The sequence below is a fragment of the Cervus elaphus genome, chromosome 23 (assembly GCF_910594005.1).
Source record: "Cervus elaphus chromosome 23, mCerEla1.1, whole genome shotgun sequence".
Classification (NCBI taxonomy): domain Eukaryota; kingdom Metazoa; phylum Chordata; class Mammalia; order Artiodactyla; family Cervidae; genus Cervus; species Cervus elaphus.
The window spans coordinates 27,515,233-27,625,689 of NC_057837.1; the positions used below are offsets into that span (position 1 = coordinate 27,515,233).

The 110,457-nt window shown below is 40.4% G+C and overlaps 2 protein-coding genes across 7 annotated transcripts; both read left to right on the forward strand.

Annotated features, from left to right (window-relative positions):
- The first annotated feature begins 20,092 nt into the window (after positions 1 to 20,092).
- OPTN (optineurin) lies at positions 20,093 to 58,798 on the forward strand. 2 transcript variants are annotated; one of them, XR_006337012.1, is made up of 15 exons: positions 20,093 to 20,311; positions 26,751 to 26,927; positions 27,802 to 28,004; positions 31,970 to 32,152; positions 34,395 to 34,468; positions 36,295 to 36,429; positions 45,486 to 45,588; positions 47,045 to 47,160; positions 48,317 to 48,466; positions 48,830 to 48,923; positions 49,711 to 49,869; positions 53,022 to 53,152; positions 54,415 to 54,497; positions 55,700 to 55,782; positions 58,618 to 58,798. XR_006337012.1 is itself a non-coding variant. In XM_043883678.1 (14 exons), exons 2-14 carry the CDS (start codon positions 26,762 to 26,764, stop codon positions 58,740 to 58,742), a joined length of 1,722 nt encoding a protein of 573 aa, XP_043739613.1. In that variant the 5' UTR covers positions 20,094 to 20,311; positions 26,751 to 26,761; the 3' UTR covers positions 58,743 to 58,798. The 2 variants fall into 2 exon arrangements, 1 of the variants encoding a protein (XP_043739613.1); XM_043883678.1 differs by lacking the exon at positions 55,700 to 55,782 and having other exon boundaries at positions 20,094 to 20,311.
- A 12,382-nt stretch (positions 58,799 to 71,180) lies between these two features.
- MCM10 (minichromosome maintenance 10 replication initiation factor) lies at positions 71,181 to 110,122 on the forward strand. Of its 5 annotated transcripts, none has more exons than XM_043884113.1 (21): positions 71,181 to 71,263; positions 73,728 to 73,812; positions 76,827 to 77,168; positions 78,500 to 78,604; positions 78,740 to 78,880; positions 80,470 to 80,641; positions 82,687 to 82,852; positions 84,577 to 84,744; positions 85,994 to 86,110; positions 88,304 to 88,503; positions 90,003 to 90,103; positions 90,700 to 90,810; positions 90,898 to 91,015; positions 92,830 to 93,058; positions 94,039 to 94,180; positions 95,114 to 95,232; positions 96,479 to 96,592; positions 98,823 to 98,968; positions 100,894 to 100,936; positions 101,023 to 101,122; positions 108,014 to 110,121. In XM_043884113.1, the coding sequence occupies exons 2-20, from the start codon at positions 73,806 to 73,808 to the stop codon at positions 101,104 to 101,106; spliced, it is 2,625 nt and encodes an 874-aa protein (XP_043740048.1). In that variant the 5' UTR covers positions 71,181 to 71,263; positions 73,728 to 73,805; the 3' UTR covers positions 101,107 to 101,122; positions 108,014 to 110,121. The 5 variants fall into 5 exon arrangements, with proteins under 5 accessions (XP_043740048.1, XP_043740047.1, XP_043740046.1 ...); XM_043884112.1 differs by having other exon boundaries at positions 71,186 to 71,291; positions 107,999 to 110,122; XM_043884111.1 differs by having other exon boundaries at positions 71,186 to 71,291.
- The last annotated feature ends 335 nt before the right edge of the window (positions 110,123 to 110,457 follow it).

Here is a 110,457-nt window from a genome sequence, read left to right on the forward strand (position 1 = left end):
TGGAGAGTTTGGGATGGATGTGTACACACTGCTATATTTAAAATGGATAACCAAAAAGGACCTGCTATCCAGCACAGGGAACTCTGCTCAGGGTTACGTGGCAGCCTGGATGGGAGGGGAGTTGGGGAGAGAATGGATACCTGTATATGCACAGATGAGTCCCTTCGCTATTCACCTGAAATTATCACAATATTATTTGTTAATCAGCTATGAAAGTGAAAGTGTTAGTCGCTCAGTCAAGTCCAACTCTTTGCGACCCCATGGACATGGACTGCCAGCTCCTCTGTCCATGGAATTCTCCAGGCAAGAATACTGGGGTGGGTAGCCTTTCCCTTCTCCAAGGGATCTTTCTGACCCAGGAATCGAAGCCAGGTTTCCCACACTGCAGGCATATTCTTTACCATCTGAGCCATGAGGGAATACCTGATACAAAATTAAAAGTTAAAAAAATTAAACATAAAATGACTGGGAAGCAGAACACATAGATGTTTATCTCTACATATGTCAAAAAAAAAAAAAGAAGAAGAAGAAGTATATTGTGGAAAATCTCCCCGCAGTATGTCTGTGTCATCACCTGGCTTTTGCTGCCACTTGGTGGTAAGAATAAGCCATGGGTCTAACTAAGACACTTCATAGTTCCTGGTGAACAGTGGGAATATTTTCCAGATTTACCAAAGAGTATTTAATTGCAATTCCTTTTATGTTTTGTAGACAAAGTGCTTTCATTGTTTTACACCCATTTTTTAAAAATATACTTTTAAAAGCAAAGTTTCATACTATAAGCATTGGATAACTTTTAGAATTAAATGGACAATAATTTAAAAGTTTGGGCTAGTTTCTTGGCTGGTTTGTCTTTATTTTCCCAATGTGAGATTGTATAGGAGGGTGCTGGGTAAAGTAAACACTCCCTCATCTGCGTGCAGACATGGGGGATCCTGAAGGCAGGGCTGTGAGGTCTGTGAACGAAGCAGTAACTTGAGCCAAAGCTCAGAAACTGAGGTCCTGAATAGTTTTTCTATGTCATGACATCACTTAGAGGTCCTTGATTTCTAAAGCATCTGGTGGAAAATGACTCTTTATTGTAGTCTAGACACCAAGCTTTCCACCAACATATGGCATTGCTTAGCTTCCTTCATTTACAACGTTGTTTCTCTTTCTTTTCAAATTCTCCCCTTCCTATAAGGCCTAGTTTTAACATGTCAGCTGTCTTAACTATTTCTCCCCATTCTCATCTCTCTTTAGCAATTGTGCCTTAGGAATCAATTTTCCTCTTGGTCCCATATGTAAGCCAAGTCCTCTCCATGATATTCTTACATCTGTGATGGTTACAATATCTTTTTTTTTTTTCCTTGTATCAACTCATTACTTAGTGTAGCCATTTAAATAGTATTAAGACAGTATGTACTAGTCAGCAACTAATTTTACAGTAACTGGGAGTTACAGATTTGGAAAATTTTGTCACAATATGACGTTGCCAAGGTATTTTTATTACATTTTACATAAAGTAATAGACCTTCACTGTGGGCAGTTTGAGAAGCACCACTGAAGATAAAAAGGATAAAACATCATAAATGGTTATTGGATGATCCTTGCAGTGATAAGTAAACTAAGTATTCTATAAAGTCCTGTCCTACACACACACACACACACACACACACACACAAAGGCAATAATTAAGTAACAGTTCAGTTCAGTCGATCAGTCGTGTCTAACTCTTTGTGACCCCATGGACAGCAGCACGCCAGTGGTGATGGACAGGGAGGCCTGGCATGCTGCTGTCCATGGGGTCACAAAGAATCGGACACAACTGATCTACTGAACTGAACTGTTACTTAATTATTGCCTTTGTGTGTGTGTGTGTGGAGGACAGGACTTTATAGAATACTCAGTTTACTTATCACTGCAAGGATCATCCAATAACCATTTATGAAGCTTTATCCTTTTTATCTTCAGTGGCGCTTCATAACAGGAGTTACTTAAATAATTTAAATTACAATGATTCAGATCTGTGTTGAGATTGAAGGATATGAGTTTGCTGATCCTGATTAATTCTTTCATGAAATGTTTGCTTAGATAAGCACTTCACTGTTAATGGATAAATGCATGTCTATAAAATCTGAAGAAAAATACGTTTTGAAAATTCTTATCCTTACCTCAAAACTACTTTTTGCTGGTACCTCTGACTGAAAGGCTTTATCTGTCAGCTAAAGCATGTCAGAGATACCAGGTACTTTTGAAATTTGAGCCACCTGTAAATGTCCAAATGTTCCACCCCTTAGCATATGTTTGTGAAAATAGTTCCTTCTCTTCTCTTATTGTATTACTATATTATGTCTTAATTTGTGATGATTTGTGAATATTTTCCTTAAGCTGTCATATTTTCCTTAAGGTTCTTAAGGTCGAGATCATTTATTATAATTTTGTGTGTTCCTTAATGGCTTGCCCAGAATAGGTGTTCAATAAATGTTTGCTAAGTTAATACTGTTAAGTAAAACAAAACAATGTCATTTCTTTTATTAATAATGACTGGCTCTCCATTAGCTGGGCGGGAATCCTGAGGCATTTGTCTAACTGGCATTTTCAAAATGATCAGCCAGTTTTAGAACCAGAGACAAGGGGAGAGGACCTGGTCTAGGTAAAGTCATTGGATGACCTTGGCTTCCTCAGACATGATGCAACCCAATGGATCCAGATCAGAGAGTTTCAGAGTTGAAAGGGGTCATACATGTCATTTAAATAATCAAACCAGAAAAAGTATTCCAAGGACTATTTGGAAGAGGTGTTGAGCTGTTAAAAGTGAAGAAGGCTAAAAATCTAAGATGGTAGTGGCTTAAGAATAATGCCAACCACGACAGCCAAAGCAAAAGTTTTGATAAAAGTAGATTCATAGATCTGTACACATCTTCAAATATTTTAAAGTGACATAAGCTTGATATGCAGTCCCACATGTTTCTGTAAGATCTCCAATTTTTTATTTGAATCTTAAATGTATTCCCTAAGCAAGTGATTTGAAGAAGATTTTCATCATGCCTGCCTTCCCCCTTTCTCCCTCAATGGGGAGATGATAACCCAGCCATCTCCACAGGCACAGTGGTTTCTGGCCCAGCGCCTGGGTGACTCAACAATGAAGAAAAGCACCTGGTCAGTCCCTAGAAGCCTTCCTGTGAGTCTTCTGCTTGCACCTGGGGCTTCTGAGAAAAGAGAAAGAAGAAATTCAAAAGAAAGGCATCACCAATCAAGAAAGGAAACCTGCTATGCAGAGGCGCACACAACCGTGTCTTAAAGAGTTGAATAGTTTAAATGAACTTTCCACATAGTTTATGTGACCTCATTTAAAAGACTGTTTTTGGACTGCCTGTTCTAACTTATACCTATATTTTCCTGTTCACTTCAATCTAAGGAAATACTCCTGTCTGCATTGAGAGCAACACCTTTATTTCGCTTTTCTCTTGTATTTTCTCTGACCGCGTCACAGATGGCACAGATGTGGCATATGATGTGAATCTGGACACACTGCCTACTCAGTGAAAGAGCTCTCCTTGTTTAGCTCAGAGGCCCACTTACTGCTCTCAAATCCAATAAAGAGAAAAGGAGAAAGACATGTTAAACACTATAATCAAAGTACTAAAAGTGAAAGTTAAAAAAGATCCTTGGGTAAGGAAGATCCCCTGGAGAGGGAAATGGAAACCTACTCCAGTATTCTTCCCTGGGAAATCCCATGGGCAGAGGAGCCTGGCAGGCCACAGTCCATGGGGTCGCCAAAGAGTTGGACACGACTTAGCGACTAGACAACACAAAACCTTGATTAATGCATGACTGGCAAGGTAACAATCCACATATAATTTCTGATACTCCTCTTCAACTTTTACTTATAAACTACAGTTGTGTAACCACCTCAGTTCCTTAGAATTATATTCATTTACAAGTGATGGAAAATGTTCAAGATAATAATGAATGCAACAAATTAGTATATTTCTTGCTAATATATAATTGAACATTAAGTTGACCATCCAGGTTTGGTATGGCAATCCCACTTCATGAGTTTCCTGGAGTCATACTCCTCCAACTCCAGCTAGAATATGGCTCATTTACTCATGGCCGAATGTAGCTGCAAGGAAACACAACGACCAACTGCAGAAAATCACAGACACACAACAACTCAGCCCATATCTCACCTTCCCAAATTTAAGTTCCAGGGCCACACTGAGCTTCAAGAGAGGCTGTGGAGTGTAGTCTTTACTTGAAAGATAATGTCAGCTAGAAACTGTTCCAATTTTTACGAAAAAAAGGAGAGAATAACTTCTGCAAATAAATTCGAAATCTTTGACACACATAAATCCTTTCTATACCAGAAATGACTCCTGCTTAAGGAGTTCTTTTATTTTAATGAGAAAAAAAGTCTGGAAAATCCAAGAGAACAGAGAGTATGAACAGGTATTTGAAGGTAGGGACAACACTAATGGATTAAAAAAATATGTGATCAGATTAGTGACACAAAATAACACTTTACAATAAATTTTAGAAAGCTGCATCATAACAAATATTAGCAAAAATGTGGGTAAGCAGGCATGTTTACATTTTCTTTCAGGGATACAGACTCAGAGATCATATTCTTCTTTTATGTATGCATATGCTTTTAATTATTAAGTATAGAAAGTGTGCGTTTTGGTTCCCTGTGGGTTTTTTACTGAAGTGTAGTTAATTTGCAACTTTGTGGTAGTTTCAGGTATACAGAAAAGTGATTTAGATATATAGATATAGCTATAGATAGAGATTTACAAATATTCTTTTCCAGACTTTTCCATTATAGGTTATTACAAGATATTGCAAGTGTAGTTCTCTGTGCTATACCTTAGATCCTTCTTGTTTACCTATTTTATGTATAATAGTATGTATATATTGGATTTCCCTGATGGTTCAGCAGGTGAAGAATCCACCTGTCGTGTAGGAGACACAGGAGATCCAGGTTGGATCCCTGGGTCAGGAAGATCCCCTGGAGGAGGAAAATGGCAACCCACTCCAGTATTCTTGCCTGAAAAATCCCATGGACAGAGGAGCCTGGTGGGCTACAGTCCAAAGGTTCACAAAGAGTCGGATACAACTGAACAACTATGTCCAGCAAGCACGCTGTGTCTACATTAATATTAACCCCAGACTCTGTCTCTCCCCTCTGCTGCTATCCCCTTTGCTAACCCAGAAGTTTATTTTCTCTGAGTCTGTTTTTGCAAATAAGTTCATTTGTATCAGTTTTTTAGATTCCACATGTAAGTGACAGCCTATGATATTTGTCTTTCTCTGTGTGACTTACTTCACTCTGTCTGACTTACTTCACTATCACTAGAGATTAGTGATAATCCCTAGGTCCATCCATGTTGCTGCAAATAGCATTATTTCATTCTTTTTATGACTAAGTAATATTCCATTGTGTTTACAGACCAGATCTTATTTATCCATTTATTGTCAATGGATATTTAGGTTGCTTCCATGTCTTGGCGATTGTATGTAGTGCTAAGGTACATGTATCTTTTTGAATTATAATTTTGTCCAGATACATGCCAAGGAGGGGGATTGCAGGATCATATGGTAACTCTATTATTTTAAGGAAACACCATAGTATTCTTCACAGTGGCTGCAGCAGTTTACATTCCCACCAACAGTAGAGTTCCTTTTTCTCCACACCTGCTCAAGCATTTATGATTTATAGACCTTTAAATGATGGCCATTCTGACTGGTGTGAGATGATATCTCATTTTGATTTGCATTTCTCTAGTATTGAGTAATATTGAACATCTTTTCATGTGCTTGTTGGCCGTTTGTATGCCTTCTTCGGATGTCTATTTAGGTCTTCTGCCTATTTTTTTTATTGGACATTTTTTTTTATTAGTAGCTGTATGAGCTGTTTGTATATTTTGGAAATTAATCCTTTGTCAGTAGCATCATTTGCAAATATTTTCTCCCAGTCTGAAGGTTGTCTTTTCATTTTATTTATAGCTTCCTTTGCTGTGCAAGAGCTTTGAAGTTTAATTAGGTCTCATTTGTTTATTTTTATTTTTATTTCCATTACTCTCAGAGACATCCAAATTATTGCTGTGATTTATGTCAAAGAGTATTATGCCTGTGTTTTCCGTTAGGAGTTTAATAATATCGAGTCTTACATATATGTCTTTAAGTCATTTTAAGTTTATGTTTGGATGGTGGGCTATAGTCCATAGGGTCACAAAAAGTCAGACATGACTGACGTGCACATAGCACACACATGGTATTAGAGAATGTTCTAGTTTCATCCTTTTACTTGTACCTGTTCAGTTTTCCCAACACCACTTACTGAAGAGACTGTCCTTTCTCGATTGTATTTCCTTGCCTTCTTTGCCATAGATTAATTGACCATAAGGGTGTAGGTTTATTTCTGGGCTTTTGATCCTGTTCCATTGATCTATATGTCAGTTTTCCTGCTGGGACCATACTATTTTTATGAATGTAGCCTTGCATTATAATCTGAAGTCAGGGAGTATAATTTCCTCAGCTCAATTCTTCGTTCTCAAGATTGTTTTGACTATTCAGGATCTTTTGTATTTCCATACAAATTTAAAAATGTTTGTTCTAGTTGGGTGAAAAATGTCATTGGTCACTTTATAAGGATTGCATCAAATCCGTAGTTTGCCTTGGATAACATGGTCATTTAAACAACACTGATTCTTCCAATCCTAGGACACAGTATATTTTTGCATCTGTTTCTTTCATCTTCAATTTATTTCATCAGCATCTCACAGTTTTCAGAAAACAAGTCTTTTGTTTCCTTTGGGTAGTTTTTTTCTTTTTTTTAGTTGGAGGATAATTGCTTTACAAAGTTGTGTTGGTGCCAGGCTGGGCTCTCTGTGTTACATAGAGCTTCGACTAGCTATCTATTTTACACATAGTAGTGTATATACGTCACTGCAACTCTCTCAATTCATCCCACCCTCTCCTTCCTCCACTGTGCCCACAAGGGCATTCTCTACATCTACATCTCTATTCCTGTCCTGCAATTCGGTTCATCAGTACTATTTTTCTAAATTCCATATATATGGTTTAATATATGATTTTTGTTTTTCTGTTTCTGTCTTACTTCACTCTGTATAACAGGCTCTAGGTTCATCCACCTCAGTTCAACTGACTCACCTTTGTTCCTTTTTATGGCTGAGTAATATTCCATTGTATATTTGTACCACAACTTCTGACCTACCTCCTAGAGTAATGGAAATAAAAAATAAACAAATGGGACCTAATTAAACTTAAAAGCTTTTACACAGCAAAGGAAACTGTTAGTAAGATGAAAAGACCCTCAGAATGGGAGAAAATAATTGCAAACAAAGCAGCTGATAAAGAACTAATCTCCAAAATATGCAAGTAGCTCATGCAGCTCAATCTCAGAAAAACAAACAACCTAATCAAAAAATGGGCAAGAGACCTAAACAGACATCTCTCCAAGGAAGACATTACAGATGGCAGATAAACACATGAAAAGATGCTCAACATCATTCATTATAGAGAAATGCAAATCAAAACTACAGTGAGATACCATCTCATACCAGATGAGATGGTCATTTTGTTGAATGACCATCAACAAAAATTCTACAAACAATAAATGCTGGAGGTGATGTGGAGAAAAGGGAACCCTCTTGCACTATTGTTGGGAATGTGAATTGATACAGCCACTCTGGAGAACAATATGGAGCCTCCTTTAAAAACTAGGAATGAAATTACCATATCACCCGGCAATTCTATTACTGGGAATATACTTTAAGAAAATCATAATTCAAAAAGACACATGTACCCCAGTGTTCATTGCAACACTGTTTGTAATAGCCAGCTAAGTCTTATTCATAGATATTTTCTGCTTTTTGATGCAGTGGTAAATGGGGTTTTTTCCTTAATTTCTCTTTCTGATATTTCATTGTTAGTATATAAAAATGAAACAGATTTTTATGTATTAATTTTGCATCTAGTAACTTTATCTAATTCACTGATGAGCTCTAGTAGTTTTCCAGTAGTGGCTTTAGGATTTTTTATGTATAGAATCATGTCATCTACAAACAGTGACAGTTTTACCTTTTCCTTTCCAGTGTGGATTCCTTTTATTTCTTTTTCTTCTCTGATTGCGGTGGATAAGACTTCCAAAACTATGTTGAATAAAAGTGACCAGGGTGGACATCCTTGTCTTGTTCCTGATCTTAGAGGAAATGCTTTCAGCTTTTCACCATTGAGTATGATGTTAGTTGTGGATTTTTCAAATATAGCCTTTATTATATTGAGGTATATTCCCTCTGTGCCTACTTTCTGGAGAGGTTTTATCGTATATGGTTGTTGAATTTTGTGGAAAGCTTTTTCTGTATCTATTGAGATGGTTCTTATTCTTTAGTATGTTAACATGGTGTATCACATTGATTGTGAAGGTTTTTTTTTAATCATAAATCTATCTTGAATTTTATCTAAAGCTTTTTCTTCATCTATTGAAATGATCATATAATTTTTATTCTTCAATTTGTTAATGTGGTTCATCATGTCAGTTGATTTGCCAATACTGAGCAATCCTTGCATCACTGGGATAAATCACACTTGATCATGGTGTATGATATTTTAATGCCTTGTTGGAGTCAGTTTGCTAGTATTTTGTTGAGGATTTTTGCATCTATGTTCCTCAGTGATATTGGCCTATAATTTTATTTTTTGTGATATCCTTGTCTGGTTTTGGTATGAGGGTGGTGATGGCCTCATAAAATGAGTTTAGAAGTGTTCCTTCCTATGCAATTTTTGGAATAGCTTCAGAAGAGAAGGCTTCCTGGTGGAAGTGACTGGTGCCTGCCCACTGGTGGAGCTGGGTCTTGACCCTCTGGTGGACAAGGCCATGTCAAGGAATACATCTAGAAGGAACTGTAGGCTCAGGAAGCCTTTAAGCAGCCTGTCTGCTGATGAGTTGGGCTGCCCCTGCCCAGATTTCTGTGTGGTCTGAAACATCCCAGCACTGGAGCCTATAGGCTATTGGTAGGGCCAGGTCTTGATGTCAAAAAGTCAGCCTCCAGGAGAGCTCAAGCAGATGAATGCTCCCTGACATGTCCACCACAGGTGTCTATGAACCCAAGGTGGGCCACAGCTATCCCCCATCTCCTCAGGGGACCCTCCAAGACCAGCAGGTAGGTCCAGTCAATGCTCCCATAAAATCACTGCTTTTTCCTTGGGTCCTGGTGCACACGAGAATGTGTGCCCCTATTTCCCCCATCTTGTGGAACTCCTGCAGTCAAGTTCTGCAAGCCTTCAAAGTTCAGTGTTCCAGGGGCTTTTCCCAGTCCTAGACCCACAGGCTGGAGGGCCTGACATGGGGCTCAGGGCTCTCACTCCTGTGGGAGAGTCTCTGTGATATAACTATTATCCAGTCTGTCGGTCACCCACCCAGGGCATATGGGATTTGACTATATTACAAGTCCGCTCCTCCTACCTGTGTGCTGTTCCCTCAGGAAAGCCTGGACTTGGGAACAAGATTTCCTTTCTAAACAACAGAGCAAAGAGTATGATTTCACTGTATCATCCTGATGTTTAGGGAGACAAGGAAGAGACGAAGCACAGCCTTTGTTCCCTGGCAAATGGGCTGACAAATACATGCAGGAGACAGAAAAAGTAGGCTAGGGGGTGAGGAAGGTGAGGGTTGCCTGGAAACTAGACAACAGAAATGCCAGCAGCCTGGGAAGTGTCAAACAGATAATAAACAAACAAAAAATTAAATCTGCTCTGCTAGCAGCCATGATTCCAAGCCCATTTTGATAGGTTTAAGTTTTTGCACACATCACAACAAAGCACTTGGAATGACTCTAAGCAACAACTGGAAGGCTAAATGCTAACATGGGAATGATGCTGTTGTGTTTCCGTTTAAGTAGCAGACAAGAAGAGAACTGCCTTTTAGACCCTAAGAACAAAATACATTAGATAAAGCAGAGTTTTTAAAAGAAATGACTTTCTTGATACTAATGGTTTTCTTCATTTTTTTTTTCCCGCTAACACAGTAAAGGGATATATCATCTGCAAAATTTTCAATGAAGACTGCCAATTAAAGTCATCTTAGAACTTTGTTGATGGTTCAGACAGTAAAGGAAGAATCTGCCTGCAGTGCAGGGGACCCAGGTTTGATCCTGTCAACTACAAATTGGCACTTACCAAGAGCAGTGCCAACAACTGAACAACAAAGGCATTTGCCATCTGCCTCTATGGAGACTGAACCCCATGCCGCTATAGCTGTGGACCTTCAACAACCCCTGAGGGAGTCCAGGGTGGTGTGAGGCACTCTGTGCTCCAGGGAATCTGGTGGGATAGGTCTTTAGATAGTTGGATGCTTTTAGGAACAGATTTTATGATCTCAATCCTTGCATCTCCTCACATCTAGAGAAGCACTAAATCCCTTCATGGTGACATCAGACCCTCATGACTAACAAAAACCTTTTGTAAAATGAGTGCTTCATGGCACTGAACTCCTCCTTCACCAAAACCTTGTATATTGACTTTCCCCCACTGCCGCTTTGGAACAGTCTCTCAGGGCTATCTCCTGGGGGCTGCAGTCCTCATTTTGCCCCAAATAAAACTTAACTCACAACTCTCAAGTTGTACATTTTTTTTTTTTTAGTTGACAATCCCTAGATTGGGAAGATCCCCTGGAGAAAGGAATAGTTACCCACTCCAGTATTCTTGCCTGGAGAATTCCATGCACAGAGGAAACTAGGGGGCTACAGTCCATGGAGTCACAAAGAGTTGGACATGACAGAGAGACTAACACTTTCACTTTGGCCAAAATAAACCTCTTTTTTTATTCCCAAGGGCAGATTTTCGTGTGTGAATTATGCAGCTGCTGTTTTACTTTATCAGCTAATATATGATAGACTGTTTAGAAGCCAGAGATTTTTTAAGTGTATGAAAAGGAAATGGTTTTGAAAAGAGAATATGAGATTTATAATCTTTCAGAAATAGCATTTGGGGAGTCAATGAAGATAAGATTAAGTAGAGAAACATGCAACTCTTTACAAAACCACAACATAGATTTTTATGGATGGGAAACTCAATTTGTTTGGTCATTCACCAGTGCTCTAAGTATACTGTTTTGTTTAATAGAAAGATAAAAAGGCCAAATTCAGGTCAAAGGAAATACTATGACCATTTATGCAACATTCATTTCCACAATCTAGCCAAGGGTCAGCATGCTCCAAAGGAAGGGAGGCTTAAGAATGAATGCATGAAATATTTATTTTAAGGGTCCTGTTTGACTTAACATAAAAATAATAGCATGCCAGGAGAAACATCAACAACCTCATATGTGGATGATAACCACTCTAATGGCAGAAAGCAAGGAGGAACTAAAGAGCCTCTTGATGAGGGTAAAAAAGAGGAGCGTGAAAAAGCCAGCTTAAAACTCAGTATTAAAAAAAAAATCTAAGATCATGGCATCCAGCCCCATCACTTCACGGCAAATAAAAGAGGAAAAGGTGGAAGCAGTGACAAATTTCCTCTTCTTGGGCTCTAAAAATCACTGCAGAGTATAACTGCAGGCTTGAAATTAGAAAGAGACTGCTTCTTGGAAGGAAAGCTATGAAAAACCTAGAGAGTATATTAAAAAGTAAAGACATCACTTTGCCAACAACAGTCTGTATAATCAAGGCTATGGTCTTTCCAGTAGTCATGATTCCAAGATGTGAGAGCTGGACCATAAAGAAGGCTGAGTGCCCAAATCTTGATGCTTTCAAACTGTGGTGCTGGAGAAGACTCTTGAGAGTCCTCTGGACAGCAAAGAAATCAAACCAGTCCATCCTGAAGGAACTCTATCCTGAATATTCATGGGAAGGACTGATGCTGAAGCTGAAGCTCCAGTATTTTGGCCACCTGATGTGAAGAGCTAACTCATTGGAAAAGACCCGGATGCTGGGAAAGATTGAAGGTGGAAAGAGAAGAGGGTGACAGAGGATGAGATGGTTGGATGGCATCACCAATTCAATGGACATGAACTTGGGCAAACTCTGAGAGATGGTGAGGGACAGGGCAGCCTAGTGTACTGCAGTCCATGGGATCGCAAAGAGTTGGACATGACTTGGGGACTGAACAACAATAGCATGCCATGTGAACAAGCAAGAAAAAGTGAAAGTACTATGTTTGTGTTATTAGAAGTGGATTGTGACCAAAAAAAAAAAAAATCACTGCACTGTATTGTTAGACAGCCCTAAAATCATTTTCCATAGTGCAGAGAAAAGAATCAGGAGAAAATTTTTTTGTAAGTACTCTTTAAGCATTCCCACATACAGGACAATTCATTCCTGAAATCTCATTAAACGGGTTCCATATAAATAGAGAGAACAACCAAAAGTGCTGAAGAACAGGGATAAAAAGGCAGCCGTGGTGATAGTCCATACATTTTTATTTTTTTGATAGTCTATACATTTATAGGGACAAGATTATAGAATCATAATTAACCTTTTCTCCCTGAAGTTGCCTACTCATCTTTTTTTCTTTTACCACAGTTGAACTGTTGTTGAACTTGCATTGGAAATATGCTCCTTCCTGCTATCTCATGATTAACAAAAAGAATCCCAAGCAACCCCAAAAACAAGAAACAAGGCTTGTGTTTTTGAGGCAGAGGATACAAATATATAATGGTACATGAAGGTTGCAGCAGGTGTTCTGCATGCAATCCAGGGCTACCATGTCATCTATAATGAGGAAAAAAAGAGCTATCATCCAGACATCCCTGGCTCATTTTTTCAGGAGGGTAGATAGAATTGAATCCAGCAAGGAACCACAACCTGCGCCATCAATGCCAAGTGTGAATGAAACTGTAGCTTGCTCTCTGTCTCCTATTCTTAATGATCTTTCAGCTCTACCATCTCCCACTTCCTTTCCCTTCTTCAGTCAGGTATTTGAAAAAACATTATTCTAGGTATTTTCTTAAAGGAGTTTTGGGATCAATTTAAAATTTAAATTGATCTGAAAAAAAAGCATATTGCCCTCTCTAAAGTGGGTGGGCCCCTTCCAATCTGTTTCTAGGCCTGACTAGAACTGGAGGCTGACTCTGCCCCTAATAAGAAAAAATTCTTCCTGTTTGCCTGCCTTGAGCTAGGGCATCAGTTTTATTCCTTCCTTCAGGTTCAAGTTGAAATATCAACTTCATGGGTCTCAAACCTGCCAGTTTTTGGCCTGGAATCACAGTATCAGCTCTCCATCACACCCAAGCCTGCATGTCTCAGCTTACCAACAGCAGCCTCCATAATTGTATTAGCCAATTATTCATAATAAGTCAGTATTTCTCCCTCTCTTTCTCCCTCTCTATATATATATGTGTGTATTTCAAATCATAAAATCAAAATGACATATATATGTAATATATAAGTATATACCATAAATATAATATATACTATAAGGATAATGTTGTTCAGTCACTCAGTCATGCCCAACCCCATGGATGCAACACACCAGGCTTCCCTGTCCTTCACCATCTCTCAGAGCTTGCTCACTCATGTCCATTGAGTCAGTGATGCCATCCAACTATCTCATCCTCTGTAATATATATATGTGTATATATATATATATGATATATATGTAATATATAAGTATATGCTATATACTTATATATGTGTAATATATAAGTATATGCTATAAACATAAGCATAATATTATGTAATATATAACATAATTATATTAATATAATATAGTATAATATATAATATGTAATGTATAATATAAATATATAATATAACAATAATATACAACATAATATAAAATATGTAGTCTGACACCCAGGTCTGTGTCCCTTACTCCACCATACAATTCTTCTGAGAAGTAAGACATCTTGTTTTAAAAAAAATAAGGGAGATAAGAACAAGAAAAATCATGTCCTTCAATACTGACAGATGAATTACTTAATCAAAAGCAAAAAACTCTCTAGAAAGTGAGATACCAAGCCCATTTCTCACTGAGGCACACAAAGAAAACAGGGATGCTTTTCAGACCATGATGAAGAATTATGGCGTCTCACAGTGATTATTTTCCCAAATCAACTATAATGGTTTAGCTGCTAAGTTGTGTTCAACTCTTGTGACCCTATAAACTGTAGCCCACCAGGCTTCTCTGTCCATGGGATTTCCCAGGCAAGAATACTGGAGTGGGTTGCCATTTCCTTCTCCAGGGGGTCCTCCTGACCCAGGAATTGAACCAGGGTCTCCTGCATTGTAGGCAGATTCTGCAGGCAGACTCTTGCATTGCAGGCCAATTCTTTACTGACTGAGTTATGAAGGAAGTCCCCATCAACTGTGATAGGTAATTAATACTTAAACAAAAAAGTCTGCACCAGGAATTCTTAGCAGCTTTACAGCAAAATGAAGAAATAAGAACTTAATGTTCCTCCATGCTCTGCTTTGATTTGCTGGAAAATCAAATTGCAGGGACCATGACAGCTTCTGTGTTTATACAACGAGAAGAAGTAGGAAGTAATTAATAAGTAGTATTACAATGATCATGGACCTAACATTCCAGGTGCCTATGCAATATTGCTCTTTGTAGGATCAGACCATCACCAGTCACATCCACAACTGGGCGCTGTTTTCTCTTTGATTCTGTCTCTTCATTCTTTCTGCAGCTATTTCTCCACTCTTCTCCAGTAGCATATTGGGCACCTACTGACCTGGGGAGTTCATCTTTCAGTGTCATATCTTTCTGTCTTTTCATATTGTCCATGGGGTTCTCAAAGCAAGAATACTGAAGTGGTTTGCCATTCCCTTCTCCAGTGGACCACATTTTGTCAGAACTCTCCACTATGACCTGTCTGTCTTGGGTGGCCCTACACAGCATGGCTCATAGTTTCACTGAGTTAGACAAGGACAGCATATTAAAAAGCAGAGACATTACTTCGCCAGCAAAGGTCCATCTAGTCAAAGTTATGGTTTTTCCAGTACCCATGTATGGATGTGAGAGCTGGACTATAAAGATAGCTGAATTGATGCTTTTGAACTTCAAGATTCATCATGTTGATGAACATAGTTCAAAATGTTCAATGATGAACATTTTGAACATCAATGTTCTTCTTCATCAGTGTTGGAGTGATCTCCTTGGACTGCAAGGAGATCAAACCAGTCAATCCTAAAGGAAATAAGTCCTGAATATTCATTGGAAAGACTGATGCTGAAGCTGAAACTCCAAAACTTTGGCCACCTGATGCAAAGAACTGACTCATTGGAAAAGACCCTGATACTGGGAAAGATTGAAGGCAGGAGGAAAAGGGGACAACAGAGGACAATATTGTTGGATGGCATCACTGACTCGATGGACACAAGTTTGAGCAAGCTCCAGGAGTTGGTGATGGACAGGGAAGTCTGTCGTGCTGCAGTCCATGGGGTCACAAAGAGTCAGACGTGACTGAGCAACTGAACTGAACTGAACTGAACTATGGTCTTCTTATTCAGTGTTCACAGAGGCCTGAAGATCACCTAGAAGATAAACCCTCAGCTTCTTCTCACAGAGTTGACTATTTCAAAGTTTAGAGCTGTGAAGCTGTGAAGGAGAGGAAGGAAGTGTAGACCCCCCCACCACCACCACCACACACACACACACTTGCTCTGGCTCTTCAAAAGCAGAGCCATGGCCCTGGGACTCCAGATGCTTGTCTGAGGCTGCTCTGACGAACGGAAGCCTCACTTCTTATCCTGGGAGACACCGCAATGCCAGGTATCAGTAAGAGGAAAGCAACCTATTAGAGGCATTTACATGCACTTATTTGAGTCCCTGTTTCCAGTTCTTCAGGGTGTATACCTAGGAGTGGAATTGCTGGGTCACATGGTAATTCTGTTGAACTTTTTGAGGAACTCATTCTGAGAATATTTGGAGCCAATGGTGAACTGAATCTAACTAAAGCTCCAACAAAACCCAGACTCAGCTCAGTTACACAGTAGATGACTGACATGGCCATTACAATGCTGGCCCAACAGCAGAAGGGGTATACACTTTACCAGACAGCATGATGATTTACTTCTGGCATTATTTTCAGTAGGTTGTTTTTTTGTTTGTTTTTGGCCACACCACACGGCTTGCGGGATCTTAGTTCCCCCAACCAGGGACCCAACTCATGCCCTCAGCAGTGAAATCAGAGTTCTAACCAGTGGACCACCAAAGAACTCCCTTGGTGCCATTTTTGCAGCTGTGTTAAGATATAACTTGTTATTGTTCAGTTGCTCAGTCGTGTCCGACTCTGCGACTCCATGGACTGCAGCACAGCAGGCTTCCCTGTCCTTCACTATCTCACGGAGTCTGCTCAAACTCATGTCCATTGAGTCAGTGATGCCATCCAACCATCTCATTCTCTGTCATCCCTTCTCCTCCTGCCTTCAATCTTTCCAAGCATCAGGGTCCTTTCAATGAGTTGGCTTTTTGCATCAAGTATTGGCCAAAGCATTGGAGTTTCAGCTTCAGCATCAGTCCTTCCAATGAGTACAGGGTTGATTTCTCTTCGGATTATATGACTTAAAATTCACCCATTGTAAGTGCACAATTCAATCATGTCTATTCTAATAGAGCTGTGCAATCCTCATTACCAATCTTTGCATTCACCAACCCAGTTTTAGAATATTTCCATCAACTCTTCAAATTTCCGCAAGCTCCTTTGCAGTCAAAGCTACTCCCAGCCCCAGGCAACCACATGTCTGCTTTGTGTCTATGCTGCCCCTTTCTAGACATTTCACATATATGGAATCACGATATAGGGAGATCATAATTTAAATTGTCTTTGGATCTGGTTCCCAAGTGTGTACATTCTTCTACCACTAGCTCAGATATGCATTAAAATGTAATATATCTTTACTTTCTCTCCAGCCAGCCCTGGCCTTGTAGGAGTGTAGGAAAATCCACTCTTGAACATCTTGGAGGCCTTGAGTGGAGGCTCTCCTTTTGTGGGGTCATGAAACAATCCAAGAGGGCTTTTGGTATCCACTGGAGTTCGGGCCAGTTATTCTTCAGCCCACGTTAACTTGATCAGCCCATTGAGGCTGGTACCCTTGCCATCTACCATAAAGCTTCTACTAAGGAGAAGGCAGGTTGCTCTGCTAAGTAACTAAATAACTAACTCATAATAACTAATAGTAACTAACTAACAATAACTAATAATAACTAAATAACACTGGTTATTTCCAGTGACAAGCCTGGATTCCAGAACCTGCTGAATCTGTGAGATCAGTTTCCAGGGTCCAACAGATGCCTCATACAGCTGTGTCACTCCCAGAGCTGGCTATGGTCCTAATACTGTAGAGGTTGAGGCGTCTTTGATGCTCAGGAGACCACCAGCCTCCACCCAACTCCCCTCTGAGGGACTCACTCTTCCCCTCAACCGCCATGAAAGCCCCCCACCCCACCTGGGTTCTCTGCAGTCTCCTTCCAGGACACCTGGGGTAGACGATGCATTTACTGGGATTGGGTTTTCTCTAAAGACAAGAGAAAGGTTGATCTTCCAAGAATCTTGCAAACACCCCCGTGACAGGAAACACAAAGTGATTAGCTGCCTTTTCCAAGCAAAAAGAAGGGGCACCGAAAGCATGAAACAAATGAGTATCTCACTAAATAGCCTACCACACTGCTTTGCATTCACCTACCACAAAACCACATCAGTGAACAGCGGAAGGCATATCATAATTTCAGTTTTCTTAGCTGTGCTTAGATTCTATCTACTCATGGAACCGTGAGAGAGGAAGAAGGCACCCCTCTGGACTACTCAGGCTAAGAAACAGAGTTGGTTCTAACCCCAGCAGTAAGAATAGCAACTCACATTGTGCATCAGGCATGGTTCTGAGTGTTTTACATGTATTATCCCTTAATCTTCACAGTGACATTAGGCAGTAAGCTCTGTATATCCAAATCCTTTATTTAAAGCCCTTGGCGCAAGCTGTTCCTGAATCCAGAATTTTTTGGACTTTACAAGGTAATAAGGTGCATGTAATTTACATAATATAATTTCCCCAAGAGGGGCCAAAACAGATCTCATACAAACTAAATAAGTTGCCTTCAAAGAAACAATCATATCAAGTGGTGCAAATAAAGACAATAATTTTACATTGGTTTGGGTCAGTTTTGCCACCAAAGAACCAAGGAAGGCATTGAATTCTCAGATCTTTGGAATCTTGGACCTGTATTAGAGGCCCCATTTTACAGATAAAGAGAATGAAGCACAGCTAGATTAGGTAGCTTGTCCAGGGTCACACAACTATGATGTGGTGGGAGTGGTCAATGTTTCCAGAACAAGTGGGTCTGATCGGTTTCTCTACCAGAAACTCATCCACTCTCAACCTTCACACTCCATAACTAAGGCAGTCTTGGGTATGACACCCCCCCCCCCAGCCCCCGCCAACTGCCATCCTCCCGCCCCATCCCATCCCCTCCCTGCCCCTTTAATGAGTATTAGATTCTCTGACACTCATTTTCTCTCTCCTTGGTGGTTTAGTTGCCAAGTTGTGTGGACTCTTGGGGAATCCATGGACAGTAGCCCACCAGGCTCTTCTGTCCATGGGATTTTCCTAGCAAGAATGCTGGAGTGGGTTGCCATTTCCTTCTCCAGGGGATCTTCCTCCCCCAGGGATCGAACCTGGGATTCCTGCATTGCAGGCAGATTCTGTTTAAAATAACGGAAGTAAGGCAGCATAGCTGACTCGCCCCTAACAAGCCCAGGAGGGACCGTCTGCAACGGGGTCTGGGGCAGGCCCTGATTTGCTTGTCCTCTGTACCTTGAGTGGGTTTCCCTGGTAGCTCAGAGGGTAAAGCATTTGCCTGCAATGTGGGAGATCTGGGTTCAATCCCTCAGTCAGGAAGATCCCCTGGAGAAGGGAATGGCAAACCACTCTAGTATTCTTGCCTGGAGAATCCCATGTACGGAAGAGCCTGGTAGGCTACAGTCCACAGGGTCTCAAAGAGTCTGACAGGACTGAGAAACTTTACTTTCTTTCTTTCTACCTTGAGCAGGGGGTTAAATCTCAGGGTGATGTTAAGGGCCGAGTAAGAAGAGCTGGCCTGGAGCAGGCTGTCTAAATAGAGGAGTTGAATCCTTCAGGATACCAGGAGAGGGCGCGTTTCCCCTTTTCCTATTTGGATTAGGGTTGTGTGGGGGGGGGGGGGTTTTGTCTGTTTTGTTTTGGGTTTTTTGTTTGTTTGTTTGTTTTTTTCGTTTCTAACCAGCGAGCAGCCTCGATGTGCAACAATGTGCTTGGTATCCCGCTGATTTAAGCGGCGTCAGCCTTTTCATTCATAAATTAAGTTCTCTCTTGTGATGTCCTTCTTGGTCTTCGGGACAAACCTGCCCCCAGGCCCTCTCTCCCTTAATTTTTGTTTTCTGATCTTGCACGGGAGGCCTGTTACCGGGAGAACCGGCCGCACTGGCTTGGAGCCCCTGACCTTGGTATCAGACGCCTGTGTCTGCGCCCTTGCTAATCCCTCCTCGCAGTGCTTAGTTTGCAAACCTGGGCGGCTCTCCCTCCTTCCGTGTCTTGTTGCCTCCCATTTCACTCTGTCGAGTCCAGAGGCATCCACCCTCCTCTAGTTCAGTAAATCAGTACCACTGCTTTTCAGATGCAATCCAGGTTAATCCAGTAATCCCACCTGTCTGGAGCATTTGGAGCCAATGTCGACGGTTGGCCTGTTCCCCGGCAACAAAAGCCTCAGAAACATCCTGCTGGCTCTGTGTTTTTAATTAAAAGTCTGTTTTAAGGGCAAAATTGGGTGGAAAGCAGTGCGTGCTCGATTAACTGTATCTAAATGGAAGTCCTTTAACAAGAGGCTCATCTCCCTCTTTCGGTGGGATGCAGCGACCCCCTGTGGCTCGACTTCTAAAGGGACCTCCTTCGACGATGACCGATTGCTCACACTTCATTTACTTAACAGTTTGCTTTAATTAACCCCGTCCTTCACGGCCGTCACACTAACACCTTGGCGCAGTCCGCATTAACCCGGGTCCCCTGACCATGAGCGAGCCTTGGGATTGGGAGGATGTGGGCTGGTGGAGGAAAAAGGAGGGGCGGAGAGCTGGGGCGGGGCCTACGGGGGCGGGCCTGAGGGCGGGGCCTGGGAAATTCCCGGGCGGAGGTGAGGAGGCTGCCGCGGCGGTCAGCTGAGCAGCGCTGGGCGGGGTCGCGAGGCCGCAAATCAACCTAAAGCTCGCCAACCCCCGCCGCCGCCCCGGCCGGTCCCCCGCTTGGCCTTTGCGTCTGGGTCCGGAGCCCTCTCCCAGCGGGAATGATGCCCAGGAAGCAGTGACCCGAGGGAGGCCGGAGCCCGCGCGCCGGTGAGCCAGGGCAGGGGGCGGGCAGGGTCTCCCTTTCCGCCCTGGAAGCTGTTCTGAAGCCCCCTTCCCTGCGACCCGGAGCCGGTAGGGACGTGGGTGGCGAGGGGTGGGGCGTCTCCTCCAGTTGGACGGCGGCGCTCGCTAGGAGGGTTTCCAGGCCCTGGCGATCCTGACCTGGTGCCAAAGGGCAGCAGGGGCGTCCATCCCAAAGCGCCCTTCCCCCTTTTTTCCCCGCAGACTGGCCGCAGGTGACTTCCTCTGTAGGTCATGAAGGTGGTTTAAGGGTGACATCCTTCCGCAGATTGGGGATGATTATACAGCCAGTTCCTCATTATAAGAGAAGGGGTTAAGGACACACCTTCGAAAGACGTAAAAACTAGCTCCACGAGACGACCCAGTACACTAAAGCGCCAGTGGCCGCGCTCCAAGGTGATGGGATTACTGAACAGCTGAAAGGAATCTTCATAAACCGTTGTGTCTGGGGGAGCTTGTGTGTGTGTTTGTGTGGGTAGGTATAGATACATACGTAGAGAATATGAATATTTGCTGAAGCGAGAACCCCAGAGGGGTTGTTTCTGTTGTGTAAGCTGTAGGCAGTAAGCATCACTAAGAGAAAATGTAACTCAGGCTCCAGCTAGGCTCCTCCCTCCACAAGAAAAACTGTTGTTGGAAATTATGTGCCACAGAACTGCTTAAGGGTGAAGTGGGAAACCGAAACTTTGAACATCAAAAGCCTAGGCTCGATCTGGTTAAGCAAGCGGCACTATTAACAATGGGTTTCCCTGGTGGCTCCGTGGTAAAGAATCTCCTGCAGTGCAGGAGATGCAGGTTCTGGAGAAGGGAATGGCAACCCACTCCAGTATCCTTGCCTGGGCAATCCTAAACAACAGCAATTATTAACGGAAGAACCTCTCATGCTTCCTCCTTGCCTGGAGAGAGGAGCAAGGGGGCCCTGGCCACCTCCCCCCACCCCAAGATAGGCCCAGTTTGGGAGGGGACTGGCCAGGTGTAGTATTTTTTTATTTTTTGGTAACTGACCACAAGTTGCATATTATGCTGTGTACTCTGACTGAACACCAAAAAAAAAAAAAAAAAAAATCAGACTTTATTTTTGAAAGGAACTGGTCATTGTTTTACCTTCCCATGCGATCTCCCGCCTTAGGTAGAGGCACAGAAGTCTTCTCTTCTCCAAGCCTCACTCTTTCTGAATTTTATAAAGACTTGGAGTGTTTGGTATGTTCTTTGGGATTTATGGAATAGTAAATTCAAAGGAAAAGAGGGAAATTAAACTGTGTTTTAAATAAAATCTGTTTCACTCAGAAAATAAGTTTTCTTTTTCATTTTGACATGTGTATATGTGGGCTGAGTGATGAAATATGTGTTATGAAATGACACCCAGATACCTTTGTAGTGATATTTTTAAAATAGTACTGATTTTCAAAATAAGTTTAGTTCAAGAATCTGGAAATGAGTGCCATTGTAAAACTGTAGAAAAACTTGTAATACTAGTTATGTTGGATTTGTTGCCTACTGAGCAGAAAGTGTTTTACAAGTGTAAGGCTTTTACCTCGTAACACTTGATAGTTTCATTTGATTTCAACAAATGTTTACTGAGAGCCTGCTCTCAGTGTACCAGTCTCTAGGAAAAATAAAATAAACACCTCGACTTAGGTTTGATGGGAAAGTTGACTGGCATGGGATAATACAGTACTTTGCATAAAAGAACCAATATGTAAAGCACTATTGGGTACTCAGAGGAAAGCGTAGGTCTTTTTACATAAGACATCTATTTGAGCTGGACGTTAAACTGTCCAGTAGACGTTTGCCAGGGTAACAGCAAGTCTAGGCATCTTGAGAAAGGATAGAAAAGCAAAAAGCATGGAACTGTGAACTCTTTAGTGTGCCCCAGGCATGAGTGGTGTTGGTGACAGGAGATGGTACTGGTGGATGAGTGGGGGCCAGACTCTGAAAGGCCGTGTTTGTTTTGCTCGGGAGCTGAAGCTCTGTCTGTATGGGAAGGGTGGAAGTAGGAGGATGCTCTTGTGTTGGGGAAGAAACCATGGAAGTAGTGGTGCTGCAATGGAAAGAGATGAGTCAGACCATGGAGGAAGCTATGTAAATTCATTCAGCATCTATTTGTTGAACCCCCATATATTTCTGGGAATGTTCTAGGTGCTAGAGACAGTGCAGTGAACAGAACAGACAAAAGCCCTTTCCTCTGTTGAGGACAACATTGCTGTAGGCCAGATAAGACAAGAAGGACCTGACCTAAGTGGTGGAGATTGAGAGGAAGTGGAAGTAACAGGACTGGGTGACCCTTTAGACTCACGGGAAGAGGAGATAGGAGTCATCAAGTATAGCTCCTGCCCTGGGAGATGAGGCTAAGTCTTTTTCCATTTTCTGTATGTCCAAAAGTCAGACTACCATTTCTGGCATAAAAGGTAAGGCCTCTTTTGCCCCTTAATAGGATGTGTACTTTGAGTTCTTTTTCCAGGATTGTGATGAATTTTGTTGGTGCAATCTTGGAGTGTTACTCAATCCCCTTGAAAAGCCAAGCCAGAATTTTCCAATAGCCAACTATTCTCTATGGTCAGGAAATAGGTTTTCACTGTTGAAAACTAATTTTTGCATGTGCGGGGTGAACCTGTGAGTACTTAGCAAATTCAGAGAATCAGCCACACCAGGGTAAGGGCATGGGTTTATTCTGTGCTATTCTTGCTGGTCCGATGTCCAGTGGGTGGAAGTCAGTATAAGGCAGATTTCTGTTGGATGCAAAATGACTTTCTGGCAGTCACAGCCATCCGGGAATAGAATGGGCAGTTGCCTGCTAAAGTCATGTGCCCATTTTTTCTGCCGTTGAAGTCATTCAAGCCTGGTCTATATGTCCATCTGCCGTGGAAACCAGCAGGACATTCTTGCATCAAATAAGTTGGGCTGGGCCATTTTTAAGACCAACTCAGGAATGCAGTTCAAGCTCATGCCTACAAAGCCAAGTCACTGCTATAATTACTTGACCTCTGGAATTAAGAAGGATTATTATAATCAAGAATTCAGATAGCAAATCTGGCAATAAAATCTAGAGATTTTGCTTTTGATTTCCACCTTCCAGGTAGTTCCCATTCTTCCTCATTGGTGAAATCTTGACATATCCATGCTAAATTATTAAATCACCCTTCTGCCTAGAAATGATGCATTTCTGATTCAGATTGGTTGGGTTTTTATGAGAAATTCAGTTACTAACCAGGCAGAACCTTGCAGTAAATGCCTTAGGTCCAGTTTCTGTAACCTTTGAGGATGTATGTGTGCAAGGATTTATAACCTATCTGCATTTTCTCAACTGAAAGTAGTTCAAGGGGATGCTAAACATTTAGAGAATTCAGCTTTTCTAACTGGCATTCTAACTGACATTTTACCAGGAGACATCTCATATATACACTGTATTGTGATAGCTTGTAATGATGGCCCCCCAAATATTTACAATCATAAAATGCACTTTGAGTCACCAAAAATCAATTAAATTGCTTTTAGCAAAAGTTTGGTTCCAGTATTTATATGCTTATCTTTGGCATTTATGCTAACTTCCTATTGCTCTGATGGGTATATTTCTGGGAATGTTCTAGGTGCTAGAGACAATGCAGTGAATAATTTTTTTCTAGCAATGCCGCATAACAAAGAATTCACTATAATTGGGACAGGCATTTGTATTAGTGAGAGAGGGCAGCATGGCCATGAGGGTACTGGGATATATGTGTTGGATAGTGGGAACTAGACCGTGATCTTGATAGAACCTTAAGAATACTTTTTATAGCTCTTTTGAACTGAAAGCAACCATAATGATCATCATTTGCTAGACAAGTCAGTAAATCATCACAGGAGGTCTTCTCAAGGTCACACATCTGGTTAGTGTCTTCCAGTTTATTTTTGTATTGTCTCCCTTATTATAACCCTGCTTTTTTTTTTTTCCCCCTCATGCCCTGTTAAAACCTGGGCAACCAGAAAGTCAGTAAGTAGAACTGGTTTTAACTGTTATGGTTGTGCCTCAAGTCTTGGTGGAGATAAAACAAAAAGTCAAAGATGAAAAGGAACAGTACCTCTTCCCCTCCCTTTCCCTCCTTTCTCCTCCCTTCCCTTCATCCATCCCCTCCCCTCCTCATCTTTCCCTCTGCTTTAGATACTTTTTTTTTAAAAACCTGTTAAATGTTTCCTTTTACTTTTGAAAAGTATAGTCTAATCCTTGAAAACTTGAGGAAATTTAATATTGACAACTGAATAAAACATGTTACAAGGATTTTGCCTTTGTCAGGTATTTAGAATTCTCTGCAAAATAGATAGGAGCACTTTTTATTTAGTAAAAAACCCATTTTTATGAAATTTCAGCTCCAGCATAGTTCTGTGAAAAAGTGAGTTTTAGGGAAAGCCAGAAACTGGCTTTTTCCAAATTATTATCATCCAAATTATTTTATGAAAAATAACCCAAATAATTTTATTGGGGAAAACAAAAGCAGTCTCTTCTGGTCACCTCATGCCAAGAGACAGCACACTTCGGCAGTGTACCTCTTTCTAAATAAATCAGGATATGTAAAACACAGCTGCTTTGAAAAGACTCAGAATGCTTTATCCGTGTTTAACACTTCATAGAATTGCCATCCTCATTAAAGAATTCCAAGGATGCCTTTCCTGTGCGGGCTGCTCTAGAGAAGTCAGCAGGCCACCAGGGCCAGGGCCCGCTCTCCCCTCAGTAGTCCTACAGGTATCTTGCACTGTCTCTAGTCCTCTAGGTGCCTTTAGACCAAGAGCAGGTCACCAGACTCTCAGTTCTGGGAAGGCTCCAGAGAGCCCAGGAATTGCATCCTGCCAGAGTGGGGAGGAAGCAGTGCTCTGCGCTCCGAGGGTTTGCTGCATTCACGTGCGAGCACTCATAGCTGGTACTTTCCCCAGCTTCTCCCCTCACACATTGAGGAACTTAACAAAAACCATAACCAAAGTGTCCCTGGTAGTCTCTTAAAGACACAGTTGTTTATACTTGGCCCGCCTGCCAGCAGTGCCAGGTTCCTTTGGCACATGTGGGAGCTACTTAATAGGGATGTGGTTCTTGGGACACAGTGAAAATGTAAGTTAGTAGTAACCTGTTTGTAAGCAATTCATTGCTAAGAAGTAGGGGAAAAAAGCCTTCTGGAAGCCTTAGTTATTTGTTTAAGATTGCTGGTAGTGCAGGATGGAGGGGTAAAGTAGAATGTGCACTTTGGGTAAGTTGAATGGGGCAGCCTTCAACGCTCATCTAGAGCACACACCCAGAGGTTATGACACAGCGCTAGATGAGAGAGCACTTCTCTCCCGTCAGCTTCCAGTGACTCTGCAGTGCCTCGTGAAGGGACGAATCATCTTTGTGAAATGTGGAAAAGAAAATGTTTGCCCACGGTCTTTGACTTCTGTGCCTGCTGAGGTGGTAGGCCATACAAAAATACAGTTGGGATATACCCATCTATCTTATCTATGGGAAGGGCATACACACTCCAGTAGTCTTGCCTAGAGAATCACATGGACAGAGGAGCCTGGCAGGTTACAGTTCCTGGGGTCACAGAGAGTTGGACACTACTGAGCAACTAACCCTGCATTTTATTTGTGGCCACAGTGACCCCTTTACAAATTATATGCTTAAAATAGTCTCAGAATATGCAAGAACTAAGCAAGGTTTTCTTAGTCTTTTTAGTGTGCTTCTAAAAGTAAACTATGAAAGCCTAGATACTCAGTGGTACCTTCATTGTATGACAGGGCTGGGTTTTAGAATCATCCTTAATGCTCGATTTTGCCTCTCATTAAGTGACCTTGGATGAGCTCTGTGAATTCAGCTCTGTCACCCAGGAAGTACCCATCTAGTTGAGTTTTAGTGAGGATTAGACCTTGACACTCTGGTGTGACAATTGAGCACATAGTAATTATCTGAAATACGTTACTTCTCCCCTTCCTCTTAGCCAAAAATATAAGAAATAAAATATGGAGATTCTTTAACAGTTAATTGTTGAAATATAATTCACATACCATACAGTTCACCCAAAATATGGAGATTTGAGCTTAAAACATTTTTCTGGGAAAAAATCAACTTAATAATCCTTTGCCCACATCTACAAATACATACAAAAACCCTCTTGAACGCCTCACGTTAGGATTTCTTACCATCTTGATATCATTCCCATCTCTTCCTCCTCCACCCCCCCAGCTCCTCACTGTACCCCTTTATACACAGACACATACATACAGACTGAAGCAAGGATGTATCTTTCTTGTTTGAAAGAAAGAATCAAGATTGTTCAAAATGTAATGGGAAAGAAAGTCAGCCCCTTCTAGAATACTTCTTAGGACTTGCATATGGGTTTGTGAACTCCTGAGGACCCAGTGTGGTGGGAGATGGTTATGTTTTCAGTTTGTGATTTTTCCGTAGGAACTGCTGCCATGTCCCACCAACCGCTTAGCTGCCTGACTGAGAAGGGGGACAGCCCCAACGAAACCACAGGAAATGGACCCCCCAATCTGGCTCCCCCAAACCTGGACACGTTCACCCCACACGAGCTGCTGCAGCAGATGAGAGAGCTTCTAATCGAGAACCATCAGCTGAAAGGTAAGCAACACCCCGCCCGGTGTTTCTCCATGCACCCGTGGCCTTTGGGAACACAGTCCCTTGGTAATAGCTTGTAGGTGAATCCCTTTCTCTGCACCTGGTTCCTTGGGGAGAGATAGAGCACACGACTAGCTCTTAGTCAGACTAAAACTGCTTCCCGGGTGGCTCAGTGGTAAAGAATCCGCCTGCCAATGTGGGAGATGTGGGTTTGATCCCTGGGTCAGGATGATCCCCTGGAGAAGGGAATGGCAACTCACTCCAATATTCTTGCCTGGAGAATCCCATGGACAGAGAAGCCTGGTGGGCTATAGTCCTTGGAGCCACAAAAGAATTGGACATGACTTAGTGACTAAAAACAGCAAGGCTAAAGCTGTTCCCATTGTTTACTTTTGGATGCAGGTAAGAATAAAATTACGTATCTCTGGGAAATGGCAAAATGACATTTAGCCTTAAGTTTAAAAGGAAAAATAAAAAGGCTGCTATTATTACAGTTAGTCCTAAATATTACCTTAAGAGAAAGGATTCTAATATCTCTAGCCATGGCTTTTGGCAGAACTAGTATTGGAATCCAGGAGTAATGGACCTCAGTCTAGCTAGTTATTAATAGACATTTTGTTAAAATAAATCAATAAAATCAGTTTTATTTTCTTGAGAGTCTTGAGGGCAGTTGGTGACATTAGACCTTGTAGTCCTGTTTGAAAGCATGGACTACTCATTTTGCTATGTAGTCTTTCCAGCTGACCCTGGAGCCCACGCCAACCCTGGCATTTTGATGTTCAGAGCTACATGGTGAGGTGATCTATGGGGAGGTTCTCTTCATGACCCCAAGTCCAGTCCCCTGGTGTTTTGACCTCTCTCTCTGAACCCCATGCAGAAGCCATGAAGCTAAACAATCAAGCTATGAAAGGACGATTTGAGGAGCTTTCAGCTTGGACAGAGAAGCAGAAGGAAGAACGCCTTTATTTTGAGACTCAAAGCAAAGAAGCCAAAGAGCGCTTAACAGCACTGAGCCTTGAAAATGAAAAACTGAAGCAAGAACTTGGAAAATTAACAGGGAAAACTGAAAGGGCATTTGAGGTGAGTGGACTGATCAGCTGTAATTTTATTATGTTCGTATTTGTAGTGGGATCTTACTTGTCTAGACTTCGAGATCAAAACTTTCCCAGTTCCAGCTAGATGCTTGCATTATCTTGAAAGAATAGTGATGAGAAGATTGGTTTCAGTTTTAAGGGTCATGTGTAATCTCTGGTGAAGGAAAGAAATGGGTCAAACTTTGACCTTATTGATTATAGTCAGAAGAGTGTTATGGTTATAAATCAATATTTTGTATTCATTGTAGATGGTACAGAAAGACCTCTGCCTAGAACCATTCAAATGTTGGTCTTTAGTCCTTGATATAGAATTACATTTTTAAAATCTATCTCTCAGAATTTTCACTTATTGACCTTGTCCTTTCTCTCCATCTACAGTAGATTCCTCACTTTGTGTTCTACATTTACTTTTGAAAAATGGTTTGACAGATATTATATCGTGTGATATGAGGCTGTAAGGTTGCCACATTTCCACTAACTCAAAGAACCTGAGAAATGTGCTTTGATACCCTTGAGAACAGGTATCGAAGATGTGAATGAAAAGTCCTGTTTGTTTTCCAGAAAGGTCCCAGTATTGAAAGAAGTTGAGACTAGAAGCTGGAGCTCTGGACAGCTTCTTTCAGTGTAGAGGATCCGTTGAAGCAAACTATAGGCAGGACTCAGAAATGAGTCCTTGGGACAGAGAGACACTGAGGATTCTTCAAAACCCTTGGTCATCAGTTTTTTCTCCGCAAGCTGTGCCTTCCAGGCCCCCACCTGCCCCCCACCTCTTTTAATTTTTGTTTCATGGACCACTTGAGGTGTGTGTTTGTTTGTTTTTAATTTAGCCTCTCATCTTCCTGATTTACTGAAGCTCTCAAGGCCTCTCACTCACTCACGCTGACCTGTCTTTGCTGCTGCTTCTGCAGGCACCCCCGCCCCGACCCCCTCCAGCCATCAGGGTTGCCCTCCGTGTTCTGTGAGGCACAGGGAAGGAGCAGGGAGTTTCCACTGAGACCTGCCTTCCAACCCTCAGGGTGAGGCTGAGGTATGACTGATTCTGTCCTGATTTCACTGAATTACAGACCTGGTGGCTCAGAGGGTAAAGCATCTGCCCGCAATGTAGGATACCCGGGTTCTATCCCTGGGTCGGGAAGATCCCCTGGAGAAGGAAATGGCAATCCACTCCAGTATTCTTGCCTGGAGAATCCCATGGACAGAGGAGCCTGGTAGGCTAAAGAGTCGGAAATGACTAATCGACTTCACTTTTCATAGACATCATGGTGATCTCTAAAGAATCCTTTTTTTTTTCCTTTTATTTATTTTTAATTAAAGGATAATTGCTTTACAATTTGTGTTAGTTTCTGACATAACATCAGCATGAATCAGCCATAGGTTTGTGCGGTGGTAAGTCACCGACTCGATGGCCATGAGTTTGAGCAAGCTCCGGGAGCTGGTGATGGACAGGGAAGCCTGGCGTGCTGCAGTCCATGGGGTCGCAAAGAGTCGGACACGACTGAGTGACTGAATTGAACTGAAGTCACTTCAGTCCTGTCTGACTCTTTGCGACACTATGGACTATAGCTCGCCAGACTCCTCTGTCCATGGGATTCTTTAGGCAAGAGTACTGGAGTGGGTTGCTATTTCCTTCTCCAGAGGATCTTCCCCAGGGATTGAACCCACGTCTTTCACATCTCCTGCATTGACAGCCAGGTTCTTTATCACTAGTGCCACCTTGGAAGCCACCATAGGTATACAGATGTCTAAAGAATCCTTTTTGACTTTTAACTACAAATTGCCAGGCAAAGGTCATTAGACTTGTTTTGTATTATAAAATGACATATCAGCCTGGGCACATTTCCAAGACAATAGAAGCACAGAAAAAGGGAAATTGTTTCCCAAAGGCTAATCAATGCTAAGTGCTCAAAAAGTGATGAAAGATAGAAATAATTTAGTTGGGCTTGAGATCCCAGAGAACAAACCCTGGGAGTTTCATCCAGGAAGATGATGGACAGAGCCTAAACAGTGAAATGAAGAGAAGTTTTAAGTGTCACCTCACAAGGTGTTTTGCAGATCCATAATTTCCCAAGGATAATTAAGTGTTAGTCATTCAGTAGTATCCGACTCTTTGCAACCCCATGCACTGTAAGCTCCTCTGTGTGCCCAGGCTCCATGGGATTCTCCACCCAAGAATACTGGAGTGGGTTGCCATTCCCTTCTCCAGGGGATCTTCCTGACCCATCAATCAAATACGGGTCTTCTGCATTGCAGGCAGGTTTTTTACTGTCTGAGCCACCAGGGAAGCCCGAGGATAAAGAAGAGATCCACACAATTGTGAAAAAGAAAATTAACCTGACTTCTGAGACTCAAGAGTCATGGCCTTATATCCCTGGTCCTCAGGCACTTGTTTAAAACTCTGTTTCCTTCCTTTGTGGAAAGATGTGGAAGGAATGGACTTCTATCCATTCCACTCAGTGTCCTCAGGAAGGTCAAGAGAGTGGATGTGAAGGTTTCTCACAGGGCATAGTCTTCCCCTTGCCTGCTTGCTTCCTGGTTCCAACTAGGCAGTACCTTTCCTTTTTTTCACTTTTATGCCTTTAAATATACATTTCTGTGGTCTGAATCATTAGCAGGAGAGACTGTACAAACTTTGAGCTTTTCCTTGCAGACCTAACTCTTCAGTTTTAGGAGTTGCTTTTTCCTAAAGCCTATGAGAGTTTCCTGGCAAGGGGATGGTCCAGAAGAAGGCAGAGCGTGATTCCACTGGTGTGATGGGCTCTTCCATGTGCCAATTACTACCTAGCTCTCACTCTCTTAACACTTCACAGACTAGCTGGTTTATGATCCATACACATGCCTTTCTGATTATTTTTTGGTTCTACTATGAGCCTTTGGGCCTGTTTACCATTCCTTACAAAATCTGTCAGAGGGTGTTTGTTGGGGGGGGGGGGGGGGGCGCGGGGGAGGGGGTTGAATTTTCAATGTTGCAGTCCTCTGGTAATCTCAAGTATACATATTTCTGGTGGTGCCATGTTTATAAGAGCCGTGAGGGAAGAAATCAGGAGGCCAAGGTTACAGCTAGATGAGGCCACAGAGACAGCATGATACCAAGTCTTTCTGATCCAAGAAAACTGAAGCCAAGACTTTAAGGGAATCTGTTCAAGGCAACACATGCTCTGATTAGCAGAGTGTGGACTAGAGTCTGTTCTCCCTTCTCCCGAGTAAAAACACCACATGTTAGCAAGCTCTTTCTTTTATGACTTTGTCATATGTGGTAATTGCAACAGGATGAACACAACAGGTACTCGACATTAGGAAAATATTAATGTTTATTAGTTTATCAAGGGAAGCCCGTTAATGTTTGTAGAGGCCAAAATTAATTTTCCACCCTTGGTACCAGCCTCTGAATTTTCAGTTTTCTTATTTCTCACCAGATTTACCTTTAGCAACCTTAAAACACCAGCATAAAATATTGTAACAACCAACCTACATGGCTGGGAGGATTTGGGACCTTTCATTGTGTTTTGCCATCACCATACTGTCATACCCTTGATGCTTTGGCTTGTAGGCAGAAATGACAAGTATGAGGAGAGAGGGGGTGGAAGGAGAAAAAAAAAAAAAGGAAGAGGTTGAGTTGTGGCAGTTCTTTATCCTTATTTTCTGGGATTTGGGGCTGTAGTTTACTAGTCAACCATTGCCAAAGTCTGGTTGGTTATTTTCATGATAATCAGGTTATTTCTTTCAGCATATTGAGGAAACCTTGCTTGTCATGAGTTTAACTTCCTATTATTTGCACACGACAAAGTAAATTTTTCCTTTTTAAATGGTATATCAAAATAAATTGCCGAGGAAAAGCTAGAATTCCCTACTGTGAAGCACAGCTCTGTTACCAGGAGGTATAGAGGCACTTGAGTTTGATGGCAGAGTCCTTGGCTTGAGTCATTCGTTCACTTTGCTCCACATTGTTTCCAGGACATCACTGGGGACCCCAAGGTCCCCAAGGCAGAAGTGGAACAAGAAGTGGAACAGCTGAAGACCCAGGTGGCACGCCTCCAAGCTGAAAAGGCAGATCTTCTGGGCATCGTGTCTGAATTGCAACTCAAGCTGAATTCAAGCGGCTCCTCTGAAGACTCCTTTGTTGAAATCAGGATGGCTGTAAGTGTGTTGGTTTTGGTTTTGTCTTAAGCAAATTATAAAACCTCACCTGGACAACTGCTAGAAATATCACTGCTTCCTTTCAACATGGGAAAGCCAAACAGTGGGGAAATTTCAGCGTAGTCAGCATAAATATAAAACATCATGCTTGTGGCTATCACAGCTGAAATGGAAAATACTGATTACCTTTTATGACTGGAGAGATAGTCCTTTTTTTCCCCCAGTACATCCTGAATAATTTATCTGACCTAAAAAGGAAAAAAAAAAAGTATAAACTTGTTCAGCCCAGGTTTCAAAGCTGTGTTCAGCATTTCACTTAGGTAAGCAGAATCATGATCAGATGCAGTAAAATCAAAGGCTCGCCACTTACTAATCATAGAATCCTCTTTTCAGACAAGTCCTATGAGGAACGTAGGCATATTAAAAATAAGAAGTGGAGAAAAGCAGGAGCAGAGGTGCTCTGGCTGTAGCCCCAGGGGATAGCCGGGCTTCTCCCTCCGCTCCAACAGCAGCTGCTAGGGAAGCGCCGAGGACAGATTCTGAAGCCAGCATTATCTTACTGGCTTTTATGTGCAGCCCCAAATGAAGCGAGCTGGGCAAGGCAGCACAGGCTGGCCTGTTCTGATGAGAAGCATGTGTCGGCGGGTAGCTGGTGTGTGGGTAGTCCTGCTAGAAGGGAAACCTCCTTCTTTGCTACTAGAAAAAAAAAAATGGAATACAGATTGAGGGAGACAGGCACAGGATGGTACAGTCCTCCACTGTACAGTCAGCCCAGCTTTGTCAGAGCACACGTCTGATACAGGAAAAGAGCTTAACTGTGTCTCTGGAAGAGAAAACCCTCCATGTAGACAAGTGGGGGTGAGGTGGAGTGACAGTGCACCTTACAAACAACTCAACTACTGGATATGTCTGAAACACCAGAGCATGACTCTCTTCACTTTATCATTAATCTGCTGCGCTAAAGATGAACAGAAATGGAAAATGGCTGTTAATAACCCTGCCACCCACACCCCTCAGAAATTTTAGATGAATAGGGGCTGAAGTCAAGAGAAAATCCTAATCAGGAGGTACCCTGTGTCAGAGCACTCATTCTGCACACGAGCAAAGATTATGAAAACATTGATCAAAGAGCTTTCACCTTCTGCAAATAACTGATAAAATTCAGGAAGTCTAAGGAGCGTATCAGAAGTTTCCAAATGAGGCTTCTTTCTTTGGGGTGCATGGTTACCATAATGTTCTCCCTCACTGATGAGTGACAGTTATTTCTAGTGTAAACATGTTTTTCTTGCCTTGCTCCTATGAACAGAAAAACACTGCCCAAGACTTAGGAACAGTGTGTGCATACAAAATTATCGAGAACCACCTCTGTATTTTTCCACTAGCTCACTGGACTAGAAATGTCTTTCAAATCATTGAAGTGGTCTTAGCGCCCCCTGTTCCCTAAGTGACCCAAGAAGCAGATGAGTTTCAATTCAATGGGAGCCAGCCTTTCACTTTGTGAGCCTTGCCCACAGAAGACAGCCTTCTTTGCAAGTGGCTTCAGCAAGTTCTAGCATTTTGCATTTTATTTTTTTATTTTTTCAGATTTATTTATTTATTTCTGGCTGCTCTGGGTCTTTGTGGTTGTGCACAGGCTTTCTCTAGTTGCAGCGAGTGGGAGCGATTCTTCTCTTTGCAGTGGCTTCTCTTGTTGTGGAACACAAGCTGTAGGTGAGTGAGCTCAGGAGTTGTGGTACATGTGCCCAGTTGCTCTGCAGCATGTGGAATTTTTCTGGACCAGGGATTGAACCCATGTCCTGCATTGGCAGGTAGATTCTTAACCACTCGACCACCAGGGAAGTCCCACATTTTGCATTTTGAAGGAGTGTGTGGGAAAAGCATGTGGAATTGTCATTAGCTGTGTGTGACCTTAACTTGTAGAGAAGGGAACTGCCAACGAGAGAGAGAGACGAGATAAGCTTTCCTGTATGTGGGGTCAGGATGACTGTGCTGAATGAGAGGAGCCCGGCCTTCTCGTCTTCATCTGGATATTTATAATCCTGACGGGGCATGCAGGTTGAGGGAAGGATAAACTTCCATTCCATTTGAGTGACTGAACTGAAGCATCTCATGTTTCTGTGTTTGGTAGATTCCTTGGGTTATGTGTCATCCAAATTCTTGATCTTTCACCTTTTTCTCTTTTGCTGGAGAATTTGTCTTACAGGCATGCTATGTTAAACCTCTCTCATTTCTGCTTTTACAGGAGGGCGAAGCAGATGTGGCAGCAAAAGAAATCAAGACAAGTCCTAGGCCCACAAGAACTCATTCTGTTGACAGGTGTGTGAAGACAGAGTCAGGCTATCAGACAGGCACGCTGGGCGGTCCTGTGACTTTGCCCTCACCCCTGCGAGGCCAAACATGGTGGGCTGAAAAAGCCACTTACCGATTTACACTGGGGCCTTTCCAGAATGTTTAGTTTGAATGCTATTCATATTTATTGTTGCAGCCCACTGGTAGAGAATAAAAACTATGTTTGGTGCCTTGGTAGGCTAACTAACCCCTCACCACTCTGTGTAGAGGTGTTTCATCGCCATCAGGTGAGAAGTGAAAACAAGCTGGTTCTCAGTTAAGAGACCCATGTTTCCTCATGTGTTTACGAGTGCAGTCTGCCCCGGACTAGGCTTCCCAGCTGTTAAGGACGATGTTTCCTTTTTCTCTTCCCTGTTCATTCCCGAGTACAAGGCAAAGTGGCTAATATAGGATAGTGTTCCATAACAATGACTGTAGTTGCTCTGGGTTATGGCTGTTTTTTCAGAGTGTCCAGATATTGTACCTGGGGAATCTTCAGTAGACTTGTGCCTAGTAGACAGCGATCTTAAATAGTAGGGGGACCTTAAGGAGGCGATGGCAGGGGGTCTGGGCACCTGAGTCTCTTATAAGTAGCTGTGACCCAGAATGTGCTATTAGCTCATCCCCTGTAAGCAGGTTACTACTGTATGAATCTGCTTAAGAAGATTTACCTGAAATTTCCCTAAGCATCTCTTCCTTCAGAGACTTTTAATATCTTTTTTCTGTAACTTGATGAATGGACTTATAAAAATGTTTTTTTTTCCCCTCAGTTATGCTGCCAAGCCCTTGTATGAGGCAAAAAATCAGGATTAGATTTCTTTCACCAAACAGGGCAGTTGGCAGAAATGAAAGTTACTCCCTTTTTTAATTAGAAATAACTACCCCCGCCCCCCATATTGCCTTTTTAATATCAGAAGACTTTCCTGAAAGTGGTGAGAAGGAAGAAAGACGTGTTCGAAATTTCTAAGCCACTTCCTCTTCATGTATAGCTGTGTAAATACCACTTCTTCTTTTAAACCACACAGCTGTGTTTTAATAACAGCTTCTTTACCTTGTTTGAAAGTATTTTAAGGAGTCAGAGATTGATCTCCGGGGTTGGAGTTTGAGCTTTGGTGATGGGAACTGGGATTGAATCCTGAATCCTGGCTCTTTGTTAGATGCGTGAACTTGGGTAGGTTACCGAAGGCATAGCTGCTATTAGTATCAGCGTAGATTTCCAGAATGTTTAGTTACTGCAGTGATGGCCGTGGTTTTCTTCATCATTGAACTGCCTCTTCATTTAATCTGAGTTTGAAGTCAAGAAATATATTTGACATACCAACAGTGCCTACATTTCTGTACTCTAGTTATTAGAAACCAAAAACAAAAATGCTTTTTCTTCTCCTGACTTAAGAATGTGGTGTTTTCTGTCAAGTTGGAGAAAGACCAGTGGACTGCATGTCACCACAGGCAGCACATGTGTGACCGTGGTCCTCTTGGAGATGAGTCCTCTAGGAAAGCAGGGCTCCAAAACCGGGGCTCCCTCTCCTCCACTGCCTCTGTGGGTCCTGGGGTCTGGTGCTGTGGACACTGTGACCACGTGGAGGGAGTGAGCGTGTGCAGAGTAAGGGGAGCCGACTCATCAGCCTCACTCCTTCCCCGGACAGCATGGAGGACCCAGGCTCTGGTTGTCACCAGGCCAACTATGCTTGGTCTGTAAATGAGAATTAACAGAAGAATATTCTGGAAAGCTGTTCCTTTTAACTAGTTCCAGTAATATTGTTAGACTCCAACATTTTCATATTCTCAGAAACCTTTCTGCTGTCCTGATGTAGGAGCAAATCTGCAGAAGGTACCAGGAATTACGTGGAGTTTGAGGAATTAACTGTGAGCCAGCTCCTGCATTGTCTAAGGGAAGGAAACCAGAAGGTGGAGAGACTTGAAATTGCCCTCAAGGAAGCCAAAGAAAGGTATGAAATAAGCAACGCAGAAAATGCATACATTGCTTTTTTAATGGTTTTCAGTTCAGTTCAGCTCACTCACTCAGTCATGTCCAACTCTTTGTGAACCCATGAATTGCAGCACGCCAGGCCTCACTGTCCATCACCAACTGCTGGAGTTTACCCAAACCCATGTCCATTGAGTCGGTGATGCCATCCAACCATCTCATCCTCTGTCATCCCCTTCTCCTCCTGCCCTCAATCTTTCCCAACATCAGGGTCTTTTCCAATGAGTCAGCTCTTCGCATCAGGTGGCCAGAGTATTGGAGTTTCAGCTTCAGCATCAGTCCTTCCAATGAACACCCAGGATCTCCTTTATGATGGACTGGTTGGATCTCCTTGCAGTCCAAGGAACTCTCAAGAGTCTTCTCCAACACCACAGTTCAAAAGCATCAATTCTTCGGCACTCAGCTTTCTTCACAGTCCAACTCTCACATCCATACACGACCACTGGAAAAACCATAGCCTTGACTAGACAGACCTTTGTTGGCAAAGTAATGTCTCTGCTTTTTAATATGCTGTCTAGGTTGGTCATAACTTTCCTTCCAAGGAGTAAGTGTCTTTTAATTTCATGGCTACAGTCACCATCTGCAGTGATTTTGGAGCCCCAAAAAATAAAGTCTGACACTGTTTCCACTGTTTCCCCATCTGTTTGCCATGAAGTGATGGGACCAGATGCCATGATCCTAGTTTTCTGAATGTTGAGCTTTAAGCCAACTTTTTCACTGTCCTCTTTCACTTTCATCAAGAGGCTCTTTGGTTCCTCTTCACTTTCTGCCATAAGGGTGGTGTCATCTGCATATCTGAGGTTATTGATATTTCTCCCAGCAATCTTGATTCCAGCTTGTGCTTCTTCCAGCCCAGCGTTTCTCATGATGTACTCTGCATAAAAGTTAAATAAGCTTTATTGGAATATAATTAAGATGCCATAAAATTCATCCATTTAAAGTGTACATTTTAATTTTTTTTTAGAATAGTCACAGAGTTATGTAGCTTTTACCACATTATAATTTTAGAACATTTTTTCCCCCAATAAGAAACCCAGTACTTGTTAGCACTCATTCCTCTTTCCTCCTGGTAATCTACTTTTCTGTCTCCATAGACTTAGCTTTTCTGGACTCTTCATACAAATTGAATCATGCAACATGTGGTCTTTTGTGACTGGCTTATTTTATTTACCATAATGTTTTCAAAGCTCATTCATGGTATAGCATTTGTCAATCTTCATTCCTTTTTGTTGCTGAATAATATTCTATGGTGTGACTAGACAGCATTTTGTTTATCTGTTCATCATTTAATGAACATTTGGGTTGTTTCCACTTTTTGCCTATTACGAGTAATATTTGCTGTCTACATTCAGGCACAGTTTTTTGTGTGGGCATAGTTTTTTAATTCGCTGGGTATATACCTAGGAGTTAAATTGTTGGGTCACATGGCTACTCTCTGCCTAATGTTTTAAGAAACAACCAAACTGTTTTCCACAGTGGCTGCACCATTTTACATTCTCACCAGCATCCACGCCAACACTCGCTGTTTGTCTTTTTGATTATGGCCATCCTTGTGGATGTGAAGTGGTATCTCACTGTGATTGTGATTCTGTTTCCCCAGGGATGAATACGCATGTTGGCCATATGTGTATCTTCTTCTTTGCCCATTAAAAAGTTTGGATTGTCTCTTAATTATTGAATGACGTGAGGTATATGATTTGTAAATATTCTCTCCCATTCTGTGAATTATCTTTTCATTTCTTTGATGGTATCATTTGCAGCACAAAATTCTTTTTTATTTTGCTCTAGTCCAATTTATCTATTTGGATTTTGGGTCACTTCTGTTTTTGGTGTTGTAGCTAAGAAACCACTGCCTAACCCACAGAGATTCACTCCTGTGTTTTCTCCTAATTGTTTTATAGTTTTAGCTCTTACATTTAAGTCTCTGATCTATGTTGAGAGTGCATTTTTGTGCATGGTGTAAGGTGAAGGTCCAACTTCATTCTTGTGTCTGTGGATACCTGGTTGTCCTGACACCATTTGTTGAAAAGATAATTTTTTTCTCACTGACACCCCTGGCGTAAATCAGTTGACCATAAACAAATATAAAGATTAATTCCTAAATGCTCAGTTTTGTTCAGTTGATCTAAGTGTCTGTCCTAATGGTGATACTACACTGTCTTAATTAGTTTTGTAATAAAATTTGAAATTCTGAAATGTAGGTCCGCCAATTTTGTTGTTCTTTTAAAAAGATTGTTTTGGTGGGTCCCTTGTTTTTCTTATATAACTCTTAGAATAAGTTTATTATTTTTAAGCTGGGATTTTGTTAGGGATTGCATTGAATCTGGAGATCGATTTGAGGAACATTGCCATCTTAACAATATGAAGTCTTCTGATCCATGAACATGGGTTTCTTTCCATTTCCTTAGGTCATCCTTAATTTCTTCCAATGATGTGTTATAGTTTTCAGCGTATAGGTCTTGCAGTTCTTTTTCAAAATTAATTCCTATGTATTCCAGTCTTTTTGGTACTATAATACATGAAATTATTTTCTTGATTTCATTTTTGGATTTTTCATTGTTAGTGTTGGTGTTCAGTTGCTAAGTCATGTCTGACTCTTTGCAACCCCATGAACTGCAGCATGCCAGGCACCTCTGTCCTTTACTTAATCTCCCTGAGATTGCACAAACTCATGTCCACTGAGTCAGTGATGCCATCCAACCATCTCATCTTCTGTCATCCACTTCTCCTCTTGACCTCAAACTTTCCTAGCATCAGGGTCTTTTCCAAAGTGTCAACTTTTCACACCAGGTGGCCAAAGTACTGAAGCCTCAGCATCAGTCCTTCCAATGAATATTCAGGGTTGATTTCCTTTAGGATTGACTGGTTTGATATCCTTGCTGTCCATTGTTAGTGTAGAGAAATATAACTGATTTTTGTATATTGATCTTGTAGCCTTCAACCTTGCTGAATTCATTTATTAGCAATAATCTTTTTTTTTTTTTTAGTGGCTTCCTTAGTATTTTTTTTATACAAGACCATGTCATTTGCAAAGAAATAGTGTTACCTCTTCCTTATCAACCACTATTTCTTTTATTTATTTATTTATTTATTTATTTATTACTTCCATGATTGCCCTGGCTAGAACTTCCAGTACAATGTTAAATAAAAGTAGAGAAAGTAGATATACTTGTCTTGTTCCTGATCTTGGGGGGAATGCGTTCAGTCTTTCACCACTAAATTGGTGGTATTAGCTTTGTTTTTCATAGATGCTTTTGTCAAGTTGAGACGCTCTTTTCTATTTCTGGTTGCAATCTTTATCATGAAAATGTTTTGCATTTTGTTAAATGCTTCTGCTGAGTCTATGAAGATGATTGTGTGTTTTTTTTAACTCTAAAAGTATTGATTGATTTTCTGATGTTAAACTAACTTTTCATTCCTGGATAAATCACACTTGGTCATGATATATGATATGCTGTATGTTGCTGGCTTGGATTGCTAGTCTTCTTAGTAAAGATTTTTGCATGTGTATTCCTAAGGGGTGTTGGTCTGTAGTTTTCTTGTAATGTCTTTGTCTGGTTTTGGTATGAGAGAAATACTGACCTCATAGAATGTGACATACACACACACACACTTTGGGATAAAATTTATTTACCTTATAGAGTTGTGAAGTCAATGAATTTCTATGTGTGAATGAACTTCTTAGGAATGCAGAGTGCTAAACCACATAAGACAGGGGGCATAATGGAACAGTTTTAGGGTTATAATGATTGCAACATTTAGTCATAAATAAACTGTATATAGCATATACTAAAAGTACACATAAATATAATATACATGCATAATTCTCTCAGACATTATAAATGTTTCATTAATCTTAAAACTATAGCACTTTCTAACTGAAGCAGTTGAAAAATTTAAGTATAAGAAAATCTGTTCTTAAAATATGAAACAAAAGTTATTTATTCAGAATGAGGGTTATCTAAAAGAAATCAGTGTTTTTCCAATGACTTATTTGATAGTCAGTTCTTTTCAAAGGTGAAAAGGAATGACGGCTATGAATTGTAGATCTTTACCTCGTATCCTGATCTGCATACAGGTTTCTCAAGAGGCAGGTCAGGTAGTCTGGTATTCCCATCTCTTTCAGAATTTTCCACAGTTTATTGTGATCCACACAGTCAAAGACTTTGGCATAGTCAATAAACCAGAAGTAGATGTTTTTCTGGAACTTTCTTGCTTTTTTGATGATGTTGACAGTTTGATCTCTGGTTCCTCTGCCTTTTCTAAAACCAGCTTGAACATCTGGAAGTTCACGGTTCACGTATTGCTGAAACCTGGCTTGGAGAATTTTGAGCATTACTTTACTAGCGTGTGAGATGAGTACAATTGTGCAGTAGTTAGGCAGGTCAGGAAGCAACAGTTAGAACTGGACATGGAACAACAGACTGGTTCCAAATAAGAAAAGGAGTACATCAAGGCTGTATATTGTCACCCTGCTTATTTAACTTATGTGCAGAGTACATCATGGGAAACGCTGGGCTGGAAGAAGCACAAGCTGGAATCAAGATTGCCGGGAGAAATATCAATAACCTCAGATATGCAGATGACACCACCCTTGTGGCAGAAAGTGAAGAGGAACTAAAAATTCTCTTGATGAAAGTAAAAGAGGACAGTGAAAAAGTTGGCTTAAAGCTCAACATTCAGAAAACTAAGATCATGGCATCTGGTCCCATCACTTCATGGGAAATAGATGGGGAAACAGTGGAAACAGTGTCAGATTTTATTTTTGGGGCTCCAGAATCACTGCAGATGGTAATTGTAGCCATGAAATTAAAAGACGCTTACTCCTTGGAAGGGAAGTTATGACCAACCTAGATAGCATATTAAAAAGCAGAGACATTTCTTTGCCAACAAAGGTCTGTCTAGTCAAGGCTATGGTTTTTCCAGTGGTCGTGTATGGATGTGAGAGTTGGACTGTGAAGAAAGCTAAGTGCCGAAGAATTGATGCTTTTGAACTGTGGTGTTGGAGAAGACTCTTGAGAGTCCCTTGGACTGCAAGGAGATCCAACCAGTCCATCGTAAAGGAGATCAGTCCTGGGTGTTCATTGGAAGGACTGATGCTGAAGCTGAAACTCCAATACTTTGGCTACCTCATGCGAAGAGCTGATTCATTGGAAAAGACCCTGATGCTGGGAAGGATTAGGGGCAGGAGGAGAAGGTGACGACAGAGGATGAGATGCCTAGATGGCATCACCGACTCAATGGACATGAGTTTGAGTAAACTCCAGGAGTTGGTGATGGATAGGGACGCCTGGCGTGCTGCAATTCATGGGGTCGCAAAGAGTCGGACATGACTGAGCGACTGAACTGAACTGACCCTGTATCCTGCTGCTGCTGCTAAGTCACTTTAGTCGAATCTGACTCTGTGCGACCCCATAGGTGGCAGCCCACCAGGCTTCCCTGTCCCTGGGATTCTCCAGGCAAGAACACTGGAGTGGGTTGCCATTTCCTTCTGCAGTTCATGAAAGTGAAAAGTGAAAGTGAGGTCGCTCAGTCGTGTCCGATTCTTCAGGACCCCCATGGACTGCAGCCCAGCATGCTCCTCCATCCATGAGATTTTCCAGGCAAGAGTACTGGAGTGGGGTGCCATTGCCTTCTCTGTACCCCGTATCCTACCACTGTCTTAATAGAAAAGTTCAGAGGTCAATTTCCAGGCAACTAATACTATGTATTCTAATTGAGTAAAACATTTGTCCTGCCTTTTTGATAAGTCCCCAAACTGAGTAATGATGCACAGAAAAATAAATAAGTAAAAGCATTCATTTTACACCTCAGTTATTATAGGTACAGCTGATTTTTTAAAAGGAAGATGTTTTGCTTTGGAAAAAGACCTTTAATATTGATGAGTAATCAGTGCATTTCTGTTTCATTGGCACATTTACCCTCCTGAGTTCTGTACAGCATTCAAAGAAGTCAAGTTTAGCTGCTAATTCATCCTTCCTCAGACAACATGATTAACTTTAATAATAAAAGTGTAAACTTAGGAATTTGCTGATTATACATCCTGATCTTTCATATGATCTAATATATAATTCCTGCTTTCAAAATAATGATAGCTCTCTGTCTGGCGTTGTAACTCTGTCTGGCTAGGAAGTCAGGCCTACCTTTGAGATGGGTGTTTCCCTCTCTTACCCTTTCTCAATAACATTAAATTTCCACTTTGTGAGTCAGACTTCTTGCAGTTTTTAACACCTGGTAAGTCAGCGATCGGTTGCCAGGACCAGTGTTCTCCATGTCTGTGTTAGGACAACCTCTTGGCTAAGGTCAGACTGAAACCAAGCAATAAAATCACTGATATATCACCTGACTTGATTTACTGTGCAGGATATGATAAAAAGACATTACAAGACCTAACATGTCTTTTTCTCAAATACGTAAGTCAGTCTTCAACTGTTTTCATTAGTCGTGAGAAATAAGAGAAATTGAAAAATTTTAGGTGATAGGTGGGGAGAGGGGATAGTAGACTTGTTTTTCTTTCACTGTTTGTCAGGATTCATATTTTGTGTAATTTGTGTCTTCTGAACAAACGTAAATTGATAGCCAGGAAGGAGAGGGAAATTGTATATGAAATATGGCCCAAGATAACAAGAGAGGGGGCAGGAAAAAGTCAGCCCAAGATGAAAATTTGCCCTAGAAACTTAAGTTGAAATTCACATGTGGGTCGGAAGCCTGCATCGTTTGTGAGTGGTATGATGAAGGCCCATCCTTCCACCCTGCACCAACCAGCTCTAGAGACGGTGCCTGTGCACCAATTAGGTTTGGCAGTTTGCAACAGATACCAATGCTGTTTGTTTATTTTGTATTATCATTAAGTTCTTATTGAAAAATCATTTTTGCATTCACATAGTTTAAAGAATTGGTTGCTCCACAGGCTTTTTATGGAAAGATAGTAGTAGTACTTTGGCTAGTCACACACCCCCACCCCACCCCCACCACTTCCTTCTCCTGCTTCTTAACCACTTATAACATATTTTTTTGATCATTTTTTTAACTTTTGGCTATACTCCACAGCACATGGGACCTTAGTTCCCCAACTAGGGATTGATTCCATGCCCCCTGCATTGATTGGAGGGCAGAGTCTTAACCACTGGACCACCAGGGAAGTCCTGGCTTACAACTTATTTAGCTGGTTCTTTTGATACTCCCATAGATCAAGATTAAATCACTACTCAAAAAAAATTTTCCCCTATCTTAGACATAATCTATTGACCTCCCAACTATGAAGGAAGAGAATTTAACTGCTTTTGACTCCCACCATTGTCACCACACCCACTTCTGGACCCTTATTCCCATCCCATGCTACACCACCCTACTCCAAAACTGATTGTATTGACATTTAGTTAGATCACTACTCAGTGTTTTTTATTATTGTTATTATTATGCAAACATATGCACACATGCGTGCACAGTTCTCTGTTGAGCTCTGCTCTATGCCTTGACCACTTTTCCTTTCTAACACTTTAAAAAACAAAAGCAAAAAACTCTATGCAAAATTACATTTAAAAATTTGCTTAGTTCACCATACCCTTCCCCAGTGAGGAAATCTCAGTGACATGCAAACGTGTTAGTAGTCTAATAGTTTCCTCTTCTTGAGAGTCGGCCTGGTTGCTGTCTAGGTCCTGTTCTACTGCAGTTACCTTGGGGCCTCTCTTTGGCCACTTGTGGAATTCCCGCAGCTCTGCTCTTTTGGATCACCTGTTTTCTGTATCCAGTTTTCTTACTCACTAAATATCTTTAAATATCTCCACTAACTTACTAAGAAAGAATATATGGGGAGGATATTTTCTGAAATCTGCATATCTGAAAATCTCTCTTTCTAACTTTTTACTTAACAGATAGTTTTGCTAGATACACAATTCTATTGATATATTGGATATAATTTTCCCGCCAAATTTTGAAAGCATTAGTACTTCATTGTCTTCTGGCCTCTGGTGTTAAGGCTGTGAAATTCATTGCCATTTTGATTCTTGATCTTTTGGCATAAAACTTCTTTTGTTTGTCCTCTCCCCCAAAGGTTCTTTGCTCCATCCCTAGTTTTCTGACATCTCATATGTGCTTTGGTGAGGGGCCTGTTTTCATCCATTTGTTCTGGACACTCTTGGCCTCATTCATCCTTCAGTTCTTGAAAAATGATCTTGACTTAATTACCCTCAGTTTTCTCTGTTCTCTCATTCTAGCAGCTACTATTATTTTGAATTGAACTCCTGAACCAGTCCTCTCATTTTCTTAACTTGGTGTTCCTCTTTGCCATTTGTCCCTTTCCTTATCTCTTTCTTCCTCCCCCTGCCTCCTCACCCTTCACTCTTGCTGTCTTTTTCTGCTTTCTGATATATTTGACCAACTTTCATCTTCTGTTTTTTGCTGGGCAGGGGTAGAGGGGCGGTGCAGTTCCTTTGAATGTTCTTCTTCCAAAGTCATTTTAGTGGCATTGAGGGTGAGAGAAAAATTACATGCATATATTTAATCTACCATCTTTAACCACAAGTTTCTTTTTATTCCATTTGTATTGAGGTAGTTTTCATATGATTTTGATTCAGTATAAGAATATTGCTATATTTGTTTTAGGACCTCATAAACTTAGATGCATCTTCTTATAACAAGTATAAAGATTCCCTCTCTGCTGAATCCTTATAAAGAGGCACCCACTCTCACGTAAGCACATGTGCATACACACATAAAAATACAAATTAAAAAAACAGTTCTGTGCATTTCAGTGATGTGGAAAAGGGCAGTGTTTTTCAGTGTTCAAGATAAATTATACCCATCTTATACCTCCATGTGCATTCATCCCTTAAATTGGTTCCAGCCAGTATCTGGTTGAAAGCAAAACCAGAGCTAATATATAGCATATGAAGAGATTTTGAAAACGTTCATCCTTTATCCAAATTTTAGACAATGTCCTTTTTAATGCTTCTGCGATTGTTATTCCTCTGGAAGCCAAAGAAAAGGTAACTTTTCTATATTCTGTAATTTTTTTAGAATTTCTGATTTTGAAAAGAAAGCCAAGGATCATTCTGAGACTGAGACCCAGACAGAGGAGCACACAGAACAAGAGAAAGAAGAGGAGAAAGACACCAAAACTGTGGGTACTCAGAGTCCAAGACGGTTACCACACTCTCAGTGGATGGAGGGCAGTGAGGGCACAGGAGCCAAGTCGTGTGATGTGTGGCTTTAGAAATAGAGAAACAGTTTTTCATGTTGAATATTTTCTATTTCTCTCTTGTTTCCTTGTCCTGATCTGAATTTCATTCACTGTAAATTGCAGTGAGATGTATTCCTATCCCAGTGATTCTAGGAAATCACTCCTTTATCTCTTCTTGACTGATTTCCTCTCCAGAATTTCTAAGTAAACAGGCCCACAAATTGAGAAAGGAATTTTGTCCAATATATAATGAAATCATTTGAGTATATGATCCAGAAACTTCAGGTAGAATTGAAGGGTCTTTGTTCTCTCCCACTACTCATTTGAATATAATAGTTTGAACAAGAAAGACATTTGTTTACATACATATTTATATACACTTGTGTGACAACTCAGAAACATGCCTTGTAACCTGCGAACACGGTCAGAAGCTTAGGGAAAGGTGATGAGGGCAGGAAGTTGTAAGACCCACAGTAGCCCACAAGAAAGGCATTTACATGAAACACTCACTTTAGCTAAATTACTCAGCAAGCCTGTATCAGATGCCTGCTGTATGCCACGCTCTGAGCTGAGTCCCCTGCCTTCAAGAGAATGGAGAATATGTTAAAAACTGAGATGAAGAGACCAAAACTAATCAACAACTAATGATAGAGAAGTATTGAGACTTCCCTGGCACAGTAAAACTCATTGACCAAACTTCTGGAGCTGCCAGGAAGAAGCCAGTACAGTGAGAACAGCTGAGTAAGCTAGAAACACGAAACAGTGAGGGAATGTGGGCGTGAGCTGCTAGCTGGGTGAAGTAGATTGTGCTTTGACAGCACCGTGACCTATGATCCCCTGAAGTGTGGTCAGGGTCCATTTGATTATGATAAAGGCATTATCACAAGAGTATCCAAACTGATCAGTTAATGCTCTGTGAGGAAACAGAGCTGTATCCAAAGCTTTTATTTTTCTTTCCATACAAGATATTTGGTGCTGCTGCTGCTAAGTCACGTCAGTGGTGTCCGACTCTGTGCGACCCCACAGACGGCAGCCCACCAGGCTCCCCCGTCCCTGGGATTCTTCATTTGGGTTGAATCTCCCTGGGATTCTCCAGGGAGTTGCCATTTCCTTCGCCAGTGCGTGAAAGTGAAAAGTGAAAGTGAAGTCGCTCAGTCGTGTCCGACTCTTCGCGACCCCATGGACTGCAGCCCACCAGGCTCCTCTGTCCATGGGATTTTCCAGGCAAGAGTACTGGAGTGGGGTGCCATTGCCTTCTCCAGATATTTGGGGCATTAAGTGCCAAAAGTTTAATCAGTTCACAGTCTTAGTTGGACGCCAGTGGTTCACACAGTTTCCTCACAAAGAGGTTCATTTAAGTTCTAATAAGTGCATGTTTGGATTTCCTGGATGACAGATTGGAAGTGAAGTGGAAACACTGAACCTTCAGGTGACAACCCTGTTTAAGGAGCTTCAGGAAGCTCACACAAAACTCAGTGAAGCTGAGCTAATGAAGAAGAGACTTCAAGAAAAGTAAGAATGAGAGATAATGTTTACCCCCCACTTCAAAAAGTGTACTGTTTAACAAAATATGTTAATATACAAAAACATCATGTTGTTACTGTGTTACTGAGTAAAAGGAAAAGACACATAATTGAAATATGAATTCAGAAAACACCAATGTTCCGGTTAATATGTAACCATGAAGTCCTTGGGGGAATGGACCCAGGGGACTCTGATTCTGCTTTTCGGGGGCCTTTTAAGCATATATGAGGACCTGGAAAAAACAGTAAGCCAGACTTCCTGTGACTTATGTAAGCTGACAAAATTGATGTGAACAAACATAAAAGAAAGCTACGAAGGGCAAGAAGAACCTGAGTGAGATTTATTTAGGGAGAAAAAAAAAAAAACTTGATTTTCTATCAGTTATGAGGGCTAATATCTAAATTGAGAGAATTTTGCATCTGCTTGTTTCTCTTGATGTAAGGAGTTGCCCCAAATTTAGAAAAGCTAAGTTGATGTTGTTCTCTTAGATTAATTGGCAAGCATATTTCCAGCACAATATACAAATATATGTTTCTGTGGAGTTACACTGACCAAGGCTATACAGTATTATTGTCAGCGTAGCAGCTGATGCAAAGGATTTTGGATAAACAGACCCAGGTTGAAATACAGATTTACCCCTTATTTGTGGTAATATCTTGGACAAGTTATTTATTTAACCTCTCTGTGCCTCAGTTTTATCATCTGTAAACTGTGTGTCATAACTCAAACTTTGTATTAAGTAAGCTAATGTTTAACATGCTTTTTGCATTAATGCCTTACACACAGCAGTCATTGGCTCATTTTGCTCTTGTTACATTGAAATTCTCATTCTGATCTTTAACAGGACTTAAAGCACTTCCTTCTCTCCTACTGAATCTTTATCAGAAACCATATTTTTTGTACTTGAGCCTATAAATTTCTTTTATAAAAATCTGTGTATTTTTATATTCAGTCATAACAGTTCAGAAACACTTCTAGTAAAAAAGCAGGAAGGATAAAATATTTAATTTTGTACTGTTAAATTTTTGAAGAATATCATCATGAAATTCTTTGTATTTGCTACATAATCTGAGAATCTGTTTAGAAGCCACTGAGAAATGTGAAGGAGCATTGTTTGTCCTCATGAAATTTTGCTCTTTCTTAGATGTCAGGCCCTTGAAAGGAAAAATTCTGCAAGCCCATCAGAGCTGAATGAAAAACAAGAGCTGGTTTATAAAAACAAAAAATTAGAGCTCCAAGTAGAAAGCATGCGATCAGAAATCAAAATGGAACAAGCTAAAACAGAAGATGAAAAGTGAGTGTGCAATGACTGGATGGCTACTTGCTGAAAGAAGATACAAGAGCAGTTTTATGCGATTGGAATCAGGATTTGAGGATAAATTTATTTTTTGTGTTTTGTTTATTTGAAGGAGAATTAGACCTTTTTGAAGAGATAAAATTTAAGTTTTATTTTAACAATTATGAAAATAATTTGTAATCTATCTTGATTATTTGAAGAAAAATCATTTTCTTTGAGAGTGAGAATATGCTAGTAGGTGGTAGGATTATAAAGGTGGAAGAGATTTTGCTACTTGAGTGTTCAGAAGAAAGTTGGGAGGCAAGACTAAGTTTCTATGTATTTTCCCCAAGATTTCCTTTTTAATTTCTTTTTAAATAGGTCCAAATTAGGCACTCTACAGTTGACACACAACAGGCTTCTTCAAGAATACAATAATGCACTGAAGACAATTGAGGAACTAAAAAGGAGAGAGGTACTCATAAAAAAAAAAAATTACTTTCATAGCCTAGTAGTGAATGGAACTACTGAACGTTTTATGTAAATATGTGAGGTAGTTGTGTTAATCCTTAACTAAGTCTGGTTTCAAAGGTTTTTTTCCATTTTTATCAGTAATTGATTTCTTGTGTTCATAACTCCTGCCGCATATGTATAATTTGCCGTGTAGTCAAAGATGGGGTGCACGTCTTGTGGTCATGAAGTAAGCTGTCACCCACCATTTCTAATGGTGGGTGAGTTTGCAGGAGAGCTGAGTATGGGCTCCTACATGAGTAATGGATGTACAATGAGACTGCTGCTGGGAGCTCTCTCAAGGCTAGCTTGCCTCTGTCAGTGAACTTGAGACCCTGGACTTACTGGGCTGCAACTTAACTTAGTAATAATGTCCCTAGCATGGTGTGATAGTTTAAACACCATGGATAGATATGTCAGATGAGAGATGAGTTAATTAACCCAATCGGGGGAACCTTTTCACAGTGTATTTGTATATCAAATCATCACGTTTTACACTTCAAATATTTTACAATTTTGTCAGTTTTACCTCAGTAAAGCGGCAATAAGTAAAGAGCAGGGGAGCTTTGAATTAGAAGGGGTCTTTGAGTTTATATTCTTAGAAATATACTTTGTTTTTCATTTGATTTTCCTAGAATATGGTTCCTCTCTGAAGACCTAGTAAATTTTTAATTTAAGCCTTCATGTTACATTTTACTAAAATAGGTTGAATTATTTCAAAACCAAGTCCAGAATAAGCTTATCTTTTTCAGTCAGAAAAAGTGGATAAGGTGGTGCTGCAGGAACTGAGTGGGAAGCTGGAACTGGCAGAGAAGGCCCTGGCTTCCAAGCAGCTCCAAATGGATGGGATGAAGCAGACCATCGCCAAGCAGGAGAAGGACCTGGAGACCATGGCCGTCCTCAGGGCTCAGGTAGCGTGTTCCCAAGCGGGAGCCTAGGGGGGCCAACCTTGACTATATCCTCAAACAGGAGAGTGGTGGTGCTGAAATACATATTTTTGATATTACACTATTTCCACTAATATATTTTTTAAAAACCTTTTTACTGAAGTTTATCACATGTGGAAAGCATACCACACTTCTAAGTGTACTGCTCATTAAATTCATCCATTCTACAGTTGATGGACAGCTGGATCATTCCCAGCTTGGGAATGATGTTTAATGTTGCTCTGACATTCTTATGCAAGTCTCTTTATTCACCTGTGCATTCATTTCTGTTGGGTGCACACCTAGGAGCACAACTGCTTGTTCCTAGAGTAGGCAGGTTACTCAGTGTTCACTGATAATGCCAAAGAGGTTTCCAGAGTGGACGTACCTACCAGTTTTCACTCCCATCAGCAGAGAGTTCCTATTGCTCTATATCCACCTTGACCCATACTTGTATTATCAGTATTTTAATTTTTAAACATTCTGATGAGTTTATAATGGTGTCTCATTTAATTTGCATTTCCCTGCTGGTTTGAACATGTACTTTTTGAAATGTTTACTGGCCTTTTAAGGATCTCCTTTTGTGAAGTGCCTGATCAGGTCTTTGCCCAGTTTTCTTCTGGTTTGCTGGCTTTTTCTTAATTTTATAGGAGTTCTTTATATATTCCAGATATAAGCCCTTGCCAGTGTTTTTGGCAGATTTCTTCACTCTGTGATTTGCCTTTCTACTCTCATGAGCATGTCTTTTGATGAATGGAATTCTTAATTTTAATGTAGTCTAGTTTATCAGTCTCTTCATTTATGATGATAGTACTTCTGTGTCCTGTTTTAAATGCTTTCATTACCTCAAGGCTATGAATATATTCTCCTGTGTTGACTTCTAAAAGATTTATGGTTTTGTCTTTTACATTAAGATACAAAAATATCTGAAATTAGCTTTTCTATATGCAGTGAAGTAAGGGTAAAGATTCATATTTTTTTTTCTACATGAATATCCTATTCATTTAGCACCATTTATTTAAAAGGTTGTCTTTTCTTAAGGACTCTGTTGCCCTCTTTGTCACATATTATGTCAATGTACCCACAGGTCTATTTCTGGATTCTACACTGTTCCATTGGTCTGTTTGTACATTGTTGGTCTGGTACATACTGTCTCACAAATAATCAAATGTTTTGATTTCTGGTAGAGTTAGTCTTCCTACCACCTCATTGCTTGTGTAATTAAAACCAGGATCATGCCATACATATTGTACTACTTTTTCATTCCTGATCTATATTGGATATCTCTCCATGTTATTACTCACAGCCATATGTACTTTTTAAAATAGTTGTATGGTGTCCAAAGTGTGCATTACCCTGGTATATTTAACCAGCCCTCTATTAATGGACATGTAGGTTGTACCAATATTTTTGCTTTTTATCAACAATGTTGAACTGAATATTCTTGTATGTATATCTTTGTGCTTTTGTGGAATCTCTAGTAAGATACAGAAATGGAATGGTTGGGTCATTGGGTTAGATTGTTTTTAAGTTAAATAACTATTTCCAAGTTGTCTTCCGGAAGTGCATAATCAAAATTTTTTACTCACCAAAAGTAGCTGAAAGCCCCTATTTCCCTACATCCTTGCATTACTCTTTTAAACATTTGCCAAACTGATAAACAGATTATTTTCAATGTAACAATACCAGAAGTTTACTATTCCCTATATACATACTCATTACCTGCTGCCCATAGTGGCTGGCCTAGTGAAATACAGGAGTGGTTGAATGGACTTACAGCTTTAGTTTTATTTCTATAGGAATAGAATTTCAACCTGAGCTCTTTTAGGTATTTTCTTTGACTGGGCCTGATACTGTAGTTATAGGCTTCCCTGATAGCGCAGCTGGTAAAGAATCCGCCTGCAATGCAAGAGACCCTGGTTCAATTCCTGGGTCGGGAAGATCCGCTGGAGAAGGGATAGGCTATCCACTCCAGTATTCTGGGGTTTCCCTGGTGTCTTACCTGGTAAAGAATATACCTGTGATGTGGGAGACCTGGGTTCAATCCCTGGGTTAGGATGATCCCCTGGAGAAGGGAAGGGCTACCCACTCCAGTATTCTGGCCTGGAGAACTCCATGGACTGTATATCTCACAGGGTCTCAAAGAGTCGGACATGACTAGCAACTTTCACTTTTCACGGCTTTGGTTTTATTTCTACAGGAATAAAATTTCACTTTGAGCTTTTTCAGGCATTTCCTTTGATTGAGCCTGACCCTGGAGCCATGTACTTTTACCATGGTCTGTACGGAGATGTTTGCTTTGTTTTGATGGATACTCTTTTTTGAGCACTTATAATTAATGTCAGACACAGTTTTCATTGTTGGGGATATAGAGATGGACAAAACAAAGGCTTAGTTCTTACTGACTCAAACCTAATGATGTGATGGAAATGAGATCTTAACTCAGATTTATGTCTGACTCAAAAAAAAAGCCCATGATCTACCAGTGAAAACCATAAAATGTTAGAGCACTCACAGATGGCAGGAAGTCCCTTAAAATGATCTATTTCATACTTTTTTTGGCAACTAAAATTGTGATTAGAATATTCAAATGTTTATTAACTTTTTTAAATAATAGATAAAAAAAAATATCCTAGAACTGCTAAATCTGAAAAGGAAAACCTAATTGAAAATATAGAAAGTTAAAAACTGGTATTAAAATAATGTTCAGTTCACTATTAAGGCATTCATTTTTACTTTATAATTTTATGACAGTGAAGAAATTACATATTATAGCATAATATTTATTTATTTAGAGGTAACAGATTATTCTCCTAATAAAGCTGCTAAAGCAACAAGCATTTATTTTCTCAGTTGCTATGGATCTGGAATCCAGGAGCAGCTTAGCTGGGTGATTCTGACTCAGGGTCTCTCATGAGGCTGCACTGAGGATGGACTTGAGGCTCTATTTTCAGGATGGCTCACTCACATGGTCACGGTCATTACGCTGGTTTCTAGCAGGAGCATGTACCTGTTATTAATCTTTGTAAGACGTGTCACAAGATGTAGCACAGCCTCTTCCACTTAGCAGCAGATAGGCTGTAGAGAAGACACATTTGTCTGGGTAGTAACTTCTCTTTCTTTTTTCCCTCTAACAGATGGAGGTTTATTGTTCTGATTTTCATGCTGAAAGAGCAGCAAGAGAGAAGATTCATGAAGAAAAGGAGCAGCTGGCATTGCAGCTGGCAGTTCTGCTGAGAGAAAACAATGATTTCGAAGATGGAGGCAGGTAAACGAGGGGAAGACGTGGAGCACAGATCACCCCGGCTGTGGGAGAGGGACCCACAGTATTTTAGCTGTTTGAGCTACAAGACTCACTTTGAGTACTCCTGGCCTGACACTGTTCCTGATACTTGGTTTGCTTTAAAAGGCTTGGCAGTATCTTGTGGGAACCTGATTGAGTTTCTGCTTCTAGATAAATTGTAAAAGCATAATAATATGGGTTCCAGTCATATCCTGCCATTGTCATGGATGAAACATTCCTAATACTTTAAGTAATTCTGTAATATGTTTTACAAGAAAATACTGCTAAAATTACTTCTATCTTTAAAAATTTCCTTTTGAGAACAAAATATAGAGGAGTAAGAAACAGAAAAATACAGAGAATAAAATAACACACACCAGTGTGTGTATGTTAGTTGCTCAGTCATGTCTGACCCTTTGCAACCCCATGGACTGTAGCCCACCAGGCTCCACTGTCCATGGAATTCTCCAGGCAGGAATACTGGAGTGGCTTGCCATTTCCTTCTTGACGGGGTCTTCCTGACCCAGGGATCAAACCCAGGTCTCCTGCATTGCAGGTGGATTCTTTACCATTTGAGCCACCAAGGAAGCCAATATGTACCCATCGAGGATTGACAGTTACTAATACTTCTTTTATTTGCTTCAAGTATATTTTTATAAAAAGAAGAACTGTAGATGAAGTTGCAGTCTCCTTTCTCCCTATCCCTCAGTATCATCCTCTCTCCCTCTCCCACAGTGCCTAGAACTCGTGTGTAGCATCTCCAGCTGTTTTGTATTTTTGCATATATACACACACCTATATAATATCTTAAAACAAGGTAATATTAATTTCATAAAGCAAGGTGCATAGGTTACAGAATGGTCACTAAAGGTATTATTCTGCAATTTGTTTTATATATATAACTGATTTTGAACTATATATATATATATATATATATATAAATCTGTATGTATATGCAGATTTAATTCATTATTTGCTTTGTTGTGTCCTGCTTTAGAAATATGCCACTTTTTTCCAACCTATTCCCCATTGATTGACATTCTGTTTATTTCCTGATTTTTAAAAAATCATATTTACTACATTGTGTCCTAGTGCCAGTGATATTTAAAACTCAAATTACTCATAAGTTCTGGTTTCTGTGAACCTTGGCTTTGTAGTTTACCTCTTTTTTCTCACACCTGTGTTGAATGCCTGCTTAATGTTGTCATATTTCAAGGTTTCACAGATAGCATTGCTTTTTATCCCAGCAGGCAGACCTTGATGGAAATGCAGAGCCGTCACGGGGCGAGAGCAAGTGATGCTGACCAGCAGGCTTATCTCGTTCAAAGAGGTGAGTCACGTGTGATGCCAAGTGGTAGAGGTTCCATGGGTTTGCTATCCTGTGAAGATGCTTGAAGGAAAATTTCACTACATTCTATATACACTAAAATCTCACTACATTCTATATATTCTAGGTCAAGTTACCAAAAATACAGCAAAAATCAGTCTTATTTCCAAAGTACCCCAAACTCCATCCATTCCCTCCTGAATCCAGACCAGACTCTTCACACTGGCAGTTAGCACCTGGCATAGCCAAAATTCTAAGCCTTCTCTCACGCTGTTCCCCTATGGATATTAGCCAACAGAATCACTCCCTGTTCCTTGAACTTGTCCTAAACTTATACACCTATGTGTACTTGCTTGTGTGGTATCCTTCATATAGAGGCCCTTCCTTATTCCTACAGTCTCTTTCCAGTGAACTCTTACCCCATCTTTAAAACCCATTTCAAATACCATCCCCATGAATCCAACAAAATGTGACCTTTCCCTCCTCAATTTCCAAAGTACTTTATTTCTATTCCAGTACTTATCTGCTATTTTATAGTTACTTATGTATTCTAAATATGCATTTAAGTACTCTATTAAATAAGCCCCTGCAGAGCTGATATCCTCACCCAATACCTGGTGTTATGCATATAGTAAGGTTATCATTTATTGAGAGTTTACTATGTGCTGGTGCTATGCTGATCACTTCATACAAATTACTTCATCTGATCCTCACAAAATTCTATCAGGTATATTGTATCACCATCTTCCAGAAGACACGGTTCAATAACCCAGGATCACAAGGCTTCTAAGGGGCAGAGCTGAACATGGAGCCCAAGGTTATCTAACTCTTCGCCACTACACAGTACTGCATGTAATAAGCCTGTCACTATGTTCTATATCCAGATTTTAATTCCCTGAGTGAAATTGATCATAATATTTAATCAAAATATAGTGCTGTGTTTATTACATGGTTTTAATACTCCAAGAATAATGTTCTGTCACTTACAGTAAATTATGTCACTGAAAGGGACGTATTATCCTTGAGTCTAGATAGGAAAAAACATAATAGTCAAAGGGTCAAAGACTGACATAGCTAGATGAAAGGTTAATAGCAGTGCCACTAAGAATAGAATCAGATGTTATCTGATTTGATTAGATGTTATCAAAAAAAAAAGATGTTATCTAAATTTTACATAAAACTGATTCTTAATTTTTTATTGCTAGATCAGTCTGAATCCCTTCCACATACCAACTGACCATTGAAATGGAGCTATCAGTGTGATTATCAACAGCAAGGAAGCAATATAGTATGTATAGTTCACTGTTAAATTGTAGCAAAAGTTTTCTGAGCATCCCTTCTACCGCCTGTCTCTGCCAATGCCCCTGCCAAAGTCCTGCTACAGGAAAAAATAGATTAAAGTAAATATTAGAGGTAGTGATTGAGGTTAAAAATACACATTAAAAAAAATTCCAAAAAGATACATATAGTATTCATGGGGCATAGGCAGGAGCACAGTGCATGCTAAGTCACTTCAGTTGTGTCCGACTCTTTGCAACCCTAAGGACTGTAACTGGCCAGGCTCCTCAATCCATGGGATATTCCAGGCAAGGATACTGGAGTGGGTTGCCATGTCCTCCTCCAGGGGATCTTCCTAACCCAGGGACTGAACTTTGGCAGGCAGGTTCTTTACCACTAGCACCACCTGGTGGTGGGGGGGGGGGCGTACCGAGCAGGAGCATACGCACTGGTCTAAATAATAGCCTTGGGCATTTTTTAGGATCAGAAGAGAAAGCGGCATCTACCCACTCGTGCACTGCCAGGCCTTTTCTCTAAGCTGAATTTAAATATCCTAGGAATACCCATATATCTCCTAAGTACCTCCAAGATTGTCTTGGTTCAAAAAAAGGACAGTTCTTACACCTAGATTTCTCAGGAAACTTTTTCTTTCTCATAACTATATAAGGCAAATATCTATTTACACCTAGGAAAAAAAAAAACTGACCAAACACTCTTTGGCTTATATTTATAATCTAAAACTCACCACAAAATACAAATATATTCATAATTATCCTAATAAGTTTTTGGTCGTATAAGTAACAATATTCCAAACAGAGATTGTCCTAAAATTTTTTGTTTGTTTCCTAACAAAGCAGCCTTAAACAGTATAACTCCTCTCAGTGTTATCTCATTGTGGTTGTCCTCTGCAGCCATGTAAGTGTCTTCTCTGGCCGAGGGCACTTAGCTGAGCATGAGGGAACAGGCGAGCATAAAGCACGGTCAGATCCGTGAAGGCCTGTGGTCTAGTTGGACAGGATATGCATGTAACAAGATGAATTCATAATATAACAAGTAAGGGGCAGAAACAATAGTGCTGCAGATAAGAGGAAAGGATGACACCAGAGGGCCAGGAGGCTTGAGAAAGGCCTTGGAAAGATGTGACTGTAAGCTTCACCTGGAAGCCATAACTTCTGTATAAGAATAAAAGGGCAAAGGCAGAAATGAGTGTGGTACATAAATAAGGAAAACTGACTAAGCTGATTTTACAGTGAAGAGCCAGGAGGTGGAGGGAACCATTAGCTGAGTGATACAACAGCCTAAGTCTGCATCTTGAAACCTAAATAAGGTTTCAGGACAAAAAGAAAGGTGCCAACGGATGCCATGAAGTTTAAAGGGATGAATTAACAGTCCCTGGTAAGTGGCTGGTTGTCATCTAGAGCAGATTTTGACAAACTGCAGCCTACAGGCCAAAACTGGTCTGTCAGCTGTTTGAATAAGTAAAGTTTTATTGCAACATAGTCCTGCCCTCTTGTTGACATACTGTCTGGCTACTTTCTTGCAACAATGGCAGAGTTGAGTAGTTATGCCAGAAATTTATGACCTGTAAAGCCTGGAATACTTATTCTCCGGCCCTTTACAGGAAAAGTTTACTGCCCCTAATCTAAAACAATGAGACCATTAACAAGCCCACTGCTTCAGAAATCATGCCTTATGATCAGTATTTCTATTCAAAGTTGCTTCTATAGTTTGCTGGACACAAACTATCCATAATAGTCTCCCGTGTTATTCAATTCAAATAATATGCTCAGAAGTAGATAATAATTTTAAACGTTACCTCCACTGTCATCTGCAAAAACAAACATTTGGGGGGACCTGAACAAGTCTAGCAACCTGGGCGGAGATGCTAAAAAGCTAAAAATGGTTTGCATCAGTGCAGCAAGGTCAGATCAAAGAGGTGTCCTGGGAGCCAGAAATCATTTCCTGCACAGAGTGTGGTTCGCACACGTGGGACCTGCCAACAGTCAAGTCTTGTTTTGAGCATTCTTTTTTATATATTTATTTTTAATTGCTGATGTTTGTTTTACAGTATTGTTTTGATTTCTGGTATTCATCAAGCATTCTTTGATTTAGACTTGAATCTCAGTCCAACTCCAACATTGAGGGAAATGACAGGACTCTTTCTTCAGTCCCTTCACTCTTCTTTGCCTGGATAACTCTTCATTCTTAAAACTCCTCTCACATGTGGAATTGATCTCAGCAGGGGAGCCTGTCTGCACCAAGCAGTCTGAGCCCTTCTCTGCCCTCCCAGGAAACCAACTGTGGCACTTCTCGCACACCCCACCCCTGTCACTCACTTTTCTTGCCTGATGTCCCCATGATGTCTATATCCCTCTCACCCCCGCCCCAGGTGCTCAAACACAACTGCTGAATGACCCTAATTATTGTCTCCATTTCTGAGAAGGTACCTACTGTTCCCGGATCCCTCTCAGTGTTCTGCTTGCTGTCTTTCCACAGTCTCCTTCCCTTTCGCTTACATCCTCATCTGTTTTCTTCTCTCAAATATCCTAGTTTTTAGTAGAACATGTATTGTCCTATACCTGGAACTGAAACCACATGTTTTCATATACCTAGAACCTTGAATAGAGGCTAAATCCTAATATCACAGGGAAGCAGGCACTGCTTCTGGAGATTTTTTTTCTGCGTATATAGATTACTTCAGTTAAAGACTGAAAAGCCTATGTTCATTTCCCACGAGGTATTGATTACAAAGTTTACCTGAACATTAAAATTAACCATCTATTATTAAAAACTGCTTGCACTATGGAAGGAATGGATTAACATTTCATTTAATGCTTCTTCCCAGGAGCCGAGGATAGAAACTGGCTGCAGCAGCAACAGAATATTCCAATTCATTCTTGCCCCAAATGTGGAGAAGTTCTGCCCGACATAGATACACTACTGATTCATGTTACGGACTGTATCATTTAAGTGTTGACCTTTCACCTCCCCCAAGCTGTTGGTAAATCTCATTTTTTTTCCTCCAAGAGTTGTACTTTTGTGTCATTTGTTTCATGCAACTATTTTGGCTCATTATTTTTATTTTAGGAGAAAGAAAAATCACGTTCTATAAAGGACATTTTGGGGCACATTTCCATAACTCGCAAAATAGAATCTTCAGCGTACCACTCTTCTGATAATAGGCTCATTGTTTTTAATATTTAATTGATGTGAGCACTGAACTGTTCATGTAGGTAATGAGCGTATGACATCATGGATGGAGTAAAGGTGGTAATAAGATGGAAGACGCCTCACTGATTAGAACCTTCTAGGGAGGCAAGAAAAATGAAGTGGTCACAGATTTAATTGAGAAAAGTGTCTTTGAAGTATTTTTAAATAAATTATATTGTTACCTTTCTTTATCCATTTAAGACAGATCTATTTGGGGTTGTGTATATGTGTATATCTTAAAGTTTTATTTCAAGCACAGCACCAAAGTTATGATGTGGCTCTTTTCAGATGAGCCCTGTGAGCTTTTACTTGATCATCAGGACAAGTGAAAAACTACTGGCCTACACAAAGCAGATACATTAGTTTCACTGGATTTCGTGTGACCATCCACAGTGTAAAGTTCCCTTTTCCTTCCCTTGTGATGCAGGTACATGTTATCTACTATACAGTAGATAGTATATGAATTTCTAAAAAGAATGGCTATCAATTTTCTTCCTGGATCAGGCTCTATATTCATAATCACAAAAATAGTTACTGCAAAATAAAATTTTCCTTATGAGTCTTACACATTGTTCATATGTGGTTAGCTAATTTCACAGGATGTGTTTTCTGTATTCAGCTTCACATAAATTTAATACTTATTCAGATCTGTCTTGTTAATTCCATGAATATAAGCAAAATCTCTCTATTAGAGACCAGTAAGTGTTGTTTGAATTAGAAATTGTTCTTTCTAGGAAGATGAAAAGATAGGGCTTTGCCATATTTTATAAATCTAGTTTACCAAGATGAGCTAATATTGGGCCACCCTTAGAAGTTATTAATGTCCTTGTGTATCTATATACTAAAACATTTAAGAGAAAAGTTTAAAATCTCCTCTGTTTGGCTTTGTCCTAAGACTCTCTCCTAGACAAACCTGACGTGTGTGTGTGTGTGTATATGTGTATATACATATATATATTTTTAAACAGGAATTAAAACAGGTAATTACAGCTTCATTACAATAGAACACATTGCACAAACTCAATAGTAATTTAGATTTCCCTACCTCACCCCACGGAGAATGTTTGTTTAAGACATTTTTAAAATAACTATTAAAATTTTAATTTCTTATTTATAGTTTCTAGTTTAACATTTTTTTCCTTATTACTTTATATTGGAGTAGATAAATTTCTATAGTATCCTAAATAGAAAACAAACCAAATGGTTCCACTCTTAAGTTACTGGCAATACCCTTATGCTTTGTTCAAGTAAAAATATTAATCTGATCCCAATGTGAAGTAACAGTGTGAATGTGCTTATTAAGTCTGGGATCAAATTGTTTCCTTGGTAATTAGGACTGCAGGTGAAGGCAAGTTCATATGGTGAAGTTAAATTAAGGCTATTGTTTGGGTGGACTCAAACAGTTTGGTAAACAACTTGTAAAATCTACACATGTCTTGTTCCATTAATTTCATCTTCAAAGGCCTTGTTCTAGATTACCAGTTAACTATACTTCATTGGAATTTTGGCCATGCTTTTACCTTGTGTGGCTTAATGGGAATAATAGAAAGATGGGAACTATGAAGAAATATGAATGAGCAAATGAAAATGCCACATTTGATCATTTTACAGAATTCAGTCTTCAGATGTTACATGTAAAAGTAATTTTGATCTGGTCTGGTATGTAAGGAGTTTAGACATCATCACTCCTATCCTTATAATAAGAAAAAAAACTGAACGAACTTAAAGTCATCCATGCTTTTTAAATCCTTCAGAGATCTGAGGTCACAGGGCAAACCTCTGTTCCCAAATTGGAGAGACAGACAGGCATAGTGTCACTGATTACAGGACCAAGGTCTCTGAAGCAGAAACCACGGGAGGAGCAAGTACCTGAGCAGACAAACTTAAAGCTATTATTGAAGAATTGCTAAAGTCTCACATGGATGAACTCAAAAGTTAAAAACTCTAGAGGGAGCAGAGTCTTGGGGGGGACCCCTGAAGTTTTGTGAATTTTACTTCCACGAGCCCTACCAGATTCTCACAGTAAAGATTAGAAAAAAACTCCCCTATAATTGCAGCAGGGGGAGGGGAAAAGTAGACATTCAAAAAGACACCAGAACATTCTGCTCTTCTTAAGGCCTGCCCTCAAGGGAAACTCTTTCACCTGAGCCTAACTTGCTAGGAAGTTATCAGAGCCTAAGAAACCTGGGGAAACAGATATACCCAACTTCTGCCCCCTCTAGCCTTCTTCTTCTCACCAAAGGAGGAGGGAAAATACTTGTAAAGGTCACTGCCCAGAGGCACAGTCTCACAAAAAGAGTGATCATAGACCTATAGAATGCGTCCCCTCCCCACAACACCTCATCATCACATCAACAGGGCTCTTGTATAATAACAATGGTTACAACGGAAAGAATTGCACAATCTTCAACGTTCTCTAAGAAGAATTCTGTAAGGAAACCCAGAGACAACAATGGAGACCAAAGCAAGGACATCAGAGGAAATTTTAGCATATGACACTTAGAGCTGCAGTAAACGATAAACATGGCCCAGCTCCTCACAAGATAAACAAACAAGCTCAAACTAAAGGCCTGTGTACCGTAGTTCTTTCTTACCTAGTACATCATGTTCAGTGTTCAACAAAAAATTATAAAGCACAGTAAAAGACAAAAAAACCCACACAGTTTGTAAAGATAGAGAAGGCATCATAACCAAACTCAGACATAATGATATAAGCATGGGAATTTAAAGCAACTGCAATTAATATCCTATAAGCTCTAATGGAAGAAAATGACAATATGCAGGAACAGAGGGGTAATGTAAGCAGAGAGATGGAAATACTTAAGAAAAAGTCAAAAGGAAACACTAGAAATGAAAAATCCTGTAACAGAAATGAAGACTGCCTACGATGGGCTTATCAGAAGACTGACCGTGGCTGAGGAAAGACTCAGTGAGCTTGAAGAAATGTCATGAGGAACTTCCAAAACTGAAAAGCAAATAGAAAAAGAAATTAAAAAAAAAACAATATCCAAGAACTGTGAGATAGTTATAAAAAGCATAACAAATGTACAATGAGAATACCAGATAGGAGAGAAGGGGACAGAGGAATGTCTGAAGTAATAATGGCTGAGAATTTTCAAAAATTAATGACAGGCACAAACCACAGATATAAGAAACTCAGAGAACATGACTTGAGATAAATGCCCCAGAAGTCTTCACCTAAGTATATCATGTGCAAAAGGCAGAAATTCAAAAGCAAACAAAAATTTTTTGAAAGAAGCCAGAAGGGAAAAAATCTTACCTGTAGAGGAGCAAGGATAAGAGATATGTGAGACCTCTTCAGCAACCATACAATCAACAAGAAAGCTGAGTGTGAAAAACCACCAATCTAGAATTCTGTATGTATGGAAATCATCTTTCAAAAGTGAAGGAGAAGTAGGCAGATGGCATCTGTTGCCAGTAGACCAGCTTTGGAAGAAATGTTAAGAGTTCATCAGAGAAAAGGAAAATTATATAGATCAGAAACTCAGATCTGCATAAAGAAAAAAAGAGCATTAGACAATGTTGTTTTAGTTGCTAAGTTGCGTCTGTTTGTGACCCTATGGACTGTAGCCCACCAGGCTCCTCTGTCCATGGGATTCCCCAGGCAAGAATACTGGAGTGGAATGCCCTTCCCTTATCCAGGGGATCTTCCAAACCCAGAGACTGAACCCATGTCTCCTGCATTGGCAGGCTGATTCTTTACCACTGACCACCTGGTAAGCCCCAAGAGAAAGAATGCATGAAGATAAAGTCATTTATTTTTCTTATTCTTAATTAACAGACAATGGTTTCTTCAGAGTAACAACAGCTACATGTATTTGGTGATTATTTAATGGATAAATGAAATAAATGACAATAATATTTTAAGGGAGGGAATGAAGAATTGGGGATATTCTGTTACAAGGTATTTTCCCTACCCATGACGTGGTATAGTATTCTTTGAAAGTGAACTTGGATTAGTAGTCAATGTATATTGCAAACTTTAGGGCACCCTCTCCCTTGCAAAAAAAAAAAAGTTTTAAAAAAGAAGTATAATCGATATGCTAAGAGAAGAGAGGGCTTCCTTTGTGGCTCAGCTGGTAAAGAATTCGCCTGCAATGCAGGACACCTAGGTTCAATCCCTGGGTTGGGAAGATCCCCTGGAGAAGGGAAAGGCTACCCACTCCAGTATTTTGGCCTGAAGAATACCATGAACTGTCCATGGGGTTGTATGAAGTCCAAAGAGTGAAGTCAAGTGGGCCTTAGGAAGCATCACTACCAACAAAGCTAGTGGAGGTGATGGAATTCCGGTTGAGCTATTTCAAATCCTAAAAGATGATGCTGTGAAAGTGCTGCACTCAATCTGCCAGCAAATTTGGAAAACTCAGCAGTGGCCACAGGAGTGGAAAAGGTCAGTTTTCATTCCAATCCCAAAGAAAGGCAATGCCAAAGAATGTTCAAACTACTACACAGTTGCACTTATCTCACACGCTAGCAGAGTAATGCTTAAAATTCTGAAGCCATGCTTCAACAGTACATGAACCATGAACTTCCAGATTTTCAAGCTGGATTCAGAAAAGGCAGAGGAACCAGAGACCAAATTGCCAACATCCATTGGATCACTGAAAAAGCAAGAGAGTTCTAGAAACACATCGACTTCTGCTTTATTGAGTACACCAAAGCCTTTGACTGTGTGGATCGCAACAAACTGGAAAATTCTGAAAGAGATGGGAATACCAGACCACCTGACCCGCCTCTTGAGAAAGCTGTATGCAGGTCAAGAAGCAAGAGTTAGAACTGGACATGGAACAACAGACTGGTTCCAAATAGGAAAAGGAGTACGTCAAGGCTGTATATTGTCACCCTGCTTATTTAACTTATATGCAGAGTACATCATGAGAAATGCTGGGCTGGAAGAAGAACAAGCTGGAATCAAGATTGCCAGGAGAAATATCAATAACCTCAGATATGCAGATGACACCACCCTTATGGCAGAAAGTGAAGAGGAACTAAAGAGCCTCTTGATGAAAGTGAAAAAGGAGAGTGAAAAAGTTTGCTTAAAACTCAACATTCAGAAAACTAACATCATGGCATCTGGTCCTATCACTTAATGGTAAATAGATTAGATGGGGAAACAATGGAAACTGACAGACTTTATTTTGGGGGCTCCAAAATCACTGCAGATGGTAACTGCACCCATGAAATTAAAAGACGCTTGCTCCTTGGAAGAAAAGTTATGGTCAACCTAGACAGCACATTAAAAAGCAGAGACATTACTTTGTCAACAGAGGTCTGTCTAGTCAAGGCTATGGTTTTTCCAGTAGTCATGTATGGATGTGAGAGTTGGAATATAAAGAAAGCTGAGCACCGAAGAACTGATGCTTTTGAACTGTGGTGTTGGGGAAGACTCTTGAGAGTCCCTTGGCCTGCAAGGAGATGCAACCAATCCATCCTAAAGGAAATCAGTCCTGAACATTCATTGGAAGGACTGATGCTGAAGCTGAGGCTCTAATACTTTGGCCACCTGATAGGAAGAGCTGACTCATCGGAAAAGACCCTGATGCTGGGAAAGATTGAAGGTGAGAGAAGAAGGGGACAACAGAGGATGAGCATCACTGACTGTATGGACATGAGTTTGAGTAAGCTCCGGGAGTTGGTGAAGGACAGGGAAGCCTGGTGTGCTGCAGTCCATGGGGTCGCAAAGAGTCAGACGCAACTGAGCGACTGACCTGAACTGAGATAAGAGAGAAAATGGAGTAACTTAAATGCTGCATTAAAACCAGGAAAGTCAGAAATAGATTGAAAGATAACAGAAGAAACCAAGAACAAGGGCAATGAATAGAAAACAGTAAAAATGAGATAGATATTAATCCAATTACCAGGAATCAATTTAAACATCGTTGGTCTAAATACACCAATTAAAAACAAGCTTTAAGAGTGAATAAAAAACAAGACTCACCTATATGGTGCATACAAGAAACCCACTTTGAATATAAAGACACATACACATTAAAAGTAAAAAGATGGAGGAAGATATAGCATGCTAACATATAATCAAAAGAAAGATGGAGTAGCTATATTAATTTCAGACAAAGACTCAAAGCAAGGAAAATTATCAGGGATAAAGGGCCATTATCAAATGATTAAGGAATCAATTCTCTAGGAAGACATACAATCTCTATTATATATGTATCTAAAAACAGAGCATCAAAATACATAAGACAAAAACTGATAAAAACTGTAAGGGGAAAACCATGAATCCACTAGTGTAGTTGGAGACTTCAAAATCCTTCTATCAGTGATTAACAGACCTAACAGGCCAAAAATCATTAACATAGTTGAATTGAACAGCATCAGTCAACTAGATCTAACTTCATATTCTATACATGACAGAATACACATTCTTCTTAGGTTCACATCCAAGCCATAAAACAGCTTAAAAAATTTAAAACAACAGAAATCATACACAGTGGGTTCTCATGCCACAATGGAACTAAACTAGAAAAGAGTGACAGAAAGATACCTGGAAACTCTCAAAACACTTGGAGATTAAATACAGTCTGTAAATAATACATGCCTAAAGAAGTCTCAAGAAAAGTTTAAATATAAACTAAATGGAATAAAATATAACATCAAAATTTGGGGATGAAATGAAAGCACTGGAAATGTGTAGCACTGAATGCGTAAGTGGAAAAGAAGATCGATCTAACATCAATAATTAGAGCTTTTTTTAGAAAAAGAATGGCAAGTTAAACACAAAATAAGCAGAAGAAAATAATGGGAAAAAATAAGCCCAGAAATCAGTGAAATTTAAACCAAGAAATCAATAGAGAAAATCAATGAAACCAAAGCTGGTTCTTTGAAACAATCGATAAAACTGATTAACCTTTAGTCATGGTAACTAAGAAGAGACACATATTACCAATATCAATACGCTATGAACAACTGGAACTTGAAATTAAAACACTCTTAACATCTACATTAATATCCCAAAATGAAATGCTTAGTTATAAATCTAGTAAAATATATATAAGATCTGATGAAAGATAACTAAATAAATGGAGAGATACTCCATGTTCATGTACAGGAGACTCAAAATTGTGAAGACTGTCCCAACCTGATCTACAAATTCAAAGTAATTCCAATTAAAATCCCAAATTATTTTGTGGTTATTAATAAAGCAAAAGATGCAGAATAGCCAACACAGCATTGAGTGAGAACAGTTGGAGGATGACAGTAACTTCAAGAGTTACTGTAAAGCTACAGTAAAAACCAGTGTGGTGCTGGTGAAAGAGCAGATAAGTACATGAATGGAACAGAGTAGAGAGCCCAGAAATAGACCCAGAGAGTCCACTAGTCTTTGATAAAGAAGCAAACACAATTCCATGGAGAAAAGATGGTATTTTCAACAAACGCTGAAATGCTGGCACAATATCCAAATGCAAGAAAAAGATTCTAGACACAGACCTTATACCTTTCACAAAAACTAACTCAAGCCACAGACCAGGAATAAATCTTTACAAAACATATATCCGAAAAAAGACTGGTATGAAAATATCCAAAGAACTCTTAAAATGCAATGTTAAGGAAACAGCCCAATTTTTTAAAGGGCAGAAAGATAATACATACCTCACCAAAGATGTACAGTTGGCAAATACTGAAAGGATGCTAAACATTTTATGTCATTGAAAGTGAAAGTGTTAGTAGCTCAGTTGTGTCCGACTCTGCGACCCCATGGATTGTAGCCCCCGAGGCGTCTCTGTCCATGGGATTTCCCAGGCACGAATACTGGAGTGGGTTGCTGTGCCCTTCTCCAGAGGATCTTCCAGACCCAGGGGTTGAACCCGGGTCTCCTGCATTGCAAGCAGATTCTTTACCACTGAGACACCAGGGAAGCCCATATGTCATTAGGGGATTGGAAATTCCAGCAAGATACCATCACATACTTATTAGAATGGCTGCAAATTCAAAACAATAACACCACCAAATTCACCTGGGGAGTGTGTGGAACAACAGGAATTCATTGCTGGTGGAACTGCCGAATGGTACTTTGGAAGACAGTTCAGCAGTTTGTTGCAAAACTAAGCACACAATCCTTGCTATTTACCCAGATGAACTGAAAACTTATATCCACACAAAACTTGCACCTGAATGTTCATAATAGTTTTACTCATAACTGCCAAAACTTGGAAGCAACCAAGATGTCCTTCAAAAGGTAAATGGGTAGTCAAACTGTGGAGTATATCCATATGATAGAATATTATTCAGTGGTATTAATAAAAAGAAATAAGCTAGTATCTAACCACAAAAAAGACATGGAGGAACTTTAAATGCATATTGTCAGTGAAAGAAACTAATCTGAAAAGACTACATACTGTATGCTTTGAGCTGTGTAACACTCTGGAAAAAGCAAAACTGTAAGGATAGTAAACAACAACAAAAAAATCAATGGTTACCAGGGGTTAGGTGGAAGGAGAAATGAATAGTAAGAGCACAGACGATGTTTAGGGCAATAAAACTTTTCTGGATAATACTGATGGTGGATACCTCTGTCAAAACCTATTGAATGTATAACATAAAGAGGGAATCTTAATGTAAACTATGTCATCATTGTTCATTTGCTAAGTCATGTCTGGCTCTTTGCAACCCCATGGACTGTAGCACACCAGGCTTCTCTGTCCTCTATTATCTCCCGGCATTTGCTCAAATTCATGTCCATCAAGTTGGTGATGGTATCTAACCATCTTATCCTCTGCTGCCCCCTCCTCTTTCTGCCTTCAATCTTTCCCAGCATCAGGGTCTTTTCCAGTGAGTCAGCTCTTCACATTAGGTGGCCAAAGTATTGGAGCTTCAGCATTAGTCCTTCCAATGAATATTCAGGGTAACTATACCCCATGGACTGCAGCCTACCAGGCTCCTCCGTCCATGGGATTTTCCAGGCAAGAGTACTGGAGTGGGGTGCCATTGCCTTCTCCGTCAGGGTAACTGTAGACTTTAGTTAATAATAATAATGTGTCAATATTGGCTTATCAGTTGTAACAAAAAGTCTGATACTAAGGCAGGATGTTAATAATAAAATTGTTTGTGGAAGGGGCTATGTGGGAACTCTATTCTCTCCACTCAATTTTTCTGTAATCCTAAAGTAACTCTAAAAAGTATTATTTTCTTAAAAATGAAAAAACCTTTGAACTATATATGATTATTTAATATGAATACACATAAAATATACTGTGTACATCATACACTCAAGATTCTGGTAAAAACTGGCTAACAATTTCATCTGACCCATAATGAAAGGACTCAGTTGGAATTGGTTTTAATAAGATATCAGATTCATTATGCTATCATTAATTCAATGGAAGAAAGCTGACATAACAGCCAGTTGCAGCGTTTAAATGTAACAGGAATCAAGCATATGAACCAATATTCAAATGTTTCCATGAAAGAAGGAAAGGTACCAAAACTGCTTTGCTATGAAAGGCAAAAAGTAGAAATAATGTTCTATCCTCTTTGGTATCTTTTGACTTCCAGAGTTTTTCATTTTAAAAATTATTGAAGGAACATTATATTCTCATTGTGAAGATGCTAGTCATCACTGAATACCGTAGGTGTTCTTTTTTTCTAGCTAAGTAATTACAAAGATATGAAGTATAATACAAAAAAAAAATACTGGTCCAGGAACTCTATTTATGGAGCAATTTTGTCCTTTAAATATATGGATCCATAATCATGGATAACATTTATTCCACATACATAAAGTATATATTGTATTTAACTCAGCAAAAACCAAGGAAGAAATGTGTTGAATGTTCTTATGAATTAATTAAAACCAGCAAAGCTAGAGTTTATTAGCTTCTCTTGTAAAACATCAGTAGAGATGGAGAACATGCCCTGTTGCTTAAAGTAACCTCTAGATTGTTTGAAAAGTAACAGACATTTATTTGGGCAACAGAGACAATATTCTATTAGGAAAACTAGAGGTTGGGTTTTCCTCTTTCTCAGAAGGGTCGTTCATCTCTCAGTAGAGTGTTGCCTCTATGGAAGGATATTTTTTTCAGTAGAGTTTTGTCCAGATAGCTGGACAAATTCAAATTTGGGATAAGACTCTAGAGAATTCTGTACCATTAAGCATGAGACATGAAGGCAGACGCCTACAGGCAGGTGATAGGGATGCTATGGAAACTGGCCATTATTCCTAGAAGATCTGATTTTGAATAGCATTGCTTTCTACTGGGCCTATCGTCTGGCGTGTTAACCCCCAGAAACATACTCTAAGATACTCTGCTTCTAAAATCTCTACCTTAGAGAATTCAACTGTACTCACTAAACCTACACTTGAAGCCCTGATGTGTCCTCTTGGCTTGGGTCACAAACCTAAAGGTAGTGCTGAAATCTCCACGCCATCACCACAGGCTGAACTCACCATGTCTACGCTGTGCAAAGCAAGTTCTGCCTCTATAATTCTGCTGGTCTCCCACCTATTGCCAATGTGGCGATCATCCTCTTCTTCCTGCCAAAGACAACTTTCCTTTGGTCAGTTATCAAAGCAGGTAAGTTTCCTTCATAACATGTTTCCCATTCTTCTCTTCCCTTCAGCTCTCACAGTCTGAGACTCTCACGATCTCCTATGGAGCTTCTTTGCCTCCAGTTTCTGGTATATGCAATTCCTGAGCACCTATCTTTAGTTAGCTTAATCATCCTAAGCATTGCCTGATAAAGTAGTAAGAATAAAAAATACACATTTAATGCTTACTTACATGTGCTGGGCACACTCTGCATATTTTTAAGTTTTTCTCATGAATTCCCTGTGAAACAACTATGACTGTCCCTGTTTTGCAGGTGGGTAAGTTAGGGCTCAGAGAGGTTAACTAATTTAGCCAAGGTTGCATAGTTAGTATGTGGCAGTTAAAAATCACACCCTCTAAAATAAAAAAAAAAAAAAAAAAAATCACACCCTCTTAACTCCAGAGCCTAAGCACTTAGCCACACCTTCCCCTATCTAGCTCTTGTACCTTCCTCCCCCACCTGCTCAAACATGGTCTTTTTAACACTTACAGAATAAAGTTCTTGACTTGGTATTCATCATCTGCCACAGTTTGATTTATCAACTTTAAAAAAAAAATGTTTTCACCTCACCTTCTCTTTCACCTCCTCTTCAGCAAAATTGGTGCCCTCTAGTCACGTTATGTAATTTGTCTTTTATGCATACATCACATCTCCCAAATTAGACATCTTTGCCCACCCTTGCACATCAAAGGCACTAAGTGACTATGACTGATAACCAGAGTGTAAAAATGTACTGGAAATTCTCATTTGATCCTTCCTGAAACCCTCTAACCCAGGTATTGCTTTCATCAGCACTCTAGAGATGGAAAAAAAAAAAAAATGAGCCCTCCAAAGCTAAGTGATTTGCTAAGAAGGCAATGCTCTCGACATTTTCTCTCTGTAAACATTTCGTGTGTGCCAGGTACAAGCAAGAGGAGAGAGAGGAAGAGATAGGACCACGAAGATACAGTCCCTTGTCTTCAGATGCTGACATTTTGATGGGAAGAAGCAGAAAACAGTTACTCCCAACTCTGACGCAATTCCCAGTCTAAGGACCACGGACTCCTCTTGAAACAGTGGTTTCTACTATGTTAAAGAATATCACCTAGTATTTCCTTCTCATTTTACAGATGATGATGATACTACTTCCCCAAGATAAGACAGAGGTAAAAGTGGACCAGACTTTTCTTTTAGTCCAATTATCTCAACTGAACACAAGATTGTAAAATAATCAACTAAATGAAATAATCAACCACATTTGTATACAGGCAACACCGGCAATCTGTGAGGGCAGGGGGAAAGTTTGCAATGAGTTCCGCGGTCTGAGCCTCAATGTGTAGGCTTGTCGGCATCAAGAGTTACCCTCCACCTCACAGGAAGAGAAAACGAGGCTCAGAATCGAATGACAGTCAGTCCCGGAAAGTGTCAGGAACTGACCACAAAAAGACACATCCACTTCCCGACGCTGGAACACTTAACCAGAGGAGCCTAGGACCTCACCGACCGGAAGTTCCCCTGCCCCCAACAAAGAGGGCGCCGGTCACGTGAGCCGATCTGATTGCTAAACGCAAGGGTCACCTTCTCCCCGCCTCCTTGAGGTCGTTTCCGCCCAGAGTTCTGAAGTAGCCAATCAGTACAGGCCCCAGAAGGCGTGCGTCTGACGTCAGAAGCTGGGGCGGCGAGGAGTTGGAATTTTGGCGGGTCCGGCTGTGCAGAGTAAAGGGGTGAGGAGCCGGGTAAGAACGAGTCTGCGAGTTTTGAGGGGTAGGTTGAGGGGCTTCTGAAGGCGTCGGTGTGAGGGTTTAACGAGCTCCGAGGGCGAGAGGCGCGGAGCTCGGGGGCCCTCAGGAGGGTGAGACTGGAACTAGGCGAACGCGGAGGTGGCTTGGGCCGATTGCCGGGCTGACGCGGGGCCGGGCGGCCGGGAGGGCCTTGGGTGCGGAGCCGTGGACGGTTTCGGAGCTGGGAAATGGCGGGTAGTTCCGAAAGGCGCCGAAAGGTGCCAGGCGTTCGGCCGTCCAAGCTGTGTAAGGGTCCATTTTTTTTCTCTTTAAAGGTAACCGTTTAAAACGTTTGTTAAATACATGCCGTTTGGACTTTCTCTTTTATAAATTTATGCTTAAGTTTATGATTTGCTAATAGGGGTGCAAGGCTCCCATCACATCTACTTTGGTGTTATCCAGTTTAAAGTGGGTGAAAAAGTGAAAGTGAAGTCGCTTAGTCGTGTCCGATTCTTTGCGACCCCATGGACTGTAGCCTACCAGGTTCCTCCATCCATGGGATTTTCCAGGCAAGAGTACTGGAGTGGGTTGCCATTTTCTTCTCCTGGAGATCATCCCAACCCAGGGATTGAACCCTGGTCTTCCGCATTGTAGGCGGGCGCATTACCGTCTGAGCCACCAGGGAACAGATAACAAACAGGTACACCATAGTGGAATGCGCGATAAAGTTGTGAAAGCGATGAAGTGAGAGGGTTCCAGGGGCCTGGTCAGATAGAGTGGTCTGGAAAGGCTTAGAAAAACTGGTAGTTAAGCAGAGACTGAGGAAAGAGAAGGAAATAGAGGAGAGCTTTCCAAAGAGGCCTGAAAGCACTTGCGTGTTCAAGAAGTTCAAAGCAGGCTAGTCTGGATGAAGCATTATTGCGGGGTTGGGGTTGGGTGGAGTGGTTGTAGAAAAAATGAGGAAGTGAAAGTAGGCAGGAGAGCAAGTAGGCTTTGTAAATTTTGTTCTAAGGGCAATGGAAAACTAATTAGAATTTTATTAAGGAAATATTGTAATCTGGCTTATGTTCTTAAAAGATTGCAGATATTGCTGAGGAAAGAAAAGATTACTGTAGTGTTTTCACAGAGGATAAATTTCAGCGGAACAGGATAAATTTCAGAGGGACAGAGAATCTAATACAGTATTCCAGGCAAAAGATTGATAGTAACTTGGACTAGGTTTTTGGATGAAAAGTTTTTGGAGAGAAGTCGAAGATTTTCGACTGAAAGAGTTGAAAACCACTGAGTGACTGAGCAGGAGGTCTGTACTGGCAATCAGGGAACGGTGTTGAAATTAATCTTTCCCCAGTAGGGGGCTCTGAGGTATACACTGAGTTCCAGATACTGAACAAGGCTTCCACGGGATGTGATCCTATGCCTCTGAGGTTTATCCCACGTCCTCGCACTCCTTTCAACCTTCACTCCCTCCATTCCATCTTCTGCCAGGACCAGCGCTCCTTAAGACATCAGTACTCTCATGATTTTCCCACCTGACTCCTTAGGTTAGAGTCTTCCCAGATGGCTCACTGGTAACAGAATCCACCTGCCCATGCTGGAGACGTGGGTTTGATCCTGGGGTGGGTAAGATCCCCTGGAGAAGGTCATGGCAACCCATTCCAGTATTCTTGCCTGGAGAATCCCATGGATAGAGGAGCCTGGTGGGCTGCAGTCCATGGGGTCGCAAGAAGTCAGATACAACTGAGCACAGCACAGAAGATATTAGCAATATATTGAAGAAAGAACCCTTAGCATTTGTCAGATGGTCCTAGATGACTGGGGAGGCAGTGGGTAGGGTCAGAGGTGGGTTGGTTATAGAAATGACCAAGACAGTTTGCCCCTATCCAACCCTCAGGAACCTTACAGTCTTTCAGGTTCCCCAGTTGACAGCACAGTGCCAGACACATGATGGATTGTGGGAATATCTGGTGAATAAATGAAAAGAAAGCACCGTAATTAATCCTTGACATCGAACTTACCAAGATCGTATATATTATAGAGCGCTTATAAGTTAAACAGTAGCCTAGAAAATTTACACTTTCTTGTAGTTTTAAAAATCATTTTAAATGAAAAAAGGAAGGTGCACAGGATAATATAAACTTATCCTACTTAGCTATGCCAGCTATTCCTCTGAGCTTCATAATGCATGTTCACAGTTTGTCTTATCTGTGTAATCTACTATCACATGTAATATACTATCACATGTAATCTACTATCACAACTGTACCTCAACGAAATTTGCCTAACAGTAGCTTGCAGACAAGACACAGGGACTGCATCTATACAAGGAGGGAGAGAAAGTTGGTTGGCTGGGGTTAGAAATGGCCAGAGCCTGGATTAATTCTGAGCTTAAGCTCCTACAATTTGTAGGATGCTGGATTTGTTGGATATGTACTGTGAGAGAGAACAGTTGAGTGATTTTTCCTACCTTGATTCCACACAGCCAAGGTTCTGCATTGCTGCCATCTCCTGGTCACCTGATACTCCTTCCGTTTTCCATCATCACTGTTCACTTGACAGCATGGATGGTGAGTCCTGACAGTTTTCTCAATTTCCCTTTGTTTCGTGAAAAATCAATCTTTGTCCATGGGCTTGTTGTTTCTTATCTCTCTCTCTCTTCGTCACTAAGTCGTATTCACCTCTTTTTGCTGCCCCGTAGACTGTAGCCTGCCAAGCTCCTCTTTCCATGGGATTTCTGAGGCAAGAATACTGGAGTGGGTTGCCATTTCCTTCTTTAGTTGTTACTTATATCACTTATAAAATAGTGAAAATAGTTACCTTACCCTCAAGCATTGTCTGAGTAGTTCAATAGAAATCTCACTTCAGTCAGTGAATGTTATTTGTTTTAACCAAGTGCACTTTCTGTTCCTAACAACATTGGTTGTCTTTTATAGTAATGATGGTTGGCATATACTTACTATGTGCCAGGCACTGCTCTAAGGTCTTATGCATACAGTTGGCCTTCCATATCTGACGGTTGCCCATCTGCAGATTCAACCAACTGCTCACATATAGAGAAGATTTGACGGGAAAAAAAATGCCAGAAAGTTCCAAAAACCTAAACTTGAGTCTGCTAAGCTCTGGCAACTATTTACATAGCATTTACTTTGCACTGGGTATTATAAGTCATCTAAAGGTTATTTAAAGTATACAGGAGGATATGCATAGCTTGTATGCAAAAAATATATATGCCATTTTATTAATATATCAGGGATTTGAGCATCTGTAGATTTTGGTATCCATGTTACCTTAAAATATTTATATAAATTATTTCACACTGTACGTATTACTCCTCTCCTGGTTTCATTCAATATTGTATGTAAGATTGATCCAAATCAAAATATAGTTTCAGTTTCTTTCTTTCAGTTTCTGTATTTCTTTCAATTACAATGCATAGTAAGATTGAATCACATTTTAGTAATCCATTTTCCAGTAAAAGGCATATGGGTTAGTTCCAATCTTGTCCAACTATAAACTATGCTGCAATTATGTTGTTTTGTTTTGTTTTGGCACATGTGTGAGCGTTTCTCCCTACCACCTCACCAACATCTGAGGCATCATCCAAGATTTTTTAACTAATCTGATGGGTGATTTTAAAAGGTAGCTCGCTATTTTAATTGCATTTCCAGGATTACTAGAGGTAGAGAACTGTTGGTTTGTTTATTGGCCAGTTGGATTTCTTCATTCTTGATTTTCATCTGTTTCTTTTATTTGCTCATTTTTACCTCCCCACAATTTGGGCATGATTCCTTTATAAAATCAGAGGCATTTAAAGCCCAGGCATTAAGGATACATGATACATTCCCTCACTGAAAAGATGGGGGCTGAAATCTAGAAAAATTAAAGAGTCTGTTCAGGATCACATGATGAAACAGGTCAGCACAGGAGCCTGGGTTAGGATAGAGACCTCTAGATCAGCAAACCAATACCGTTTTTACCACTCTACGCTCCTTGACCTCAGAAGGAAATGAGCCAGTGGCCAACTCAGGGTCTAGAATCTGATGAAAGAACCTAAAGCTTAAAGTCAGAGATTACATAATAATTAATCTGAATTGCTTAGCTAGCAATGACTCCAAGACTGCAGGGTGTAGCAAGAGAGAAGAGGCTACTTGGCTACCCAGGCTCAAAGTGAGATAACTGCACACCCAAAATGGAGCCAAAAGGCCCTTCTCTCTCTCCCATTCCAAGCTGTTATAGAGGGCACACCCTGGAAGAGGCCTGTGCCCACACCACTGGGAACCTTGGATGAGAAAGGCTGCCTAGTGGCTCCACACTCTTGGCCTTGAATCCATCTTTTCATGAGAGAACCAGGGCTGATCCCTCTTCACTATTTACTAGGTAAATATTTTGCACATATCCCTGCAAAATGAACAAAATTTAGAAGTAGTATAAGGATTTGTCAGAGCTAGAGTGAAACTACTTCAGCGTATTTCAGTGTCAAAGGTGAACTCTGAAGTGAGGCTGCCTGGGTTCAAATTTCTGCTCTTGACAGTTTCACCTGTGACAAGTCACCAAACATCTGTCTTCCTGTCTGTTTTGCTCTGAGGATTAAAATCAATTAATACAGTCATCCCTGGTATCCACAGGGCACGTATTCCAGGACCCTGCATGGATACCAAAATCCAGATGCTCAAGTCCCTGATATGTTAATAAAATGGCATATATTTTTTGCATACAAGCTACACATATCCTGTACACTTTAAATAATCTCTAGATGACTTATAATACCCAGTGCAATGTAAATGCTATGTGAATAGTTGCCAGATATGTTAATGAATATGTATTTATGTAAAAAGCATGGAGAATGGCCTTGAGTGATACATCAAAATTATGACAGTGGTTATACTGGGGCCTGGTGGCTATGGTAAGGAGTTGGGATAAGATTTGACATAATAAACTTCTAACATAAAAGCCAACAGCAAACATGATAAAAGGTTGTGTATGTGTTAAGTTACTTCAGTCATGTCTGACTCTTTGCGACCCTATGGACTGTTGCCCACCAGGCTCCTCTGTCCATGGGATTCTCCAGGCAAGAATACTGGCGTGGTTGCCCTTTCCTTCTGTAATAAAAAGTTAATAGCTAATTCTGGTTGATGGGATATGAGTACATTTAATGTAATGCTTTGTAACTTTCTGTAGTTTTTAAAAATTGCTCAAACAATTAAAAAGTGGGGGAATATATTCATCTAGGAACTAAATGTATACTTGGCAAGATTTTCAATTATTCCATTGTGGATTGAATTTCATATGCAGGAAGTCATCTGATTAGCTTAAGTAGCGTAGATAAAGAGATCTAGCCCAGTGGCTGGCCCACTGAGATAACTAAGTAGATACTGGCCCCTACTTTCTTAGCCTAGTTCCAAGAAGCACTTGGGGAGAAGAAAGGTAGAAACAAGAACAATAGTTACATGTACCAGGCGATATAGTGAATCTGCAGTCATTTTAACTGCATTATGAATGTTGACTGTTTTAACTCTGCTTGTCAATGGCTGTTTTTCATAGATAGGCTTCCTTTCTTTCCTTTTTCTTCTTTTTCCCATAGGAGAGGAAGATGATTTGTCTCTGCTGACTGCATTGCTGGAGGAGAATGAGTCGGCCTTGGATTGTAATTCAGAAGAGAGTCAGCCCTTGACCCAGGAAGATGGTGAACCTGACTCATTTGATGAGCTCTTTGACGCTGATGGTGATGGTGAATCTTACACAGAGGAGCCTGATGAGGGAGAAGTGGAAAAGGCTGAAAACCAAAAGGAGAATTTGGCCACTCTCTTTGGAGACATGGGAGATTTAACAGATGAGGAAGAAGCTCCTACATCACAATCAACTAAAGAGAGGGTCGTCCCTGCTCCTGCTCACAGTCAAGGGAAAACTAATCAGGAGTTGCAAGGTGCCCTAACCACTTGCTTTCTCTAATTTCTTCATGATAGACCAGATGAAGACTACCCATCTGACAGCTTTCTTCAAAATAGCTGCTGAGTCAGGGGTAGAGATAAATGACTTTGCAAAAAAAATTGTAGAAGTTAGTAGCAAGCATTTAAAGCCAGCATTTGAGGGCACAGCGGTCCCCCTGATATCAGGGTCAGCCAGCTGTAATTGAGCCTTTGCAAAATGGTTCTAACATTTCTCACACTTATTATAGAAAAATAATACTTTGGGGTTTAGCAAAGGGAGCCAAGGGACAAGACTGCAAAGCCACTACATACTCTGTTTGAGCAGAAGACCATTTCTGAACAGATCCATCTAGGAGTGGCTTTTTCTTTCTTTTCCTTTTTTTTTTTTTTTTTAGTGTTACAGATTTTTTTTCCTGTTTTTATCATCTCACAAAAAAGCAGTATGGCAAGTTTTTTAGTTCATTGTTTCAGGAGCATTGGAGCATGTAAGTGACTTCTCCCAGGTCATTCATGCTAATCTGTGTGATTAGGATTCCAGGTAGATTTTGGCTACAGAATTTCTATTTTAATCCCAACAGAAGATCCAGATACTTATAAACAGCAACTAGAAAACGTTTATACGTATTATGAAGTTGTTGTTTAGTCGCTATAGTGTCCAACTGTTTTGAGACCCCATGGACCTCAGGGGGCTCCTATGTCCATGGGATTTCCTAGGCAGGAATATTGGAGTAGGTGGCCATTTCCTTCTCCAGGGAGGAGTGCCATTTTCTTATTCCTGACATCTCTCTGATACATATTTTTTTAACTTACATATATATTTTTAATTGAAATATAGTTCATTTACAGTGTTATTAGTTTGAGGTGTATAGCATAATGATTTGATATTTTTGTAGATTATACTCCATTTAAAGTTATTACTGAATATTGGCTTATTCTCTGTGCTGTACATTATATCCCTGTATCTTATTTGTTTTGTGTTTTAAATATGGAAAGCTTCACAAATTTGCATGTCATCCTTGCTTAGGGGCCATAATCATGTCTTGACTCTTAAGAACTTGTCAACCATGGCCATGTATCTAACTGTCAGCAGTACAAATTCATAATCAGCTTTGGTATTAGAGATTTGTTTACTGGAAATGCCATGTTTACTTCTCTAAGGGGAACTATTTAAAGTGCAAAAGTTAATTGTGAGTTCTCAGTGTGTGATTCTGTTGTGGGTCTCAAGTTTTGGAGGTGATGGATAGACATCAAAAATCATTTCAGCACTTTCATTATGTATGATATTTCGTCTGGTCTGGTTTTTAAATCAATATATTTTTTCCCCTAGATGAATTAAGGAGGTTGCAAGAGCAAATGAAGTCCTTACAAGAACAGCTGAAACTAGCGACAATTAAACAGCCTGCAAGTCCAACCCTTTCATGTAAAACCCCAGGTAATCAAACTAATTCTAGGGATAGTATGCATTTCTGTTACAAAGAAATCATAACATTACTTCTGCATCCAGCTCCTGGTAAAACAGTTTTTTAACCCCTTTCTAAATTTTCTTTACTAATTTCTTTTAATCAAGTAGATAAGTCTCCACGTCCCCCTCTTAAGGAGAAGAAAGTTCAGAAAATTCAGGAGTCATTGTGTTTTGCTGCGGAGCTTGACATCCCTACTCTACCAAAACCCAAGCGAGTGGCTCGGACACCAAAGGTCTCATCTGCAGGTGTAGTACTCATGGCCCCTAGCTTCTCACTGCCTGGGCTCTGTTTACCGTGTATTTTGGCACTGTTATGTATGGGTGTGTGTGTTGGTCTTTCTTACCTGCCCATTAAGAAAAGTAAGTTTCCTGGAAATGGGAACCACAATTCTATATTTCATAATCTTTGTGTACATCTCAAAGTGCTTAGAAAACACTTGGGTAGAGAATAAGTATTTAAATGCTTAGTGGATTTAATATTTTTTTGGTTCTATAGTCCTGTAGTTGAATTATAGTGAAATATAACCACTGGGTTGAGTTCTTATGCTAAAACTAGAGATTTACTCTTCAGGCTGTGAGACTGAGGCACAGTGATCTCTTTAATAAAATGGTCAAGTTTTATTTGAAGCCAGAGGGTTCATTCTTATGAAAAGTCGTCTTTGCCGGGAAGATTGAGTGGTACTCAAATAAAAGCCTATTTCAGCACATACATACATACACACAAAATAAAATGTAAAGGATTTATAAGCTCTGTGTATTGGTTTTGTTGTACTGTCTTTTTGCCCAAAGCAATTACTCTTCGGAGGATCTAAGAGAAAATGACCTGGAGATAACTTGGCTTAGAGTAAGCAGCATTTTATTGATCACACATGTTCAAAAAGGCCCTTTTTGACTATCATTGGCATATGACACAGCAATACAGAATGGCTGTAGCATCTGTGTGTTCATATTTATTTGACAACAGATGATATAGTCCATGTATCCACTTACTAATAGTGTTTATTCCCTTAAGACCTCTGATATTATTAAGGTAATTTATTAGGCAGTGTCTAAAGTTGAATTTTGAGGTGTTGAGATAAGGGCATGGTTTCTGGCAATTCTAAAAAGTTCTAGGGTTACCCTGGCCCCTGCCTTGGGAGCAGTGATCCAAAGTCACTTTGAAAGTAAATACCAATCTTATTTGAGAGAGAGTTATACTTATTAAGGAGAATACCCAAGCTTTCTGACCCTCAGGAACATTATCAAATGCTTATAAAATATGAGAAGAACCATATCTGAATATCCTGGGTCCCTTAACACTCCTGCCACCCCCCCCCCCCACACACACACAAGTAAAATGAAATGAATTGAAATGAAATAAGAAAACAGGGAAGCTAACTTTGGATGTCTTGCAGGTAGAATTTGACCTGTGCGCAAATCTCCACTAATTACTGATTTCAGAAGGAGGGCTCTTACTCCCTTAAGAAATCTACCACAGTGCTCTGTATATGGTGAATGTTCAAGAAATTGCACAGAGAAACAGTGTTTTAGAGTAGAACTGATGCAGCCGCTAGCCACTGGTAGCTAATTAGATTACAAATTAGGCATTCATTTCCTTAGACACACTGGTCAGTGTCTGCTGGTGGCCACTACATGGACAACAGTGGTATAAAACATTTCCATACACAGGAAGTTCTGGACTACACCGCAGAGGTTTGGGGGTAGTACAGAAATGATCCTGTGGGCTTCCGTTACTCTCTCAAGATTTGACATGTGTTGATTAAAAAAGAAACAATTCTAATAAAAAATGTTTAATTATCAGTGTGGTTTTTCTTTTTAATTTTTATATTTTCTAGAGCCCCAGTGTTCATCTTTGAAGATGACAAGTGTACTCTCCCAGCCACTCCGAACAACTCCTGGGAACAAGCCTGGTGGGATGACTAGGGATCAGAGTGCAGGGACACCCAGGAGCTCTGGGGAAGTGACTCAGGAAGTCTCTGTGGAGGCCTTCTCCGGCCTGAGGCTCAGGTCAGTAATTTTGACAGCCCTCTCTTTCACTCTGCTCGTAGGCCCCACAAGATGCCTCTTCCTCCTTCCTAGGGACTGAGCCTCCCAGAGTTAGTGTGTTTGTACCGCCGAGTCACATGAAACGCATAGCTCTTGTACTTGACCATACGAGGCCTTTGGCACTGTTTGACTCAGTATGTTTACATATGAATAAGGAAAGTTTTCTCTTGTTTGTGTAGAGAATAAAAGATACGTGTTCTTAAAAATGAAATCAATAAATAATAAGTACTGTATTTAACCAGAAACTAGGAGGAACAGTGGTAGAGACTATTCTTAAATACCTAAAGGAATATACAGTTTAACTAGGATAGTAGTATCTTATAATTAATGTTACTAGAAATAACTGCTCTTTTGTATTGTTATGTGGAGAAATTAAGGTATTCAGGCAAAATATAAATGGGGAGTGGGAGAGAGGCTCGAGAGAGAGGATGTATATACACTTACAGCTGATTCACATTGTATAGCAGAAACTAACACTACATTGTAAAGCAATTATCCTCCAATTTGTAAAAAATAAAAATAGAAATACATCCCAGGATCAGTTCAGGGAAAACCTGGACTTCTAAGTCTTCTGTGTCTACTGCTTTGCACCTCTTGTTATTACTGCTCTTGAAGCCCTGGGCAGAGAGAACATCCTTACTGAAACCAGATTGCCTTTAATACTGTCTGAGTAGCCAAGTACAACCCCTCTAGAACACCTGAACCTTGTCAACCTAAACTAAAACTGCTAAGCTTTTAAATTGTATGTTATTGAGCAAGGGAAGAACAAGTGACTGCTGACATGCAGTAGAAGTTTATTGTAATAACTCCTTGCTCTTCAAAATTGAGGGGGTGGGGAATCAATGTTTTAATTACATTTGAGACACAGTCTGAGGAATGGAATATAGTAAAAACTCACTGAGGGAACTTTAGGCTTCTTTTTCAACGTAAATGTGGCCCTCCTGAGATAATACTGCCTTTCCCAGTGGAAACACCCTAGAGATAATAAAGGTGGTGTTGATGCAAGTATTGCTATACATTTGAATTAAATGGAAGTAGATGAAGTTGAAACTAGTCAGCCAAAGCTTCTGTGGGGCCTACAAATTTAGGGGGTTGCAGAGTTATTTGAGTCTCTCTCATGATTGTTCTACCTGAACCTCAGAACCTGAAGATGCTCTGTAGGATCATAGCTTCATAGTAACCTGTTAACTCAGAAATCAAACAAAGAAAGGATTTTCCACTTATGTCAGTGTTTCCCTCCTGAATATTCTTTATTGTTGAGTTAGCCCTTGGAGTTTCTGTTCCAGAGAACTTCTGAAAGAGTCAAAAAGCTTGTTTTCTCCTGACTGCTTTCTCTCGTCCTAGAATATGTTATATGATCCAACATGAAACAGATTTTAATATTCAACTAGAGAAAAACATTTTGCAAATTTTATGAGTTTTAACCAGTCATTAGAAACAAGAGTATATTAATTGAAGCGTGAGTCAATTTTTTTAATTATGTGAAAAGGTTGGCTTTTAAAAAATCTAATTAGAAATAATAGAACTTAACGAAATTCTCACAGAATTGATGGAATTGAAATATCTTAATTTACCTAAGCAATTCATGATTTTGTATTAAAATCAAGAGATTATTTTTTAAAAGAATATTATATTAGCATTCATAAGAACTTAAATAATTTGTGATCTTTACTTTCTACATAAGTCCCAGTTCTTTATCCGTGGATAAGCAAACCTGGTCTTTAAAATTATCTCCTTTTGGGGAGGGAGCCGTACTGTGTAGCATGGGGATCTTAGTTCCCCAATAAGGGTGAAACTTGTGCCTCCTGCAGTGGGAGCGCAAAGTCTTAACCACTGAACCACCAGGGAAATTTTACCTGCTGAAAAAATATGTGCTTTGTACTAAGCCTCCCTGAGAACAGGTGCTTTAGAGATTTCTGTCCATAATATCTCTTCTAACCAATTTGCTATAGTGCCAGGTTATCTCTTAGAGTAATAATCTACCAATCGCTGGTGTCTTGACCCAGAAAGCCTCGAGTATCCTCCACAGAAATGAACAAGAAAATGATCGGCCGAAAACTTATCAGATTGTCTCAGCTCAAGGAAAAGATGGCAATTGAGAAGCTGGAAGAAATAGACTGGGTGACGTTTGGGGTTATATTGAAGAAAATCACTCCACAGAGTTCTAACAGTGTAAGCTATTTTATTAATCAGCTGTTTCATCACAGATTGGCAGAGATTCGTGTTCTTGATTTGTTACCCAGAGCCCATCCGTGTTTCATTTTGTAGTCATTGCAGTAAGTTCTCAAATTGCCACACCATCACCTGGTTGGTACCAGAGGGGGAGATATGTAAGGAAGGCCATACCTAAAGAAGGTCTAGTTGGACAGGTTTCTTGAGCTTTTTATTGTACACATCATTCTTACTCATTTTACTTGTTGTTTGGTGATGCCTGTGGATGCCCTACGACTCTGAATAATCCCCCTTGTGGAAGGGGAGCACGTCCTCAAAGACAATTTGGAGAGCCTTACTAGATGTAAGATGTGGGTCACAGAAGTCCTGATATTGCTGACCTGTGCCAGTACAGGATGGTACATTTCATTTAACAAATACTACAAGAGGTCTGATAAGTTTTAAAATCACAGTTGACTGAGGTATAACAAAAATTATTCTGTGGCCAAGTCAAAAAGCTGGATTCTAAGCCTCATTCTCCATTTATCAGGAGCCTTGTGGCATTAGGTAGCCCTTACTCTTTCTTTGAGGACCTCCATTTCCTTATCTGTAAAATGAAGGAATTGTCTTTTGATTATCTGAAAGGCTGTCTCTAAAATACTGCAGATTATCTTGTTCAAAACTAATTTTATCTTCCAGTTTTGATCTTGGCTAACCTTAACTTTTTTTATGAGCTCTGACACCAGGGATTGAGTTTCAGATTCTAAGTCCTGCTCTATCCCTGTTCTATCTCAGTAAGTGTGAACAAGGCTGGTTTTCATGTGATTAAGTTCATAATTGCATCACCACTGGCTATAATGCCATTGAAATAATTGGCGTGAAATTTATCTGAACTTCTCTAAGAATGGCATTGTATAAATCCTTGGAAGAATAATTATAATACTGGAGTTTAGGCAATAATTCACTATAACCTGTAGCCATACCCACTCTGGGATACCTCTGTGAAATAGTTTGATTCAGTATTGTGTGAATTGCTTTCTTTTAAAAATCTATAAACATGGAAGTTGTTCCTATTATATGTGGCTAGCATTTTGAGTTTCTTGATATGTCATAGTATTTCCAAAATTTTAGAGTTAAATACAACCAGTTTTCTTTAAATGACACGGTTTTTCTTCTAAGCTAAGGGAAGATTTAGAAGCGCTGAACTGAAACTTCCTTATTAATATTAAAATAACATAATATTTATTAAATATACATCAGTAAATTTTTTATTGAAGTATAGTTGATTTACAGTGTTGTGTTTTAGGTGTACAGCAAAGTGATTTGCAAAGTGATTCAGCAAAGTGATTATACCTATGTAGATATGTTTCATGTTCTTTTCCATTGTGATTTATTACAGAATATTGAATATAGTCCCCTATGCTTTACAGTACTAGTCCTTATTGTCTAAAGATTTTATGTAATAGTTTGTGTCTGCTAATAACAAGTTTGAAGAAACACAGTTAACAAGAAAGCTATTTCTTTCTGAGGCTTGCCTTTCTTCGCCTTCATTTCTACAATGAGAAGAGGCATACCAAAGCCTTGAGAAAGGATTAATTTATAATTAACAGACATTCTCATGATAACCTATTCAGAGTGGGTCATGCTTAGATATTTTCCACAGTAGAATACTTGGACTGTAAATGAAGACATTGTAACCCATTGTTCAAGATTTATTAAAGATAAGCATAAATGATTTGCTCCAGGGGAAAACATTTAGCATCTGGCGACTGAATGATCTTCGTGACCTGACGCGATGCGTGTCACTGTTCCTGTTTGGAGATGTTCACAGAGAACTCTGGAAGACTGAGCAGGGTTCCGTCATAGGGCTGCTCAATGCAAACCCCATGAAGCCCAAGGATGGTTCAGAGGAGGTAAGACTGTTTCCATGGGTTGGTTTGGTTTTTTTGTGGTCTTTATAACTTAGCTGAGTTCTATCAAAAACCTTTGTGCTGGTCTACCTCCAGGAAATAAGTCAAGCTTTTGTATTATTTTGACTCCATTTTACTGGCTTTTTGTTTGTCGTTCATTTCTTACCTTCCATCCAGTATTCTGAATTTCAGACTACGCTAGAGTATTTTATGACAATTTATTTCATTATATTTTTTCAAATTTGTTCCAAGCTTCCTGAAATTTATTTTTCAGTTCTTGGGCTCAGGTTCCCTTCCATCTCCTATAAATATCCTTGATAGCATCAGGAAGGAAGGGTTTATAGTTGAGGAGGGTTTGTTCCGTTTGTGAGTACAATCATAGCTGCAACTTACAAATTTTCATTTTTAATATGACTTTTCACTGTCTTAAGCAGCATTAGAGTTTGAGTTACTACCTACTGATTCTCTAGTAAATTGCAAACCTAGGTACAGTGTGAACACTAACAGTTTCTCCACAGAAGTTAACAAGCGGCTACTACTGCTGTTATAGACACATTATTATATCAGGAGGAGTGAGCAACAAAGTTGTTGACATTCATTGCTTTCTTGAGAGAATAGCAACAAATCTTCATTTATTGGTTTGGAAGGTGTTTGGCCACAAGTAACAGAAAAGCTTCACTATAGTTCTTTGTAATGGTAGACACTGAGGTTTTTGTTTTTCTTGGATAATAAAAAATCCAGACATAGGCAGTGTAGTAATTCCTTGATACCAGGGCTGGTGTCCATGAGTCTCTCAGATTTCCCTCTTGGTCACAAGATGGCTTTGAAACCCTAGCCATCACATCTCCATTGAAGCCAGGAAGTCAGCCAGCCTCTTCACTCTGCTTTTATAGAAAAGCAGATTTCCTGGCTACCTTCCCTGCAGACTCCTACTTCAGTCTCATTGGCCAGAGTGGAGTCACATGACAATCACTAGCTGCAAAAAATGCTGGGAAAACTGGGAACCCACTCCATCACACGAGGCTGAGCATTAGGATTCTGATAGTAAAGACACAGGAGGGAACAGAGAACTAAATGTCTTCTCTCTCTCCCATTTCTACAACTGTTTTACAGAGCACTGGCTTCAAATCCCAGGGCACTTATGAAAAGGATAAAAAGCCTAACTCATGCCAACTGTTATTATATCCGTTCTTGGCTGGTGAGGGGCCATACCTTTGTTTGATTTTAATTCCCATTACCTCTTTTTCTACAGATATGCTTGTCTATTGATCATCCTCAAAAGATCTTAATTATGGGGGAAGCTCTTGACCTGGGAACCTGTAAAGCAAAGAAAAAGAATGGAGAACCATGTACGCAGATTGTGAATTTGGTAGGTTCCAGCTTTGTTGGGGTGGTTTTTGCTAAAGAAAGAAGCTAATAGGAATACATTTTAGGCACTTTACTGGTAATGACCTATTTGGAACTGAGTTTCCTACATAATAGGAAGCATCAAAGTGAGAAAGTAGAATGTGTGGTTAATAATGGCCAGTTTAAAAAGCTGAGAGTGGGGGAAGGATTTAACCTGTTAGGAAACTGATCTTTTATTACCAGCTGATTGGGAAGTATAAGACAGAATTTTAATTTGCCCTCAATTCTTTCTAGTGCTGAAGATCAAACACTAATGACGAAATACACTGCAACCTTATTTTAGCCAGTACATAACTGTATTCTACCTTTTATTAGAACTCTCTTTTTTGAAAAGTAAATAAACATTGTACTGAGATAGAATGCACATACCAGACCATTCAGTTTTGAAGTGCACAATCTAGTGATTTTTAATGTATTCACAGGGTTGTGCAGTCATCTCCACCAGGTAATTTCAGAACATTTTCAGTCCACTTCTAAAAACCCATACCCACTAACAGTAATTCTCCATTCCCCTTCTTCTCCAGTCCTGGCAACTACTCATCTACTTTCTGTCTATAGATTTGCCTGTTCTAGACAATTCATACAGTGGAATTGTATAATGTACAGCCTTTTGTATCTAGCTTCTTTGGACTTAAAATAATGTTTAAGATTCATCTGTGCTATGCTCATGCTACAAAGCCTTTTATCAGCACTTCATTCCTTTTGGTATTTGAATAATACTCCATTGTATGGATAGACTACACTCAGTTTATCCATTGGTTGATAGACACTTAGGTGGTTTTCATGTCTGACTGTTATGGATAATGCTGCTGTCAACATGCATATACAGGTTTTTATGTGGATGTCCATTTCAGTTCCTTTAACTATATACCTGGAGTGGAATTGCTGGATCTGTATTTAGGTTTTTGAGGAACCACCAAACTGGTTTCCCAGGTGGCTTTTACAGTCTCCCTAGCAGTATGTGAGGGTTCTAGTTTCTCTAACACTTTGTTACTGTCTGTCTTTGAGTACAACCATCCAAGTGGATGTGAAGTGGTACTTAGAGCTCTTTGAAAGGACTAGATAATAGGTTCTGGTTTTATCTCTTTTTATTTCACTCATAGCTGTCTAACAGATGAACTAGTGAGCAGGAAATAGGGAGGAAGGATACAGTTGAAAAGAGGTCTCAGGGGAAATGTACCTGGCAGATCACAAGAGCTGGACCATTAAACCTCCATTGTCAGCATCTCTTAAATTTCACCCAGTTCAACAATACTTCACAGTTTTTCTTTGCTCCTTTCACTGTAAGAGTAGCATTTATCTGAAAGTCAACCAGAGAGACAGAAAGGAAACTGATCCTGTTGAGGTAAAATTCACATTATGTATAGTTAACCATTTACATCAGTAATATTTAGTGTATTCACTTTATTGTGCAACCACCAGCTTCAGGTTTCAAAATCTTTTCATCACCCCATTGAAAAACACCCCCTAGCAATTAAGTAACCATTTCCCTGATGACCTGTAATCTGTTTTCTATCTCTGTGGATATATGCCATAAAAGGAATCATACAACGTGGGACCTTTGTGTCTGACTTCTTTCATTTGGCATAACATTTTCAAGGTTCATCCTAGAAACGGACTTTATTTCCATTGTAGAAAGAGGACAAAGGCAGTGGAAAGTACCACTTTTTCTTGTACCCGAATAGTGTGTTCAGAGTTTAGTCCCCTTAACTTTTTTTTCTTAATTTTTATTGAGTGTGGTTGATTTATAATGTTGTGTTAGTTTCATATGTTAGTATACAACAAAGTGAATTAGTTATATATATACTTACACCCACTCTTTCTTAGATTCCTTTCCCATATAGGCCATTACAGAGTACTGAATAGAGTTCCCTGTACTATAGAGTAGGTCCTTACTAGTTATATATTTTATATATCATAGTGTGTGTGTATGAATCCCAATCTTCCAATTTATCAACCCCACTCCACCCCCTTACCTAGAGGATGAACTTCTAAGTTGCTTCTTAGCTGTGGATAGAGAATGATCTCAGAAGTTAGCCAGGAGGGTTTTGCCCACAGAATAGCTCTCTGAGGCTGGGAGAAAGGAGTTGTGTCCATTAACATTGTCCCCGGCCTGTTGCCCTAATGTTGATAAAGCTGCTCTTTCTCTTCACAGAACGACTGTGAGTACTGTCAGTATCACATCCAGGCCCAGTACAAGAGGCTTAGCGCCAGGCGAGCTGACTTGCAGTCCACCTTCTCTGGAGGCCGCATTCCAAAGAAGTTTGCTCGCAAAGGCATCAGCCTGAAAGAACGGCTGTGTCAGGATGGTTTTTACTACGGAGGCGTTTCTTCAGCCTCATATGCAGCCTCAATGTAAGACATTCTCAGAGCTTTGAGGGCTGGGGTCTTCATTTAAGAGTAAACCCAGGACTTCTCTGGTGGTTCAGTAGTTAGGACTCCATGCTTCCACTGCAGAGGGCATGAGTTGCATCCCTGATTGGGGAAGTTCTGCATGCTGTGCTGTGTGGCCAAAAAGGAAAAAATAATAAACACAGTGGTTGTACATTTTTGTCCCAGTCCTCGAAGGTTTGTACAGGTTTTATCTTTTATAACATGCTACCTAAAACAATGTAGCAGAGGAGAAGAGACCCAAAACAAGGTTACTTCATTCCTGGGAAGAGAAGAAAACACTTAGAAAGAGGAGAAACTGAGTCGGGCTATCCTGGTCTTTAACGGGGAGCCCACACTTCCTCTTTGGCTTCTAATGTGAATAGTCCAACTTTGTCAGGACTGATTGGCCACTGAAAGTGTTCATTATAGTGTTGACATCCTTGAAATCATTTCCATCGTGACTGTGAGTGTGAAGTTGTAGATCTCAGAGAACCCACAGTGAACTTAGTGAATGAATATGCAGAGAAACCTCACAGGGGGAGGGGGATACTGCTGAAGCCGGCACTCCTGGGGATCTCAGCCTGTCCCTAGAGTCCCTGAGTAGGTGATTGATGGCCTGTCACCTGACTCTCTAAAATACATTTGAGGCAGGAATTTGGCTCAAGGGAGCTACAGTTGGTCCAAGAATAAAACAGATTTTGTCTTCAATCCAAGAGACACTGGGCTAGAGGACCCTCACTTCCTGTCTTATTTTGTAATATCAACATTTTTAAGATTTAAAATAATGTCTATTTTAGCAAATTGCAAAAGGCAATACACATAACATTTTTTTAAAACGTATGTGCAATTTAGCCAAAAGGAGACAATAAAAACCATTTATAATCCCACCATCTAGATAACTTAGTTTTGGTATGTATGGTTTGGGGGGGACATTTCCCATAAGTATAAATTTTTAAGAGTATAAAATGAAGTCATAGTATGCCTATAATTTGCAATGTTCTTCTTTCCCATAAAAATAATGAATTTTTCTTTGTGGAATATTCACTTAACGGCATTATTTTTAGTGGCTACATAGTATTCTTTTACATGGCTCTGATAATTTAAATAATCCCCTATGGATAAACATTTTTAGTATTTCTGACTTTTAACAATACAAAGCTTCCATTAATATCCTAAATTTTTGCATAGGTCTTACATAAATCCTAGACTTCTTGATAAGTCCTAGTCTTGATCAAAATGTTGGCATATTTTTATTTCTTTTGCCAATTTACTTTTCCAGAATGGCCTTCAAGCAAGTTTGTAGGTTGCCTGTCTTAGGTCTGTGACATAATGCACACACCAGTTATGGGTGGGACCATGGTATTAACTACAGTCTACTTAAAAGGAGCTTTGAGAAACATTGACATTTTGTAACAACTACTTTTCTGCCTTCTTTACCTTATAGAGCATTGACTTGCAGTGGTTTTCATTTTCCTTTTCAGTGCAGCCGCTGTTGCACCTAAAAAGAAGATTCAAACCACTCTGACTAACCTGGTGGTTAAGGGCACAGACTTGATTCTTCAGGAAACTCAACAAAAACTAGGTAAGTTTGTTTCTTTCTCCATCTTAAATTTTTAGTCTTCAGGATTGAAAACAGTTAGTTCCTAACTCTAAATTATACTGAGTGATGTGGCCTAAACTAAAAGAACCCAGCTTCTTTGGCAGCATCTTAAGCAACAGCATATTAATCTTAGCTGTGTCTTAGGTTTTTAAAACATCTTAATGTATCTGGATCTAATAGTGTCCAGCACTAGAATCAGTTATTGTCAACTTCCTGTCTTTCACTAAAACAGATCCAGGTCAGAGAATGCCACCTCTACTCTGTCCTTGGGGCTCTGTTTTATAACAGCAGTCAAAGTCTAGCATGGACCCTTTCCTGTAGTGCATAATCCAGAAATAGTGTGTGAAATGACCCCTCAGATAATAGTATTGTAATCATGCTTTAAAAGTAAGATATTTGTCTTACCTTTGCAGTCCTACTGGTCTGATATTAGAGGTTAAGGTTTCTCTTTTCTCTTGATATTCCATCTACTTCATTTACAAATGAAAAAATTATGAAAGCAGAGTTTAAAAAGGAAAAAGACACATGACAGAAAATAGACTGAATTTTGAATCCTCTAAACCTGATATATATTTCAGGAATGCCCCAGAAGAGCTTGTCTTGTTCTGAGGAATTCAGGGAATTGATGGACTTGCCTACATCTGGAGCCAGAAACCTGAAACATCATTTAGCCAAAGCCAAGTCATCAGGTAGAGTCAGCCTGCACCTGCTCTAGTGTCCACACCTGAGACCCTGCCCCCTCTCAGAACTTCCTCAGCCTGTGGCTTGTGTTTTAGGGATCGTGGGAAGCCAGAAACCTGCTTTCCAGTCTATCTCAGCATCAGCCCTCTTGAAGCAACAGAAGCGGCATATGTTAGAGATGCGGAAAAAGAAATCAGAAGAAATACAGAAACGGTAGGAGCCACAGGTTTAATATTCCCTGTTTAGATTGCTCATCTCATGAATTCTGGGGCTGTCCTAATAGATTTCAGAAATGTGACTTTGGATTTGAGGTGGTTGGCCACCTTTTCAACTTTAAAAGTTTTTAAAAAATAATTTTAGCATACCTTTTAAAGTTATAAAGCATTTAAAGGTAAGTATTTCTGACTGATGCTAGTGAATCCTGAGACCAGATACTACAGGCTGTAGTAATTAATGTCACTGTAGGAAAGAGAAAGTAATGACATACAAAGACAGTTTTGTTAAAAAGGGAAGTAGACTTTGGCCAGTTTGCCACCTGTTTCTCAGTTTTGCCAGTTAGGTTTGTTAATTACAGTCTCAGCCAGTGCATGGCTTCTGCATTTGTTCAGGTCAGTGATAAAATTGAGACACCGAGAATGGAGAGTCATTTGAGAGGCAAAATCAAGTGGAAATGGGTATGGAAAGTAAAAGAATCAAAGACTCTTGAACTCAAGTTTTCTGAATGGTAGTAAAAGCTACTGTCTACAGGCACCCGGTGTATGCTGACCACCATGCCTTACACTGTACACACATCACATTGATCCTTGCCATAATCTGTGAAATGTTATTGTCCTTGTTTTGTGACTAATGTAACTGAAGACCAGAGAGCTAGTAGATGGTGGAGCCAAGTTTAAACTCACACCTACTCCAGTGTCGAACCATTGCTGTCCCAGACCTGGGCTCTTGCAGAGTATGTGGTTCCATGGAGGGGAAAGGTCTATTACGAGTCAAGAAGAGATGCTTTGGAAAAATAGGGGAACAGATTTGGCCTCAGGCAGGTTAGTTTGAGGTCCTGGTAGGCTATCTATAGCAGTATTCATCAGGGGCCTACAGATGACATGAATGTATATGTAGATACATGGACATATGTGGACCTTGTGGGGAGTGGAAAGTACCTGTCAGTTTAAAGGCAGTATGGTTTAAAGTTTTTCAAAGTTTTCCTGGCCAGACATAACTTATCTTTGGGCAGCATCTGGTAGGCAGTTTGCAAACTCAGCCTGGAACTTACAGGAGTGGGGATAATATGGTAGTGAAAAGAAGACTGGCTCAGGATTACCTGGTACTGGTCCTCAGCCTGTAACTTAATGGGCAGTGGGGTCTTGGGCCTCAGTTTCTTCATCTCTACAATGAAAGGTTTGGACAAATGATTTCTGACCTTTGTTGTTTTTACATAGCCCTTGAAGCCACATAAGAAGGGATGGGAGGGAGATTCAAGAAGGAGGAGATATATTATACAGCAAAAACTAACACAACATTGTAAAACAACTATACTAGAAAAATAAAATATCATCTTAAAACTAAAAGCCCATATATAAAATAATCAGTGTGAATTATATTAATAGCACCCTTCTTTTATGACTTCCAAATATATCGTGTGTGTTACCTCATCCTAGTAGAATAAACAAAATACACAGATTCAGTGAGTTCCTGAAGCATCTCAGCTAACCAGAGGGCTCAGAATATAGTCCACAGCTCACCTTCAGGGCTGAAGATGCTCCATATACCGACCCCACTTAGAAAGCCAATTGATAAAATTAGTAATCAGTTCTAAATTGGTGAAACAATTTGCATTTATTCAGTGAAAAATCAGCTAACTGAAGAATTAGTGACGCTAGTTTTGTTTTTACTATGCGCTAATCTAAATAACCAAGGATGGAAAATTATCTTACTGACGACTACTTATCAGCTGGTGGCCTGCCCGCGGTCTCCCAGCCTGTGTGGTTTTGTGCTTGTGTGCATAGTTTGTGACTGCCTTTTTCTTTATAAAGCTTTTTGCAAAGCTCCAGTGAAATCAAGAGCCTAGCTGTGCCATCCTCTTCTCAGCAGCCCCCTTGTCGATCTCCACCAACGGGGGCTAAATTCCCCAAGATGAAAGGAACCCCAACTGCACAGATGCCCAAGCTTGGAAGAGGCATCTCAGAAGGAGATGATGTCCTCTTTTTTGATGAGTCACCACCACCAAGACCAAAACTGAGTGCCTTAGCAGAAGCCAAAAAGGTAACTGGCATCTGTTTCCTTCACCACTTGGGTTTGTATTCTGTGAGACATAGCTGGTGCTTCAAACTTAATATACCTGTGACCAGAAAAGAGTTACCTCATACCTATTTATTGATCATGATAATTAGAGTCAAAGGAATTTTAACTGATAATTTGTACCAACAATGCCATTAATTTAATCCAAGAAAACTAGCCACTGTCTCCACATTATTTCTTGTCAGGCTGTGGGAGATAACATGGAAGAACTCTTATGTAGAAGCCCAGTCTGTAGACAGCTAAAAGCTAAGTTGCTCTGGTTGAAGTGGCAGTTGGGGGTGGTCAGAACCTCTCCTCTTCCTGAGTCACTGAGCCCCCGACCTGAACCTATCTTCTCTGTCCTAGTTAGCAGCTAGAATCACATGAAGAGCAAAGGCTAGCTGCAAGGCAAGCCACCTTCAGTAATAATAATAGCAGTTACACACCTATGTTGCTATTATTCTGTGTCTGTGATTTGTGCATACATACTATTTACTGTGTACAAGTACATGCTTGGCTTGCGTTATCTCGTTTTATCCTTACAACTGCAGCCCTAAAAGATAGGGTTGTCATCTGTCATCTTCATTTTACAAATGTAGAAACTGAAGCTGAACAATTAAGTCAGGTTATAAACTAGTAAGTGACAGACTTGGAATTCTATCTTTTTTCTGTCCTGAAACAAACTTCTAAAATGTTTATGTGGTTCCTTTATGGATCTAAAAGCTTACAGACTATCTGAAGTTAAAAAATAAAGTGAGATTTGGCTTGCTAACTTAGAGACCTGTCTTTCCTTCTTTGAAGTTTTAATAATTATGTTAATAATGCTAAGTAAAATGAAGATAGATTTTGCTAATGTATGTTTGAGAACTGCCAGAATTCACTGGTTAATCACTGGAAAGGGATACAGAGCTACAGACACCTATCTTATTTAGATTTTTATCTCCCTCTCTTTTCTGTTTTCCTAGTTAGCTGCTATAACCAAATTAAGGTCAAAAGGCCAGATTCTTACAAAAACAGACCCAAATAGCATTAAGAAGCTAAAGGAACCCCAGGATGTCCTGGAAGTGAAGGAACGTGTAGAAAAGAACAGCACATTTTCTCCTCAAGGTACTGCAAATGGGAAGCTGTCCAGTGGGAAAGAGACACTACTTATAGAGGAAACATTCCAAAACACAATCAGCCTGAAGACTGAAAGTTGCTCAGTCGTGTCCTACTCTTTGTGCCCCCATGGACTATACAGTCCAGGGAATTCTCCAGGCCAGAATACTGGAGTGGGTAGCCTTTCCCTTCTCTAGGGGATCTTCCCAACCCAGGGATCGAACCCAGGTCTCCCACACTGCAGGCAGATTCTCTACCAGCTGAGCCACAAGGGAAGCCCAATACTGAGAGTGGGTAGCCTATCCCTTCTCCAGCGGATCTTCCCAACCCAGGAATCGAATTGGGGTCTCCCACATTGCAGGCAGATTCTTTACCAACTGAGCTGTCAGGGAAGCCCTCGACATCAAAAGTCATTATTTTTTTTCCACTTTTCCTCTATGGAGAGTACCTCAGTAAAATTTCTGCAGCTGGAACTGATTGTTTTTTATAATCACATTGAATTAAAGTGAGATTATGTACAATTTAAAATCTTGAGATTACTAATTGGATCTTTGCACCTATATGTTAGTATAAAGATTTACTTTGCTTTAAAGGAGCAGACCTTATTTTAAATTGCCCTGTTTTAATTTTTAAAACGGAAGCTGACAGTTGTCACTTTAACCTCAATTTGTAGATAGGAATTTTGTTGTTGTTACCTCTTTTCATAATTGGCCCTTATTTTAAGGTGAAAAAGAGATTATAATTTAGTGATCAAACCTGCCATCCCCTCCCTCCATTCTAGATTGTACTTCTCAATTCACTTCTTCCAAGAGCCTCCAGGGGAGGTAAATTCAGTTTGAAGGGTCTTACGGCGGGGAACACAGAGCTGGGGGAAGCTGAGTTGGTGAGGCACACTGACTCTCTGCAGTTCCTCTGACAGCTCACACTTTCATTCTGCTCTAGCTGAGGATGAATTGGAGCCTGCCAAGAAAAAAAGGAGAGAACAACTTGCCTACATGGAATCTGAGGAATTTCAGACAATTCTAAAAGCAAAATCGAAGCACACGGGGATTTTAAAAGAGGTAAGAAAGAGCCCAGAAGGTCACAGGTAACAGAGCTATCCTCTGACTCGGGTGTTCTGTCATGGGACTCAGAATTTGTTCCTGTAACCTCAGCTGAGACATTAGTTGTATGTTTGTTTGTTTCAATTTATTTTGAAGAACGGGAATATTGCTAATATATTTTAGCTTTGCCTTTGTTGCTTTGAAGAGTATCATTCAACATTATTTAAATTGACTTTGGTATTAAAGTGTTTCAGTCCATATTTTATAATAACTTTATATTGTATAAAAATATCAAGTTACTGTGTTGTACAAGATATCAAAGCAGAGTTGTCCCTCCATAACCATAGGATTTGTCCGGTTGCACTTTAGGAATAATCAGTGTATATTAAAACCATGCACAAGTATTGTAGGGTTGTATATAAATAAAGCTATTAGGTTCAAAAGTTCCAATAGGTTTTCCATCAACGTGGATGCCCTGTAGAACATTCAGAACATCCTTTGATGTATGAGGTACTGTTGGCGTGCACTGTAGAAGGTGTAGCGTTTGTGGTCCCTGTCAGTAGCCGGGGTAGTGGTCACTGAGATAACACAAAAAGTGTTACAGCAGATTTTTTAAATGTCCCTTATTTACTGCCAATATGCCAAATGATCTACCTTTCTTTTGGTTAATAAAGGACTAAGGAGACAATTAAATATTTTTCTACTGGACTCGAGACTTAGGAGAGGAGCTCAAGCAGACCCTGAAATACTATAGAGCCAAATTCCCTGGCACTTTATGCCTTGTTCAGCTGTGCTGACTTGAAATGTGACCACATTCTGTCATGAATAGCTCTCTGCCCTCACACCTTCTACACATTGTTCCAGACAAGCAGGGATTGCTCCTGCCAAGTGCTTGGTCTGAAGAATAGAATCAAACAGATGGGGTGCCATCACTGGGGAGGCATCCAGCACCTCCCATAAACTAGTCTATGTTGGAACAATGGAAACAATTCCCTTCTGGGGCACACTTGAGCTCGTGGCACTGCTAATCATGTCAGTAGTTTAAATTTGTATTTAGCATCTTACACATCACCAAATGCTTTCATGCCTTCTATTTGTCCATTAAGGGCTTATTTCTACTTACCATCTTTTGGGTTGCAGTTCATTGAGCCATGTGTTCATACAGTTAGCTTGTTTCTTCAGGTCTGATTTGATTATTATTAAACAACTGCCTGAGTCTATATCAGATTTGGTTCAAGGTCTTCTGGGTATCATATCACTCCAGGCCGAGGCTGAGCTGCAGGAACGCTATTTTGAGCCTCTGGTGAAAAAAGAACAAATGGAAGAAAAGATGAGGAACACCCGGGAAGTAAAATGTCGAGTTGTGACATGCAAGACGGTGAGTGCAGGAGACAGCTCTCCCTATGGCCTGTCTGTGGGCTCTGTAACCTTGCAGGGTGTGGAGACTCAGTGGGGTGTGGGGCCCATGTTTTGTGACCAAGGCCTACACCCTGCCTGGGTTTGGGGTCATTTAATCAGGCAGGACCCCAGTGTTATCTCTCCTCCTCAGGTTTGTTTGTTTGTTTTTGGCTGTGCTGGGTCTTCATTGCTGTGTGGGCTTTTCTATAGTTGCAGCCATTGGGAGCACTGCTCTCTAGTTACAGCTTTGGCTTCTCTTGTTGCAGAACACAGGCTCTGGGACCACGGGATTCAGTAACTGCGGCTTGTGGGCTCTAGAGCACAGGCTCAGTAGTTGTGGCACATGGACTTAGTGGCTCTGTGGCATGTGGGATCTTGCTGACCCAAGGATTGTACCCATCTCTTGCAGGTAGATTCTTTACCACTGAGCCACCAGGGAAGCCACCCTTCTCAAGTTTTAACATGTCCTCAATCCTTAGTTCCCAGTCCCTGGGGCCTTAATTGAAAAATTTGACTTGGCATCAGATGTGATCAACCACTTTTGTTCCCTTCTGCTCAGGGCCTAACGTAAATGTCGCCCCGAAAAGTTCTTTCTGTACATGTTTCCTGGCATTACCATTCCTTTTGAATATGCCTGCATGACTAATCAGCATTGTGAGCATGTGTAAGAGGAAGAAAAGGCTTAGCTTACAACTTTCTCTGACTTTATTTTTAAAACCTTAGATTCTCCTTTATATTTGGGGGGCAGCACTGAACCAACTACTCCTTTGAGAAAGTGTAGACCCTTGGGAATCAGTAAAGCCTTTCCCTTAGATGACAGCTTTTCCTCTGACAAGATGGCCATATTAGGACAGAGCTGGTGTATTCCTTTCCTGTTGCTGCTTAACAAATGACCACCAACTGGGGGCTCAAAACAGCACAGATGTATTGTCTAACAGTTTTATAGGTCAGAATTTTATATGGGTTTTGCTGGGGTGAAATCCAGGTGTCAGTAGGGTGCTTTCCTTTCTAGAGCTCTAGGGGAGAATCCATGTCCTTGCCTTTTCCAGCTTCTATAGCTTGCCTACATACCTTGACTCATAGCCCCTTCCTCCATCATCAGAACTAACAGTAGGAGGTGGGGTCCTCTCAGCACGTGGCTCCAACCTCCTTTCCTCTCTCCCACTCTTGAGGACTCTTGTGAATCCTTTGGGCCCACCTGGACAATCCAGGATAATTTCCCAGTCTTAACTGATGAGCAACCTTCATTCCATCTGCAACCTGAATTCCCCTTTGCCAGTAACATAACATACTTGTGAGTTCCAGGGAATAGGGTGTGAGTATCATGAGAGGATTATTTTGCCTAACACAATTGGTGTACCACTGTACTCTGCCCTCTTTGAGGCTGCTAAGGCCAAAAGTTGTTCATCTAGACTCAGTGTGATTATCAGAAATTACATAGCACTGTCCTGACTCTGTTTCAACCTTCACCTACCATTTCTTGTTATGTTCAGTCCTTTTAAGGATCAAAATTAAATTACTTAAGCTCTTTCTTGGTTTTACCGCTTATGAAATAGGAGTAGTAATAAGCTTATAATCCTTTTCAGAGGCCTTATAAGAGAAAGTGAAAAAGCAGCTTATCATCCTTCCCAAATAGGCCCCATGCCTATAACCTGTAGTCTTATAATCAGGGACTAGAGTGAATACAGGGTAGACCAACTAAAGTGAAGTCGCTCAGTCGTGTCCGACTCTTTGTGACCCCGTGGGCTATAGCCCACCAGGCTCCTCCATCCATGGGATTCTCCAGGCAAGAATACTGGAGTGGGTTGCCATTTCCTTCTCCAGGGGATCTTCCCAAACCAGGGATTGAACCCGGGTCTCCCGCATTGCAGGCAGACACTTTAACCTCTGAGCCACCAGGGAAGCCCAACTAAAGCTACTTAGAAATTTCCAGTCCTTTTCTTCTTCTCCCTAGCTATTGTCTTGATTGTCACAGAAGATTACTGTGAATTTTACACCTGAAGTTGGGGCAAACATGAGAAAAAATGGTATTAATAGGGGAAAAGTCAAGAAATCACAGGGATCACTGCACCTGAAAGATGGTAACTCCACTAGTCACTGCCTGGTAGTGACAAGAGAACGGAAGTTCTGAGGAACAGGCCGCGTTCATGGCAGCTGGCTCCTCTCTCCTTCAGACCTCTTGACCAGATCTTTGTGCTGGTTCTGTGCAGTGTGCCTACACCCACTTCAAGCCTCTGGAGACCTGCGTCAGCGAGCAGCATGACTACCACTGGCATGACGGTGTGAAGAGGTTTTTCAAGTGTCCCTGTGGAAGCAGAACTATCTCCCTTGACAGACTCCCCCAGAAGCACTGCAGGTATAAGAATTCCTGGGGTTCTTGGTCCCATAGGCTTCCTGAACCTTTTTGCAATTCCCGGGTAATGCTGTTCCCTAGAAACTTCAGATGGTCCTTGACCCCGAGAGAGTCAGCCTTGTTCTGTGCCTTCTTACAGCTCCTGGGCCTCCCTAGCTGCTCCTGGAGGGAAGGGATCCTTCCCCTTTCACACCTGTACCCCCAATACTAAATATAGTGCCTGACACTAGGTTATCAGAAATGTTTGTTGACTAAATGGAACCTGGGTGGTGTGGGTTGTATGATGTTGATTCTTGGAATTTGAGGCAATTTCGCTATCACTTTTAGTCTTCCCTAGAATGTTTCACCAGCATATCCTCACTACTTTTGTTGTTGTTCACTTATTTCATTTGGGTTGTTGTTTATTTCCTGGAGCCCAAACTTCACTCTCATATCAAGTTTCTCCACAGCTGATTTGGAATGAGGGTGGGGGTGGAGGAACCCAAACCCCATGCTGGTTCATCCCCTTATCAGAGCTGGTTTGTGCATTTTTTTTTAACAATTGAGATTAGAATTGTTTAAAGTACTTATTCATATACTGATACTTGACTTCTCTCCACAATATTGTAACAGCAAGAGCTGTTTTACACAATAGAGTATCAGAGAAATGTGATCATTAAGGATAAGGAGTAAGTGCAACTCAAATGAAAGAATATGATGCTTTTCAGCCCCCAGGTGGCACTGTTACTTTGTTAAGAACTTGTGCTTTCTCTGGTCTCTCTCTTGTCAATTCTTGATCTAGAGCAGAAATGGGCAAACTTTTTCGGTAAAAGGCTAAATGGTAATTACATTAGGCTTTGCCAGCCCTGTGGTCTGTTTCACCACTACTCAAACATGTTGTTGTGCCAGTCATAAGTAATACTCAAATAGACATGGCTGTGTTCAAAAAAAATTCATGAAAACTGTAGCAGACTGGAGTTGGCCCACATGTTATAATTGACAGTGAGCTGTGTGTAGTATCATCATTGATCTGGTAGTAGGCTGTGAAAGTTCTCTCAATAGATACTGAACAGGTCTGTAGCTGGGGAACGTGATGGAAAGGCTCCGGGCTAAGTCCTTTGCAGCTGATGCTCGGAGTGGTGTCTAAGGAAGATGGGGAGAAAGGATGAGCCTGATGGGGTGGCCCTGTGCCCAAGACCCTCTCAGATCCAAGGCAACTGGGAGCCACAGTCCCATGACTTCACTGTATTTCATTTGTTTCTCTCTCCTCAGTGTAAAATTGCTAGAAAATAAGCTATCCCCATAGTATCCCCCTGCCTTCTCAGGGTTGGACTCAACTACCATGTTAAACAATGAGAATGAATCTCTAGGGCCTTTGACTAAAGAGAGTGAAAAATCTCTGGACCAGGAAAAGATTTTCTTCCTGTTGTGTTGCTTTGGCCCCAAACTAAACAGTGCCCTTTCAGTGGAAAAGTCAAGATATCACTGTCTTCCCTGTTCTCACTACTGAAAACTGGGAAGCATTGTTCAAACCCAAAGGAAGAGTAATCCTCTCTTACCACAACCGTTGAGTTCCAGAAAAGGAGAAAGGAACAAGCCATGGGCTTCTTCTTGCTGTAGGCTGGCTTTCTCCGTCTGAGGGTCATCCCAGTGACCTTCACTGGAAACCAGGCTCACTCTCCTCACCTGTAGAGTGCATAGCCCTATTCAGCCCTACCATTTGAAATTCCTTTTCTGAAGTATCTGGCTCTTGACAGACTTCAAACCGTTGCTCAGATCACTGGTGTGTGTATTTTCAGTAGCAGTAGAATGTAAACTGGAATATGAACCTCACCTTAGTGAGCTTTGGCTTAAATGAGGTGGATCTCAAAAGTCAAGGAGCACTATTATCTTCATGTGTGTGGACCTGTAACCTCATCACTGAGTCAATCCCATCTTTTCTGTTTTAGTAACTGTGGCCTCTTCAAATGGGAACGGGACGGAATGTTAAAGGTATGTCATCTATAAGGTGATAGATTTTAGTGACCCATGCAAATACTATTGACCCATTTCTTATTAAACTGTTTCTGTTTTTCTAGGAAAAGACAGGTCCAAAGATAGGAGGAGAAACCTTGTTACCAAGAGGAGAAGAACATGCCAAATTTCTGAATAGCCTTAAATAGCCCTGACTTCAAACAGGTACCTACAGCTTACATTGCCTCTTATGGTTCTGGAAAAGCATAAAGTTTTGGCTCTGAACTGCCCATGTTCCTGATTGACACAGTCGAATACTGTTAAGCCTACAACTTTGCGTTGGTTTAACCTCAAATTTAACATGACCTTTAAGTGGAAAATCAAGATATCAAAAGGTAGATAAAGAGTTGTGTTTCTCTGTCTCTTGGGTTATAGAGTATGTGATGTCACTTCTTAATCACAGTAAGGTTCTGGTATTTATGTGGACAGCCAGAGGCAAAAGAATGAATTTGGCTCAGGTAACCTGCCTAACTTCTGTGCTTCAGTTTCCTCGTCTGTAAAATGAGGAAGGTTGGACTAAATGATCTTGAAATGTGCTCTCAAAACTCTAAATATAACATTTTGCCATTTAGAAAATTATGACCATCACCCTTGATATAGTCTCACTATATTAACATTAAAACCCAGGTTCCTTCTGTTGATTCTGCTGTTAACGTCCACTTTGTTCTTGGAAATCAAGTCACTGACCCACGTGGCATTTCAGTTCATATCTATATGGCTCTTTGTGCCCTTACATTATTGTGGAGCTCTGTAATGGAAATACCTAAAATTTCATCATTTTAAAATATGGTTGTGTTTAAATATGGCTTAAAGAAACTGAAACCTCTAACCAAAACAACTGTAAAACTAGAGAAACCATGAAGCCCGTTTGGAAAACAGAAACATCCCACAAGGAGAATTCTGTGGAGTTTCCGATTTGCAGATAATGTTTATTAGACACACTAAGAATTTTAGATCAGGGATCGCTGGGACTTGTGGTTTTGCTCAAGTCTGGGCCCTTCAGCACAATAGTTCTGGGACTATGGCTGAGGTGCCCATCCTCAGTTTCCCCATCAGCAAAATGAAGGTGATGATGTCTTGGTGGCATGGACTCTTGTGAGATAGTGCATGTGTGCCAGAGCACAGTAGGTGTGACTTTCATCATCAATGAGAGAAATGGAGCTTCCCAGGTAAGAGCACAGAGACCTGAGATGTTGTGGGCGCCTGGTCAGAAGGGTGATGATGGAGGTAGACCGTGGTGGATGGCCTCAAAGGAACAGACAGATTGTGCTGGAGAGGGAGTCCAGGGTCAAGCTCTGGGTTAGGTAACTAACTGCGTGCACGTTGAGAGGAAGCTCTGGAGGGATGGGAGGTAGATAGCCCAGACATTCAGATGCACCAGGCTCCCCACCCAGGGAAGATCAAGGTGGTGACAGGACGCAACTCTGGGGCAGCTAGCCCCCAGGGCAAGACCTATACAGTCTGAGGTTGCAAAGGGCACATGGGACTGGGGACTGTGAAGTGAAGGTCACTCAGTCGTGTCTGAGTCTTTGTGACCCCATGGACTATACAGTCCATGGCGTTCTCCAGGCCAGAATACTGGAGTGGGTAGCCTTTCCCTTCTCCAGGAGATCTTCCCAACCCAGGGATCAAACCGGGGTTTCCTGCGTTGCAGGCAGATTCTTTACCAGCTGAGCTATGAGGGAAGTCCAAGGTGGACTGTAACACATTGTATACAAACATTAGGTGCTCAGTAAGCTTCTAAAGAAACAGCAGTTTTAAGAGCACTGAGGGCTGGAAGAATGTGGTCAGCACTCCCGGTGAGCAGGATGGGGTTTCATTGGGTCAGTTCCGTCTTGCCCTACACCCAGCTCAGAGGGGCCCATAACGTCTTAGGTATCTGCCCTGAACCAGCCCAGGTTTTGGTGTCACCAGCAGGAATTAGGGTATATGACTCTGGCAGGGTCGCAAGCAGAAAAATAGATGGGGAGGTGAGTGTTACTCATCGAAGATCCTTTCCAGGTCGGTCTTCAAGCACAGATAAAAATGTTGAGGACTGGCTTTCAGAGCAAAACAAAGGGTTGAGTGGCAGCACATGAGGGTTTCCGTGAACCAAAAGCGGCTGAGGTCCTAATCATTTAAGCCAGGTCACGGGTACATGGAGACTGGTGCTCATGTCTGTATTGTCATATGTGTTGTAAGATATCATGATGAAAGGTAAAAACAAGCAACCCCAGTTTTTCTTTTCTGTGATACCTACCAATTATTCCTTGGGGCAGTTATTGTTCCTTCCTCCAGTCTAGTGCTATATTTTGAGCGTTGCTGTGGCAGAAAACTTATTTTAGTGGCTTTGTTTATCCACAATGTATTATATGATATAAATATCATATATTTATCTACAAATATACAAGCTGCTAGCTTGTATATTTTAGTGCGGTTCAATTTCCAGGTGCCAAGCCCAGTGCTACCCTACTGGTGTGCATTGAATGTTGGGTGGATGGAGAGATTTTAAAAATTGTGAATACAAGGAAGTTAATAAATGTTTTCTGAATTGTTCAATGCTGTAAAAGTGCTGCACTCAATATGCCAACAAATCTGGAAAACTTAAGCAGTGGCCACAGGACTGGAAAAGGTCAGTTTTCGTTCCAGTCCCAAAGAAAGACAATTCCAAAGTATACTCAAAACTATCGCACAGTTGCACTCATCTCACAAGCTAGCAAAGTAATGCTCAAAATTCTGAAGCCAGGCTTCAACAGTACATGAACCACGAACTTCCAGATGTTCAAGCTGGATTTAGAAAAGGCAGAGGAACCAGAAATCAAATTGCCAACATCTGCTGGATCGTTGAAAAAGCAAGAGAGTTCCAGAAAAACATCTACTTTTGCTTTATTGACTATGCCAAACCCTTTGACTGTGTGGATCACAGAAAACTGGTAAATTAAAGAGAAAGGAATACCAAAATCCACGAACTTATGGACACCTTACCTTTGACAAAGGAGGCAAGGATATACAATGGAAAAAAGACAACCTCTTTAACAAGTGCTGCTGGGAAAGCTGGTCAACCACTTGTAAAAGAATGAAACTAGAACACTTTCTAACACCATACACAAAAATAAACTCAAAATGGATTAAAGATCTAAATGTAAGACCAGAAACTATAAAACTCCTAGAGGAGAACATAGGCAAAACACTCTCCGACATAAACCACAGCAAGATCCTCTATGACCCACCTCCCAGAATATTGGAAATAAAAGCAAAACTAAACAAATGGGACCTGATGAAACTTAAAAGCTTTTGCACAACAAAGGAAACTATAAGTAAGGTGAAAAGACAGCCCTCAGATTGGGAGAAAATAATAGCAAATGAAGAAACAGACAAAGGATTAATCTCAAAAATATACAAGCAACTCTTGAAGCTCAATTCCAGAAAAATAAATGACCCAATCAAAAAATGGGCCAAAGAACTAAACAGACATTTCTCCAAAGAAGACATACAGATGGCTAACAAACACATGAAAAGGTGCTCCACATCACTCATTATCAGAGAAATGCAAATCAAAACCACAATGAGGTACCATTACACGCCAGTCAGGATGGCTGCTATCCAAAAGTCTACATGCAATAAATGCTGGAGAGTGTGTGGAGAAAAAGGAACCCTCTTACACTGTTGGTGGAAATGCAAACTAGTACAGCCACTATGGAAAACAGTGTGGAGATTTCTTAAAAAACTGGAAATAGAACTGCCATATGACCCAGCAATCCCACTTCTGGGCATACACAGTGAGGAAACCAGATGTGAAAGAGACACGTGCACCCCAATGTTCATCGCAGCACTGTTTATAATAGCCAGGACATGGAAGCAACCTAGATGCCCATCAGCAGATGAATGGATAAGGAAGCTGTGGTACATATACACCATGGAATATTACTCAGCCATTAAGAAGAATTCATTTGAATCAGTTCTAATGAGATGGATGAAACTGGAGCCCATTATACAGAGTGAAGTAAGCCAGAAAGATAAAGAACATTACAGCATACTAACACATATATATGGAATTTAGAAAGATGGTAACGACAACCCTATATGCAAAACAGAAAAAGAGACACAGAAATACAGAACAGACTTTTGAATTCTGTGGGAGAAGGTGAGGGTGGGATGTTTCAAAAGAACAGCATGTATATTATTTATGGTGAAACCGATCACCAGCCCAGGTGGGATGCATGAGACAAGTGCTCGGGCCTGGTGCACTGGGAAGACCCAGAGGAATCGGGTGGGGAGGGAGGTGGGAGGGGGGATCGGGATGGGGAATACGTGTAAATCTATGGCTGATTCATGTCAATGTATGACAAAACCCACTGAAAAAATAAATAAATTTTTTAAAAAAAGAAAAAAAAAAGGAATACCAGGCCACCTGACCTGCCTCCTGAGAAATCTGTATGCAGGTCAAGAAGCAACAGTCAGAACTGGATGTGGAACAACAAACTGTTTCCAAATAGGGAAAGGAGTACATCAAGGCTGTATATTGTTACACTGCTTATTTAACTTATATGCAGAGTACATCATGCAAAATGCTGGGCTGGATGAAGCACAAGCTGGACTCAAGATTGCCAGGAGAAAGATCAATAAACTCAGATACACAGATGATACCGCCCTTATGGCAGAAAGTGAAGAACTAAAGAGCCTCTTGATGAAAGGGAAAGGGCAGAGTGAAAAAGTTGGCTTAAAGCTCAGCATTCAGAAAACTAAGATCATGGCATCCAGTCCCATCACTTCATGGCAAATAGATGGGGAAACAATGGAAATAGTGACAGACTTTATTTTTGGGGGGCTCCAAAATCATTGCAGATGGTGACTGCAGCCATGAAATTAAAAGATGCCTGTTCCTTGGAAGAAAAGCTGTGACCACCCTAGACAGTGGATTAAAAAGTAGAGACGTTACAAAGTTCTGTCTAGTCAAGGCTATGGTTTTTCTAGTAGTCATGTATGGATGTGAGAGTTGGACTATAAAGAAAGCTGAGCGCCAAAGAATTGGTGCTTTTGAACTGTGGTGTTGGACAAGACTCTTGAGAGTCCCTTGGACAGCAAGGAGAGCCAACCAGTCTATCCTAAAGGAAAGCAGTCCTGAATATTCATTGGAAGGACTGATGCTGAAGCTGAAGCTCCAGTACTTTGGCCACCTGATGCGATGAACCAACTCATTGGAAAAGACCTTGATGCTGGGAAAGAGGAGGAGAAGGGGACGGGAGGAGAAGGGGAGGAGAAGGGGACGACAGAGGATGAGATGGTTGGGCGGCATCACTGACACGATGGACATGAGTTTGAGTAGGCTCTGGAAGTTGGTGATGGACAGGGAGGCCTGGCGTGCTGCAGTCCATGGGATCACAAAGAGTCAGACTCTACTGAGCCACTGAACTGAACCGATAGGTCAAGCATGTGGGCTACTCCATTTAGGAGAGTCCTCTGCTTGGGCAACCTGAGTTTCCAAACACCATTTGACCCAAGTGAATACTGTGAAATGACTGAGTCAGTTGGTAGGATTATTATTTTGAGATTTAAACTCTACCTAGAAATAATACATATTTCTCCCAGGATGGTATTATAGTAGGAACATAACTCTTAAAAGGACGTGGTTGTGGGAGATAGTTGATTCAGGTTTTCAAGAGCCAGGAATAAATTTCACATGCCCTAGATTCCATCAGAGTCTGCTCTTTGTGTAGAAGTTTCTCTGTCTGAGGCTTGTGTTCCCTTATGGTCACACACTTTTAGGAATATTTCACTTTCCAGGAGGAATGTATTTTTGTTCTGTTTTTTAAACAGAGAAAATGTTTAAATCTCAAAAATAACCAAAAGCACTTGAAATTCTCATATTTTTGATAGCTCATTTCAAGTAGATATGTTTGTCCCATAAACTTAAAACAGGTATGGGTCTGAAGTAGGTCACACCTGAGCAGCCACCTGGACACTGAGCTGCAGGTTGCTCTTTGAAGACCCCTCCCTGTATAAGAAACATGTTCTTGTTTGAACCAAGGGTGTTGTGAGAGTTCAGATTCACTTCTGTATATGTTGTGCAGTAACATTCTTATAAAGGTGAATGGGTGTGCTGAATGTAGATGCCCCTGTTTTTAAATTTTGAATAATTAAAAATATAATCTAGTTACTTCTCAATTACTCTAGGTTTTGGGGGGCTTCCACTGGGGATGCTGTTTGTGTGTGTTTTGTTAGAATATTCAAGGATGAGAGGGGTAGGTGTGCTGGAGGGGCCGCATACTCATTTACATTAAAAGTATGGTTCATCACAAGGCCATTCTTTAATCCTCCTACCCTCTTTACCAATGTGTGTTAATAGCAGTGTAGGAAAAATAAATAAATAGCAGTGTAGGGCTTAGTGTATAATCAGAAAAGGGAAAGCACATGGTGGTCTAAGCACACAAAAATGGTCATGTCCTCCATGGTTGATCACAGTATTCTGATCTTCACAGTAGATTTTTTTCTGTGCCTTTTTTTGTGAGGGGGGTTTATTTTGTTTGTTTGTTTTGAGCATGCACAGTTTGCAAGATCTTAGTCCTCTGACCAGGGATTGAATCCAAGCCACAACAATGAAAGCCCAGAATCCTAACAGTAGGCTACAGAGAACTCCCTGTGCCTTTTTTCGTTTAGAGGAAGGAAGTGGCTTTCTAAAGAAAATTATCTTTCTCTTGAGTTTTGTTTCCTTCTGTCTGAACAACAGAAGGAAAACTGAACTAATTCAGGTAACAGTGATCCAGAATAGCAAATAAGAAGCTTCTGAATGAGGACTGTGAAATTGTCTCCAAAGAGAACTGAAAACATTGAATTTTCAGCTTTTAAAATTTTCTAGTTTTCAACTTTTAAAAACATTACAAATTGATGTATAGGAAATTTGACAGGGAGTGATTGCATGAGTTGAGTTTTTGTGTAAAAGTTGATGACAGAAATAAAGCTAGATGTTTATAAGAGACTAAATGTGTCTGACAACATTAATTTTTTAAATTCAGGAGTGTAAATCTGTTTGCCCGAGTTGTCACTGATAGCAGCCCATCTCAGCCTCTGCTCTTACAGGTAAAGCAGACACCGGATGCCATGGGGAGAGATTTGGAAACAGCGCCACTCCCAAGAAGGATGATGGGCTCCAAAAATGAAATTCTGTATTGTCAGTATTGAGGAAAGAAAGAACGATGTATCTAAAGAAAACAACAGGTACAAAAGGTGGAAGAAATCCATGGGCATAGCTTGACAGTAGTTTGTGGAAAAGCTGTGGAAATTTCGAAAGTTAAAGAGAGCCAAGAATATCGCCACACAGCTGAACTCTCCAGATCAAATGGAGACGAGACCTGCCTTGTCCTACACAGTCGGCCACATAGCCAATAAAATTGACTTGCGTTTTGGAGAAAAGCCAGACAGCGGTAATTGAGGTGGTGAAAACTCAAAGCCTTTTCACTGAAAAAGGAAAGAAAGACTAGAAATATATATACAGTGGGTTTTTGTTATTCATAGTAATTGTTTCATGAAGCTACCAACTGAGCTAGCAGATACACAATCACTGCTCCTAGAGGAAATACAGGTTAGGTTTCCATGAGCCTCTAGTCACGTTTTGTTCACTGGCCCAATAAATAACTTTATAGTATATATGTTTGTTTAAAGACACCTTATTTAATATATATTGTTGACTCATTAACATGGAACTCGCAGTCAACAGCCCTGTGACTCCTGACCAAATGAAACTGAGCTCAGCACATGGGTTTTCTCTGGATGATCCATGCATCCCATCCTTCTTGCCCTCAGGAACACTAGATCATACTTCAGCACTCCACTTGGGAGCCATTTTCAACATCAAAAGCACCTCAGAAAAGCACAACAGTGTGACAGACGTGGCGTGGAAAGGACATTTTTTTACAGTATCAGAGCTGAAATTAGCAAAAAATGTTGCTTTGACCTCATCTAGGAGCAACTCAAGTTTCTTGTTAGTCTGCGCATGTGTGTGTCCATAGTGACCACACAAAAAACACCACAGGTACTGTTTTTGGAATTAGAAGTAAAATTTAGTTATTAGGTGATTTTGGAAAAACACAGAATCCACAAATAATGAGGAACAACTGTGTAATATTTCCCAAAACAGGGCCAGACCAGAATTTTTCTCATTTTGCAGATTAGAAAATTAAGTGATTTGAAACATGGATTGCAACTAAGTCTGTGATAATGTTGCTTAAGCAGAGACTTCGCTATTGGTATTTTTTTAAGTCAACTTTATTAAGGGCTAAATTTCACACAGCAAAGAGCACACATATTAAGTATATTGTTTGGTAAATTTTGGCAAATTTATTCACCCACATAACCACCACCAAAGGCATGATAGAGGGCATTGTCATTACCCCAAAATGTTGCCTTTGCCACTTCCCAGTCAGGCCACATGCCCTAGTCACATCCATCACTGAGCTGTTTAGATCCGTTTCCAAGAGTTTCATATAAATGGAGTCAAAACAACATACTCTTATACGTCGCATATTTTGAAATAAAGCCATGTTGTTGCCTGTGTCCATAGTTCATTTTTTATTGTTTAATATATCATAGTATGGATATGTCATTTATTATGTTACTATATGTCATTATTCACCTATTGATAGATAATTTGGGTTGAATTGTTTCTAATTTGGGGCTGTTATGAATAAATAACAATATTCAGATACAAGTCTTTCTGTGGATATATTTTTGTTTTTCTTAGGTATCAGTAAAGAGGAGTGGGATTTCTGGAAAGTGTGTGTTTACCTCTGTAAGAAACCACTAAAATATTTTCCAAAGCAGTATGACTTTACATGCCTATTAATGATGCATGAGGGTCCCATTTGCTCCACATCCTCACCAGTACTTGGTATTGTCAGCCTTTTTAATTTTAGCCATTCTGATGGGTGTATCTTATTGTGGTTTTAATTTGCATTTCCCTCATGACATCTTTTCCTGTGCAGTTGGCCATTTGTATATCTTTTTGGTGACGTATCTGTTTACTTTCTTACTAGGTCAAGATGAAAGAATTCTTTCTGTGTTCTAGATGCAAGTGCTTTTTGCAGATATGTGTTACCTAGTTTTAGCTTTACTATAAAAGGTCTTCTCTCATAGCTCAGTTTGTAAAGAATCTGCCTGCAATGCAGGAGACCCCGGTTCAATTCCTGGGTCAGGAAGATCCACTGGAGAAAGGGATAGGCTACCCACTCCAGTATTCTTGGGCTTCCCTTGTGGCTAAGCTGGTAAAGAATCTACCCGCAATGCAGGATACCTAAGTTCGATCCCCGGGTTGGGAAGATCCCCTGGAGAAGGAAAAGGCTACCCACTCCAGTATCCTGGCCTGGAGAATTCCATGGACTGTATGGTCCATGGGGTCGCAAAGAGTTGGACACAACTGAGCGACTTTCACTTTCACTTTTCATTAGGTCTGTGATCCGTTTCACATTAATTTCTGTTTAAAGCTGTGAGTTAAGGATTATGGGTCATTGTTTTCCAAATGAACATTG

Excerpts from the sequence above, each read along its gene's own strand:
- OPTN (XM_043883678.1), top strand. The coding sequence starts at position 26,762 with ATGTCCCACCAACCGCTTAGCTGCCTGACTGAGAAGGGGGACAGCCCC. Across the intron at positions 26,928-27,801 it reads CGAGAACCATCAGCTGAAAG|AAGCCATGAAGCTAAACAAT; the intron begins GTAAGCAACACC and ends AACCCCATGCAG. Across the intron at positions 47,161-48,316 it reads AAGAAGAGACTTCAAGAAAA|ATGTCAGGCCCTTGAAAGGA; the intron begins GTAAGAATGAGA and ends GCTCTTTCTTAG.
- MCM10 (XM_043884113.1), top strand. Across the intron at positions 80,642-82,686 it reads TTCTCCGGCCTGAGGCTCAG|AAAGCCTCGAGTATCCTCCA; the intron begins GTCAGTAATTTT and ends GTCTTGACCCAG. Across the intron at positions 90,104-90,699 it reads GGAAACTCAACAAAAACTAG|GAATGCCCCAGAAGAGCTTG; the intron begins GTAAGTTTGTTT and ends TATATATTTCAG.